This window comes from Strix aluco, chromosome Z (assembly GCF_031877795.1).
Source record: "Strix aluco isolate bStrAlu1 chromosome Z, bStrAlu1.hap1, whole genome shotgun sequence".
Lineage (NCBI taxonomy): Eukaryota > Metazoa > Chordata > Aves > Strigiformes > Strigidae > Strix > Strix aluco.
This window is the reverse complement of record NC_133971.1, coordinates 63,888,142-64,032,320: the sequence shown is the minus strand read 5'-3', so window position 1 is coordinate 64,032,320 and position 144,179 is coordinate 63,888,142. Positions and strand designations below refer to the sequence as shown.

The 144,179-nt window shown below is 41.8% G+C and overlaps 2 protein-coding genes and 1 long non-coding RNA gene across 7 annotated transcripts; all 3 read right to left on the bottom strand.

Annotated features, from left to right (window-relative positions):
• Positions 1–48,012: 48,012 nt before the first annotated feature.
• CTXN3 (cortexin 3) lies at positions 48,013–50,725 on the bottom strand. The gene is given in 2 exon segments (XM_074813110.1): positions 48,013–49,065; positions 50,625–50,725. A coding segment is annotated over 1 exon segment (282 nt). The 5' UTR covers positions 49,019–49,065; positions 50,625–50,725; the 3' UTR covers positions 48,013–48,736.
• A 1,633-nt stretch (positions 50,726–52,358) lies between these two features.
• Positions 52,359–72,417, bottom strand: LOC141918121 (uncharacterized). The gene is made up of 3 exons (XR_012621576.1): positions 72,309–72,417; positions 59,400–59,462; positions 52,359–56,572 (listed from the first exon to the last, which is right to left on the bottom strand). It is a non-coding gene; the product is annotated as an uncharacterized LOC141918121 (long non-coding RNA).
• Positions 72,418–86,987: 14,570 nt separating this feature from the next.
• On the bottom strand, positions 86,988–120,556 carry PRRC1 (proline rich coiled-coil 1). 5 transcript variants are annotated; one of them, XM_074812039.1, is made up of 11 exons: positions 117,661–119,856; positions 116,520–117,045; positions 112,489–112,605; positions 106,913–107,299; positions 105,494–105,651; positions 101,630–101,732; positions 97,303–97,356; positions 96,969–97,132; positions 95,478–95,581; positions 92,759–92,861; positions 86,988–88,342 (listed from the first exon to the last, which is right to left on the bottom strand). In XM_074812039.1, the coding sequence occupies exons 3-11, from the start codon at positions 112,583–112,585 to the stop codon at positions 88,133–88,135; spliced, it is 1,380 nt and encodes a 459-aa protein (XP_074668140.1). In that variant the 5' UTR covers positions 112,586–112,605; positions 116,520–117,045; positions 117,661–119,856; the 3' UTR covers positions 86,988–88,132. The 5 variants fall into 5 exon arrangements, with proteins under 5 accessions (XP_074668140.1, XP_074668139.1, XP_074668138.1 ...); XM_074812038.1 differs by lacking the exons at positions 116,520–117,045; positions 117,661–119,856 and adding an exon at positions 120,434–120,556; XM_074812037.1 differs by lacking the exons at positions 116,520–117,045; positions 117,661–119,856 and adding an exon at positions 120,233–120,361.
• Between the last annotated feature and the right edge of the window lie 23,623 nt (positions 120,557–144,179).

Sequence of the window (144,179 nt, the reverse complement as noted above, 5' to 3'; positions counted from 1 at the left end):
ACATCTTTCTTGACGATCTAGACGAGGGGATCGAGTGCACCCTCAGAAAGTTTGCAGACGACACCAAGCTGGGTGGGAGTGTTGATCTGCTCGAGGGTAGGGAGGCTCTGCAGAGAGATCTGGACAGGCTGGAGCGATGGGCCAAGGCCAACTGTATGAAGTTCAATAAGGCCAAATGCCGGGTGCTGCACTTCAGCCACAACAACCCCCAGCAGCGCTACAGGCTTGGGGAGGAGTGGCTGGAGAGCTGTCAGTCAGAGAGGGACCTGGGGGTGTTGATTGACAGCAGGCTGAACATGAGCCAGCAGTGTGCCCAGGTGGCCAAGAAGGCCAATGGCATCCTGGCCTGTATCAGAAATAACGTGGCCAGCAGGGACAGGGAAGTGATCTTACCCCTGTACTCGGCACTGGTGAGGCCGCACCTCGATTCCTGGGTTCAGTTTTGGGCCCCTCACTACAAAAAGGACATTGAATTACTCGAGCGTGTCCAGAGAAGGGCAACGGAGCTGGTGAAGGGTCTGGAGCACAGGTCGTACGAGGAGCGGCTGAGGGAACTGGGGTTGTTTCGTCTGGAGAAGAGGAGGCTGAGGGGAGACCTCATCGCCCTCTACAACTACCTGACAGGAGGTTGCAGAGAGCTGGGGATGAGTCTCTTTAACCAAGTACCAAGTGATAGGACAAGAGGGAATGGCCTCAAGTTGCGCCAGGGAAGGTTTAGACTAGATGTCAGGAAGTATTTCTTTACAGAACGGGTTATTAGGCAGTGGAATGGATTGCCCAGGGCAGTGGTGGAGTCCCCATCCCTGGAGGTGTTTAAGAGTAGGGTCGACATAGCGCTGAGAGATATGGTGTAGATGGGAACTGGCAGTGCTAGGTTAATGGTTGGACTAGGTGATCTTCAGGGTCCTTTCCAACCTGGTTGATTCTGTGATTCTGTGAACATTCTCAGACTTTACTTAATTTTTTAACATATGGATACCCTATAAAACTGCTACAAAAACCTCAAGATTTCTGAAGTCTAAGGCAGTCCTGTCATCTTGAACATCATTTTCAGGGCTGCAGGGTAAGAATGGTGCCTGAAGTCTGAAACAAATGGGAAGCCCTGGAGCAGAAACCTCTAGACTGATGGAAAGTCAGAAAAAATTGTTTGGCCTTTGGTTGAGAGAGAAAGTTATAACTAAAAGGATAAAGAAGAAAATGCAGATAATGTTTAATTTTAATTTTATTTTCTGTCACAATTGCAGCCTTTTGTTTAAAAAATCCATGGGGAATAACATGGAGAAGACTATATTGTTGAAATGGTGCATAAAGTTTTGAGTGAACTAAGTACTCTATCAGGGAGAATAACACTTAACTTCACTAGCAACCTTGGGATTCATTCTTTAAAACCAAAATCACAGAAGAAGAGAAGCAGCTGCCTGGGCTGGACACATGACAGCCCACAGCACTGGGTCAGATGTAGCTTGTTTGATGCTTTGCCATCCAGCAAGATAGATAATAGAGCCCTGGGATTTGATACCCACATTTTGTAACTGGAGCATTACCAAAACAGGAGGAGGGGAGCAGGCAGCTGTCCAAGTAGCTGCACCATCAAGAATTCAGGGGGTGGACTTCCTTTAGGAATGGCACGGTATCGCATATTTTTCTTTATTTTCTTTTATAAAGTTAGTATTGTAAAAGATTTGATTAATTATTTTTGAATGAAGGTTTGTAGTTGATTGACCACCAACACAGTCTTCCAATTTTGCAGAATTTTCAGAACAGGAGGTTCAGCTGCTGTTTATTAGAGACCCTTCATTGAAAATTGTCGTGCCCTGTGGAAAAAGTCCTCACTGAATGAGTAGACTAGTAGCAATCTAGTAGATCTAAGTTACCTGATTTCTTTGGCAATATAATATGAACTTGACATCAGATGTGGCTTTTGTTATTTTGATTACATGTAAGTAAGCAAAGCAAACCTTTCTAAATTGTTAAACTGTTGTAACATTTTCTGTCTTATATGCCAAGTGCTGCTATGTTCTGCGGCGCAGACAGAGCATGCATATTAGTTCAACAAGATGTTTATTGGAAATGTTAATCTTGTTTTCTAAACAGCAGCACATAAAGAAAATATCAGATTTGAGTAAGAATTGCTATGTCACATATGTATTTGCAATCACAGTCTTATAAGACCTGGCTTTTACTTACACAGTATTTACAAATATGCACAATGACTGTTAATCCACTGTTCAGAATACTAAATGCTAGGTAATTGTGCTGACAGCTTGTAAGAAAGCAGTGCTCTTGACCCCAATTACTACAATCTGATTAAGAAGCAAAGAAAATGAACTTCACTCACAGTCTAAAATCTGTAATCTCCTGTCAGTGTAAATTAACTGATGCCAGCAGTTCTGGCTAAGGGTGCTGTAAAGCATTCATGTCCAACACAGCAAATCTCTTCTCTGAAGTTAACATTAAAATTGTTGTCCTAACACTGGTTCAGTAGATCTGGATTTCTCATATCTTAATAACATACTGCTTTCAAAAGCAAGAGGATATCGAAACACTATATGACAAAAAGGTAAAAATAGCAAGGATATATAATAGACTCCTATTCCCTGTTTTTTAAAAGAGAACCTTGAAGGTAGGGTTCCTGAAAACTTATGCTAACCTAAAAGAGCTTAAGAGAAAATAAGTATATTCCTCTACTTCTCTTAGACAGTCTCACAGACAGTTATGCACTTGGGAGAATTCCAGCTTCCAGGAAAGCCAGGAGCTGCTCTTCTTCCATTGCCACTGGCGAGAATTGACACATCTAGCTTTAGCTGACTCCCCTCCACCTGCTAAATGCAAACAAGTTAGCACTACTAGCAAGGACTCACAGTGAAGAGAGAATCAATTTCCAAGCCAAGACCAATGTCAGACCATGGAAAGAAAGACTCACCTGGCCAAAAGCATATCTAAAGAACCCTAGCTACCAGTTTGCCAAATGCCAGTGTCTGAAGTTTCTTTCTTCAATGACACTAAAGATTTAGATATTGGGGCTTTTAAAACTTTAAAATGTCTCTTGTATATAAATACTATCTGTAAGATCACAGCTTTTTCCCAGAAGAAATTAAGATATCATACTCATAGAATACATTTCTGAAGGAATATTAAAAAAATGAAAGTTTTTTTGAATAGTTGCTGTATTAAATATTACAGAATGATCTTCTGGGAACACATGCAATCATTTTCTATTATTTGCTGTTTTATTAGTAACATTAATGTGTGAAAGTCGATTTTCTTAAATCTAGATAAACACAACGGTTATGCACAAAAAACCTCTCAATACTATGCAGTAGACATTTGAAATTGCTAGGGATAGTATCATAGAATGGTTGGAAAGGTTGGAAAGGTTTGGGTTGAAAAGGACCTTCAAAGATCATCTGTTCCAACCCCCCTGCCATGGGCAGGGACATTTTCACTAGATCAGGTTGCCTAAAACCCCATCCAACCTGATCTTGAACACTTCCAGGGAGGGGCATCTGCAACTTCTTGACAACTTGTTTCAGTGTCTCACCACCCTCATCATAAAAAATTTCTTCCTTATGTCCAATCTATATCTACCCTCTTTCAATTTAAAACCATTTCCCCTTGTCCTGTCACTACAGACCTTGGTAAAAGTCTCTCCATCTTTCTCATAAACCCTGTTTATATATTGAAAGGCTGCAATAAGGTCTCTCCAGAGTCTTCTCTTCTCCAGCCTGAACAACTGCAGTTCTCTCAGTCTTTCTTCATAGGAGAGGTGTTCCAGCCCTCAATATAATGATATCCATTAAGTTTTTTTTCTTTAAAATTAAGATAAATGGAAAGACTGATGTTTTCCCAGCTAAATTTGTGAGTTTATATGAATAAATTGCCTCAGTTTTTGAGGCATATATATTGATAAAATAAGAGAATAGACTTTTCAAAGTTTAAATTCATCAGCTAGCTAGAAATATGTCCACACTGACTCAGTTCAAAACATCCACATTGGATGGGGTGCATCAGTGCAAAACATCACATTGGAAATGTTCCCTAATAGACCTTACATCGCTAAAAGATTTCAAGACTTTCGGTGCTGTGCAGAGTGGCCAGCAGAAAGTTCATCACAGTGAAATAGCCTTTTTAGTCCTTTTAAGAGACCACTTATGCCAAAAGAGAGCCTCTCTGATTCTCTCTAGGGCAATCAGGCTAGACTTAGGTCGGTAGTATAGAACTCACAATTTAGTGACTGTGGTTCATACTGTTGTAACAAAGAATAAATTAAATGAAACATGGAGGCCTCCTGGATATACAAATCTGGAGCAAATTCACAGTCAGCAATGTTTTAATCTGTAGTGACAAAATAAGGCGTAGGCTGAAAGCCCCAGAAAATGGTACTGATCAATATGTTTGAAAGAGCTTAGAACAGACTAATCTTCATTAGCAGAAGATAAAACAGATCTTTCACTGACTATAGATCTATCAGCAGTGGGTTATTATTGAAAGAATTTGATTAAACTTTAAATCCATTCTTATTTAAGTTTTCCCAAGTTCTGCTTTGTGCAGTTTGTGTATCTTGACGATGTTTCATAGTACAGTTGGTGGAGCAGTCTGAAACACAGACAAGAAAAGGCAACCTGTGAACAACATTCTCTCTTATTTTGGATACTTGCCAAATAATGCTTAAGAACCATAATTTTATTTTAAATTTCTGCCTTGGAAAACTGTCTGCATTGAAAAAACCCTTGAAATAATAATGAGAAGAAATGCTGAGTACTAAAATTACAGAACATTTGGTGGCCTCAGGTAGAATCATTTGGAGAAAAGTATATCTCAGTATGAAGTCTAACATTTCTGTTTGGGCATGGGAAGAATCTGGTGAATAATAAGTTTTCATTTCATTATGTCAAGGCCACAGAGAAATGTTGTCATTGACCCTACACACTGGTAACTCTGCTGTCAAGATTTTGTCATCTGTCTCCCAATTTTGGTGCTGAAGAGGATCTTTTAAGGGGAAAACTCCACCAGACAATCAAATTGAAGTCCAAGAAATTAGTCCAGTTCAGTTCTGTACTTCTCTGCATATCTCTGCCTGAAGTACTGCAGTTTCTTTGTAAGGAAAATTTCAGATTTTCAGACTGGTCTTCAAAGCTCCTATGTCCAGTAGAAACAGGAATGTTACCAACATCAATAATTTCAGCAAAGGAGACAAGAAGATGGAATGCACTTTCACAGCAAAGAAGTTCTATTAGTCTGGGAATTAGCTGAGGTGGAAGAAATTTGGTTACCTTTGGAGGACACACACAGAAACTCCCATGTTTCAGTGAAGAAACCATGTGCAGAGTAGAATAAATTTAGCCTCTTTGCAGGATTATGGACAAAATCAAAGAATTCACAGGATTCAAATCGAATTGTTGGTTATAATATCATCCCAACTGTTGTCCTTCTATTCATATTTTACACAGAGCTGGGATAGTTAATTCTTCATGGAGAAAGATACTTCAATGTTATCAAAAGGCAAATATCCATTATCATATAAGCAAAAATTATGAAGACTAAGATTCCTCATGCTTGGTAGGACATGGTGAAGGAGAGGTGTATTAGATCAAATGAGCTAAAAAAAAAAAAAAAAAGGGACAAACATAATGTATGCATTTGTAAGACATATCTGGAAAAAACAATGACCTGGAAACAAAAGAAAAGAAAGATCTAGAAATGAACCAGAAATGAAGATCCAGGACTGTCTTGTCTGTGTTGGCAAAGAGGGCTTTTATTGGGAGCGAGAATCCTCATTTGAAGCAAAAAATTAGGGATCCTCAAATCTCCTCCATTAACCCCTGTAATTCCCTCAACAAATAAACTAGAAGTCTGTTGTATCATTCCTCATTATTATTCTTCTCTGGAGTTCTCTATTGTTGTTCCTGCCACGCTTTCCTTGTCATCCCTGTCCCCCTCCCCCGCCCCCCTCAAAAAAACCCCAAACTTGCACATAACTTCTATCTTGTGTACCATATTAAATATTATCAACAGTGCAGTTAGAGGATGTTTTGCCTGCTACAAGTCCTTAAACAGAAGAAAGCAAATTTGTTTGACAAATCCATGGTTTGGCTGGTAAAAATGTTAGCAGAATATGCTTAAAACTCTTGATGCTGATACTTTAAATTCTTAAAGCTGTTCAACTTAATATTACAAAGCGATTTAATAAAATAACAAGTGCTGTATAATATAAAGATGGAACATACCGCACTAATATAACTACACTGTTAATGAAGAACAATTCACTATTGACAGTGTTTCTGTTAGGATTTAGACATATTGGGACTGTTGCTAAATTTGTTACTAACAATAAAGCAGAGGTTTTGTTGATAAATCCTGTCCGTCAGACGACAGTTCTGCTCATACAGCCAAATAGAAAATGTCTATGTTTGGAAACAAGAAGCATGAACTGCTGTTATATCATGCAAAATTATATCCTCAGTAGAAGAACAGGAAAGAAGTGTGGTATAAAGACGCTTATCCTGGTAGTGTTTTCTTTTCAGACAGGTACACTGATAATAAGATATTCAGATAAAGATCTTTTCCTATCATACTAATTGTGTTCACACTAGGAACTTTATTTCTAGTGGCAATGGTATAGATTCATGGGACAAAAGGTCTGGCAGCCTGGGATAGGCAACATGGGCAAAAAGCATATAGATAAGGGACATTTTCAATCAACTTTGGGATATTTAGCTGACAATCACCCCAAAGCCAGTCTAATGAAGTGTCAGTTTGGGATACATATGGTTTACTAGTTTGTGAGCCCTGCCATGTGAACACAGCCGAACTACCTGCAGATCAACTTGGAACGTTAATGACTTTTAAGAAGCACCCAAGACAAGAAGTCTGGAAGATTTGGGAATCTGTCTTCTGTGCTCCCCACTGCTCTAGTTTACAAAAGTCTGATTAAACGTGACATAGTGAATGGCACTTGGATGGTTTCTGCAATTTTATTGCCTTTCATTTGAGCCAATGTGTCTCACCAGAACTAGAGTTCTGGTAATTGCATTAAAGCAACCAAGAAGGACTTGAAGAACTGAGCATGGGTGCTCTGTGTGTATCACATAGTATTCATAATATCCAGATATTTCTGCTCTTTAACGTTTCTACATCCCTAACTATCCTGGATAATGGAGAGATAACTATAGTCTCTTCATTGTATTTCTCTAGTCATCTATTTCCCAGTCATCAGGATCACAGACAAACTTATGCCCTTTATCTGCTTTCTCTCGCCTGGATTAGGAAAACTCAATTCCTTCAAAACTGTATATTCCAAATCTTGTCTGACACAATCATTCTAACTCCTCAATGTCAAGCTCTTTATACAATGTCTTAAGCCGGACATTCTACCTACCGAAGGCATTGCCAGGACGATGTGTTGTAACCCTTCATGTCTTCCATGTAGCAATACCATTAACACACGAGAAATGTCTTCTTTTTTTAACTAACACTTTACATCTTTACTCATATTTGTTTTGTAATCCACTACAGCCTACAGATTCTTCCCTACAGCACTCCTACATGGACAGTTATTCTTCATTTTGCAAAGGTGTTTCCTAATTACAATATTGTACGTTATGTATATGCAACCTATCTTTTATGAATTTCACCTACCTGATTTTGGAGCAATTTGTCATCAATCTCTGACTGACTCACATGGTTCTTGTGACTCTGCATAGCTTATTGTGGCTCACGGATCATTAATGCACTCCTCCATCATTACAGCAATTAGTAACAATGTGAGCAAGATCTGGAAAAGACCAGATTGTCTTTCAATTGACCAGACTGTCCCCAAATCTTCTATATACCCCCATAAACCTGAGATGTCCTCCAGTCCAACGGAAAATTATTTTAAAAATTTTAAGTGCTGTTTTACAATCAGGAATAATTCTGCCTTATTGTAATTTCATGAAGCTTTATTTCCTTACTTTGTATCAGGAAAACGTCACACAGAACTGTTAAAAGTCTTACTGAAATCAAGGCAGACTTTCTTCTAAGCTCTTTGGTAGATATGCTGCCTAAAAAAGCACTGGATATGATTTTTAAATTTGATACAAGTATTTTGACTGTCTTTTATGTCTTTATTATTCCCTAAATGCTTACAAACTGATTCATATCTTTCAAGTGTATTTCTGGATAACTAAGCTGATTGGCTTGTAATTCCCAAGATAAATCCTCTCTTCTTAAAAGAGAAGAGTACTGTTTGTCCCTCTTTGGTCCACTGGAATCTCTCTCTGCCTTTTCTGAGTTGTCTGTAATAGTCTGGAATGTCTCATCTAGTTCTTAAAATTTCCTGGCGTGTATTTTATGTAATCTTCTTCTTTCCCTTTTTTCTCATCTTTCCCATTTTTAATATATTTCCATTGAAAGTTATACAAATATCCAGCTTTTTTCTAATCTATATTTTAAAAGACACATCATAAATTTTTATGTTTTTATCAGATAAATTGTATTTAGACAAATATGAATGATATATTAGACTACATGTACTACTACATGTAATAATAGAATAGATACCTTATCATAAATATCATGGTATTGACAAGTGCTTAAAAGCAGAAATGTAAAAAAAAACCACTATAGATGGGCAGCAGCCAACTACTGTTCCACACCTAAATTGGCAGAACCTGTCCCCTTAGTTTCCCTTTTCTTTTCTAAAGGTCACTCAAATGCTCACAGCCAGCCAGAATCAGGACACAGAAATATTTCTGACATATTTATCCCTGCTGCTGTCTTTCCCAGTCATGTCATTCTTCCATCCCTCTCGTATAACCAAAATGCAGGCAGCTGGTAACACAATCAGCACACAGAAATGCATGAGGAACCTGGTCCAGAGGACCATGTGACAAGGATATATTTTGACATGTGTTTATGAATGCCTGCATTTTGGTCTAGCAATGGGTGCAAGGACCTAAGTTTTGGAGCAGATCCACCTCTTTCAAGTATCTTATTAAAAAGTATCCAAAGCAGGATGAAAACTAAAATTTTAATCTTTGTTCAGCTGATGGAATTACAAGTATCTTCTTCATTAAATCCCTTTTTCCTCTGCTACTATTCTTAAACAGTTAAGAGTTTGGCTGGAACTAAAATGTCAAGTCATTAGTTTCTGAGAAAATGTTCCTGGCAAACTGAACTCTAAATGAACAGCTAATGAAATTTGAGATAATGAAGGTTTATACTTACTTATTATTCCACTTACACATTTTTTCCATATTTGCATGTCAGTTATATATGACATTCTTTACAGAATCCGATCGGTTGAAAGTTAACCTTGCTTCATAGAAACAAGTGACTCAGTGTAACTCTTAGAAATCATATAATAGGATTATTTTTTGGTAAGTAGTATGAACCATGAAGGAGGAGTTTTGACCTGATCTGGAAGTGCTGGAAGAATATATTAAGTAGATTTCAAACTTCATCTGTAGTACGTACTCGTGTCAAGAGCAAAGATCCACAACTGATGGATATTCCTTTAAAATTGAAATCATCCATTCCTTCTGCATATACCAACAGTGACAACAAAAGAAATATCTTTCAAACATCTACAATCTGTCTGCACACCCCTGTATACAGAGCATATAATATAGCATGTGAATGTCAGTGATTTTGTGATGGACTCATTTCATGCATTTGCCTTGTTTGGCACTCTAATACTGTAATCCCACCAGCTCAATTCACTAAAATTTAAACTGAGCAAGTGTCTAGGTACAGGCTGCTGTGTGACAGGTCTACACAAGAAATGGCATTACTTTACTACCACCTAGAACAAAAGGAGGATGCACCCACCCTGACTCTGTAGCCTCGAGGCTCTGCCGTCACGTGATGTACTTGAGCATGATGGAACAGTAATATAGTTCTGAAAACTCACATGTTCTAAGCAGTGAGCATTTATTTAACACACTACCTGGCATAATACCAAGCACAAAACTAGCCATTTACAGCATCCATCACACTATGTCTGCAATAGTGAGTGTCTGAGTATTTTTGTCAGAGAATTTAGAAGAACCACAAAAAATTTTTCATTCTCCAGTAGTATATAAAAAAAGTCAGTATTCAGACTGAATGACAAAGAGAATTAATTTATAACAGGCCTGATCCAAAGCCAATATATTTCATGAAATGCTTCATCTACCTTCCACAGGCTTTGAATGAAGTCTGCTAGTCCACTAGACAAAAGAAGTTTGTTTGCTCTGATGCTTTCTTGTAGTTAGCATCTGTATCTAGGGTGGGCTTTTCCAGTGGTGTTATAATCCCTTTTTAAGATGGAAACTCAATTATTTTACTTAGATTTCCTAGATTTAGCTAGATTTCCATTGTATTCACTGTATTACTCTAGACTTCAGTTTCTAAAACCCACTAGAATTTAGCATTGTTGCCTGAAATAATATAGTTAAGGGCACTTTTATAATTAGTTATAGCAAAGTTTCATAATTACTTAAGTTCATAATTAGAAAAGATCAGACCTCTTCTAATATCTTATTTTTATGGGGAAAAGAGTATTTCATTTATTCATTGTATCATTGTATCACTTTAGTATCATTTACAGAAGCAGTGTTTATATTATATTGACATACCCAGAGTTCCACTATAAAAGCCTAACTTGCAGTGTTAAAATTTGTTGACTTTTTCATTTTGTATGGTAGATTGTGCTGCCTTTGAACTTCATAACTATAAAAATGTTCCTCAGGTAACTGAATAGTGTGGAAAAAAGGATATCCAACATAAACTTTTCATTTTAATCTCAAGATTTCAAAGCAACAGTGGATAAGCAGGTAGTTTTCAGGGAATGATATACAAGAGAAAGAAGAATAATAGAAGGAAAAAATGGGGAAGAAGATCACAGAAATTGAAACTTATAATCAGATATTGTAATTTTTTTTTTCCACTTTTCCCCCCCTCTTTTCTAACGAGAGACACTTGACCTGAAAGAAAGCTCAGCCTTCTTTAATCCTGAAAACTGATTGGGGCTTATATCTTCAGGTGTCCAGAAAAGTAGGGCAATGAACTAGCAATCTCTCATATTTTTGTTCCCACTTTTAAACAAGTAGCTCTGCCCTCAAAAAGGATTTAAATTTCTTTCCGTTCTTTTTCATGTATGTTCATTTTCACCCACCTTCAAACAGCCACTATGAACTTCATAAATAGAGCACTCACTGTATATGCACTAACCTCCGAACTTTCTGAGGCATTTCTTTGAATATTGGATTTCTCCAGGAGTTTAATTTTCTACATTTTCTTGAATTTCAGGCTTCAAAGTAAACTTTATTGTCCGAATTGCAAGCTGTGTTGTAATGAAAAGGAGTGAAAAGACCTTGAAGAGGAATTTAAAATTCAACAGATAAAATAAATTCCAGAAAAGCTATACATTTTTTTGTTGTTGTTGAAAGAAGTCTTCTCTTGTTCAGGGTTACACATATGATGCTGATGCCATGGAGTGAACGGTGAGATGTGCCACATATTCTCTAACATCTAGATAAAACCACATGCTACTTTACTGGTGTGCTACGTTCCATTTTAAGTAGGGAATAAGAATCAGAGATACTTTGCCCTTAATAAAGACATTTACTGTCTTTGTAGTCTGTCAAATCATTACTGTACTCTGAGCAGATATTTCCTCCGCTAAGTAATATGCAATAGAGCAAAACTATGGAAAATGCAGTGATGACTGTTATTAAATGCAATCATCACTTCACCTTTAGAAGACCACACAAGTGAACCACACAAGAAAACTGGGAGAGTCAGGAAGTGTGGGAGAAAGACCCTGAAAGCCATTCTGAAATATTATGCCACAGCTAGTTACTAGAATCTCTACTAGTAAAACAAAAACACCCCTTGAAAATCAGCCACTTCACAGACAATGAAAAACAATCAAAATTTCTAGACCAACCCAGTACTGGGTTATGTAAGGCACATATAGCAGGCATGCTGGGCCTGACACTTGACTGCATTTGGTGTTTAAATGCAGAAGACAAAGAGATGTCTTGATGAAAGTCAAGGTATTTTATACTCCCACATTTCTTTCCTCTCTCCATAAGGAGCAAATTTCACACAAGGAGCTCCAACCACTGAGCAGCTGTTTTTTGACACTATGTGAAAAAGAACATAGGGGTTATAATGAGTAGAAACAGGAAAATTCTGGTCTTCAAAACACACGGATTCTATACATAGCAAACAGCAAAATAGAAGTTCTTCCACTGATCTAAAAGGTACTCTATACACCAAGAGCTGATTAAAGCAGGACATAACACTGTAAGGAAAATTATAGATAAGAATTTTAGCTGTGTCAATCAGTTCTGTTCTCTGGGAGTCAGCAGAGCTATGTTAGCTCTACTGCAGCAAGGGACGAGCTCTAAAACTTTAGTAGTATATTAAAAGCTAGATTTCCCATAACCTCCAGTGGTCTAGTTGTCAGAAAGCTGTCCAATTTGACTTTTTCCCATGAGAACAATTAATTTGTGCAGATTGTTTACAAGGCAAGACATTACTTTATTTCAGACAGAAACATGGAGGATGTGAGCAATGACTATCCTCAGAAGAGAGTGTTCACTTTCAAATTGTGAGAAAGCAGAGAAGACATGCCAGAAGGTGGTTCTTAAATAAGTTACAGGCTGTGAAGTGTGAAGTAAGACAAGTGACTTTTCAGAAGTCTCAAATGTCATATACTGAACATATGTCCTGTTATTTTTGTCTCATTCACACTAACTACTGTAGCATGATCACTGGCCTTGACTTATCCGTGTTGGAGAAGGGCAGACTGACTGTTAAGGACAAAAATGTTATGCCAGTATTACATGGTTTTAAGTGGGGGGATTTGCCTTTAGAAGTTGAATACCAATTCCATTGCTCATCTTAGAGAATAGAGCATGAAGCCTAAAAATGCAGTAAATCTCAGTTTATCCATCCCATGAGTTCCCTTTGTTTAAAGAGAAGTCGGTTCAATATGTTAGGCAAATTAAATATATTTGAATACATTTTTGGCCAACGTACACCCAATTTATACTACCAAAATTTACTCATACTGTTCCCTGAAATTTTAATTACTTTATAAAATTCCAAATATTACTAGTGCCAATGTACCAACAATTATAAATTTGATTTAGTATATGAGCTTCCAGCATAAAATTTAAGACTACTCTTTATACTTCGCTGCAATAGCCAATTGACTATTCAAGAGGAAATTCCAGGTTAGGTCCTTTTGAAATTTATGAAAACATTTCGCCTTTATGTAATATACACTTTCAAATGCTGAAGCAATCCTACTGGTCTCTGTTCAGCCCTTAAAAAATCAATTGCCAGTGCAGCAGATTAGGATGAATCTTTCCACAGCACAACTCCACCACTTCTGCAAGTTTCTTGTCCAATAATATCAAGCTGACTCAATTTAGATTGAATGAGAGGTATAGCCACTTATTGTCATTATGTGATAAGCAGCATTCGCAGTCCAAACAGAGTCTCAAGCAAAATTTTTTCCATTGTTCAGTAGCCCGATCTCTCCAGGTATCTAGGGTACTATTTCCCAATTAAAAGTTATTAGAAAGGTCATATGCCAAATTAAAAAGTGGTGAGTGATAGCACACTAAGGTGATATTTCATATTCAAGTGCATGAGCTAAACTTGTCTTGCCTATGCATAAAGCAGTAACCAGTGAGAAAGGATTCAGTCAAATAAATACTCAGATCTAAAATTTCAGGCTCACATAAAGACTTAAGGTATCCTAAATGAATCAAAGGGTCAGAGAGCATAGGGGCCTCTACAATTTGTCTTCATGGCCTAATTATCCTGCAGAGTACAGCTGTTCAGCGTTCAATGAATCAGAAAAGCAGAAGCTTTGAGAGAGGCCATGCATTTGAAAAGTTATTTCAGAATTATTCACAAGATTTTTCCACCTTTAGGTTTAGAGGTCTTCCCTAGATATTTTTTACTGCTCTAGTGGCCTAGTGGGGAAGAATATCCTGAAACTTGTAAGGATTTTCCTCTGTTCATGGACTGTGGGAAGATCTGAAGACAATAGAATGGCACTGGCATGAGTGTATGAAATATTGTTTCCCATGGTCTTCTGGGTGTACAAGGACCATGCGGCTTTAGCAGAATACCCTGTAAGCATACACATTAGTGCATCACATGAATGCTTGTCAGCAGTTTATTGTTTCAGCAGCAATTTGCATGTTTTAACTTGCTTCTTCTTTCAAGCACAAATCTTATCAATCTATAATCTAATCATTACATAAATACTGGTTGTGTTAATTTATTCTATCCTTATGGAGCACTCTCTGACTGAGAATTTTTAAAGACTCTAATCTTACAAAAACTTTGCTGCAAATTGCCTGTGGCTTACTTAAGCTGTTTCGGGGTTTTTTTTTGGTTTGGTGGCAGAAAATTAAATGCAGAATCAGTTCAGAGGGGAACAAAACCACCACACCCCTCACAGAAATTCAGCAGGGTCCTAGGATGGTGCTCTTTGGTTTTGTTTTTGTTTGTGTTATTTTAGTAATGACTCTACAATTGCTAATTTAAAGAAGACATTGACAAATTTGTTGAACAATTCTTAATCCTAGGACTATTCAGAATTTTTCCTCTGATATATACCCTCTTCTACTTATTTCCCCCAACAGAATTACTGGAAGAGTGATGTTTTCTCTGGAAAAACAGCTTTGCTGATTTTTTCTTATGCTCCAATAGGAAAGCCTAAACATGTTTTGTTTCAGATTTTCTTAAAATAAGAAATGAAAAATAAAATAAAAATATTTCTCTATTAACCATGAATCGGCACAATGTATATTTGAACTGCTTTAGAGCATCGTGTTATTTTCCTCTAAGACCTGGCTGAGTAACACACCAAAGTTTGAGCAACTGTAAATTGATCATTTAAGTTTTGAGTTATTTGCATCTTAATACGCAGATTGAATTCACCCGAATTTGAACTGAAAAACTAAAAATTTCAATAATAGAATCACAGGGAAAAATAGGGACTTGAGAGGCTTTTTACTTTATCCCTGCCCCAAAGCAAGATTACACCTAAACTATTCTTAACTTGTATATAAATTGAAATGGAAATTTTTGCTGAGGGCATACTTTTTACAAAGTACTTTTCAAGTTATCAGACTTCTCTGAGCTTTCTGTATTAAGTCCTTAGCAGTTTAGGACTACTTCTCGTGCTGGTCTGAATCAAGAGAACCTGTGAGGACACAGGGATTTGCTTGTTTGCAAGCCATTGCTTAAAATTATAATCCCCATCAAAGTGATGCTAAAGGGATACAAGCATTATCTCAGGTAGACTTCAAGTTATTAATCCATTTGCTTTATAAATGGAGTATCTACAAAAGTTCAAATGAAATAATATTTTCAGAAAAATGACAGACAATAGAAAACAAAGCAGAAGTTAAATGCATCCAAGTAAAAACCTAAGTAATCCCTTAATCCTCAAACTGTCTTCTGCTGTAACCAAAATGTCTTTAACACTCATCTAAATGTAAATTCCCAGTGTTGGGTTCATATCTTACAGTCTGCAGGAAAACACCAGATCAGATTTAGCAACAATTTTCTCTTTCAAAAACAGGTTAGCAGTGAGGTCTTGGCAAGACTTTGCAGACATTTAATTCCTTTACCCAGGGGGTGTAAATGTTTTTACCTCTCAGAAGCATACATCATATATTATGGAAAATCTTCTGTACAGGAAGAGGTACTAGGAAAACTACTTGAAGGTTACTGCAGCTACTGCAAAAGACTGCTAGAAACTAGAAGGTATGTCGCATGTGAAGGGCTTTCTTTTACCTAAGTATCACTCCACACAGAATCATAGAATCACAGAATCATCTAGGTTGGAAAAGACCTTGAAGATCATCCAGTCCAACCACTAACCTAATACTGACAGTTTCCAACCACAGCATATCCCTCAGCGCTATGTCGACCCGACTCTTAAACACCTCCAGGGATGGGGACTCCACCACTGCCCTGGGCAGCCCATTCCAACGCCCAACAATCCGTTCTGTAAAGAAATGCTTCCTAATATCCAGTCCAAACCTTCCCTGGCACATCTTGAGGCCATTCCCTCTTGTCCTATCGCTTGTTCCTTGGTTCAAAAGACTCATCCCCAGCTCTCTGCGACCTCCTGTCAGGTAGTTGTAGAGGGCGATGAGGTCTCCCCTCAGCCTCCTCTTCTCCACACTAAACAACCCCAGTTCCCTCAGCCGCTCCTCGTACGACCTGTGCTCCAGACCCTTCACCAGCTTCGTTCCCCTTCTCTGGACTCACTCGAGTAATTCAATGTCCTTTTTGTAGTGAGGGGCCCAAAACTGAACACAGGAATCGAGGTGCGGCCTCACCAGTGCCAAGTACAGGGGTAAGATCACTTCCCTGTCCCTGCTGGCCATGCTATTTCTGATACAAGCCAGGATGCCATTGGCCTTCTTGGCCACCTGGGCACACTGCTGGCTCATGTTCAGCTGGCTGTCAATCAACACCCCCAGGTCCCTCTCTGACTGGCAGCTCTCCAGCCACTCCTCCCCAAGCCTGTAGCGCTGCTGGGGGTTGTTGTGGCTGAAGTGCAGCACCCGGCATTTGGCCTTATTGAGACTCCTCCAGTTGGCCTGAGCCCATCGCTCCAGCCTGTCCAGGTCTCTCTGCAGAGCCTCCCTACCCTCGAGCAGATCAACACTCCCACCCAACTTGGTGCCATCTGCAAACTTACTGAGGGTGCACTCGATCCCCTCGTCTAGATTGTCAAGAAAGATGTTAAACAGGAGTGGCCCCAAAACCGAGCCCTGGGGGACACCACTTGTGACCGGCCGCCAACTGGATTTAACTCCATACACCACAACTCTTTGGGCCCGGCCATCCAGACAGTTTTTTACCCAGCAAAGCGTGTGCCCATCCAAGCCACAAGCATCCAGTTTCACCAGGAGAATGCTGTGGGAAACGGTGCCAAAGGCCTTACTGAAGTCAAGGTAGACAACATCCACAGCCTTTCCCTCATCCAATAAGCAGGTCACCCTGTTGTAGAAGGAGATCAGGTTTGTCAAGCAGGACCTGCCTTTCATAAACCCATGTTGACTGGGCCTGATCCCCTGGTTGTCCCGCATGTGTTGTGTGATGGTACTCTGGATGAGCTGCTCCATCAGCTTCCTGGGCACCGAAGTCAAGCTGACAGGCCTGTAATTTCCCGGATCATCCTTCCAACCCTTCTTATAGATGGGCGTCACATTGGCCAATTTCCAATCTGCCGGGACCTCCCCAGTCAGCCAGGACTGCTGGTAAATGATGGAAAGTGGCTTGGCGAGCACCCCAGCCAGCTCCTTCAGCACCCTCGGGTGTATCCCCTCTGGTCCCATAGACTTGTGTATGTCTATGTGATGCAGTAGGTCACTGACTATCTCCTCCTGGATTGCAGGGGTGTCGTTCTCCCAGTCTCTGTCCTCTGGCTGAGGAGGCTGGATTCCCTCAGTACAACTAGTCTTGTTATTAAAGACTGAGGCAAAGAAGGCATTAAGCACCTCAGCCTTTTCCTCATCACTTGTTACCATGTTTCCTCCTGTGTCTAGCAGGGGATGGAGGCTCTCCCTGGTCTTTCTTTTGCTGCTCACATACTTATAGAAACATGTCTTGTTGTCCTTGATTGCTGAAGCCAGATTAATTTCCAGCTGGGCTTTAGACCTCCTGATTTCTGCCCTGCATAGCCTCACAGCCTCTTTGTAATCACTGTGAGTGGCTAGTCCCTTCTTCCAAAGGCTGTAAACTCTCCTTTTCTCCCTGAGTTGCAGCCAAAGCTCCCTGTTTAGCCAGGGTGGTCTTCTCTGTTGCCAGCTTCTCTTACAGCACCTGGGGACAGCCTGCTCCTGAGACATTAAGACTTCCATCTTAAAGAGTGCCCAGCCTTCCTGGACCACAGAGAGGTGGCTGGACAGCAGCAGGACTCTATTTGCTTGTAAATAGAAAGGTCTATTTAGAGTCATAACATATATCTCATTTTGTTTCCTCAGAGAGACTTGGCAGATGTTGTAGTAGCCTATGCAGTGAAAATAATTCTTCTCCCTTAGAACAGTCCTCAGGTTAAAGAGGTGAGATTTTACATACTGAATATAATGTATTAAAAAGTTGCAAGAATAAACAAAGATGTACTTACCTGAATTCTACTTAAAATAAATCTGGGACTGAACTACAGAACCTTAGGGAATCTTGGTCTGCAGCTTAGACCAAGTTTAAAGAAAATCACCTAGTACTTTCCCTTAAATCTAGATATCTATAAAGTCTACCATTCAAAGCTCCAAAAGAACCAGTCTCCAAACCTGGAACTAGGTTTTCCAAAAATTTACTCTTCTGTTTAGGCTCTGGGATAAGTGACAAGATTTTTCAAGAGAGACGTATCTGGCATTTGGTCACTACATTAGGTTGTATAAGGAAACTGGATCATCCCTGGACTTTAGGAAGCTTTCTGGAAGTTCCAGGCAAAGATTTTAATTGCAATAAATAATTAAACCATACTGGGGGAAGGGTTGCTTGGGAGCAGGGGAGGTTTTGTCTTTGTAGCTGCCAATGACAGCACAGCACTAAGTGTGCTATTTAGCTGCCAGAGCAAGTGGAAGGGACATGGGATGATGATTGGTCATTATTCTTTCCACCTCCAGGCATCCCCTGAAATTCCTATTTAACTGACCTGGCATGCCACAGTTAGGGTGAAAATATGCTTTTACAGGCTGTAAATAAACACAGAAATAGAGAAATACAGAGTTCCTTTTGTCAGCAACCGAATCACAAATAAACAATAGCCTCTTTGAAATTTGGCTAACGCCTGAAGAGAAAAGGAGGAATGCAAGACAAAAAAAATCCACCCACAGTCTCAACAGATAATTAAAATCATACTTGTTTACCATTCCAAATTGGTTAACCTTTTTGTGTTGCTTACCCCTACAGACTCCTGCATATTCTATTGTAAAAACTGCTCATTATACAGCTGACATCTTAATTTAGATGGACTTGGTTCTACTTCCTTCAAAATCAATACAAAATTTCCATTGCATTTAGTGAGGGCAGGATTTACCCCTAAATCTGAGCTACATTTTTTTAAAATGTAATTTATATGTATGAAAAAATATAGTTATGCACAAACACATAGCCACATTCCACTGGTTTTCTTCCAGTCCAAATACATTTAAAAACTGTTCCTTAATCTAATACTACAGAAAGGCGGGTATATATTGCATTTGGTGGTGCCAAGTGTAAACAAGACTGAGAAGTCTGAAAAAATATTTAATTTTTCAGAAGAAATTAAAATACATAAAGACATTCTAAACTCCCTCACCATGTTTTTTCTCCTTTCTGAAGGAGAAACAAGTTCTGAGGAAGAACAAGTTCATACTAACTGCAATTAAATCTTAAAGATACTAAGAATTTACCTTTTCAAATATGCTTCTAAACAAGATATGCTGTGTAATTACTATGTGATTAATTTATAACTGCTTCCAAAAACAAAAAAAGGAACTTCTGTTGAATGTCAATTCTGGGAGTATTAGTAAAAAAAAAAAAAAAAAAAAAAAATCATAGAATTAAAATTGTGTATGAAAGGGATACATCCCCATTTTCCACAAAACCTGTAATATAAATGAAGATTCTTGATCAAAAAGTTATTTTCCTAGTGAGTTACCTTGATTTTACCCTCATATAAGCAGCTTGACAAAATGGTAAAAATAAAATTACTTCATCTATCAAACAAAGGATCAGGATCCCATTATACCTCTGCTTCTGCTGACCGAAATTTCAGGGACTTACACACTGGAATCCATTTATACAAGTATAAACCTGAAAGCAGCATCTGTTGGGTGGTAAATGATGCTCTGAAAAATGGCTCATTTCTTATCTACAAGGGCAGAGCCTTCCACATGCACAAGAAAGGCAAGACAAGTTTGACAGGTGGATCTAACTGGAGTGTTATAAAATAACTGAACTGAAAGAAGGATAAGATAATAGCACACTCCAAAATTAGCCAGAATGACTGAAAAAATCTGAAGAAGCATTTAATGAAGTCACAGTTGCCTGATACTACACCTGTGAGCACAGAACTGCTGGCAAACAGCTAAAAATATTCTTACATTTTCTGCTTGAAATTAACATCTACCTGTAGTTATAAGGAACACATGATTCGCAATGATCCAGGTGGGATTGGTAGGTGAGTTGTTGATACTGAGAGATAGCACCTTAGAACACCCATAAAATACCAACATTAAAAAAAAAAAAAAAAAGGTTTTCTGTAACACTCACAGCAAAATAAAAAAGAAGTTGAAATGATTAATCCAGAAAAGCTGCATTTTCTCTTTTCATTTGTTGCCTTAATATACTTTTCTGTATCATTTGCAATGAATATTTTTACTTCTATTTCTATATTCTACTATCATTATGAAAGTAATTTCTTTTGCTAGTTGGAATCCATTTACCAAATCCATGAATTGGAATCTTCTCATAGAAACTGTTTTAATGAGCACCTTTTTTTGTCTTCTGTAAAAGAAGAGTAAGAGATAAGACAAATGTAATTTCAGTTTTGAAGAGATAATTATAAAGAGTATTTTACTTTCTTCATATACATTTTAATAATAAATCTTTTATGTCCCAGAATATTATAGTTATAGTCACAGAAACCTTTCCCCAGTGAAGTAAATGAGAAATATTATACCATGTTTGAGGGTTCTGGATAAGGCCTTCAGTTAGCTGAACAACCTCATCCTGTCTCTAGGAAAACAAGATATTTCATCAAATGAGATCAATGGTCTTTTGCTGCAAACTGCAAGCCAAACAATTCATTGAAAATATCTATTTTTATTAGAATGATATTTTAGAATATGTGAAACATCTGGGTTCTTTGAAAAATTATTTTGTTAGTGTTCACATCCTCACAGCATGTCAATTCCCGGTGGAATTAAAGCTCACCAACTGTTTAACAGAAACTGATTTTATACACAACATATTATGTACACATTACAGGTGTCTAAAACAATCCTTTCTCTCTCAGGTCTTCTGTAACAAGAAGCCAAACGGATGCCCTTTTATATCATAACCATATTTTCCCTATCTGACATTATGGACAGTGGCATATTACATGCACAATGCCTTGTTAGAGTGCCACACTAGGAGAAACATGCTCCAAATGACAGGAGGTGATGCATCATGGCTTCACTCTTTAACCATTTTATAATCACCTCCTCTTAGCTCTCTGCCCTGTGCTTTGCTTTTGGTGTCTGTGCTGTTGGTGTTACAGTGACCTTGCAGCTACAGCCTGTCCCAACAGGAACTGCAGCTCCCGTGGACTGTCACATGCAGCTAGAACCAGACATGTCTAGTTAACAAGCCATTTTTGCTTTCAATGTCATTGCTATTTTAAAGTCTTTTGGTAGTTTCTTATCTCCTAACAGCCACCTAAGGAGAGCCAGCAACTGTTATGTGGCCAAAGCAGGGCTCGGGCTCTTAACAATCAAACATTTAGCAAGAAAACTGTCTTCCACTGCTCTGGTAGCCTCAATACTTCCTACAGAAAAAAAATGTTATTTCCATGTCTACTGTTCATTTTCTTAATCAAAGTGGCTCTTGAAGGTGAACAGTCCATTTCATTTCTCTCAGGATAGTGTGGTTTTAACACTCATTGCAAATTGTCCACAATGGATGATAAGATTATGATTTTAAAAGAAGCATACTAATACTAGGCAATTTGCATGAATCTTTGCCCCATGAGTCTGGGCAGAAACTACCTCCCATCTGTTCACAAGCAGGAAGGAATCAGTTCATGTTATGGCTTTCAACCTAGCAGATGTCTCAGTTCCTTTCCATCCCTCATGCACTGGAAAGGACAAGATAACTGTAGCTAGGCCATTTGATAAGGTATTTTTATTCTAGCTGGATAATAAAAAAACAACTTTAGTTCTGTGTGGTGGAACTCAATCAGAAAGATGAGCAGAAACAACTATGCATTACAAGAGGCATAATACCTCTGTGGAGCAAGCCCTGCAGAAAAGGATTAGGAGAAAAGGGATAATGAGTCAGAAATATAGCTCCAAACAGGCACCCCAAAAATCAGGCAGATTTCAATTGCCAAATTGACTCCAAGACATGATTTATTTAAGAATTAACCCATGGAAAAAGCACAGTAGGAGTGATTGTTTCCCCACAGAAGATACTGAGGTAACATAAATTTTCATGAAGGAAAATATTTCTTTAGAAATGTTTTGAGCTTTCATAACAATGAAAAGAACTGTCATGACTCAACCCACACTCACTCATAGATGGCAAAGCTGGTGAAGACATTCAGCTTCAGTATTATATTTTTTTGCTTTCGGGGACAGCATACTTGGCATCAAATATTTAATGAGTACAGCCTCATTTTGGCTGATCAGACCCATGCGTCTCCATCTGATTCAATCACAGTCTGCAGTGTATGAATTCTCAAAGTATCTTAGAATGAGAAAGCAATGTATCTGTTTCCAAACAGAAAATATTTCATTATAAGCCTGATGTATCTCCTCCTTCAAACTAATAATGTAGATATATGTTAATTTTGTATAGCATTGGGGTGTATTTTTGTATATTTTGTGCTTTGAAAACCTTTTCTTAACATTCATAAGTATCTCAAAACTGTGTTTTCTGAAGACATTTTTTTAAATTGTCTAAACAGTCTAAGAAAACTGCAGTCCAAATTCTTACCTATCCTTTAGGTTGAAATTATAAAGAATCTACCCTAAGAAAAGAAAAATTTTTAGTTGTTTTTGAGGAAAAAACATATTACTGATTACCATAGCAGCTTTAGAAAAAAGGTAAACTGCTAGGGCAAAGCAGTTCTGCTGAGCTCGCTGCCATGCCTATGTTAAATGTGACACAAGTAACTGGTAAAAGGCGTAAGTTAACAATATGTTAGTAAAGTGTTGCAATGGAGGACCAGGGCACAGTTTCACTGTTTGCTGTAAGTGACTGGAGATTCATAGCCCACTTTCAACAAAACAATGACTATACGGAAACCAAATTTGGAAAGGAATGTGTTTCTGTACAATTAGATTTGATCACAAACTGTAAATTCAAAGCTTGCATTTGTAAAGACATATAGGTATCTATCATACTGGATCTGTTTGGTTTAAAATTCTACGTATGGTATCACAATATTCCAAATTCCCAGAAAATTGAACTGATTTCCACATTTCATAAGTCATAGGTAAAAGTAGTTTATTGAAAAAACAAGTAAGATTTCACACCCTAGAGAAGTGCTGAGTACCTAACATTTTGAAATTTATTATACTTTGTAGAAACCTCAGATTTCAAAATAAATATTCTGTGGTGGATCAACACCGACATTGCCAACAAACAAAGGTGAATTGTGAGATAATAAACTACCCTCCCACACTTTCATATTTTCTGTCAAGAATCTGAAGTGACAGCATGTTAAAAGACTATGCAACAAAGCCCTTTTTGACATTCAATAAACAGACTGACAGTTTCATAGCTTTGAAGTTAAATGATGTTTAGCAGTAAGAGTGCCTAGACCCTCTGTTTTCTAAAGGGAGGGGAGGGTTGTGAATCCAGTAACATGGATTCAAAATCCACAGAGAGTAAATGTGGATTCATTCATTCATCATGAATTCCGTAACATCACTCAAATCAGTCAGATAAGTCAAAACCAGTCTCTAATCTTTTTGATGTTCAACAAGACGTTACTATAAACTTAGTTGTCCTGCTTGCAACAGAGGACTTTAGCATGTCCTCATGCTCTGCTGAAGTGATGCAGTAACATATCAAAATCGTGTTAGAGACCATCAAGTCATAGCTTTTCTACTTCAGACTGCAGGCTCAGGTTCCCCTCAGAATGTTTCTCATGTCTACTTATAGCACCTGAGCACCACTGAACATCTTTTGAAAGAAATAAAGAACCTCAAACAGACTGCAAACGCTCAACAATATTCTTTCTTCCCACTGAATATAGTGATGAAATCTCCCATCAATGCAACATAGTAGAATACAGTTCTTGTGGCTTCTTTGGTGAGATTAGTCCTTTTTTCACAGCACACCAGCAGCTACAGATGTCAGAGCTTTCAATATTCATTATGCCTGCTTTCCTTTGGCACCTTTTAAGCTGTGCAATGTTGTTCCAAGCTTGTCTGTGGGTTTTGACCACAATGGTGTGTGTTTACTGTCATATCAAATGGTCTTTAGATATAGTATAGCTTTACTTCCACAATATGGGAGGGAAGTGGAATTTTGCTGTAAGAATGTCCTCTTACAACATTTTAGTGGTCTGCCACTCAGCTGATTACCATGCTGGCTATGTGTGCTCCAAAATAGGTACCAAATGCCTAAAGCAACTTCCACTATTCACAGTCCTTTTATCAATCTCCATTAACAAAATATTATCTGAACAGCACATTGATATGACCTTTCACTTATCAGGGAGATGGAATGAAAGTCACCTGACAACAACAACTAATAATGATAGCAGCTCTGACACAAGGTGGTTATCTGTGATATGTTGGCACCATCTGTGGGTCACACAAGACAAGTAGGTAAACTCTAAGTCCAACATTGTAACTATAAATGGCATTTGGAGCCTGGAAACATCATTCAAGCTTTTTTAGCATCTCTGAAGTCTCCATAAACCCTATTATATTACAGTTTATAGACACATTTGTTTCAAACATTGCACTGTTTAATCACTAGTGTAAATGCTGCTACAAATGTACAGCAATACTGTAAGATCTGAATTATTTTGCTTGCTCTGACTAAGTACAGAATATTTCACAGACAGCTGAGGATGAAAACTTTCAGATTCTGCTTACATGCTTAAGTTACACTCTACAACATAAGTCAAGATACATGCAAAATTTATCTTAACAAGCCAAATCTAAAATGATACAGGAAAATCCAAAAAGCATTTGAAGAGTGTAAATATGGCAGAAGTAAGTAAATCATCTCATGATCTTCTCTGGAGTCTGTACTTTTAAGTATTCCAAAAGCAGAAAAAGAAGTCAAAAGGATTGGGACCCAATGCTAGTGGAGGGCATCATGAGTAACAGTCTGTCCAGTTCCTCTAGGAGGAGGTGACACCCTGAGGGGTAAGCACAGTTGACCTGCCAGTGAATCTATTCTGAACCTCTGCAGTTTAAGACCAGAATATTAAAGAATTCATTATGTCTCAGACTCTTCTATCTCAAGAAAGATAGGTGTACTCATTGAATTTTTGTCTATCAACATGTGTTGCTCAGAGCTGTAAACCCTTAAGATTTTTCTGATAAAGGAATTAAATTTCTCTAATTAATTAATCCATCTATTGACTTGCTCTTAGTTTGCACTGTTAGAGATGAGATAAGGATCAGACTGAAGAACTTTCTAACTCATTTTTGTTGCTACTTATGATAATAGCAAAGTGAAACTGAGTGCCCAAATCTGCTTTCAAAGGAAGCAAAGCAATTAGTTGCTATAGCACCAGATTGGAAATTTCTCCTTGGCACATGTTCTGAAATAGTTAGATTTCCATTATGAGCACTGGTAACAAGAGTCATCATGGACTAATTGTGGATTAGTTGTGAGCTACTGTCTCTTTTTTCCTCAGAGAGGAAAAGCTCTAGGAAATAGTCTAGGATTTCAATAGTGCTGCTAATCACAAGTCCCTAGCCTATCTATAAACATAGTACAATATGATGCTGTAGTCAGTCATGTGTCCAGCTGGAATTCTGATCTTCATCAGCTTTATTGTTTAAGTATCAATGGGATATGTAAAAATCTTTGTTGAAGCCACAACATGTAAACTCAAAAGCGTGATCACACTAATTCAGTGAGGCATGAACTCTGAGCCAGAGTACGTTGGGAGTTCTGCAGATTTCTCTCTTTTGCAGGAGAACCAGAACTGCATAGTCCTTCAAATGTGCCAACCATAGGACCTTTCCAAGTCCTTATGTCAGCTATAAATAACTGAAAAAGGAGAGGGAGGGGGAAGAAACTCAGTTTGAGTTCTTTCTGGCAATCAGAATGCAAACAGAACCTCAATATACTCCTAAGTAGAGGAAGGTCTTAGAAACTGTTGAACTCTACCCACAACATCTGTAAGGCTGACCCAAAGCCTCGATTTTCTTGCTTCTCTTCCCCTATAATTCAGAGGGAGAGTGCTCTTTTTTCCAAAGAACCTAGAAAAGAAAGGACAGTTGCTAGCATTTCTGTCATGAGTGGAACTCACTATTTTCTAAGATACACCTTCCCAGCACTGTTGCCTATATTCTCACTGAGGAATCTGGAGGCTCCAACTGAAAATGTATGGGCTGTAGTTCATAATTTACTGAGATCAGTTAGGCCAAAAGTGACTCCAAACTCAGGTTCAAAATTCTCTTAGCAGCCAACAGCCAACTTTGAGCTAAAACCTGTAAAGCCATCTGTAGCTTTGCTGTTACACACAGAAGACTGGCTTCAATAGATGTGTCTTTCAGACAGCAGAACTAAATGGGCCTTGCTTTCCTCTCCTTTTCACTTGCACCACAATTCCAACTCATAGCTCTTCTATTGTCCATTAGCATTTTCTGTTTCTTTTTTCTCCACCCAGTTCCCTTCCACAGGTGCAAAAGGCAGTAAGTGAGTGTTAATCTACATGATCTACATCTGTGTCTGATCTACATGCCTGTGATTAGTCTTCTTGTCTTGCTGGTTGGCCACATAGAAAAGAACTCAAGTCAATGTGATGTTAAATAGGATACCTCAGTTAGGTCCTTCTCTCTCTTCTACCTTCTGTTTCTGTGGAAACTTATGTGCAAGATTGGTGTTCCATTTTTAATTTCACTGAAAATTTAAAACTGGTTTTAAAAATCAAGAGAGACAGATAACATAATCGCAGAAGCTTAGTTTCTTAGCCCAGGTTTCTACAATAGTCAGATGTGTTCCACCAAAACTTAACCACTCTCCAAATGGCAAGGAGTAAGTCTGGTTGTGAAACATTGATTAAGCAATGCATTAGCTCAACAGACAACCTTTTTTTCTGTGTCTCTGTCTAAAGAGACATTTCTGGTGAGTGTGTGTGCTGGCATGGTATTTTTCCATGTCTTCATAGCAAATTCTAAGAATACAACATTGTCTTGTTTCCCACCCTTTCCCCACCCCTTTTTGCTTGGCTTTTCAGAGGTTTTGTTTGCATTTTAAGGAATTAATGTTTCATTGACTTATACATTGTTAAAATCTATTATATTGTTCTCCCTAGTTAACAGTTTCTCCCTCCAGCTCTCAGTCAATCAGACAGAAGTTCATTTTTAAAGCAGAGGTTTATATAACAGAAGATGCATGAAACCTGGGTATTTTATATCATTTATCTGAACAGTTAGTGTCTGGATCAGCAATTCCTTCAGTCAGGTTGGATTCCTGATCTGCCTAAAATACAGGGATCCCAAAGTTCCTCACATGCAGGCTTCTCTTTACTGCAGTGGAAACAAATCTACCATCTTAGCTGAAAAGGATTAGCATTTTTATCCAGATTATAGGTAAAGAAGTACAGCTGTTTAATTGCCTGCTTTGATAGCTGATTTTCCTAAATTACTAGAAAGAAACCATAGCAATAAAATTACTGAAGTCTAGTGGTACAAAAGAAGAAACTTGTTATTTTACTTACCAAGGACAAAAGCAACACTTATCTCCTTCCCCTTTTTCTAACTGTGTCATCGTGTTACACATTTTCCAAAATCAGCCTTTCAATAGCAAAACCACAACCACTTACAGCAACAAAACTGGGACTGATCCTGCAACAGCAAGTTCACAATTCTTTGCAATGGACAGGCATTTATCATATGCTTTCACAGCATTCATATTAGTGTCTTTTCAACCTTATAAAACAATTTTGGCAGAGTAATTTTACCAGTGGGTGAAATTTTACTTATGGACAAAGTTCAAGTTAAAGGCACCAAGTGACTGATATCAGGTACGTAGATTTAGTACAGCAGTCTTCATTGCTGAATAACACTACTATAACTATTGTTCAGATACAGCTCTAGAGATTCACTGCTCTTCCATTTCACTAACAAGCATATTTACAAAAACTATAAACACACCTTTGCAAAGCACCAACATATTATAGACCTACAGATGGGCAGTCAGTGAACCACCCTCCATAACAGTTAAAAAAATCACCTAACAATTTTGCTAATTGCAATAGGTGAAGATCCCAGGAGGAATAGTTTTACAGTCAAGCATGGCTGCTTTTAGAAAGTAAAAAAATTGAAGGCTTAGAAAATTATATGTCCTGTTAAACTAGCTCATATATACAGAAACCCTCTAATTTAAAATTGGCACTTACTGTTTGGAACAGAGCAGGGATTTAAAAGTGTTTGTCTGTTCATACCCCACCCTTGGAAATAATTATTCAAACTCTCTAGAAAAGCATCCTAATGTGATTTATGATCAGTTCCTTACTGATAAGGTGCTTTGGCTCTTTGTTTTAGTTTTGTGCTTTGAAATAGAGGAAGGTCAATAGTTACTTAACACACATATAGCCTCACTTACATACACCAGTTTTGTCCATCTATATGGCAAAATAAGTAAACTAGGAACTCTAAGATGGAGAGTTAACCATAGTAAGATTGAAACAATTTTGTTTGTAGACAGCTGTACTGCTTTCAAGCTGGGAAAAAAAAATCTATTATTAAGCATGTGCATTTACATATGTGCCAAGAATTCTGCTTGTTCTTGATGGCTGTGGACAGAAGGGTCATTTTCCCCTTCAGCTTTACCTGTTTAAGATTCACTTAACTTGAACTGCAGGCAAAGGATGGTCTTGTAAGTTTTATGTAGAGATTTGATGATAGAACTTATACCCAGCAAAAAGGCCCATATATAGCATATTCCTTTGACATGCAGAATTCATCAAATAGAAAGTTCACTTCTAAAAATGGTTAGACAACTGCTACTAATGGTCTATTAAATAAAATTAAGTATGTGGAGGGAAAGATACATTTTGTATAGAAGTACTATTTGTGCTCATTTTCCCTATTGTAGCTTCTGCCATCTGTATCAATATTCTTTTCGTAAAGCTCTCTTTAGGTGTCTTTCAACACTGTCCAGTAGAACATGTATGTGATATCCCTATTTTATTTTTTTTAACATCCTTGTGGAAAAAAAATATACCCTGTTAAATTCTTTCTCCTCCAATTCTCAATCTGAGGAAGATAGAAAAAGGAAGGATTGTTTATGTAGATAAAGACTCAGTGTTAAAAGAGTAGAAAACTTCCACAAATGTTATAAACACAAAGAGGAAGTCTTACAGTAATTATAATAAAAGATAAAAGGCAGCTGAAGAAAGTTGTCTGAAGATGAGCTACAAGGCAGTGCTTGAATGGAAGGAGTCAGAATAGAGAAGCTATTTAAAGAGAAGAATAAAATGAGAGAAGTTGTAATACACTGGCTAAGAGAAATATTCTACATTTAAACTGGAGCAGAGAAGAGTGTTGAACAAGATCAAGTAAAAAGCCTCAGCAGACACTTCTGAGAAAAAACTCATAGTGAAAGCATCATAAATGATCTATAACACAATTACTTGTTAGTAAGCATGGCCAGAATAGCCTTGTGCTGAAAAAAGCTTGAAAGCTGCAAGCCAAGAGAAAGGAAAAATGTTAATTAAAACCAATTTTTAAAAGCTAGATATCTCGTCACTTATGAAGAAAATTATGAAAATAAGCAAAAATTGAGACTGCAGACAGGTGAAAGAAGAAAATAACATGGGGTATTACCTATGCACATCACATTTCTACCTCTAAAACAACTGGGATTTGCATTTCTCTCTACTTTAAGGATAATTTTCACTGAATAATCTGGTTAGCAAATGTTCACAACTCAATGGGGTGTCAGCCACTCTTTTCCCCTACATAAGTTCTTTCCTGTGAGATTTATTACTCTGCCCGCTGTGTCATACTTATGTGCTCCAACAAAGATCTCTTTAAATCATCACCTACAGAAACTGTCTAGCTTTTTGGTAATTTGAGACCAGCTATTGCGAAAAACGGAGCATCCTTGTATAATGGAGAATACTCCTCACATAGAGGAAACAAGGATTCATTGCAGACAAGGCATAAGAACAATAGACTCACTGTTGAAGAAAGGCATAAATAATTGAGAAGTCTGCAAAAGGACTAAGTTTTCAGAGAAACTGGCTTTTGGCCACTTGTAAATTAAGTGTGAAGCACACAAAAGTAGGAGGAAAATAAACCTGAAATGATTAGGCAAAGGAACAGCCAAATACTAGTCCCAGTCAAGCAGTCAGCATATCAGCCCTAGCTGTAGGCAGAGCACAGCAGACATTTTGTATGAGTTTGTAACAGCAGGCTACAGTCTTGTTTGGCTGCATGACCTCATTGTGTGTGTGTATATATAGATATATTCATGTAAAAACACATACACACACATACATACACATGCATGTGCACACAGGTGTATACATAAAATCAGGCACAGTCCAACATCTGTACATAAGTATAGGACACTCTTTGTGGTCTCCAGCTAGGTGAACCCTAAAATGTTCTACCTAGAGGAACATATCCCACAGCATCTCCACATTCAGTTTGGTATGTACCTTCATGCATTCAATGTTCATTGTTCCTTAACCTCATGCAAACCCTGCCATACCTCAAGGTCCTACAGCCTTTTTCTTCCAACAGCTGCACCTTGACCAGTCTCTAACACAAGACACCATTTGCCGGGACTTGCATCACCCTTAAGCTGCAGCAAATTTGGGACTGTCATTTCTCTGAAAGAGGTATGGAGTCTATACCTCTTTTCCTGATGTTATGAAAAAACAAAAAAATTCAAACAAGTTCAGACCAGTTCTGCATTTCTCAGGGAGATTCCCCCTTACAATCAGTAAGTATCCTAAAATAAGTTTTTTCTCATCAGCTGCCTACTTTGAGTGGGCAATCCCATGTCCATAAGCACTTTTCTTTTCCCTTGTTATGCCTCCCCACGTGGCAGGGAGGAGGAAGGGAAAAAAAATTAATGGAGTGGTTAGTGCCATCTCTGGGGTGACATATCTATCCTGGCTGTGGGCCACTCAACCTGATAGAGTAAGACATTCAACCTGCTTTATCAATGCAAACCCATGGGGCAGAGACCTCACAGGCTCCTGGAGGACTCGCGGATCCTGACAACTGACCTGTACCACAAACAGGAGTCTTTCTCACTCCATGTAGTTACAGTCCACCATCTGCCTTGTTGCAATGCTCACAACCCTGAACAGATATACAGAAAAGTACTTGAAGAGGCTATTTTTAAACATGACAGTAGCTCAGAACACCAGAGATTTCAGTTTATATTCAGATATCAGCCCATGCCACCTGTTCTTCCCTCTGCCCTACCGGGGCTAAAGCTGCTCTGCTAAGAATCAGGAACATCTGCAGTCACCTCAGCCAAAAAACAACAAGGTTGTGAGTCAGAGACTTTAGTCAGCCAGCACCTCTTTGCTGCAGTGGAGGTGAGCCCCATTATTCTCATTCCCTCTAGTTTACACAGCACCTTCTTACTCCCTTTTCTCAGGTTTCGTTACAAACCCTCACCATTGCATATCAGCACTCGGAGCCTACTAGGGAACCCTTCTCAAGGTCAACCAGTCAGCTGTTCCCTCACATCCACACATCTCTTTCCCCCCCCTCCTTTCAGTTGACATAACAGTGTATCTTACCCCAAAGCATGAGCATGTCATTTAACACTTTTCTGACTAGCTGCTGCCAAGATGTGCTATTTCAGGTGGAAGGTTAACCAGGGATGAAAATGCCGCTACTGATGTGATAGTAAAATTCTTGGGTATCATTTATGGAGAACTCCAAGTCGGACCTTTTCCTTAAGACAAGCCTTTAATAATAAAGAGATCTTTTATTAAACTGCTTAACAGATATCAGAATACAAACACTCCTGTGCATATCCCCCCATCACATTCTTAACCATCACCTACTACAAGGATGTGCCAGAAGGTGCTACCATAGAGGCAACATTCACAACACTCATTTTAGATAACTTTATATGGTTTGAGAAACACCTAGCAGCTTGATTTGCATTTTAAAAGTCAGTATACAGTTTAAAGAGTGCTTGGTTTGCTTAAACTTTTGTGTTACAAAAAATCAGCAAACAACAGCTCCTCCTCTGAAAGGATATATTCAAAGAAATAGGAAGCAATCTTTGTTCTTTCTAAAATGGCCAGTTTTACATAAAACAGTACATGATCTCTGTTGCTTTAGCACCATGCAGTTTTTGGCAAACAAATCATAAATAGCCGGTATCACTACAGATGCTGAGCTTCTATTTTACAAGAGAGAGTGGAGCTGAAAATGGTGGTCAGGCACTGACAGACCTCTATTAATGAAAAGTAAATGGTTTGCAATGATGGAGGTCATGTGATGGAGGTCACATGAGATCATGTGACCACATGTGGTTACTTTGTGTTCAGGTATACTTTCCTTTACTCCACTTTCTCTCTTTTTTGTGTGTGTGCATGTCAGGTTTTGTCCTGTTGCATGCTTCTGTAAGTATGTATAAAATTGACTGTTTCCCTTTTCTTTCAGTCTGGCTGCATTTCCCTGTCTTTCTGTTGTATTTTTTCTGACCCTAATAACCTGGTGGTTTTGGATTCTGTCTATCACTTTTCAAGACATTGTAGTCATTACTTGTTAGAGACAGCCCACTCACCCTGATGAAATGTTAAAGATTAAAAGAAAAGGAGCATTTCATAGGACTTGAGAGGAGATAATAGGCTCAAAGATAGTAGAGCCTTGCAAAGAAGAAGGTAAAAGAACAGATGGAAACTTGAATTGAGGAACAAGGAAACCTCCCTTGGTCATGTGCTTAGAGATACCATAAAGACTGCACAAGTTGTGTCCTTTAGATGAATTTAGCTCACTATCATGTGAAAACCACACCTCTTGATGAGAAAAAGCCCTCTACTCAGATAAGACCCCCATCCCTTGAGACTGCTCAAGATAATAAAAAGACACTGTAACTTTAAATAGAGACAAGGTATGTTGCTAACTAATGAGGAACAAAGTGATAAGAAACTAACCAATGGTCATTAACATTAAATGTGTATTCATGTAGTTTGAAGTCTATAAATATGTCACTTGTCTGTGAGTGGTGTCCTAGCCTTGTGGAATTACCACCTAGCAACCATCTCTGTGCTGATATGTAAATGTCTAATTTTTTTTTTTGTGTGTGTTTAATTCATCATTAGTGACTTGCGGAAAACAGACTCTACAACTCAAAGAGAGTTACAAAGCAGGTATGTTTACTCCAGCACTGGCGTGCAAGAGGATTTTTCCACAAAGCTTGCACACCCACGGCACGTTTTACCAAAAACTTATAGAGTGTGGATATACATATTCATTGGATTGCATAACACAAACATACATATGCATGAGTAAGGCTGGGTTAGTTCAAAAGGCTGGTGTCAGCAGTTTATGTTATCCTTGCGCCTGCGCATTGCCTCCTGGTGGTCGTCTTCGGGGGTCTTTGGGAGGAAGGCTCGTAGTCTTCTTCACCTTGTACTTTTCCTTGGAGCATTCACAGATTCTCTTGGCCAATTTCTTGAATAACAAGAGTGTTTTCAGCCGGTTTACTCATTCTATCTTATCTAAGAGAACCAATGGAACTTCTACCATCCGTATATGGCTATCTTTACTCATTACCAAGACCCAACTACTTAGAGCACATCTGTTTCCCAAGGACAAAAACATGATATTTTGCTGAACACTGCAGTTCTTGGTAGATTTTCACAGTAAACTGCTTTGTTTTGATGAACACAGTAGTCCTTGGTAAAATTCCACAGAACAGTTTGGGCAAGCAGGATTCTTAGCAATATTCAAAAATACTATAAGTAATACTATAAGTTGCTATAAGTAAGTAAATAAGTTGCTAAGCAGTTTGCTATAAGTAAATAAGTCTCAAAACAAGTAATCATTTCTCTGTATCACTGCAACCTTTAACTGAATGATAAATTGAGCCAATTGTAGTGTTTTTATTGAAATCACTGTACTGCTGAACGTAACCATTTGGGTTTGAATATGGAATCTTCTGCTCAGGAAAGATTGAACTTTAGTTAGTCTCATAAATGTCAATGACTGGCAAAGAAATTTTGCTTAAAAGAGAGCATTAAATGTCTCATACTTACAGTTCAGATGTACCATCACCAGTTTTACATTTTGTAAGGAGTGGCTGAAAAACAAGATGCGATGAGAAATCTCCCAATAATAGCACATGTGCAATGCATCCATCCTGGACAACATACCCACCTGTGGCAACACAGATGCCTGCTGCCTTATCCCTTAGGCCAAGGTTCCCCTTCAAGGATTTTGTCTTATCTTATCCTCAATTAAGCTTAAAAAGCCCAGAATGAGCTCAGGTTACGGGAAGTGAATGTTCAGAGAAATTGCTAAAATAAATGCAGAGAAGCTATTTTCTGTGGCAGAGTGCTGTGCTTTCTTCAGAGGTCATCAGCAGGAGCTACTTGCCTGCTCTGTCCTCCTGGCTGCTCTCTCTCTCCTGTCATTTGAATAATTCTATCCTGTTCCTGAAGGTCTTTCCTCCCACTCTTCAGGCCATGTTTTCAGGCTTGTCCTTTTGCTAGCATTGGGCACACTGAGGAGTACTAGTCTAACAGCAACTGTGAGCCTCCTGGGCCTGATCCAGGCTTGACATGTTTGATTCACCTCTTCACTGTGGCATTTCCTTGGCATGGGAGGATTAAGTGGGTGTACAGGCTCTAGCTACTTTCCTCATAGCCTCAAGAGGAAGGTGTGTGTCTGGCAGTGAGGAACAGCTGACTCAGTATTGCGTGCGCTGTTCCAGCTACTTCTGACAGACAGAATTGTTCCCTGGGGCTATGGAGAGCTGTAGAGAAACTGAGGCAGTCTAGCTGCACTTCTGTGCACCAAAGGAGACACCAGTTGGTCCCACTATTAGAAAGATGCAGGGAAAGTCTTAAATCACTGATATTTTCCATCTCAGGTCCAGTCCAAAGTGTGGCAAACACAAAACAGAGGGCTAGGAGAGTGCTTAACCAGGTACTGTTGCAGAAAAGCAAACTGATTCTAGCACAGGTCCAATTATATGTCTTAAAATATTTCTAGTTCCAAAGGATAGAGTTGCTAAAAAAGCTCATACTTGCGGACTTTATTGCATATTTAGCAAGAACAGGGAAGCAGCTCTCAAAGAAAGAAGAAAGGGAGTCAGTTGTGAAATAACAGGGTCATGAAACAGCCTTGACATTTACACCAAGTGAGGTGAGCAGCTCTTCAGAAGTCAACGGGGAGATCTCAGAGTATACTTGCAGCTTCCTCACATTTGTTATGAATGTGTCGTTAGTTTTTCAAAGTCTGTCTCAATCCCAAATGTAGTCCTACAATCAGAAGAATTTGTAAACATCACCTGATTTTGAAATCCAGTACTGTGCAGATTGAAAGTTAGGCAACTTACCAGTTTTATAGGCTTGTGCTTATATTTTCCAGTTCTTGCATAATATTCTAAAGATAGATGTTAATTACACAGAAAACCACTGTCTTTGTCCATTTCATTTTCAATTTTACATTACCTAATTATAATGGGTATATCTAGCACACCCAAGTATCCATGTTGCAGAGTGAAACATTATCATTATAATGTGGAGGGGAAACACATAATAATTGACAACATCATGTGAAGTAGTTAAGTGGATCAGATACACTGGAGCTTTGTTATCTTTACATCTTGTTTTCCAAGTGATCTCCAATGTCAAAAGATCTGTATTATCTGTAACTTTTTAAAAGTAAGAAAAAGCAAATTACTGAGTATACAGAATAACTCAAAGTAGCTGCCTGAAAACTGTTAATAATGGGGTTAGCAAAAGTTTAATACTCACAGGAAAATTATAGTAAGGACTTTAAGGACTGCAGTATGTCTGCAAATTACTTGTAATACTCAAATTTAATAATATTTTTAGTGGGGGAAAAAGCACTTCAGTAACCATGATTTTACTTTTGGTTTTAAGACCTCAGACACAGAAATCTGATCAATGTTCATACAAGTACTCACAAAATATGGTGGATATTCCCTTGCTTATAGTCTGCAGGTACCTACCTTTGGAATATTATTAAAGGTTATTGATACAGTGTGAAAAAAGGTCCTTTTTTTCTATCACCTATCTAGGCACCCTTCTCTCCCAAATTGCCTTTGACCAATTTAGCTTTAGTTTTATGACAAGTCTTCTATAAAGTCTTCTACAAACTGTAGCGGCAAATAAACCAAACTAATGCAGTGCCTGCTTTATGGCAAATGAGTAGAGTTTCTCCTGCTGTCAGGTAAGTCCATCAGCACAAACCCCAGGGCTAGCTGAATACCATCCTTCACATTCAAACTGTGACTAGCACACCTGAGCCACCTGAATTGGCTCATTATGGCTTATACTATAGAATACTTTTGATCTGCCCCATACACTTTCCAGACAGAATTATTACAGTAGAAATTGTTTAGCTTGAAATTAATTGTATACTGCACTTCAGCACAGCTAACCAGATACGATAAACAAGGGTGTTATTTCAGAATAGTGTTAAGAAAAACAAGCTCTACACTGAACTGAATTGCTCATGGTATGTTAGATAAGAACAGGAGCAATATCCACAAATGATGAGCCTTTTTCTGCATGATTTTTACTGGCAAACTGAAAAAATATGAATAGCTTGAAATGGATTCCACTGAATGTGGAATAATCCTATTAAATTAAAATAAAATAGAAATAGCTGATTTTTAAAATTATACTTTATCTTCAGATTCTGTCAAACTTAGCATTGCAATGAAGCATCAAGGCAGCTCTATGTTCCTGCGGTCTTAGGTCAGCTGAGAGCAAAATGGTTCACTTTTTCCAAGTTAGAGTATTGCATCCAACGTTTATAAGTCTCTGTGATCTGTCATATTGTACTGTTCCCTGCCCCTTCACACTTCTGTAATGTCCATTGTGTGTAGGGCATGAGTCAGTATTTGTCTCTTTCTCGCTCATACATGCACATATCAAAAGACGTTTTCACTTGTATCCTAGAATACTTTTCTTCCAGATTCATGATGCTTCTAGTATGTTCTGCTTTAAGTTGGCAGTTTGTGCTACGTTGATATCACACTCTGGCAGATCCATGTGCAAGTTCATTTACCTGCTCTACTTATATAGAGCTGGTAAAAACAAGCAATCAAATAATTGATTCTTTACAGTTATCAAGGTGCAAAAGAGATTGTTTGATCTGGTATTGAAAGTTGAAGAAAGGATTTTATCTTAACAGTAATGCTTAACTGTTTCCAATTTATACAAAACCTTAGTTTTAATTATCAAGTTCTGAACTGTTGTTGTAGGCCAGAAGTTTATACTGCCCTCAATTCTATTGTCAGGCACAGAAGAATATTTGTGGAGTCCAATTTTGTTTTATTCTACACAATTCAAAGGAGCAGATGTGTAAGCAAACAGAACAGTATCAGTGCTCCCACCTCTACAGTAACCCTGACAGAAAACACACTGACAGCCCTACCATGAAAAAGCTCTTCAACAATATAAACATTTTGTCACTACAAAGAGCAACCCTTGACCACAGGCAATCCTATGTGAAAGAAACATGGTAATCTCTCAGACTCCCTCTTAGTCTTTGTACATTACATGACCTTTCAGGTCTGTAGTCCCCAGTATATCCAGATCTGCTCTTGAATCTACAGCAAGCAGAGGACAGCTGGCAGAAGATGTGTTTTGTTTGCTAACTATCTTGTGGTAAGTCCCTTATGTGCTCCCACCTCCACACATGCTTTCCTGGATGGGAGTTCAACCTCTAAAAATATAATTTATATTCAGTGCAATACAGCCTGAAGCTGAGGACACTCAGCCTTAGCCACACAGAAATGATGTTATGGGAACTTTCTTTACCCATAGTATAACCTGTCAGTGAAAATCAGAGGTAATCCTGGAATAAACAAAGTCAAAATACAGATCTTACACACTTGTCTTGATTTTGGAACTTGAAATCAATAAAAGTTGCCCAGTGGTCTAGATCAATAATAGCAACTAACAAAATAAACTTAATAAAATTACATCAGCAGTCCACAGCTCATGAGCAGACCACCCGCTCTTAGCAGCGTCTGTTTCACAGTGGTTTTGCTTGGTTATTGTTCTTCCTGTGTCATGATTTTTCAGAGATTAAATTTTCTTTTCAACAGAGGGCTTTCAGATTTCAAAATTCCTTTCCCAAAGGAATAATGGATTTTCACAAATAAAGAGGAAGAAGGTGAGTTCTAACTGAGACATCTCCCATGAACACTATGCTCGAATTCAGGAAGGATTGTGAATTATGCACCTCTTTCTCTTCCCCTCCTATTCCAAATTTTTGAAATAAATAGCAGAAAATTACAGCTTTTCAATAAAATATTTATGTATCTTCTTGTTTTCTCTGAAAAAAAAAAATGAATACTGGAGATCTGTAGATCAAAAAAGATTAATTCTTTAAAACTGAGGTATGTAGACCTAGACTCACTTAGCACAGATCTTTCTAGCAAATCTGATATTCACACTATAGATGGTAGCTGTAGTTCTTTGTATACAACAGAAATGCACTTTCCCTGGGTGCATATAATCTAAACAGTATAAGCAGAGTGGAAGTGCTGAAAGCTCAAATCCTGTATGTAGAAAAATAAAACCAGAAAATGTGTCCAAACAAACTCTAGTATATCCAGCATTTGAAATATGTGTTTGACATGGTGGGGAAAACAGCTTTATGATTACTTCTAGGTGGATTTGCATTTCAGCAGCAATAATGATTTGTCATTAATCCTTGCTCTCAAAATCTAGCTTCTGAAATGTAAAGGTACGTAGGCAACACTCATAAAACCATTACATGGAAGGCTCTCCTATTCTACTGTGGAAAAGGTCAGTTCTGCCATCAGTTGCTACAAAATCACTCGGCATTTGATAGCTTTAGTGTTGTTTATGACAAAATGGTCTAAGCAAGTTAGGAAGACCATAGAAAGAGGTAATGAGCTATACTAAAGTAATATGGTTAGGTACTCGAGTTATTTGAAAAGATTTACCAAATAGCTTTATGAAGAGGAAGTAAACTGCAGACCAGTCCTCCCTTTTCCAGCTACCAATGGTAAGACAAGTACTATCCTTGCATGCTCAAGTGGCCATTGAAATTGATTACAGAAAAGATTTTTTTCTGTTGTTGTTGTATTTCTTTCTGGGTTTTTTGAATGGGTAAGGGCTGCAATGAAGCTTTGAAAGGGGCTATAAATAAAAAGGAAATAGATTTATTTTCCTGTTGTCATTACTGAATCATCAGATAAGTCCTGCTGTACTTCTCCACAAAGAGAGAATGAGGAAAATTAGATTACCTACAATTTTCTCTCTGGATTTTTAATTTGCAAATTTAGATGAAAATTTAAACAAAAAATGCGCCTACTATTTCATTTTGCCTGTGTGAAACACCCCCCCCCCCCAAAAATAACTTCCATGACATCACACTTCAGGCAGTTGAGCTTCCAGTGTAATACCTATATTGCAAAAGAATGCACTTGGCATTACTGAACAGTGTTGCAGTGAAGAAAACAAGCCAGCAGTGTGCCCTTGCAGTGAAAGCAGTCAACTAAATTTGGCTGTATTAGCAAGGATGCAGCCAGCTGGTCCAGGGCACTGATATTTCTTTATTCTGCACTAGGGACACCACATCTGGTGAACTGTGTCCAGTTTGGGGCTCCCTGGGCATGGCTATAGTGGAGCAAGTCCAGCAGACTCCAAGCTAATCAGAGGGCTTGATGCATGAGGAGAGGCTGAAGGAGCAGAGTTTGTTCAGCTTGGACAAGGGAAAGCTCAAGTGAGACCTTACTTCTGCCTACAGCTAACCCCACTGGAGGGTGCAGAGAAGACAATGGTGCACAATGGAAGGAAAAGAGGTGATGTGTACAAGTTTCAGCATGGGAAATTCCAACAGGTTTTTTTTTTTAACCTGTGGACAATCAAATACTTGAGCAGGTTGCCCAGAGAGGCTGTGGGATCTCCATCTTTGGAGATACTCAAAACCCAGTTGGACACATCCCTGAGCAACCTGATCTAACCAGAACTCCCCTTGTCCTTTTTAGCCATTGTGATTCTGTGTCTCTGTGTGTTTATCAACAGCTTCTGCTAATGCTGCTACTAATGGGCATATAAAAAAAAAAAAATCCTTTCCTCGTCTCTGGTGTTCATGCATCCTTTGTATGTTAGCATAACTCCATACTTCTCAGACACTGTTTTTGTTCTATAAAGATAATGAATGGGTCTTTTCCAGGGTTTGATTTTGGATTTTACATCATGACAGCCATCCAAATATACAACTATCATGGAGAGGAGGCACAGGGATTTGTTACTCTGAGACTTACATTGGCTATGGCGAGTGCTACAGTCCAGAGGGTTGGGGATGCTTGTGAGGTTTATTCCATTTAATTGTAAATTCTGTATTTTGGTTATCAGTATCAAGTGTAAACAAAGAACTTAGCAAGCTCTACTGAACCTATCCAGGATCTGTTCAGTGATGAGCCAAAACATGTTTTTCATTGCTGTGGCTGGGCTACTAGAAATATTTGAACTTGTTACTCCAAAGTTTAGCTATGTTTCCCTACACATACCGCAAGCACAGCAGACATACTATATACATCTATGTAATGCAGATACAAGCTCCACACTGAAGGGTAGAGGAGTGATTTCAAGTAGACATACTGAGATAACAACTATTGTGCTTGTTTACATTAGGATTTTATGCTGTTCACTATCTTAGTAAAATATGCTCTACACATTATGTCATAGCAATGACTGCTTCAGGTAATACTGTCATGTTTAGTTGTACATGATTAACCATGTCTTTCTTTAGCTAAAGGCATTGGATTCTTTTTTGCATTTATACAATCAGAAAATTTGAGTCTTTTGATAAATATGAGTCTGAACAGATCAAGAAGTATTTCAAAGCATGTAAGCTGATTTCAGCCCACTGAAGTCAAGGGAATACTTACATAGCCAAGATGATAATTTTTTTAAAATGTACTAACTGGCAGTTGTGAATAATTATTTTCTAAACACATTGAAGACTTCCTAGTCTTGATATACCATACTATATGGTATTTCTACATTATCTATTTGTTTTAGGCAAGAACTTTCTCCATCTATATCTTAATCTCCAGGATATATTTAGCAAATCGTGATTTTGTTTATTATTTCTGGGTTTGCTGCTGTGTGACCAGCAACACATGGACCAACAAGCACTTACTATCAATCAAATTCCACAAAACTATACAATGTAGTCACCTCAAACCTTTAATTTTAATTATTGTATACACAAGCATTCCCCTACTTTAGTAACACCCATTTTCCATATGAGCTAGAGAGAAGCTCCAGAAGAGTTGAAAACATTGCAACATGTGGTAACTTTACAGTGTGTTACAGTAAATGTTAGTGAGATATGTAAGGCCAACATATTACAGTACTTCAGGGGAAGAAGCTGCATTTTTCTACACAACCCAGTCAGGTTGTCTCCTGAAGTTAACAATAATTAATGAAAGTGATTGGTCCATGTTTACGCTAAGAGCTACAATGACTAAAAATTAATACTCTTGACCAGGTACTCATGAGCTAGGTCATGGTGATATGGCAGACTGAGATAAAAATTACAATTCTTCAACTGTTTTAAAGCTCTGATTGATTGCTGCAATTCTTTCATTGTATATTTTGTTACCTTAGCCACTGCAGCATGTCTTCTTGCTTGATTACACCTGGAAATGACCCTTTCTGAGAGAAGTAAAGCTTAGGCAACAAGCAGACAGAGGCATCTGAGCTTGGAATCCAAAACAGAAGGAAGAACTACCAGAAAAAAAAAAACAAAACAACAACTAAGGCAGTAAAATCTGAAATGACAAGGTAGGAAGAAAAAAAAGTTATCTTATGCCAATCATTTTTAAGAAAGAAAAGCAGCAATGTGTAATGCAGTCTCCTGGCACCAAGAAATCCCAATAGTAAACAGAGGACATATCTCCTTTTATACCACTGGCAGTAATGTTTTATGGCCACTCTGGTTATCAAACTCTTTGCATTCTGCTGTTCGCCATAAAAGACAAAATACAGAAATTATCAGCAACATTTTTTTTTAACAGCTGGTTAAACTTTACACAAGTTTATTACAATATCTATACAAGATATATATTTTGTATCTATCCAAATTGATTAGAAGACACTAGTAAAAACATTCCAATAATCTCAAATAAAGATTCTATAGGAAACAGGACAATTTTCAAGTCTCTGCCAAAAACTGTCAACATGTAAACAAATAAAAAAGCAAAACAATCAAAAAACCCCCATCTCAATCAGTTGTAAAGCCTAACCAAAATTAGAGTGATAGAACAGAAATGGTGTTATCAATGGTAAATTTAATGCCTGCTTTATGATACTGGGCCCTTAATTAGCACTCAAACACCATGAATAAAGAGATGTTCTGTCACATCAGAAAGCCTGTGAAAGCATGTTGTCACCATAGTAATATTATAGCATTTATAGGAACTGTTAAAGCTTAACAACCAATGATGTTGCTCTTAAAAACAAGTTGATTAAAAAATTGACTGCATATTTATTAAACATCAGTGCAGCACTACCAATTCTTTGATACAGCTGTATGTGTTTAGAAATGTGGAGCCCAACACTTAGTTACAGTAAATCTAAAGTAATGCAGCTGAAGTCAATTACATCAAGCCAAAGTCATGGGAATCAGCTCTTAAGAATACGACCCTCCAACTACAAATCCTTCATAAATACACTTCTTTTTCTTTTGCAGGGATACTGTGGCTAATGTCACAAGATTGAACACCTTTAGGTGTGTTCTGATTTATGCTGGAATCTGAAGTGATCACCAGCTTCAACCACAGAATTACAAAGATGAGGGGCTGCATTATGTGTGAGTCTTCCTCCTGTCTCAGATTGGAGGTTATTAAACATACTTTAAGATGCAATACCTAGATGTTCTGACTCCAGCCTTTGTCATTTTTTCCTTATATGGAACAGACAGTCAAAAATCTAGGTTTTTTCAGCTTGGCTTCATTGTGTGTAAAGCAGTTGTCTGCTTAGATGTAATTCTCAGTATTGTTTTTCTGTATTCAAACCTCTAATATCAATTCTAAGAGGCAAGTTAAGATTTTAAACCAATGCAGACAGAAGTAGAGAATCTTACTGAAAATCAAATCCAAAAGATGGAAGTACAGTCTAGTATAGGCACTGGTTGAGTCAGAGGGACAGCAGCACTGCACCAGATCCCCCAGTTCCCTTGGAGATCTTGCACTAGTCTAAATAACAGGATGGATGCAGCTGCTGCACAACTGGTTCTCTCACAGTAAAAAGCAGAGCTCATACAAAGCAAAAGGAAGCATGATAGGACTTACGATGGTTTATAGTTGTGTCAGAAATGAAGGATGCATTTTCTACTACCCTGTTGACTAGTGCATGGTGACTTCTACATGAGACAGAAGCTTACACTTCACAGATTCTGCCTTAGCACTGATAAATCTTCATCTCTGTGTTGAAAAAGACCTTTCACTCCTTGCTGCTCCTTTTAGACCATGAAGATAACAATGGAGATATCTAAGGGCATGGTGGGGATTGATTAGTTAATGTGCCAAGAGGGAAAAAAGAAAAACTTCTATAGTGTTAGCTGCTTTTACAGTGACCCTGACAAAAGAACAGGAGGGATGGCAGCCTCACATACCAATGCTGCAGAAATTACACCAAATCTGTGTATTAAAAAAAGTCCAAAACTTTGCTGCAGAACTCCAGAAGCACTGAAAACAGGATGTGAAATGTGGGAAAACGATAGCTTTATTTTAATGCAAACTACATTAGTATGAAAAGACACTTGCCATGTTTTACAGACTAAGCATATTCCAATAAACCAGGGTGAAAAACAATAAGATTTTGTGTTGGAGAAAATTCAGGTCATGGCCACAGACCCAGTCATGCTGTAGATCAAAGGTGTGCTGGGTTTGTGTGTGTGGCAGGGGTTTTTGGTAGCAGGAGAGGGGGCTACAGCCGTGGCCCCCTGTAAGAAACTTCTCAAAGATCGCCCAGCTCCAAGTCAGACTTGCCTCTGGCCAAGGCCAAGCCAATTAGTGATGGTGACCATGCCTCTGAGATAATGTATTTAAGAAGGGAAACCTGAGAGGAAGAGTTGGAGTTGTGAGGAGGAGTTGCAAGGAGGACACCTATGCAAACACCGAGGTCAGTGAAAGAAAGAAGGAGGAGTGGGGGAGCTGCGCTGGAGCAGAGACTCCCCTGCAGCCCATGGTGAGGCAGGCTGCACCCCTTCCACCCATGGAGGTCACCGGTGGAGCAGATGCCCACCTGCAGCCCATGGAGGACCCCATGCCAGAGCAGGTGAGCCTGAAGGAGGCTGGGACTCTGTGGGAAGAAGCCCCTGCTGTTGTAGTTTGGCACTGGGAGGACTGCAGCACACAGGGGTGACCCATGCCAGAGCAGCTCAGGTAGGGCTGCAGCCCATGGGAAGGACTCATGTCAGAGAAAGTTCATGGAAGACCGCCTCCCATGAGAGGGACCCCATGCTAGAGCAGGGGAAGAATGTGAGGAGTCCTCCCCCTGATGAGGAAGGAGTGGTGGGATTGAACATAATGCCATCACCTGCCTCCTGTGCCACTGACGGGGAGAAGGTAGCGAAATCAGGAGCAAAGCTGAGTCGGGGACGAAGGGAGGGGTTGGGGTGAAGGTGTTTTTAAGATATGGTAATGCTTCTCACTGTCCTATCCTGTCTATTAAGTGTTGTTGTTAGTGTATGAATTAAATTGATGGGTTTTTTCTTCCTTAACGAGCTGTTGTTTGCCCCTGACTGTAATGGGAAATTCATCACTCCCTATCCTTCTTAATTTCCTGAGCCTTTTTTCTTTATTTTCTCCTTCCCATTCCTGAGGGGGGAAGAGGTGAGTGAATAGCTGCATGGTGCTCAGTTTCTTTCTGAGCTCAAACCACAACAAAAGGTTTTCAGCTTCTTGCCTGCAGTTCTTGGGAGTCTGTGGGCTGCTTCTCAGTGGTCATTGACATGGACAAATTTGTTGATCTTTGTACCAAACTGAGTATAAATTCCTACCAAATAGTCTACAGATCAGAACAGAGGTTGCAACTCCTAAGCAAGACATCTTGAAAGCGTCCCATTAGACCATATCTCATATGTGTATCTCTAGTATCTTTGTGTAGAGCTCCAAACCTGCAAAATCCCTATGTACCAATCCCATTAGGCTCACAGGGCCACGTAGCCACACATTGGGTACCTCCAGGCCTTCTTCTGGAGGCACGCATGGTAAAAGCTAACTAAGCAATGCTCTGCAGACTGCTTTCTCAAAATGAAGTATTACGAATTTGCTCAGACTAGATAGCAGGCAGAACAAAAAGTAAAAATATGACAAGTTTGTATTCATATTTCTTCTTGTTTACACAAAATTCTCTTCTTGGAAACTTTAAAGTCCATTCAATTCTATAAACCCCATCTCCGGTGAGGGAGAATCTTCCCCTGCTGCCAGTTGCATCAGTTGGTTGACAGGTTCCTTTTTTCTCCCGGTTAGCACAGCTATACTGCTGGATCCCAGCTTCACCTACCTTTGAAAGAGCTCAGATCCTGCTAGTTGCATGACAATGGCAGACACATTTCACTGCAGGTCCAACACACATGTACATACTCAGAGGGAACCCCTACATGGCTCTTGCAGAGTACACAGAGCTGTGGATTTCTGTGTCATTATCATTCCTGACCCCTGAGCTACTTTAAAGGTAGTTCATGTCTGCACAAGTTGCACCCAAACCTCTGACTGCATTCAAGAAGCAGCATCAGGGCTGTTCTCACACACATGCACCCCAGACATTGCTGAGAACAGACTCCTGTCTCAGCTCCATACTGCTAGACCAGCACTTTCATTTAAGGGTCATGATTGAAATATAAAAGTCTTGAAATCCTCATTGGAGAAAACCAGCTTTACTCCCTGGTTTCTACCAATAAAGAGTTTTATCTTGGTCCTTATTTGGCTTTATCTCACCCCTTTGACTTAAGTCAAGTAGCCCTTTGACTTAAACTTCTTGTAGTCAGATTGAACAAACTAACATAAATGTGGTATTTATTAAAAAGTTACCCATATTTCTTGTTTCTCCACAGTATGTAAAGTATATTTGCTTAAATTATATCAAGAAATACCAGAGTGATACAGAGCTACAGAACTGCCTGAGCACAGCTGCATTAGCACACAGATCCTCCCTTTCCAGTCTCATTAATATTTCAGGTCATACCACAGTGAATACATATTCTTGTGAGGCATAGTGTTGTGTCAGAGGCTACTTTGTGGACTGAAATAGTACTCTTCCTATTCAAAGTCTGATCTGGTTTCTCCCGGCAAAGGAAAAGTGAGCTATCATGAAACTGAATTGCCAGCCTGCCTTCAGAAAACTTCTGTTAGACTTTGAGAGAGCGAAGCAAGAATTTGTTGCCACAGTGGGGAAACCAGTGTGAATTTCCTATCTTTGCTATAGTCAATTTAGGAATATCCACAGATAGGCTGACTTAAAGCAACTGCCCAGCAGTATTAAATTCCTCTTAATAGACTGACTTATCCCAGTGGTTTACAAAAATATCTCCTTGGAATGCTTCCAAACATACCAGAGATGCTGGCTGGCTCAGCCTCCAAAATAGTCCTCAGTTAGCAACTTCCAAACTCCACACAAGAATCAAATTGCCTCACTTGAACACAGTCCCTTGACCAGAGTCATCACCTCCCTCTTTAGATACAATTATGAGAAAAAGTCTTCTTCTGTTAAAAGAAAATAAAATGTATAGAGTCTTCAAAGAAACAGACCCTGACACAGGAGAGAAATCCCAGGCCACAGGGAGAAATGTTGTTACTGCTGCTTCATAAATATCGACAACACGTTGTTTTTAGGCAGCACTGGTGCAACAACAGGAATGTTTTGTGTATGCCACACTGTTGTTGCATTTGGGAAATGATCTGAAAGTCTGAGTCTGCTTTGATCTAGGTTCCCTGGCACTGACATATGGGTAGCTAAAGCCAGTACCTCATGGCTTCTGGAGAACATAGCTGTGTTTCTGTCCTCTTCTGCCCACTCCATCTTGAAGGTTACCACCCTTGCAACAAGCTGTGCTTGTATTTCAGCATTGACGGATCATGGCCCAGCTTCTTCCTGTGAACTCATCAGGGAGTTGCATTTGGCACTCTGTGACAGCCAGCGTGCAGAGACACCTCTCCTTCCACTGTCTCTGCTACAAATAGCTGCAACCTTTAACTGATGGACAGGACAAGCAGCAAAGGGAAATAAACAGCTCTAAGTGCCACGGCTAGTCAGAGCCTCAGCTCAGATGAGTCAGCATGGCCCCTGCTGTACCAGCTATGGGGCTGGCTTTGTTTCTCCATTTACAGGCTGCAAACCAAAGCACAAAGGAAAACTTCCCAACTGCTTGTCATTATTATAGTACAAGTAAAATAGCTAAATGTAAAGCTTTGTCTGAAAATAGCCAACAAGTGCCTTCCCCTCCCCACTCCACTAAATATTTAAGAAGCCCAGCAGCACTAGGACCTTTTTCAAGACTTTTCTGTGTTTAGGACCGTGGCCTTTTCCCTCCTGTCAGTATGTCAAATGTTGTTACCACTATAGTATTTCAGTGTTGCTAAACAATGCTTGCAAACATCCACTTAGACTTTAAGTAGTTCTACTAAATTTTATGCAATCTTTTAAGTCTTTCTTTCCCTGATCAATCCTGCAGATGATAGATTTTTGTTTACGCTAACTTCTAGGAATAGATTTTCATTGTATAAATACATTCAAAGACATTTATAGGCAAAGAGGGTGGTGATTATTTATTGATTCTTAGCACTAATGTTTCAGTCATCCAATTGGGAAACAAAAACAGTGCAGTGTGACCTACACACCAAATAAACAGACTGAGTGAATGCTGGAAATGCCGAGTTTGAAATACATGCAAGACTGAAATTTGTTTGCATAAGTTGTTGTAAGACCAGTGCAGAAACCTACCTTAATAGAAATCAGTTTGGGCACAAAAACACAAAGATAGGCCAAAATCGTTACATACCTTATTCAGAAAAAGATTGCAGTCAGTGATTTGTTAGTGGTAAGTAGCTTAATCATTGCTTAATGCTAAGAAAGAGCATTTTATTGAATATCTGGGAAAATATGGAGGAATTTTTTTCTCCTGAAGTTTTCTAGCTCTTTCAATCTTATCTTACAGTATGGGAAGATTCCTCACTTGTCTTCAGAGCATGGGAGATACAGTAAGAAGAGTCTTGTGGAGCTTGAAAAGCTAATTTACTACATACAGATCATAAAAACACATTCTTACCTCATTTGTAAGACAAGAGAAGACATGCTCTAGTGTCTCACAGCTGGCTATAAGAGACAACATACACTACATATTGTTCCAATGCGTTTGGAAGAAAATTTCTGCTAATACAACCTTTATCTTTTTCCCAACAAGGAGATTCATTAAGCTATGATCAAAAGTTTAACTTGCTTTGGTATTTAATTAAAATCAGATTCATTGTGTGCATATTTGTATGTTGCAATTCCTACAATATTTGACAAAATGTAAACCACAAACAAAGTTAAGAGACATTCCAGGATTTTTCTTTATCAGAGTGCTAAATAACCCTCCATAATTCTCAGTCTCTAAGCAAGAGCATAGTAAAACTGGCCTTTCTTCAGTCCATCAGCCCCGGTTGAGGCTGGCATACTCTGGTAGGGGTCGAGAAGAATTCAGAAGCAGTGAACAATGAGGATAACCAGGAAAATAAATAATAAAATCACAAAGGCAAATGTTTTTTGTTCTATGGTCATGATGGGATTTGGTGTCATGTTCCCAGATGGCACCAAAGTGGCAGTGAATATCTCTCCATCCATCATACAGGGAAGGTGAAACAAGTAATCCCACAGCTGCCTTCCTTTCAACATCAGTATGCTGAGGTCAGAACAGAAGCCATTTAGATGCACTTTGCTATCTGTAGGGTAAGGGGGAAGCAATGTTAACTGTGAGTAGGTCTTTGGTTTGTTTATTTCAATGCAACTTTCTCCTAATGCAGAAAAAATGAGATGGAAAAGAACTTGACAGCAGGTCTGCTTGTCCCTGCATCATATATAAGAGACCTTTTAGAAGTCCTGTACTGTTTTGTGGCAGTGCAGAATCCAGCCACTGATATTAAATATCATTACACCCTAAACTGGCAGTAATTTCTCCCTACCTACTACATCATTGGGACTGGAGCAGAACATTTGTTTCCTGCAAGGGGAAAAATGAGGGGTTTAATCACACTGCTCCAGTGGGTAGCCCACAGAAATGGTAAATTGCATGCCTTGTTGCAGGACAGATGAGCTGCAGTTGATGCTACTCTAAGTTAGCGGAGAGGGGTTTGAAAACCAAATGTAGTTACGGTTTTATACATCAAAAATGTTTTGAGGTGGGATGGACCACTATCCACTGCAGGCCAATAAAATGCATGTGTCCCCATGATGGAAGGCAGAAACCATTCAGTGCCTGTAACACTGCATGAAGAAAAGGCATAAATAATTTGCATTTGAATGAAAGAAGATTTAGGAAAGCAGCCTGAAGTAAGTCAAGTGGTAATTTAGCTCAAGGTCAAATGTTTCCTATTCTTACTTAAAATCAGAATCAGGTTTACAAACACAGTCAGCAAGAAAATGTTTTTTATGTCACCAGCTCTGCCACATCAAGAGCATCACCAGGATTTAGGACTGAACTTGGCTGTTTCTAGACAGCAGAGCATATGCTGTGCTACCGCCTGCCTGGCACATCTGCTCCCTTGACTGTCTGTCTGGGTGTCTGCCTGCTATTACTTCCTCCTCACCTGCACACAGGACTTTACTTCCAGCAAGAGGGAAGCATTGCTGGATGCCACAGTTTAGGCCTAGTCATCTGCACCTCTGAAATTACCTGTAAAGTGTCCTCAGGAAAAGAGATTTTATGCTATAGATTATATGCAGTAAAATACTAAGACTACATTGCGAAGCTGAATGGAATGTATTTCTGAGCCTTCGGCTTCCAGACAGCCTTCTGTGTGTGCTCATTACACTGAATAATTGCAAGCTTTGGGGGGCAGGCAATTTGTCTCCAGAAAAAGGCACAATACCTGGCATCCTTTGACCTCTTTATACCACTTCTTTTGCAAGCTAAAACTTAAATGAGATCATTAACCATTTTCTTTGTGACAAAATGCTGTTTAACTATCCCCACTTATACAAGCACATGGGTACTTGAAAGGAGAAGTTAATTAGATAAAGATATTAATTGGATGTATCTATACGCATAAGTCATTAGGCTTGGAAGCACCTTGGCACGGCAATGTGAGCTTCCACACTCCTGGCCTCTGGTCATTCACCTGGAGCAACTGGTGTAAGGGAGTTATAAGCCCCACATCTTCCTCCCTGCCCATCACTTCCTGTTGTGTCAGCAGAGCTCTACTGTCATTGGGCACCACAGACTCTTTTCAACTGGAAACATTCCCTATCTAGGAGACTCTACAGAGCGTACGTGGCAACATACCTTAAGCTGTATTTTCTAGCATGAGAACCTCTACACTCCTCGCAAAAGTTCCGCCAGTGTGCTTGAACTCCATCCCACCTTGGTGGTACTGATCAAAGCCTGACAGGGAGGACAGGAGCCTGGAAGAGGGTGCTGAGGAGCTGCAATGAGAGGCATTCCCCATGGCATGAGAGAGATTTCTGCTCAATGATCCACCTCTAATGCAGATCCCAAGAGGCAAGAGATGAAAGCATGAGTGTGGTGCACACTATTGGTATCCCCATTTCAGCACAAAGGTATCTATGCAGCAAAAAGAAATAAAACATACATATCATAACAAGGGAAGTGGTAGAAACCAGATAATAGTAATAATAACAACACAACCTGAATGTGATCCTTTTCAGCTTGTTCCAATCACTAAATGTTAAGCCAGGTTATAGCATGGGTGGAAAATCTTCAAGGTTGTTTAAAAGTTTGTTGATGTAACCAAGATTCCTCTAGGTGCAGAAATGCTTCTTTTTTTTTCCCCTCACATCTCAGATTAAATCATAACTGACAGAACAAACAGATTATCCTTCACTTAAATGACTAGCCCTGATTTTTTTTTTTTTTTTTTTAATGTAGAAGTGCCCACTTCTATTACTTTCTGTAATGGGTTCTTTGCACATGTGTCTAATCCTTTAATAAGTACACAGTTGCACATCACTCTATCCATATCAGGATATGGATATGTCAGTGTGCACACATCCATTAGGTCATTCAATTATAGCTCTCCCTGAGGTGCTTACAGTCTAAGATACTACATTTTTAAAGAAATAAAGAAACAGAGTAAAACTTGCATATCGTTAGTGGCATTGAATGGACAGGTTAGTCCTTGGCACATCCTAAGCCTTAATAGTCTTCATATAGTTTCAGGTGCCCACCCACAAACCAGTAGCTGAACTATGAGCATAGGGCCTGGTCAAATGTCACCAAAAGATAATTTTTCTGGTCAAGCCCCTAAGATTTTTGAAGTTAAAATGTCATTGGATTAATTAGTTGATAGAGCTATCTACACATTTGTATGAAAGATACAAATTCTCAGGACTCTGATGAGTTAAACTTGTTCAAAGCACCTTTGATTGGTCTTTCTGTGCTTTCAGCATTTCATTTGCTTCAAAGTTCACTTTAACTGAAAACTGCTGTATGTTAAAATGATTTCCTTAGGGATAACAGTTTAAAGCTTCTTACTTTGAGAACAATAGGGCTAACGGAAAGAATGGCTTTAAGATCTGCACCTCTAGGAACAACATATTTACAATTACATTTGGCTTTGTTCCATTGTTTAAACTGCCCCCCCTTTATTACCATGTAAACATAAATTGCATTGTGTATCAACACCCATACATTTATGTTCTTACTGTGAAAGACTTGTCTGTTGGTGAGTAGTTGCAGCCAAACAGACTGTAGGAAATTGCAACTCAGTTTGCTGAGTAGAATCTTACTTATACCCATTTTGCCAATTTCTGTATCCTACCTGTTCATAAACTTGCATATCATTCCATCCATGTAGCTGCAATATGGCACAAATCCTCTGAGATACAGAAGCTCTGGAGCTGACCTTTCAGTGGCCATAAATTGTTCCAATACAGTCGGAGGTACACACAGATTAGCACTGGCTGGCCCTTCATCTTTCAAAATGGTGAGGAATGGGTAGCTCAAGAAACTATTGAAGACATCCAGACTGAACTGTGACATACATAATCTATGTGTGCATGCATTTAAAGCAAATATTTTAATTAAGAACATTAACAATGAAACACCATAGAGTGGCAACATCTGTTTATTGCTATTTTTTGACAGATCATTTACTGAACAATGTTCCATGTAAATCACATAAACCAAATAGAAAACAGGCAAGTTCAAAGGAGGAATATGACCAGCAGAAAACCATTTGAGTCACAGGGGCTTGCAGCCTTGCTAACTAGACACAAGGCCAAATTTCCTGCTACTGCAGCTAGCTGTACAGTTCTGCTGACTTAATTACTATCTTGCCCACTTACACTTTTGGCTCTGTAAAATTTGATTGATAAAAATTGCAGTTAAGCAATAAACACATCAAGACATTAAGCATCAAGACATGTAAACACATTAAACAGGATATTTTCCTCTCTCTTTTAAGTCAACACTGGGGACTTTCTTTTGCCCTTCTTCTTCACTGAAAATTTACTGTAAATCTGTAAGGTCCTGTGACTTCACTGGGTGCTTCACAACTTATACCTGATATGCAGGTATGCTATATTAGTGGAGCAATGGGTTTTCCATTATGAAATATCTCATGGAATGTAACAAGCACACAGCTGTGCCAAGACCATGTGCATGATTTTCCTATACCACCCATACTAGTTTCACTGATGACTCACTTCCTTAGCTACAAAAACACATGGCAAGTTTCTTCATGCTCAAACATCTGTACACAAACTATTTCAGCAAAGATATTCCCATGCACTCACAGCTCAGTTGCTGTGATTGATTGACATTTTAAACCTATCTTAAATAAACAAAACTTGATTACAAAAAGTACCAGGCTAACAAAAACACATGCCCTTCTCTTGTACCCAAATGTGTCTTATGTTCCTTCATACTGTATCCTGTACTGTTGTTTGCTGCATAGTCTAAATGGATATATTAACAATGCCCTTTTCACCTGTACTTCATCTTTCCTTCTCACAAATTTGATATCAAGTTGACATTGCCTTTCCCCTGCAGGCACATAGCCTTATCATCTCTCAACGGCTTTTATGGACAGATCTTTGTGTGCAAAAAGAGCCCCTTGGTGCACCATGCAGCTGTTGACATTGTGAAAGCAAGTTGATGGGGTTAATTTTAGCAATAAAACAATGCTAGAAAGGGATCTGTTCTTTCTTCTGTAGACCCTCTCCAATACCATGCACCTCACTTTTACTTAATGCACTGTGGAATGTTTAAAATGCAAGCTCACTCTTAATGTGTTAATGTGCACACAATATTTTTAATTCCTCTATATAAACTGTGTGAGAATGATTTATACACAAAAAAGGTCAAAGTTATTCTAAAAGCTTGAATTACTCACTGCTTTTGCTAAAGTAATTGCTAGCTTTATGAGATAGTACTTGGGAAGATCTAAAGGTACGGATCTGTGAAACATCAATATATTTACACCATCCAGGAATCTGTGCAATGGTTTGAAACATGCACCAAACAGACCATTTGCCTTTCGCTATGTACACTCTTCTTTTAAAAAGAGGGTGTACAGATACACAGGCATCAGTATTGCAATACATGGCTAATATCCTTATAGACTGGATCCTACATCCATCAGCAAGTTGAAGATTTATTGTCTTAACAGTCATAAATCCTTACCAAAAAATATTTGCAGCTCAAAATTACAATAAATGGATTTTAAACTACCATTTCTGGCATCAGTAAAAGTTGAACTGTAATATACTTCCCAGAAAGTAAACAGGGAATACACAACAATATAATCAGTATACATTAATTTAATTATTGCTACTTTTAAGTCTAATGTCAGACATAACAGACAATACTAGCCAGGTATATGCAATATAAATGTCATAACTTTATTAAATAAATGAAGAAAATTAGACAATTAATTTCTGCAAAATAAATACCTTCATCTAGTCAGTAGGGGAGTTGACCCATTTCCCACTGCAGCACTTACAGGTAGTTACAAGTATCTTTAGTTTCCTTTCTTCTGCACCCTTCTTGTATCAGTGACTGCCAAGGAATCCGTGAATACCCAAGTTCAAAAGCTACCTTTTGAAGGCTTAGAATTTTACACAAAAAGCCCCCACAAAATCAATGAGAATTGTACTTGTATGCTAGAAGTAATTACCTGACAATACTTTATTTTAAAGTAAGGCTATAATTTCAGTTCTGCCTTAGCAACTCTTCAAAGGATTCTGCTAGGCTGAGCACAGCAGTCACCTGTCTGAAACCATCTTCAGCAGAACATTAACATTAGAAAGTTGTAACAAAAAAACCCAATCATAAAAACCCACAGGGTATTCCCACACCTCTGCAAAATCAGACCCATAATCTGTTAGTGCTTCTCTTTTCTTTATTGATTGTTGTCAGTAATCTATCTTTTTAACACCAATTAACACTTCTTTTATCAGTCAATCTGAATATTGATTACAATTTATCCTCAGACAAACACCTTAATCCCTTACACTTCTTAAAATTTAGTGGATTATATGAACGCCAGTCGTGTACTTTAGAAGATAAACTGACCTTGCAGGGGGAGAGAATATAGTCAATAACACCTACTGCTTAACTTCTGAATTTATATCTAGGGATTTTTGCCCTGGAAGTTGTACTTGTTTCCACAAGTACAACAAAACTGCCTTTGATATTTTATTTTGATGGAAAATATCTAACTAAAGTGAGAAAGTTCCTGTTTTCCTTTGCCATGAGAAAAAAGAAGTCAGTTTTAGAATATCATTCAGATAGGCTGATTAAAAAAATGTAAGCTTTTTTTTTTTTTTTCTGAGAGTTTCTACTTAAAAGCAAAGAGATACACACACACATGCACACAGATCCCAAACCATTTTACTGTGACAGAATGTCATTTGTTTTGATCTCTTACAGGGAGCTTCAGCCTTTAGATATCCCATATTTTCATAGACCAGAAAAAGAATATGGGATATTATTCCCCTCTCATATTTCCTTCAGGCTTCTGGTATGGACAATAGATTTGAAGCTCACAAGAACTATATTACTTTTTCTCCCCCTTGAGAATTTTCCCATGGAAGCATCCTTTACTTTAAAACATTGACCCTGCCAACTGCATTGTGGTTGGCAGGGTCAATGTTGTGGAGCATGAGACCAAGGTTTTGTGCATGTAATAGGAAAAAATATGCTTGCAGACATGATGCAAAGCTGCTGGCCAGATTACCACAATGCAGAGATGGTAATTTTGTGGACAGCCATGCAGACAACCAGACACATCCATGCACCCTGGGTGTGCTCTGTCTTAAAGCCATTCAGTCTGGCTTTCCAAGCTTTATACAACTAAAAACAAAGAAGAAAGCACCTGCTCTTGCCATCACATAAAAACTTTCATGAAGGGCTCCCTCAGCACCTTGCCCTTTGCAGGGTAAGCAGGTAAGAAGGGCTATCCAGAGACCTAGGCTTACCACACACAAATGTTCCATGCGAGTGTGACTATCTCAATTGCCAGCATGTTACTTTGCAGAGTAGTTACAGAAGTATACAGCTCACTATAAACCATGAGGCAGTCTGCCATACAAATGCGTTATGCTCACATCGGGGTATACTTCTGTCTCTTCAGGAAAACATTTCAGGAAGGATTGTTCCATGCCTTGTTCTCCTCGTCACACATGGGCATAGGTCAGTCTGACACTGTTCTGCACCCTCTGAATCCCTCAGGATCTGTTCCTCTTGACGAGCTTCAAAAATGATGTCCTAGGGCTCCTTCCTACACTTCCCTTAGCACAATCAGCATCTCATTCTGTGACTTTAATGAGCTAACTTCTAATTTTCCTTTGGGGGATTTTCCACTTTCTGAACCTGAACTCTGCACAGCTAGGTTTGATCCACTCCATTGCTATAGCAAGCAATTTCTGGAAGGATAATTGTCAAGGTTTAGTAACCCCTCCTTGTCTGGAAGATTCATGACAAGACTTGACAAAAGAGGCTGGATTACATTCCCAGAACATTTCTATCATAGGGATTTTGTAACATTACAGAAGCTTTATATTTTGCATTTAAGTATTGTCAAATCACACAGTCTTGCAGACTCAGTAGCACATTACCGCAGCACCATTGCTCTGTGATCCAGCAAGCTGCTGTGCCTTCTGGGGTGCACCTTTTTGTCATGAAGAAACTCTTCATCACATACTTCCCTTTAAACAATTCTCATTGTGATACAAGTTGTCATCCACTCAGCTCCAAGAAACTGAGCAAGCCTGCAAGAAAAGAAGGAATGATTCATTTATTACAGGAAGACAGATCATAAGAGTGTGAATCTATAATCCAGCAATGAAGTAGAGGTTTGCTCCTATCACTGTGTATGCATTTTATATTAATTAGCCATTGGATTGAAAAAGGAAAAAAAAAAAACAACAAAACAAACAAAACAGAAATAATCCTGGGAGCCATCTGGTTAACATATAAGAGATGGACACTGCTGCGACACTGTGTAGGTTGGACCCCAGAGAAGGTGTATGCAGTGCTTTTGCTAGGATCTGCTCCCAGTAAGGTTAAAGCAGGTGCCAGGAATTAAGTGGAAAATCCCAGGAGTGTCTCTGACCTAGACGGTCAGTCAGCAAGGGAAAACAGGACAACAGCCTAATGAGTTCAAGTAGTTATTAGCCAGGGAGTGTTTTGGATCTCGGTTTCAGAGTTAGGTTCCTACAGTCCCCTTAATGGTGCTTTATGCAGCTAATTTTTTTGCTTGTGACTTTCAGGTTTAACAGATGCTATAGGGTCAGCTCTTGTAGGGCTTGCAATGAATGCATCCAACCCCAGAGACTGCAGACTCCTAGATTCTTATTTGATTTGAAAACAGTATGCTTCACATATGTCTTTGAATGAAATGAATGTAAAATTCTGAAATAAATATCAGAAATATATCGGTATTTCTGGTAATTTCCTACAGTGCTAGTAATGGGATGAATCTGCATCTCCAGCAATTTAATAGGAAAGTTCCTTTAGTGCTCTTCAAAGAAAGTTTTTAATCAGCTAATATCATTAAAATATTTTCCAGAGCCTTGACTTGCTTTGCTATAAAGTTGTGTTTTACTCTGAAAAACTTTTTGAAAAAGGAAGCTTTAAGATAATTACATTTAATGTTTAGATGGGCTTCAGTTCCAAAATCTAAACCCATTTCAAAAAGTGTAAATAAAGGCAGCCTTTCAGTAAACAAACAAATTCTGATTAAAAGCCATAAATGCAATCCTGAGACATTCACTGCACCTTAAGACCCTCCTGCCAACTTTTTAGTGTGCTTCTATTTTTGTCTGCTCACAGATCTGTTACTTACTTTTGGAAGGTGGAGGTGAGAGCCCTGAAGTGCTGCTTCCCACCCACTGTACAAGCAGTGGCATGCCACATAAACAGTAGCTGACGTCCCATTTGCAGGTCCTCTGCCACTACATCTACAGGGGGAAAGGACTGTGCAAACTTTCCTTTTCCTGCAGAGGTTTCTCTCCCAGATGTTTTTACTGAGCTTCCTTAACACTCATAGTCAATGCCAAGACCTGTCTTTCTGTGTTAGGCTGGTAGAGATAAAGCAAGGGAGAAAGATTTCGGCTGATTCAGCAGCATTTGCAGCACAGCACAGCCTTCCTCTTCTCTCCTGGGAAAGCAGGGTAGGCCAGGTGTGCTTGGCCCATGGGTCACCAGTTGCTTAACACACTGAATCTTTTCTTCCCTTGTGGATGGCTTCAGTTGCCGCTAACATCTGGAGGCATCCCTCCCTGTGACGTGCATTTGGCTGGAAGCACAAGCCAATTCTGGCAGGTGCTGTGAACTGCAGGCATAGAGTCAGATCAGGAATCCCTCGGAGAATATGGAGGCTCCCATCCCTGCTCTCCCCTCCAGGCCCTGCACTGGCACCTCCTCACCTCCACCACAAGACATTTTGCAGAATAAACCCAATTGCTATATTCATGCCCCATCTGAGTCAACTGAGTCTTTTCAGGGCAACTCCACTGCATTTCTTGTTTTGTGCATGCATGGGGAAGTTTTCTTTGGCAGGCTTGTAAAGGTGCATGAATATCCTCCTTAATGTACATCATTCAAAATAACAATGTAGTTTAGACATTTTCTGAGGGTAGTAGGCAAAAAATGTGACTCCTAACTTATTATTAGTAAAACTATCTGGAGCACACGTGGCTTCCCTATGGTAACCTCAGAAGAAAACTTTGACATAGCATGACCTGTTCCCTGCCTTGTCTATTTAGCACACTTCTAGACTGGAATTTCATTTCTGTGATCCACATATTAGCCAGCATTTTCCACGGCAATTGATTGAGCTCTCCCATATATGTTCAGTTTGGCACATTAAAACTGTTTTTGTGGGACCAAGTAAAACTGAAAACAATAAAAACCTGGAGCATTTCTAAAGTGTGCCTCAGCCTGGACAGCAAGTATCTACCATTGCCAGGGCAAAGCAGGAAGGATAAAATGTTGCAGAGGGTAAAATATTCAGATATCTGAAGGAAAAGTCATATTATAACTGAGATTTACTTTGGAGACTGTGTAGCTTCCCTGCTCTCCTGTCCTAACATAAGTGGTTATCTCACATTTCCATCAACTGCTGTAATCTTTAGCACCAACTGGTGCACAAACCAGAGAGCCTGCAATCCCATCTTGGCCAGAGAAAGCCATGAGAAATTTTATTTTGCATTCAGTGTAACTATCATCTGATAGTCAATGTTGACATATGTTTATATGATCCTAATCTACAGAGACTTCTAAAATCTGTCTAAGAACAAGGTGAAAATAACAAATGTTGGGGCAGGGAGGGCTGTTGTATCTGGAGAAGGGAGGGGAAAAAGGGAACAAGAATAAGTTGTGGGCTCACAGCACCTTCTCTGGAGGTATCAAAAGCGTCAGTATGATATAGATAGCTTTAAATCAAGCTCTCACATTCCTATTTGTGTGTTTTACATTTATGCAGCTGGTCCCATTTCAGACTCCTCCTAAGCATCTCCATTATGGCTTTGCCACAACAGCTGACAAACGCCGTCCTGGTTCAAACTACTTGGAAGTGCAAATTGAGTCACTTACCTCTGACTGACATTGAAGGCAGGCAGGAATGGGGATCAGCCACCACAGAGTGCAGTGTAATACCTGTAAAGTGCCATATGCTGTCATCTTAAACCAGAGGTGGCATTCAATGCACAAACTCATTGTCCCCTAGTACCTCAGAAGCTGTGTTTGCAAATTATATCACACTAATATTGATTTATTTTTCCTTCATTTGTATTCTTTAGTGTGCATTGTAGCAATACCAAAAAAGCAAAATCCTTAACATCATTTACGTAAGTCATCATAAGAGCCAAGATTTCAAAGTTAATTTACTTTCTTTGCATTTTTCTCTACTTCCCAATTTTGTCTTAATGCAGCCTAGATGTGATACCTAACATAACATGACAACACTGCTGCTGCAAAAACATAAAGCTTTGTAAAAATTTCTGTTTCTCTTCTTATAGCTGATTTATGCAGGCAGCTGTGTAAAACTCAAATGGTGTCTGCATATAAGAATGTACTAGGTGTCTTGTGACTGGCAGCTCCAGAAAAATACTGATTTAAACTTATACCTTGTATGGACACAGCATCATAAAAGTGTACAGAGTTCTATCTTTAATCCATAGGTTTACTAGTGATTAAACAGCAATGTACAATTTTACTACTATAATGCTGAAGATTAAGAGATTGAATTAGGATGCCTTCCAAAAGACGTCACTGTATTGTATAGAATTGTGATTTGGTGTAATGCAGTTCAGTAATGTCAGTCAAGGTACACTTTATGCCTAAGTCTCATTAAAAAAAAAAAAACAAAACCAAGAGTAATATCACTGAACGGATTTTATTGTTTAAGAAATTATAAACATAACATTCCTATTCCCACATTTAGCTAGCTTGCCTTAAAAGTCATCTCAAAATAACATAAAAAACTTTGGAATAATGAGTATGAATAGATGTGTGAGAGCTTAACGAGCAGGATGCTGGCTTTTTCACTGTTTGATTTTGTCCTGATTTTCAATAATTTTGCAGAACTGACAGTTACTGCTGAGAAGTGAGACAAGATTGTCTCAGCAGAGAGGTTGAATATACCAGCAATATAACTGCTGATCTTTAGAGCAATTTGGGATGATGAGTATGTTTTTCCCTTTCAAGAATCCTGCTTCCTTTACAAAAGCTGCCCCTTTTCACAGTGATGTCATCCTTTTAGAGTGTGTCATGAAAGGAAGAGTTAGATCCCTTAAATAAACCCATACAGTTAAAATTTCTATACAATGTGCTACAGATTTCCAGCCAAGGAAGCTGGTAACGCCCAAGTGATTCTTATCCCCTGTTTTGGTTAAATTAGGGCCTTAAAGGAATGAAAGTCATCTTGCTGGCTAACTCAGAAATGCCAAAGGTGACAGTGTTTTTCAGTAAAAAACACAGAAGTTCCATAATGAATGTTTTACACACCCAGCAGTATAACAGGTCACACTGACACAGCCAAAATGGGACTTTTATCCCCACAGCTAAAAGCTGTCATTGATCTAGAATTATACACAAATGCTATGTATTTGCATCAGAAAACAACAATATAATATTAGGAAATTTAAGTAAATGTTCATAAAAGCAGTTATTTAATGTAAGAGAATACTACTTTCACAAAGGCTGCAAACTGCATTTCAAATGTGAACATAATGGTTTCAGGCAACAAAAGACGAGTTATGCAATTGTCTTTTTCAAACAGCATCGTAACTAGCATATCATAATGTTACCTCTCACTGTGCTGTCTTGTGGAATTTATAATTCTTCAAAAATAAAATTAGTCTCCTTAATTAAAGCTAAAAGTATGTGAGCCCACATAAAGAGACACATAGACAGTCAATACAGCTATTTAACACTGCAGTTAATTTACATTCAAGATATGTTCACATTTTTCATGACTGGGGAAACTGATTTAATTCTATTTTAAAAGGTGGTAACAAATGTAATGGGCTTCCTTTGAAAGGCCCTTAACACATTAATTAAAATTAATCTGAAGGATTCTGCATGCTCTTGAACTGTGGTAAGGGAAAAATATGTCAGGTCCTCAAATGTACATTGAAAAAGATATTTCAAAAGCATGAAAGCTTCCCTATGTACTACTACATTTTTTTCATGCCAACAAATTTGTCATTTACTAATAGAAATACACCTAAAAATGTATAACCTTTAACTTGAATCATATTATAACTGCTAATATATCAATAAACCCGACCTACATTCCTATTTTGAAAAGCAGTTGGATATAGCCTTCACTTTGTTTAGGCTGATATTTCAAAAATCAGTGATGAACTCAGATGACACTATTTTTTCAGCCTTTTTCCTTTGTTTTGAAGGAGTAATGAAAAATTACCAAAATCACAAACAGAATCTAAGTTACTGTAGACTGCTTTTGGACAGGCAGCAGCGAAAGAAGGAGGCTCCTTTCCACTTCCTCCTATAATCTCGTCCAGGTTGCCCATATCACTTGGTACTTTCTTTCCACCAAAGCCACCAGGCACAAGAAACTGATGATCTCCTGGGAATATCTGTAGCCAGCTGTTTATCTCCCTACTTCTTGCTTCCAGACAGACTTTTCACACTGCAGCAAAGTCAGTGTGTTAGCTACTGCCAAAAAAGGGGCAAACTTGTTCCCACCCCACCTTTAAGCCCCGAAGGTTGCCACCACTTCGTTTGCATCAGACACAGCTGTTGTTCAACTACAGCATATATCAGGTATGGAAAATCCACCCGGGGAATAAAAAATGAAACAAAACAAAAAAAGTTCTCATCAGATCATTTAGCATCCCAAGAAAGATGGGTACAGAGGGGAGAGCCTGAAGACAGAGGAGCAGGACTGACTTTTTCAGCAGCAGCTTATTATTAGATTAGCGTAGTCAGATCTTGAAACTGCATCCTAAGCCTTCCTGCAAAGCTGTGGAGAAAAATGACTATGCAGTCACCTCTCCTTAGAGATGGATGAAGAAAGACATTAAAACAGATAGGAGGATCCATGGGTATGCCACAGCTGTGGTTACCTTGAGGAGCAGATATGCAGTAGGACTGTAATAGATCAAGGGAGCTGGTTACAGATGGACCAGGGTGATTTCAGCAGTTCACAGTTAGGCTGCATGCAGGGAGCAAGGTGAAAAGCAGCTGTAGGAGGAGATAGGGAGAAGCAGTAGGAAAGAAGGCCGAAGAGGGAGATTTGAAAGATGGCTGATTGCAAAACCATGGTTTCAGTTAAGTGCACATGAGAGCAAGAGAAGAGTCTAATGACTTAAAGGAAGGGACAGCAGTCTTCTGTCTATCAAAATACTGGGGAAGAGGCCACAAGAAAATGCCAGCTAACAGGTTGTATGCATACATGCAAACACAAATATATATTAAAGTATTCCAGATGTAATCATGCCATTAACATTTCTGATAAAGGAGCAGAATTATTATGGCAAACTGCAAGACTCCCAGCCTTCCATACCCACTCTTCTCTGCAGTATTTGTATAAGACCTTTCAGCACCAGCAGTCACATAGCCAACTGTGAAGTGCCCTAGTCCTGGTGGAGCTGTCTGTAGATCTGCTACCATGCAGGAGAATAAGAAGATGGAAGCTCACCTTTTCCTAGAGGTCTCATTTTTCTTATATTCTCACTGGAAGGTCACAAGTACAAAACTGAGGGGAAAACTCCAGTGCCAGTTTTGAGAGGCAGCTTCTCTATCACACATTTGCAGAGTGCAAAGTGGGATTGTGGTGCTTTTAAATTTAATATGATATGATAAATCTAAAGCCCCAGAGGGTTACTTTATCCATTTAAACAGAAAATAAAATTAATATCCAAAGGTCTTCCTCATGTTCTCTATCCTTAAATCACTTTCACAAGAAATGGAAAACAGTTCATCTTGAAATAAGAAATAATTTTTTTGTAGTGAGAACAATCAATCACTGGAACAACCTCCCCAGGGACATGGTGGTGTTCTCATCACTGGAGGTTTTCAAGATGCAAATGGACAGGGTGCTGGATAATCTCGTCAATTCTCCCTTTCCCACAAAAGGTTGGACCAGATGAGCCTTCCAGGTCCCCTCCAATCTGGGCTATTCTGTAATTCTATGATTCATCTGATACATCTGATATGTCAAAGATTAAAAACAAAGGAAAAAAAGAGAGGGACAACAAGCCTGTTCTGGGAAATTTCACTACACATCATAAAGCTGCAAAAATGTCCACAATATTTTTAAAAACTTTTCAATACTCTTAAATTGTTCTGATTAAATTCAACCACTGTATGATAGAGTATTTTGACCAACATCTTGACCTTTAAAAGGCATATAGCCTCGTAAAAGGCGGACTGCAATCTCACTAAAGACAGGCACAGGAAAGGTACTGGTGCAAATTCTAACTGCAGCTTGCAGCAATGAACACTGAAAATGCTACCAAAAGAGTGTTCCATTGCCTTCATGCGCATAGCCTTCATAAGCACAAGCATTTATCAATAAAGCTTTCTGATGACATTAGACCTTTGTAGCCCTTAAGGCTTTCCAGATGATAAAACCACATTTAACATGAATTGTATTTAAAACTAAGATATAAAATAGTATCAAAATGATTGTGAAGCTTATGAGCTGGCTTAACGGAGCTGGAGACTGCAAGCTTCTGTCTCTCGGGCTCTGCAACGGTATGACAGTATTCCTCTCATGCTGCCTATCAAGGTAACTTTGCTCTGGTTTGGTGGGACATCCAATGGGGATGAAAAAAGTTAACATTGATTCATTAACTCTAATTTACTCCTTTGTTGCCAGCAAACAGCAAGACAAAATGAGATATTGTGCAAAATCCTCATGTGACTTCAAACAGAGACCTCTGTTTTTTATTTAAAACAAAATGTTCATTGGGCTGCATAGCTAATAGCATGAAACTCTCAGAAGCCAATATTGCTGTTAATGTTAGTCAGCCAGTTTATTTGGATAATTTAGTCTTTTTTCTACTAACAAATTATTTTAAACACTTCTTTTTGAAGGAGTGAGCAAGAACAAGTCATAACTTAGCTGTGCCTGGTCACATATCATAGCTTCTTCTCCTAGACTCAAAGCACATCAAGAGGCAGTGCTTCTCCCCTCCTCTGAGCAGTCTACATGTTCTGCAATCATCCCTCCAAGGGTTTTGCAACTACTCATTCAAAACAACAAACCTATTAATCTTGCTTTCCATTTTCTCCCTATGCCCAGTCATTCTGAAAATCTGCAAGCATAGACCTTCCTGTCTCACCCTGCTATCCCATGTCTCCTGCCATCTCGGAAGTCTGAAGCTGTCATCCTCTGCAGGATTCTACCACTCACAATTGCATCTACTTCTAGTCAACAGAGACACCTTAGCATCCTCTTAATCTATACCTCTAGCAGAGAATCTGTGCAAAATAGCTGCACTTGAGTAATATTCTTCAAGTTACCCTAGTTAAATAGAGAGCAGCCATCCTGTAAAGCAATCAATCCACCATTTGCTCATCAGTGCTGCACTCACATCTGTGAGGCAATGAGGGGACCTTCACAGCAGCACTGCAGTTCACTTGCAGTGGTACCTGAGCTTTCTCAGGGAGCTAGTACAGCTACTGCACTGGTTGCACTTCACCTGAACTAAGATTTTGTGCTTTTTAGCAAGGCAGTGCCCTTACACCATGAAATACAACCTTGATTTGCCACGACTGCAATAACTGTAGATATTACAAACAGCTGCAAAACCATCTATCTCTTGTTTATCCTGCCATTTTGCTTGTCTAAATGTCTTTCATTTCAGTGAATTCTAACTGCTCACATAAATATTTTCTCTTTGCCTTAAATTTAATATCTTTATGTTTCACCCAATTCTTTATCACAATTGAGAGGGCATATTATTACATTCTCTTTGATTGTTTTTCAGTTCCAGTTCAGAAAAACCTGCTGTGCAGGTTTCTTGGTAGACTCAAACTATTTCATTTTTCTGCACATGATCTTAGCAAAATGTTACAGAGAGAAAGTCTCCTCAGGAAAAAGCAAAGGAGACTTTATTTTGACAAATATTTATAATGAGAAACTCCAAAACTGTGTAAAAAAATAAATCAAATGTCTCTGAATTTACTTTTATTTCAGGAGAATTTGGTTTCCTGCAGATAATTTTGATCCTGTAGAAACTGCATTTTCCAGTGAAATGCATTTCTCTGAAAATTCTCAAAAAAGCTTTCACATTTTTTTCACTAAAAATACCAAAATGATGTCTTCTTTAAAACATAAAAATGGGGATGAAAATCTCATTGTCCCATTCACAGCCTATTCCTGTAATTACAAACAAACCTTGAAACTGATGTCTTTTCAGTCCCATTATTTGAATCCAACATGAGATTTTCCTAAGGCAAAACCAATTACACCAGAATTATTCTGGCAGATGTTAAACATTCAACAAAGAATGCTTCTTCTCATCCTTCTTCATTTTGTGAGCCATTTGTGTGCATTTGGATCCTGCTTGCCTGCCAATTTCTGCATTTTGATGGCTAGAATCTTCATTTTTCTATAAGTGGAAGCTGAATTTCTCACATGGTCACATTGTCAGTAGGAACTGGGCTTAAGTAAAACATCAAATAGCCATAATTAAATTGCTGGAGTTGGCAGCACTGTCTCAGCAGGAAAGCAAGTGAGGTTTTGAGTAGCTGAAGGCTCTCAAGTGGTGTTCTGACTCACACAAAGGGAAACCACACGACCTTATTTTGGGAGTGTCTCTTTGCACCTTAATCTAATAAGGCAGTCCTGGGGCTCAGTTGGTTTTCAGAAGAGCAGTATCATAAATCACTGTCATTGCTGTCCTTATCCACCAAGAAACACAGACACTGTATTCTGAAACTGTCTCACAGCGCTTCTTCAGGTATAAGTTTAGAAGTGCTTTGAACTCCACATTAGAAGTCCTTTGTAGAACACATGCAAGCTTCACACAAATGTTTAAACAAGACCTGTGTACTACTTACAATGAATCACTGAATCTGTGACTGTCTTTAAGGTGCAGTTGTAATGCTCTGATGAAAAAGGCTATTTTTTTTTTCTGCTAAGATATCCATTGGACATCTCTGGATAGGTTATCTGTTTTCCCAGTGTCCTTATGACTAAAAGTAACAACATAAAAGAAAATAACTTTTGAACTCATTCAGTATGATTTTGAAAATGTACTTCCAGAAGCATACTTTCTTTAAAGAAAATGACAGTTGCTTGGGAGTTAGGGACAAAATAAAACAGTAAGGACTGCTAAGGCAGCACAAGACAAAGAGGTTAACTGGATGCAGAGTCTGCAGGATGTATGTCAACCTTAAGTAAGTACCTGATAAAATTGCTTCTCCACACAAGCAGATTGAAACTCATAGGCTCAAGTGTGACCACAAATATAGTGTGACCACAAATGTAATTGAAGACAATACTAAACTAGATATGGGCTTGAAGATGTGATGGAGAAAATGGTGAAACTTAACTACACAGGCATCCTCTCATCTGCAGGCAACTGCTGATTCAGTACACATCAATAAACAGAGACTATCTTTCAAGAGAAAACTGATCACAAAGTCAAAGTGAAATAAAAGAACAAGCAAAGCAGGGAAACAGGTTTGCTGCTTCCCTAAGAAGGGAGCAGCAACTGACAGAAAACTATGTATCAAAAGAAAAAAGAAAGGAAGCAAAACTTGACAAAACATATTAGGGCTCAAGAAAAGAGGAAATGGGCAGGCAAAGGCTCAAGAGAGACTGCAACACAGAATGGCCTTCTGACAAATGACTTCGTTAAGGCTCCTGTGCTAGTGAAGAATGTGTTAAGTGTGTGTTGTGGACGGGACAAAGAAGAGAAGATTCAGGTTATCTCCAAGAGAAATCATTCTCTCCTTGGGGGAAAACAACAAAACTAGGATAACAGAACAAAAGTCAATAGGTTGCTCTATGTTTGGATCCTTGAGAGATGCTTTGTGGCAAGCTTTATCTTCTCAATGGATGAACTCTACCTGAGACCTTAAGTCACTTAAACTAAGCTGTTAGATCTAGAAGAACTAACAAACAATCTAAAGTTATTTCCTGTTTTCAGCTTGTGCCCTTACCAAAGGCAAGTATAAACACAATGGCCTTTTGCTGGCGTAATGTTTGATGAAGAATAAAACTGGATATTAGCCCTATAACTGAGCATGCAAGTCCTTAGCATGTCTTCTCCAGTCTGTATATGAGAGATAGTAAGGACACAAAAATCTGGAATACACTTATAAAATAAAACTAACAGGAGAGGCAGATCACGAAGATATTTGTGAAGAGAGAACAAGATGCCATGGAAGAAGTGAGAAAACTTGAGGACACAAGTAACTGAAAAGGGATTCAATTTTAGAATAGAGACCTCTGTTACGCACACAGGGACAAATAAAAAAAATTCTGTTTTAAGATGAGAATTGACTACCAAGTGAAAGGAAAGACTTGGAAGTATGTATCTGATCACAGGATGAGTACACGTACTCCAGATAATGACTTAGAGCACTTAACAAAATGTTAAACAAGCAACCAGAAAATGCTGTGCAATAAGTCTTGTCAGTTGCTACACTGTTTTTTCATTATTTGCTACTTCCTCAGAAAGCCCGTGTAGCTCTGGAAGAACACATGGTTATAATTTAATATAGAAATGTAAGCAGAACTTTAGCATTAGGAGAGAGCCATCCTCTCTAGTTCCCAAAGTCTATCCTAGGTGCCTCTGATTAATAAATTAATTAGTCTGATTTATCCAGTTTTACGTATAAAATTGGTTGAAACTCAGGTTGTTGTAATCTTAATATGTTAAAAGTAAGCTAACATAAAATTTAAGATGAGATGCAGTTTAGAGCATTCTAATTTTATACTCATTATTGTAATCAATAAATGAAAGATCAAAAATTCTGCAATGTGAAAAAGCTATAGATATTTTGGGGTTGCATATTGGTTCCTTTTCGTTTAAAATTCTGTTAACACTATTTCATCTTCATATTTCCTTATTTCAAAGTATTGGAATACTACTATTCCCTTATTTAGTGTTTCTTACTTCTATGAAGCCATGACACTCAATTTCTAATGAAAAACTGTGAAGAAATATCCAAAAGGGAGTAGGATGACTTATTTGTAAAATTGTTTCTGGTCTGAAACTGTGCATGACAGGGCATATACAGGTTTGTTAATATAGATACTTAACCAGCAGTAGAGTGAATCACTTAACTCATGGCACAAAATTCTGTCAGAATAGAAAATCTATAGCAAAATTCATCAGTCTTCATGTATTTTGCTTACTTTGATTTTGGAAGACTGCTGTGACTCCCTGTGGAGAATTGTAGACTTTTTGGTTTTCATGCCTATTCAAGACATAAAATTTTGATACTTGAAAAAATGCACTGGGGTAGGATGTGACTCCCATCCTCCCTGCAGTTCCCCTCCTTTGCATGCCACCAAGGACACATGAATGGATTTTTTTAAAAAAAGCTGCAATTTGTATGTAATTAAATTGTGTGTGTTGGGCTTGGGTACCTGGAGAGATCTATTCTGAGATCCATTCTCAAGTGTATGATCACTGGCATTTTTCCCCAAAAGGATGGTGTGTTAGGAATGGGGTTTCCTCACAAGCACTCAGATCAGGTAGCCTCTCAGCATTTGTCTGGAATGGACAAGAGCTGCGTGTTTCCTTGCAGGCTGTGCTTAGATCCAGGTGTTTCCTCTTGTTCAATGACTGTATTATGACTGTTTGTTAACCATAACTTTCATTTCCATGGCAGTGACAGGATGGGAGTAAACGCCACAGATAGCGTCTGAAATGCTCATTTTTGTGTTGTTTCCCAAGAGTCCCGGTCCACACTGAAGGAAGTGGAAGTTTTGTATCAAAGTGTACATTCCTGAGCAGGAATAGGCATGGTGTTAGTAGGAACAGAAAAAACCCCAACATTTACTGTTTGATTAACAGAGAAATAATTAGCCTAGGTTAATGAAAGTCAAGTGAAATGAATAGGCTATCTGTAAGCTAAATGCGTACTATCTATCTAAATGTCTTTGCAAACAGCCACAACCTAAATAGACTTGTCTTTTCCCCTATTGCTTCAAAATACTGAAATCTGATGTATTCTTTTCCATCTAGTTCAAAATCTAAGAAAATAAAGTCTCTGTTGTATAAGAGAGAAGGGGTTTGCAGATTTTTGCATATTATTTGACTTACAGGAGAAGCTTCCAACATAGTGAGGCTGACATTGTCATAGCAGTTTGGAGTCAGAGTCAGAAAAGAGAGAAGCGATACTGATAAATACAGCTAGTGGAAGTAATGGGCATGAATTTTATCTGCTACAGCCTCTGTTTGAGACCTTCCAGTACATAAGCACTATTTCTATTATTTTCTACAGAAGCCTGAAGCAATGGGCTAAATACTCAGCTGTAGATTCGTTATGCTTCCCTGATTTTATATGCATTTAAACTAAGGATCTATGAGATGGTACTTTGGAGTGGGTTAAATCTGAAATACAGAGAACTATTAAAACCAGCTTGTTTTAATTAATTTCTTTAATCTAAAAATACCTGTCTATCACTGTTGATCCAGTGTGTTTTGATTTCTTTGGAACCACATGCTAAAAAATCCCCCCCGAAATAAAATAAATCCAAGAAGAAAAAAAGAAGCAAAAACATTTCTGAGGCCTTGAAAAGGGTTGAACATTTTAATTAATGAAACACCTACAGAAAAAGATTCCCTCATGGAAGGAAGGATAAGAGATTGGGACATGTCCTGCAGATGGGAAGTTGTATCATCTTGGGGGAACGATGTTTTTGATTTTTTAATGAGAGTTTTCTGGTTTGTTTAGCTATAAAGCAAAACTGACTAAAAAGCCAATTTTACTTATAAGACCTCCGTGGCTGGATTAAAATTATCTGCCCAAATACTTTCAGTATTTTCATGTCTCTTTTGACGACAACATACTGAGTATTTCCAAACAGATTAAGAGAAACATTCAATAGGACTTTACTACATTCTCCTCAAACTGCAAGAGTACTTTTGTAAGTAGTCAACCCTGGTTCCAAGCTACAGGAGAGGGCACATATACCACAGTTATCTTCAAGGTGTTATTTCAGGGGCAACACTTCCAGTGGGAGACAATTTTTGAAATCTTAGGCAGAAGTTACTGCACAGCTAACATTAAAAGAAGCTAAATGTATTTATTCATTAGCATTACTGATCTCTTTGGTTTAATGACTGACCAGGAGATCTCAGATTTTTAAAGCATGGTTAGCATTTATTTGTCACATGGCAAACAGCTTATCTCCCTACTGCTGGTTAATGAAAGTAATTTATTTCTCTCAGGGCTAGACCCTGCAGTCACCTGACATCCAGTGCCCTCATGTGGAGACATGAACTGTAACTGTCTGAATGCTGACAGCATTGAGGAGTGCTTGCCCAAAGGCCCAGTGCTTTGGTTCTGTAGACACACAGATCCTTAGGAAGGATATTTGTGTATGACAGATCTCCCACATGTATCTTTATCACTAGCCAAAAGCTAGGGACAAAGTAGTACATTCACTTAAAAACTTGTATTTGCAATAATGAAACAAACTTTGAAAAAAAATAAAAAAGTTCACATTAGTAAGATGTTTGGCAATTAAGATTTTCCTTGGCTATTAAGATCATCCTTAATACTAGAGATCTGTTCAGCTAGCATCTTTCCCCAGGTTAAACTACAACAACTGTTTCATAAGCAAAGATAGAGCCTCTTTTTGGTCTAATTGTCTAAAATGGTGTGAAAGCATCATCCTCTGGAGTTTACTGGGTACTATGCTTTTCAGTGGCTTTCCTCAAGGACAAAGCTACAGATTCTTTCCTCAAGAAGAAGAAAAAAATCGGTTTTATCTTTCATTCATGTATAAATATACACACATATATACATATACACACATACATAAACACACACACACACAAAATGTTTAACCTTGAGACAGAATTTGTGGCAGATGCTGGTCTTCTTGTGATCACCAGCCATTCCAACTTTCCTGAGCTAGGATTTCAGCCTGTGTGGGTTCCAAAGTGAATGGTGGCCTAAAGACACATCCACATGAAGAAGCAGAAATGAAAGAGTAAAAGAGTTTGTGCACACTTCCAAATTGTGAGAAGTTGTAAGTTTTGAATGGTCAGGGGAAGGGCTAGAAAATACAGGTGACAGTTGAGTGTTCTATTAGCAAATGTCAGATACTGCTACGGACTGACTCTTTTTGGCCCATGCGTTTCCTGGCAGATAACACACATATTTGGCTTTTGCATAGAGTGTCTTCTAGGGAGGTCAAAATGACCTTCAAACAAGCAAGATACCAGTATTTCTTTAAAGCAGATCCATGATGGGTTTTCTTGTCAGAACACGTTACTGAGAACAGCAACAGCACATAACTCTATTCAAGCCGATAGCCTGCCTCATTACTATGGCTCAAACATTCAATTTGAGGATATAAACCAAAGAAAATGAGTGGTTACATTTCATCAAGTGTCAAATGTCCAGAAAGTAACCGTAATTTGCCACATGACTTTGGCAAGAGTTCTTTTAATTAACTGGAGAATGAATTATGGCCAAGTTTATATGTTGGGAAAAATGAAATCTGAAATACCTGCTGCAATGCTTTCTGCTCCTCTGAACACATACAGCCACTATGCAGAACATGCACCAAAACAAGCAGAAAAGCAGTAATTCTACATTTATCTTACTCTCTCTCTCCTCAGATATGAAAGCACTAACTATTTCTCATGTCAGAAGTAATCATGTAAACAGGTTATCATCCCATTTAGCAGCACCTTATTCAAACCAGCATGACACTTTGAGGACTAGTCTTTCTTGCTGTGCCAAAACACAGTTAGTATGTCTGAGCTAGTCTGGTTTAACAGAAGAAAAGCACGGCAAAGCCAGCTGTCCTTCCTACCTGCAGAAACTTACCTTCTCTTGTAGCCCAAGGTGCCATGAAACGTTGTGTCTTATAGTTTAAAACTCTGCATGCAGTACAATCCCTTCTACTCAGCTCTTATAGTCTAGGAGGAAAAAAAAGGCAAAGCATTCAGATGAGAAGGTTGATTTGCCCTGCTTATACATACATAGTTTTATATACTATAAACATCTAAAAAATAATAATTATTATGCATATACATGATCATATATGTATGTATGTGTATGTATATGATCAAAGTAATAGAAACAGCCAGACTACTTGATGAGAATACAATTTCTGCTGTGTTTTGCCCAAGCTTGTATACATTGGGCAACTACAATATCTTCATTTGGTGGGCCAGTTTAAATCAGGCTCGTAACTACCAGGTACCCAGGGTTGCGTCAGTGATGAATAGATTAGGAGGATTCTTTGTTAAAGAATCACAGTAAACTGGTCTTTAGGCAACATTTATGTCAGTAAATAATTAGAATCGAGGAAGCGGCTCAAGCACCGCCCTGCCGTGTGTTTAACCCTTAGCACACTCATAGGCATCACTGGCTTATGCCATAGTGTGCTCTGCATCATGACGCCTGGCACAGTTTAAGTCTAGCATGAGGGCCAAAACAAAGAGGTGTTTTGGATGTGACCACTCTGTGGCTGGCAAAGGCCTTGAAATGTTATTTTAGGGCTGAGCTTGACAAATGAACAGACTTGTGCAGCATGACCATGGAGGAAGGGATGTACAGCTGCAATGCCACCCTCAGGCTATATGGTCCTATGTTCCAACAGAACAATGGCAGTGTTCATCACACCAGCTTCCCAGACAGGGATCCCTGACTAGTTCTCCTGCTGTCTGTCCTTCTCCCCCTGCCTCCCCCTTTCCAACAGCTATTCTGTGGGTTTGAGTCTGCACATGCAAAGGGGAGGTGGTGTTACCAAACTTCAGTGAGATTAGGCAATACACACTTTTCCTCTGCTTCACCTAGTGTCAGCCTAGTGTCACATCCCACTCAGACGAGGGAGACAAGTGACTCAGATTCGCAAATCCCCAACGGAGCAGACAACAAGTCTCAAAGTCCAAACATTTATTAACTACCCACAATGTACTAATTGAACACATGATAATTGGCTAAGTATAGAGCAAGTTGTGGCAAGCAATACAATATGCCTTGCATTTCTTAATGGGAAAGGGAAAAGAGGGAGATAGAGGGAATGGGGAAATACAGATCACCATCTGCGTTTCCGTGTTGATCCTGTCAGCGAGGGTTCCAGAAGGCATCTGTCTTTTTCACTTGCATCCGTCTTCTTTGCTTCACTGTACTCTCCAGGCCCCCCCCTTTCTTTCCCCCGCCTTGATTTATACACACTTTCGTTGGGTCCATCCCCTAGGTCGACACACATACCTACATATTCCATGTATGGGGAGGGGTAAGGTGTGTCATGGGATGATGTAATTAGCATGATCATGTTAGCCTTCATTAGCATATTGAGGGGTGTTAACTTTAATATGCATTTTGTGGATAATGAAGCAAAGGTCATTCACCGGACAAATGGCCCTTGAAGTTTTGGTCAGGTGCACCAGAGCAGAGCCGTCCTGTCTCCACAGGGCTCCCTCTTCCAGCTGCATCTTGTGTTATTTGGGCAGCCTTACCAGCTTCAACCTCCACACTATCCACCCTGTGACTCAGTTTTTTCTTGCGAGTGTTTAAGGCTTTCCTTCGATCAGCCTCAACTTTTGCTTTCTCAGGCTGTTTTTCTTAGGCCTGGTTTCTCATCTCTCACACCTAGACTACCCCTGACCTGATTTCTTACATCCAAAGTCACTTGACCCTTTTTCATGCCCTCCCTCAGCTCTTCCACATTTCTTTCTTCCACCACAAAGCCTCTTGTCAAGTTACCAAACTCAGACTGCTTACCTGTGCTTCTTACCAGCCCTTCATATATCCTAATTTTATTTTATACCATGCTTTACTTATTCTGATACTTGCTGAATGCATGCTGATACTTTTTCTTTTAGCAGTCCTATCCAATGGACATAGGTCCATAAACATTTATTTTAGTGATAGTTTACTAGGCCTGGACAATTTTTTTCTCTGCTTACTGAGCCAGTAACAGACACCACAAGACAAGTCTGTAATGATTGCAATTTAGGCCAGTTTAGGGAACTGGCACTGCTGAAAATTGAGATCTGGATTTGTTGTACAGCAGATGTGCTCAAAATATTCCCCTCCACAATAAAATGAGTAGAGCAGGATTGCCTCCTGGAGTTCATCCTCCAAAATCTCACTGAAAATAAGAAACATTTCTTTACCTGATCCTCTGGTAATAAGGCTGCTTTCCAGTCCACCACTGAATCTCCACCCACAGTGCAACGCTGCAGGAATCTGGGATCCAGGGGGAATCCGACACAACCTAGGATGCAGATTTTGGGGTGCCGATTTCTTCTTTTACTTAGTTGCTTTCTCACTATCTTGTCAGACAAGCAAGAAAAGGAATGAATGGAAAGCATCAGGCTATTTGGTACACAGCAGTAAAACTCAAGTATTTCAGGTGTGGGGAACTTGATAGTAGCAGGCAAAAGGGAGGACGCCAACATAAGGAGGACGCCAGGAGGCATTTGTTTTCAGAAGAAAGGAGAGAAATAAATGAGAGTACACCAGAGTATGTGGTCATGCAGATACAGATATTGCTCAGTAGAGTGTGGTAGAGTTGAAGAAAACAAATACCTATTAGTTTCTTAGTCACTCATGAATAACAACCAGAATATAGGCTGGATGAATATTTGATTTCTAGTTTTTAAGAAAATTATGGAGAAATACTTGAAAACCCATTTTCTTAGTCAACCTCTCTAGAGGGTCTTAGAGGATTTTGTCAGCAGATCTCTTGCAACATGCAAGACCACAACAACCATGCTGTCCCAGCTACACATCCTATTTCTGACACTGGTCAGCAGCAGACTCTTAACAAAATAACACAAGAACCACTCAGCACACAATGATGCTTCTTGTGCTAAAGCTTTCCATTTTCTAGCAGATGTAGATTAAAGATACAGTTGTATCTGCATCTTTATGATTAATGGCATTTCATACTTCTCCATTAGTCTCTGTTTGAACCCATTTATACTTTCGGATTTACCAGGATTTAGTTCACAAAAGAGTGCTTTGACTCTGCAGCTGATATGACCTGCAGTATGTATAGTTGTTAGTTCTGCTGGCGATCTAGTTGAGCTGTAACTCAACAACAAAACAAAACCACAATTTGACCCTTTCTTCCACCTCTATTTTTCAAGAATGATACAAGAATCATGCAAAAAACACCAAAAAATCAGTTTTTCTGCTTATATTTTTGATAATTGAAATAAAGAATATGGTGCAAAAACTATCTACAGATCTAAATGCATCAGCTCTGGAAATCCTCAGGTTTTATCTACTTGCTCACTTGGAAGGTTTGAAGCATGGGAGCCAAACACCAGCAGAAAATGCGTGAAAAAACTTTCCAAAAATGAGGTTTTGAAATCAAACATATCTTAGACTAGAGCATCACACTGTCTCTTGTGCATACTCTACTGTGGTGGTTACTGCATGAACACTGTCCTCCTCCATATGAAATCACCACTCAGCTGCATGTCCTGCTCTTACTCTTACCAACCAGTGCTGGTTCCTTGCTGTATATGAAGACCTCCTCAACTACATGAAAATAAAAATCACACAGAAACACAACATCAGGGCAACCTGAAGCAGTACGCCTCTATCTGTGACTGTCAGATCAGCCCTCCTCACTGATGTTAGATGCTGAAGGCAAAGGCAGAGGACCAAAAGAGCATGCAGCTTTGACAGAGGTGTCGAGTTGTTCTTCAAAGAGTAAGGGTAGAGTGAAACACTGTCAAAGGCTGGAGGAATCAAGAGGTCCCCAACAGCATCCAGGGAGAGGATGACAGGCCTACCACAGCAGTAGGACTTCCCTAAAATGGAAGAAAGCCAATGAAACTAGGCGAAGAGAATTAAAATTCATCATGCCTTACGTTATCTTCATTTTGAAGTTTTCATCAGCTGTGCTTGTGAAATAACACCAACATCCACACAAAAGCCGATGTAAAACCTTCTGCCCTTAGCTTTGGCTGGAGCAGAACACAGCAGATTTATGCAAGCATTCATGTTCAGCACACCAGGTACACATACAGCTGCACCAGCTGCGACCTCTGACACAGAGGTCTGGCACCTCTTGTGTTCTCCCTTGCTTTCTTGGCATTGGTATCCCTGGAGTGGATGATTACAGGACTGCTTTCAGACTAGCTCATCTCCCTTTTAGAGGAGTACACAGAAGAAATTACACAGTGAGGGATTACACATCCAAAATTTAAATGCTTTCAGCCCAGTATGTCGCATGTGCAACCCAAAAAATTCATATAGAAGTACAGCACTAAGGCTGTCATATGAATAGAGCTAAATGCATGTAAAGAAGGAATGAAGCAAACACAAGCATTTGCTCCATGGGAACTTGCCATCACCAAAACACTGGCATAGTCAGATTGAAAGGGGTTGCTGTTGCATATACAGTTCTCTAGCTTGCTCAGCAAACAGCCCCACATCCCATTAGAGAAATGTCAAACATTTGGATTCTTTCAATTATAACTTCTCATTAATATTACATCTTCATTGAGTAAAGTAAGAGATAAAGAAATAAAGTCTTTAATGTGTGAGGGTACTCAAACACAATGGGATGACTATAAATAAATACATGGACAGATACTGCTTCTTCTTGTTCTGATACTTTTGCAAGCAACACGCACTTGTATGTAGATACCTCGGTAGAGAGTACAAAACCTTATGGCATTTACGATTGCTTAGACAACTGGTATGTTTCCTGCCTCTGAGCTGTTTTCCTACAGTGCCTAATGCATTGAAGATGTGCAGAATTACATTCTTTACCGAGAAACGCTTCCCCCTCCCTATACAAACATATGTAAATAAAAAGATATACACTGAAACTATATTATTGTAACTGTTTTATTCATACCAGTCTACTAGGAATTTACTGGAATTTCCTCTATAAGTAGCGATTTTCTGAGTAGGTGCTTTGAATGGCTTCAAAAAATTCAGCAGAAATATGTCTGTCTTTTAAAAACTAAATTTAAAGGTAATTAGGCAACTTCACAGTTAGAAGGATGTTATATTGGCAGAGGCAGGATGTTCTGCTCAACTTCATCCTGAAAACATGTGTCAACACTGACTGGAGAGATCTGCTCTCACAAAAGTGTTCAGCTAGCACTAACTAGAAAGGTGGTTTTGATCACAGCCAATGAGTATCCAGATTAATTTCTGAAGCTGTAAAATACTGGGCAGCATATGAAGTCTCTTTCAGTTCCCAAAACTATGAGACATTTGCAAGCTTAGATTTCTGTGGGTTTCATTCCACTTTTTTATCTGTGGATTCAAACCCAGTTTGTTTTGGTTTCGCCTTAACTCAAAAGTCAAAACAAACTGCAAAGAAAACATTTTTTCCTATTCAATTAATTGTATGGGAGCAACGGTTTGGTATTATCCAGTTCTGCAGAACTCTGAAAAGTATCTTGTGACCTGCTGTCTTTAAATGAAACCAAATCAAAATCATGAAAACATGGGTCTACCTCATCAGTCTGCATGAACGGCTGTGTTTCCACTTATGTTAGTGAAACAACACTGATTTAAACTACCAAAGAATTGAGAGCTTGACTAAAACCAGTCTTGTTCCATTCAACAGAAATGTAGAGGTGGGCTTCCACATCACCAAAACAGAGAGCAAACAGGTAATATAAACAGGATGCAGTGAGAGATAACTAAGATTAGCAAAGCAAATTAAATAGATCATTCAAAAATGTTACAAAGGCCTTTTGCAGGCAAAATGACAAAACTTTCCCTCTCGTACTAGGAGAAACTTTACAACTAGAAATAGACCTAAGAAAATTTAGCACTGTTTTTGTTTCTTTTGTCTGAAACTGTGTGCATTCACACACATGACCTTATTCAAGTATTCTACGGACTTTGCTAGTACTGCTTCATGTGCATCAGATAACAGCTAGTCTTTATTCTGTTTTAGTGTACCAATCTAATCTGCAAAAGCATATGTTCAACCATTTCCCACTCAGTATCAGACAGCCCTCCGAGAACAAGTAAGAAAAGCAAAGTCGCTAATGCAGTGACTTTCAAAGTTATTTCGGACAGTTACAGAGGCAAGGGAAAATATGCCAACACATACCATCATCAAGAGTGGCTGGATTTTGCACCAGCTCCGACCCACACGTTTCCAACCCCCTTTACTTCACACTCTTAGTCCCCAAAATACAGATTCAACTCCTCAACCTTATAATTTTACTCTATACCATCTTAAATTAGGCTTATAACTCTCCCTCCCTCCTCAGCTTTGTGCTACATACTTCACCATCAGATAGGTCTTCCACAGCTTCCTACTGCAAAACTACTGTTCCCACCATGGATGGATTCCTATACAGCTAATCAGAACCAGAAACAAGCTCCAAAATGCACCTGAAGTCAGCCATGGCATCTGCAGGCAACAGCTTTTGTTTCTTGTTTGCACCTAAGAACCCAGAAAGCAAGAAGAAATTGGGAGCTCAGTCCCAAAGTTCAAAGTTACTCACTTAGTAATTTTGCTGTCACTGATGGTAAGAGAACCTGCCCTTACAGATTCATAGGATTTGCAGCACTTCAAAAAACCAAAACCAAACCACCTTATCCCCAGTGATAACTTTAATTTCTTAGTTTTATCAATTTAAGAAGAAATTTTTTATGTCCGGTATTACTAAGCTGCAATGTCCAAGAAAATAAGCTCTGCAGATTCAAAGGATTATATCTACATAGGACAGACAGAGCTTATAATGCTTACATTACAATACTTACAACCTTCTAAGTATTGGGATGTGCATTTTATAAATACTATGAGATCCACAGATGAAAAGAATCATGTAACAGTGCGATTATTGATTACGGTAGCTCCTAGTACATTAAAAACAAATATTCCCCTGTCCTTTCCTCTTCACTTTTGTTTTTAATAGATTTTGTCAAAAACCAAATTGCAGTATCTGCCTTGTACATGCATAATGATACTAATCCCATAGCAACATCTCAACTACACCATTGATTGCAGGATAACTGTTTGCCTGTCTGGGAAGACTTTCTAAACCTGTTGCTCTGCAAGATACTGTTTTCTACCTGTTGTTGGATGGCATAGCTATTTCAGAATCCCACTACTGGTCAAGATACTCTTCCTTACACAAAATACAACTTCCTGCACTTTTCCAAGAACTCATGGAACAATCACCACTTATTTTCAACAGTTGTTCCTGCAACTGTAAGAATTAGATCATGAAACTGATCCCTAAGTACTATGCATTCACGTGTGGTCTATTGTAAAAGCAAGCAGAACAGCTCTCTGTTTGATACTTGAGGAAAAAATAAATTAGGGTGCTTCTCACTGTGGTTAAATGCCATTCTTTTCACAGCCTGCCCCAGTTTGGTAACTGTAGTCAGTCAAGAGAGTTTAATTAAGCAGGTATCTCTTATCTACTAATTTTCTCACCAGAAAACATAATTTTAATCCATTTTTAGCATACAAAAGGGCAACAGCTATACTTTTTTTTGTTGCCAAGCTGAAAAGAAACATGTTTCCTCTAGTATCCTGTTAGATGAGAAAAGTGCTTTCTTCCATTAGGAGACCGTCCTATAAAATTGTCTCAACTGCACAAGATGTAAGGCATGAACCTACAGATACTCAAACTAAGCCTTTTCACATGAACACTTAAAACTCAGAGAATTCTTGATGGAATAGAAGAGAATTTGACACAGTGGGTCAATACATTGTTCACAACAAAGCTACTGCATAGTATTTTAAGTTTGATCTGTATCAAATACATGCTGTTTGCATTGATCTGACAAAAATAGACTAGAAGTGTGAAAGTATTGATGCATAATTTCCAGCACCAGATCTTAAAAAAAATTTAAAAATTCACATTCACTCTTGCCACAGTTTTACAAGAAGCATGTTTTTGTGATTAATACAAAAAAAACCCCAGACACAACACAGAATTCTATGTAATTTTGTATTAAAGAAAGTCAACATAACCTTGGAAAACCAACTCGTCTGCTCTCTCTTCCACTATACGTAGTCCACGGCTATAGTCACACACACTTGTAGAACGCAGATAGTTGATGTGGTGGTTTGACCTTGGCTAAATGCCAGGTACCCACCAAGTCGCTCTATCACTTCCCCCCCTTCCCCTTTTTTTCTCAACAGGACAAAGAGGGGAAAGAAAATAAGATAGGAAAGAAAAAATCAAACGTTGTGGGTAAAACAACAGCAGTTTTAATATAAGCAAAGCGAAGCAAAGGTCCGCACGTGGAAGCAAAAAAAAGAAACCAGATTTATTCTCTACTTCCCATGAACAGGCGATGTCGGGCCTTCTCAGGAAGCAGGGCTCCGATACATGTAGTGGTTGCCTCGGAGGACCAAGGGTGACCCCACCCCCTTCCTCCTTTCTCCCAGCTTTATACTGAGCAGACGTCATATGGTCTGGAATATCCCTTTGGTCAGTTCGGGTCAGCTGTCCTGGTGGTGTCCCCTCCCAAGATCTTGCCCACCCCGTCCCACTGGGGGGGGGGGGGGGGGAAATGTCAGAAAGAGCCTTGGTGCTGTGTAAGCACCACTCAGCAGTAGCCACAACACCAGTGTGCTATCAACACCCTGCCAGCTCCCAGCATAAAACACAGCAGCAGGAGGGCTGCTACAGGGGAAAACCAATTCTGGCTCAGCCAGACCCAGTACAGTTGAAAATCACTTTCTGAACACAAAATATTTTAAATTTGCCTGTAAAGTTTTTAAAGCTACATCTACTACTTTGATTCCAGTATATGAAAAATCACTGCATTAGCTCAGAAGCAGCAGTTGAGTGGTTTTGGATCTGTTATACCTCTGCAGCACTGTGTATTCACAATTTAATTGCCAGGTCATAGTCTGGCTGCTTTACAAAGTCAACTGGCTGGAATATCTAAAGCTTTGGCAGAATTCTGCACAATGACATGATAAATCCAACCAATTGGCATTTTTTCATCTTAAGAACTGTAGCTATATACACCATTACTTTTATGCTAATAATTTTTCCTGAATTGTGTAACTATGGACGGAACAGAGCCATAAAGTCAAAGTCAAATGGCTCTGAGATTCAGGATGTCAAAATGTGAGTTCTTGATAGATTACAGACAAGACTTAATTGTTGAAGTTTAAATTCACATCAGAAAATTAATCAAGTTTGAAGCTATTTTATTCTGGTTTTCAAGTCTGTTAACAATTTTTAATGGGATACAGGATGTCCTTACTTGCTACTCGTTCCAGTGACCGCTAACAGTAGGAAACAAAGAAAGGTGTTTTAAAAATTGGTTTGGTTAAAAATCATTAAATGTAATTGTAAACTAGACCCACAGAGTTCTCTCTTTCAGTGATACTGTTCAGTGATAAACTCTTACTTTCCATCTGCAAAGTTTACATCACATCATACTATTATGAAAAAAAAATGGCTGCTTTGACAAATATCCTTAAGAATTTTTACTAAAATTCTTTTTCACAGGTTTATACTTACAGAAGTTCTTCAAAAACCTCCCGCTTGAAAAAGACTCACTGAAAAACCTACCCTATGCTGCAAGCGTAAACATCAAAGGCAACCTGTAAACTTCATTAAACACAGACACCAAATGACAATTATGCTAAATGTCTCTACTGCAAGACTTGCAGGTATGTGTTGGTGCTCTTCTAAAGCTGGCTAAAATCAGCAGTAGCAGAGACAACCAAGTTAATCTATGCTCCCATCTGATTTCTCAACTACCCTCTACTATCTCCTGCATCCGGGGCATTCAATAAAAGACAATTAAGTTGCTGTACCTTCTCCTCCACTCCTCACTAGACATTCCTACTTCTCTGGTAATCTCCTGATAGTTTTCACATCCTTTCGTACTTCATTCTTTTCTTTATTGTCTTCTGTCATTGCTCACTATCTTGCCCAAATTGAGCAGGTGTCTAAAAAAGAAGGTTGGTATTGGAAGGCATTTCTAAAAACCTTTTGTTAACAGAGAACATTTTGGAAAGTATATGAGCAGTCAGAGGCTGTTTTTCTTCTGATTTTGGATCAAGATATTCTATCAAACTATATTTGCTGTTTCAGCAGGACCCACATGCCCCACACTTTCTTCACAGCTGTCTATGGCAAAACGTGAGAGGGGCAGCTGGCTGAAAGTTGGCAGATTAGTTTCAAGAATGTGTGGGGAATTTTACAACCAAGATTTTTCTAACAGAGCCATGCTGCTCTGAACGGTGCTGTGATGAAAAAACTGAGGCCAGGCCCAGAGCAGTAAGTTTTCAGCTCAGCCTAGCTGCAGTCAAAACAGAGAGTGAAAGCAGCCCCAAGTAACTTCATCTGATTATGAGTAGAGCTTATTCTGCTAGGAAATCTTCAGGGGCAGAAAATTCCACCAACAGGGCTATAACACCTTAAGCCACTACAGCTGCTTGTAAAGTCAATGTCTGACTAAGGCCACAGCACAAGAACTGGGATAACTATATACTTTCTAAGTCAAAAAGCTGTTCAGACTACTTACTGTGCAAATGAAGTCCAGAAAAAAAGTTTTGTCCAAGAAAAGCAGTTTTTGCACACTTAAATTTCCAGCCCTTCTCTAATGGTAACCCAGTCACATTCTCCTTCAAAATCCTCGTTTGTGACATCATGCCTAAAATTCATCTAAGAGGGCATGCCAGTGTATTTGTTATAGAAAGTACTTATACACATTAAGGAGTTGAAAAAAATAAGTCATTGTTATCTGCTCTAATTTCTGGCTGCTGCATCTTTAGTGAAATCAAATCAACTGCAACAGGACCGAACTTGTCCCTGGCATACATCTCATTTTAACCTTTGCTATTCTGTATTGTATATTCTTAGGGCAGGGCACCATAACAAGGTAGAGGTGGAAATGCAGCACACATAGCCACACTTTTGCTACCTGTACCTTGACACAACTAGCAAGTGTTTTGAAAAAGCAGTGCCAAGGGTATCAACCAGTCCAAAAGCATCCAGAGCTCAAATACATCCCTGTGTTTTTCCTTCTGTTATCTGCACTACCTAGAATAAAATTAGCACATGTAAGCTCATCTCTGCTGCCACCCATGTACACTTTGTTTCACAAGTACACCTGTAACTGGTAGGCATTTGTTCCTCTTTTTGAGGATGCTAGTACTATGGCAAGTATCTGGCTTCTTTTTGCAAAGCTTTCAGCTTGGAGCTCTGTTAGATAACTTTTAAGCAGGCTACAGGTACTTCCAAAAATATGGAGTATCCTTTTTTGTACAGAATGGATACTAACTATGGGACCAGAATATCGGGAAAAATAGATAAAACTAAGTCTAAATATTTCACTCTCTCCTAAACACCCATTTTTGAACCAGACAGGCAGGCAAACTGAGTGCTTGCATCAAGCCTCAGAGAATCTTCCTTTCTCTGGCCTTGCAGCTTTCCCATCACGTGGTTGGGTCCAATTTTCACAATTCATTCATTCTGCTCCTGGGAACATCCCAGCCCATTAAAGTTTTCAGCCTCATCATTGCATGGGAGTATTTGTGGGGATATTCCTTAGCCGAGCCATCCTTTTACATTTTCTGATTAGATTCTTTAAACATTATCCTCTTGTAAGGGGTTGCTTGTTGTGAAGTTGGACCAAATGGGTAGAGTACATTTATTTAAAAAAAAAAAATCAGAATTTCCTAAGCTCATTGATGATAAAAACTATCCAAAACTCCTAACACAAGTGGCCATGAGGAGTAAGTTGTCACAGAAAGTATATGTGACACAGAATGTCTTTTTAACAGGACATAGCAGGTTTTTTCCCCTTCAAGAAAACCAATTAGAATAAAAAAGCTGGAAAAATATCTTCAGTTTCCATCTGATCTACTAAAATCTCACTTGCAGAAACAAACAAAAATTCTGTAACTGACTCTTAGAGCTGATATCACATACACACAATAAAGGAATTTCAAAGGCTTCTACACTTGCCAGCAGGTGCTAGCTCTCATTTCTTTAAACTTCGTTAAGTCCTGAAACTATTTTTCAGCCTCCAATTATTCTTCCTATATATAAAATCCTTGTGCTGATTTTTCTGAAGACTGACCTATCTCCTATTAGCCTATACAGATCTTCTTAAATTCAAACTGAATGTATCACAGCTCTGCTAAATACTACTTTCAATAACAACTAAAATCCTGTCATTCTGCAATGCACAAGTGACTTTTCAAGAGTCACTACCTTAATGTGTACAAACAGTACATTTAAACACTTAGCATAAGAGGGGCTGCACAAAAGCAGCAAGTGTTGCTGCTTAGGGTACCAGGCAATAGCAGAGCTAATTAGCTATCTCCAACATTTTAAAGACTCTGCCTCAGTTTAAAGATCATGTAGATCTGCTTCATTTTAATGCAGACTGGAAGAATTTGGCTGCATCTATCTGAAACACTTTAAAAAATGGTAGTATAATGGACAAATATGTATTTTGGCAAGCACGCAGGCATGTAAAGGTTTTTAATCAGGCCATCTTTGTCAGAGTCATGAAACAGCAATCAGTGCTGAGAAGACTGGTGCAATCATCTGCCACATTCCAGCCCCAAGGAACTGAACTGACCACATGCTGGCAGTGAATTAAATCATAGTATCATTATAAAGATGTGCAGCAAAAACAATCAGTGCCACCAACACCACAGCAGAGCATGCAGTTATTACTACATTTTGGCTTATCTACAGATGCAGATCACCTCTCACAGCCTGGCCTTGTGTTCCCTGCTGATTACGGTGCTTTTACATTTGATTGCTGCGAGACAGGAGCTACAATAGAAGGGGGTCAGGCCAAATTATGTTCTTTTTACAATGTTATTTATCAACGTGTATTTCCTTGCTGAGGTAAGTACTTCCAAAACATCATGAAAGCACTGAACAAGCCCATGGTCTTGGAAAAATTGCTTTCAATACTGCTTGCTACAAAAGATACAGTAAACAAAGCAATTACAACAGCAATTCCAAATGCAGAAATAAATCGCAGCAACCAATGTAGCTGGTCTCCCTTTCTTCTGGATGTATCCCTCAGACCATTTTCAGCAATCCTTGATATCCTCCACCTTCAAATGTGGGAGCTTTCCTGATCTTTTGGTTATGACACTCTGAGCAAACTTACCCATTCACAACGCAGCAGAAGTGGCTTCTGCAGCTGTACCTACAGTGACGACTAGCAGTTGAGAACTGTCTTTACATGTTGAAATGTGCTTTGGTATCTGCTTTTCTAAGTTGATTTCAATATAAATTTAACACAGGATGTCAGTGTCCTACCTGTTGAGCTTCCTCTCCTATTATTACCCATAACGTGACCCAGCAGATCATAAAAAGCTGAATGTTATCTTAACTTGCTCCAGAATTCATTCATGTCAACTGCAACTCAGACTCTGAAAAGGGCCTTCACTCAGAGAGGAAGTAATTTCAAATTTTATTAGCTTTCCAGAGCATACTGCAGACATTTTTCCTTTCCTTGGCCTCTCAGGGAAGAAGTTCAGCTCCTGGCTTTTATAGAAGGATGTTATTTTTCATACATAAACAAGCAATGCCCTGTAAAGGGAGGGAACTAATAGAAAGTTACCAAGTTGAGCCACTTTAATTCTCGGGTGAGCAGTCAAAACTACATCAAAAGATCTTCATCAAGCCAAGATTTTGAACGGAGAAAGACCATTTCACTTGACCACACCATATCCCAGCACCCAGCCACAAGGAGAAAGTACACAGAGAGAAAAGCGGGCAGCCACTCTCATTTTAGCATAAAGAAAGCAAATTTTTACAGGAGAATAGAGACCTAAAAACTCTCTTAAGGCACGCCAGGGCAGTCGTAGAGTATGCCACACTGGCAGCCTCATAAGATAGTGCCAACATCACCACAATGAACCAAGTGCTGCAAAATGAGAAGCTGCCTTCTGCCTCCCCTCTTACCACCTCTGAAAAACAGAGAAGGCCAGGGCTAGGAAAGGGAGAAAGAAAATGTAAATTCTTCTTCAGTTTTAATTTTAACTCATGCCAGGGCACATAAACCTGCTGATGATTTCGTATCCTCTTCCTTTGCATCATGGAGGATGCTGTAAGCAGGGGATAAAAGGGCAGCATTCAACATATTATACAGTTCAAACCAAAATTACACTAAAAGCAAAGATGACTTAACAATGCCAAACTACTTAATGACAAACAGAAGTTCCTGTATCATCCTTCCAGTTTATGATACTAAGAAGTGGTCCCAACAAGTGACCTCAAGACTGCAAGAGTCAGGTTCTGTTTTGGTTTTCTTTCAGACAAGATACGTGTTTAAGTATGTGCCAAATCTGTAACTTGACTGTGCAAGCATAATTTCAATAAAGAGATGTTCATCAGCTATATTAAAAAATAAATCTTTAAAATACAAACATTTATTCATCTAGTTTACTGAATAAGCCAATTAAGGCAAAATATATTACTTGGAAATAGACAGGCTTTCACCGGGTTCAAACATGAGCTGGCTTAACAGTACATTGTATATAAAAATGTCCTTTGAAAGCATCTAAGAAAGGTAAAGGCAGAGCAATATAAGCTGAAAAACTGCTTAAGGCAAACAAAAAGTATTTGTTTATTCTTTGTTTCTTAAAAAAAGGAGTATTACCAAAATATTTTCTTCAGCATTACTTCCATATTTCTAAATACAGATTTAAGAATGCGTGAGCATGGATAGAGGGCATTTATACCCATGAAAAAAAATCAGATACCACTGAATATTTATATGAGAAACAGTGAGCTCATGACATCAAGAAGGCATTTAAGACTTAAAAATGTTTAGAAAACCCAGGATAGCAAAGCAAGTGATACACATCTCGCCATTTTCCACATCAAATTGCTGACAACCATACTTGATAGAAGAAATTACATAATTCCATACAAAATATAAAGTTTGGAAGCACTAGAGTAAATTATGTTGTTGAAACTGCCGAGATAATTTCATGCGTATGTGGTACCTGATCTAAAACCCAGTAAAGCAACTTGAAATTTGTCTAGTGTTTTAACTGGACATGAATTTCATTACTGTTACATGCAAAGAAAAAAGATGCAGCATGGAAAGTGAGATTTCAAAATTATTTAGCAACAACTTCAACTAATAGGGCATGGATTTGTGGTCTTCTTCAGCAGCTCACTGTTACGTGTTGTAAAAACTACTCAGCATCACTCCCGAGAACTTACATACAGACACCAAACCTATGAGGCATTAAGTACCACCTAAGCACAGGCCCCACGAAAACACCTAATACAGAAGGTAGTCTCTCTGGATTGAAATGCGTATGTAACATACATGTTATGCTGTAAACATGTTTATATTATTAATGTCATAGAAATAGCTAAACAATGAACCCCTTCTTTAAAAAAAGTATATTAACAAAAATATCTCAGCAAATGCCTAGTAAGGTGTCAAATAATAGCACATTCCACTTTGCAAACTGTAATGCTATTTTTCCCAGTTATAAATATGTTTGTTCTGATTTCCTGTTTTGTGACTCATACTGGAAATCATATAGTAGTTAAAAATTGTAATTGCTCATTTCCACCACTCGAATTTACCTTCACTTCTTAAAAGGTAAAATACAGTTTAGAGTTAGATTACAAATCTGTGTTGGATTCACCAGGAATTAGAGTATGTAGCTTTCACTTCAATTATAGAATCAAAACCAGCATTCCTTAGCGTCATGGATCAGCCTTCTTTCAAACGGTCCTGGGTGGTAGGTGTTGTTTGTACATTCCTGCTAGAGCCTTAGCTGCACTGTAGATCATCTGTCGACGGGACATGCCAGTGAATACCATGTGCCAATCAGTCCTGCTGACATTCAGTATACTCTTCTCAAGCACTTCGCCCACAGTCACCAACAGGCCTGACCATCTCAGATTGTAGTCCTGAGGAGTGAGACTCTTAGCCTGCGTAACATTTTGAGAAGTTTTTATTGAAATAATAATATATAACATAAAATATAATTTGAAATTAGTAGTTTTGCTTCTATCTTCACCATTACCAATTTCTGTAAGTAATCATTTTTATATCAATAGGACTACATGGCAAACTAAAGGGTATCACAATCAAAATTTCACACTGCCCCATAATTTGCCTAGCCAATACTTTTTGGATTTGTATGTATGATGGTCCAAATGACATCTGAACTGTATAAAACCAAAATACGATGCTTAAGAGAGTAAAGACATTCCGCCATTACCAGGAAGTTGTTTTCTCTTTTAAAGTAGCCAACAGATGGAATCAATAATGATACACATTTATACAATGACTCTTACCCTTCAAAGTTTTTAAAAACAGTTAAAATGTCCCTCTGAAGCAGGCAAGTAGCCAAATACAAGAAGAAAGTTGGGCCTGGCAGAAATGGAGGACTGAGATATTTGCATGAGATCAAAGAGGTTTTACATGCTGTAATTCCCTAAAGTTGGAAGCAGAAGGGAAACAGTGAGAAGTATCACCACGTTTATCTGGTTTGATGCTCATCAGAGGCAACCATGTCTGGTCACTGTGACATACAATGAAGGGTAGATGACTTTTAGCCTCAGTAAGACTGTTCTAAGTGTTACTCAGTTCTTAACAGCAAAGCACATTGGGCCCAATTCTTCATACAGATTTTATTTTGAGAAGTATGTTCTGAGTTAGTATGTTTCTAGTGCATGTACAGCAGATCAAAATTCATTAGTGTATTCCAGCCTTCCTAAAACTAATTTCTTGCAACAATAACAGCATATGTAAGTTTGTTAGAATATGCAGTCTGCTCCAATATCAAAGTAACTTGTTATTATCAAGAGGTATATAAAAGGCAGATTTCTTAAGCAAAGGAACAGGAAATTTTCCTTATTAGTCAGAACATATTGGCAGTAAGATGGCATCTAGCTGCAAGTAGGGACTATATCTGATTACGATACCTCCATTATGATCCACAATTGTACATAACTTCACAAATTAATTATTTGGTATTTTTACTGCTAAAAATCAGTAAACTTCAAAGAAAATTTAAAAAACCCAAATAACCTTGCAGTAGTTTCCCATCATGGTTTTCTGACTCGGCAAAAACCAAGATGACACCTGGTCTCTTAACAGAAAAAGGTTCTCAAAACAAGTCCTCAAATCCACCTTTTCCCCTCCTCAAATCAAGCAATATTTAAACTTACCAACAGCCTTGAGTCTCATCTTATGTGCTCAGAAAACTCTGTGCCATGGGTAAAGACATGTAACAAAAGACTATCCGTTCTATACAGACAATTTACCACTATTTCCATTACACCGAACAGTAAAACACATAGCTAGCAAGAATTTCGAGGAATATAATTGCTTTTAATGTTGCCTCTATTAAATCTTTTGTACTGTGGACAACAAATAACATTGCCTCTTCCACACATATCACTTCTCTGTTCTTAGTCTGAAAAACAACTATAAAAATGCTGGGTTTTTTTTTTCCTGTCATCATCTAGATTTTGATTAAAGATACTGGACTGGATTTACAAAAACACATGTTTCTTGCACACCCCTGAGAGAAACCCACTCTGATTCTAGAACAGACATAATGGGAACAAAGGTAACAACTGGTACATGCACACAATCAAGAGCCCAATGATTCACACCACACATTATGTGTAAGTTAACTGAAATATGTAATAGCAAGACTAGAAGAAAATTAACTCCGAAGGTATGAAAACAAAGCTATGTTTTGCTGTTGATGTACATACAAGAACAGTTTTCTTTAAACAGGAGGGTAGGACTCACTCTAATTCAAGTTTAAAGGCTTACAGTTCCACTGAATCTGTACTACACACCAAGTCATACACTAAAATGGTTGCATAAAAGTTAAAACAAGAACGTTTTCTGCTATTACAAGGTAAACACTACTTTTCAAAGTTACAAAGTATGTTTACCTAAGAGAAAAAAATACTCCAAGAGTTAAGATATTAACTAGTTTTTAAATGACAAAATAGAGAATATTCTGTGAAACAAAAATTAAAGGTAACTATTACGCTTTATATTTAAAAAAAAAATTAGTTCATATCAGTGCTCCATAAAGAATGTGACTATTTAAGTAGAAACTTCACATTGCTATGCCTATTTTCACAGCATCATAGAATGGTTTGGTTGGAAGGGACCTTTAAAAATCATCTAGTCAATGAAGCTGTATCTGCTTAATTAGTATTTTTTTTCTTGTAGCTTCACATTTTTCTCTACACTTTTTGAAAAGCATCCTAGAAAACTACAGAGACAGAGCAATATTCTTCTTTTGCCTCTCATCAGTTTTTCAAAGTTGTAAGAACTCTCAAAAATAACAACTAAACCAAATACCATGAATGTTCACGCTATTGGAATTAGTACTACCAAAAAAAAAAATTAAACAGCTGCTATTTGTTTTCTCAAAACAACCTCCTGAGGATCAAATCCCAAACAGTTTTGTTTTGACATTCTTCAAAGAATCATTTATTTAAAAAGAATTTTCAGACCAGAGTTAACTTATGGATGACACCTATCTGCTGTCAGGCGACATCCAGTGACCGGAGTTTGGAGTAATTCCCAGTGTGTGACCAAGGAAATGTAAATAATCTCATGAAAAACTTCTAATGGTGATATTTAAAACCTGCATAGTACTTATATTTGCTGATAATTAACAACATAAATACCAAGGCTTTACAAGGTTTATTAAAAATTGAGTGGTAAGATTTCAGTTTATAAAATTGTGCAAGCTACTTCACTGATTTGCTAACATGTACGTTTGTGCACACAGGCACTTCACTATTACAATTTTGTTAGCATTAGATGAAACTCCAATATGTATGTGAAGTAAGTTAAGGAAAGGACACCAAGTCTTTGGATGGGTAAGAGTGCTTACTGCACTTCCTTGGTGCATTTGCTTAGTGCATTACTTAAGCTGCAAAGACCTCCTTCCGCAGCTGAGGAAGAATGAGTATTCTTATTTTATCTATGTAAAGATTCTCAAGGGTTAATTTTAAGTCACTGAACGAGACTGATGACAATATTTCAATTACTAAAGTTTTATTTCCTTTTTGACGGAGTACTTGGCGGCCGGTCACGAGTGGTGTCCCCCAGGGCTCGGTTTTGGGGCCACTCCCAATCTTTATTGATGATCTAGATGAGGGGATCGAGTGCACCCTCAGTAAGTTTGCAGATGACACCAAGCTGGGTGGGAGTGTTGATCTGCTCGAGGGTAGGGAGGCTCTGCAGAGAGACCTGGACAGGCTGGAGCGATGGGCTCAGGCCAACTGGAGGAGTTTCAATAAGGCCAAATGCCGGGTGCTGCACTTGGGCCACAACAACCCCCAGCAGCGCTACAGGCTTGGGGAGGAGTGGCTGGAGAGCTGCCAGTCAGAGAGGGACCTGGGGGTGTTGATTGACAGCTGGCTGAATGTGAGCCAGCAGTGTGCCCAGGTGGCCAAGAAGGCCAATGGTATCCTGGCTTGTATCAAAAATAGCGTGGCCAACAGGGACAGGGAAGTGATCTTACCCCTGTGCTGGGCACTGGTGAGGCCGCACCTCGATTCCTGTGTTCAGTTTTGGGCCCCTCACTACAAAAAGGACATTGAATTACTCGAGTGTGTCCAAAGAAGGGAATGAAGCTGGTGAAGGGTCTGGAGCACAGGTCATACGAGGAGCGGCTGAGGGAACTGGGGTTGTTTAGTGTGGAGAAGAGGAGGCTGAGGGGAGACCTCATCGCCCTCTACAACTACCTGACAGGAGGTTGCAGAGAGCTGGGGATGAGTCTCTTTAACCAAGTAACAAGTGATAGGACAAGAGGAAATGGCCTCAAGTTGCACCAGGGCAGGTTTAGACTGGATATTATAGGAAGCATTTCTTTACAGAACGTTAAGCGTTGGAATGGGCTGCCCAGGGAGGTGGTGGAGTCCCCATCCCTGGAGGTGTTTAAGAGTTGGGTCGACGTAGCGCTGAGGGATCTGGTGTAGTTGCGAACTGTTAATGTTGGGTTGATGGTTGGACTGGATGATCTTCAAGGTCTTTTCCAACCTAGACAATTCTGTGATTCTGTGTGGTTAATTTTTTCTTGGAATATTTCTTCTTCATTAACAGAAAAGTAAAACTAGTGCTTTGAAGTGCCATGTATTGCAGAATGAGACTCTTGATCAAGAATCGCTTTGCCCCAAATGACTAAATATTTTTGGGTAATATGTAAACATGATTCAAAACCAGTTTTTATCCTCACTTCATAAATTAAAACACTCAAGTGGAGCAACTATCAGTAAGAACTGACATCATAAATGAAATTAAAACTTAACTCTTATGTTTCAAGTGTTAATCCAACACTGGTAAGAAAACTGAAAATTCACCTGCTGAACGTATTGCAAAGGCACTGGTGTTGCTTGGGTAAAAGCTTCCAGATGAATTCCGTGAATTGGATCCTCAATAATCAGACATCCAATGTCAAACCACCTGCAATGACAGGCAAGTTACTTTTCTTTTGAATACTGAGTATCACTCAATTGAAAAACAACATGTTAGCAGTTGAATTAGGACCATTTTATAAACTCTACTGCAAATGTAGTAATAATGTAGTAAGAAGTTTCATCAAAACATTCTAGTATTTTTCAAGTAAAATTTGCATATATCAAGTTTTATATATATATAAAATTATAGTGCATGTGTACACATGTAAAATACATAATATACATAACAAGATATAAAATACATGAAACTTACAGATCAAAGAAACAAAGAAAGCTGGTAGGGTGGACATGTGTGCAGATACGTTCTTTTGGCCATATTTATTATGCCACAGATTTAATTCAGTCTTTGAAAAAATGTTTCTCATTACGATAACCTTCCCTAACAATTAAAAAAAAATCATATAATTCATGTTCTATACGCAGAAGGTATTTTGGTATGTCTAATCCTATAACAACCTTTTAAATGATTTAATCAGAGAAAGACCTCTGCACCATTCAGAAAAGATGGTGCCTGCTGTAGCAAACACAGTAAAGGCTACTGAAGCAGTACCTGAAATGGTTCCCTATCTAGCTTGCAAAAACATTAAATCATTTCTCCCTATCAACAAACTAACAACACTGACATGATCCCACTAAAACCAAGGGGAATGCATCATCACTACCTCACTGTATTCAATTCCTGTAACAGTTTTATTGTTGAGTTGCCACAGGAGAAACATACTCCAGGGAAAGGACAAACACAAAATCAAGGCCAAGAATCATAAAAAATATAAAAAGGAACATTATTGTAGCTATTGTTTCATATATATTAATGTCTACATATAAACTGTATTTTATTCTTTAAGTGCAGGAAGTAAGGATGTTGTTAAAAAATGCAGGACTCCAATTTTAAGAAACAACTGGCTGGGCCACATAAGCTTCATGTTAAGAGTTTAGTGGAGCAAGACAGGAAGAAGTACTTCACTTGCATAATCTTCGTAGCAGGGAACAGAGCACTGGAATGCACTGTGATAGAGAACTACCTCACTTGCAGCTATGAAAGACTGTTGAGAAAGCTTCGTGGTTAAACATAACTTGCTCCCAATTAATAAATGAGTTAAAGGGTAAATTACATATAAAAGAGTTTGCAACCTTTTCTGCAAATAGTATTCAGGACATGCATTTGAAAGGGGAAGTAATGCCCTTCAGCTGTCTGATGGTCTCACAAGTTTAGCTGTGAGCAAGTTTTAGGTGCAGAGCTTCGTATTGGTGGGTGGTTACTTGGAAACTCCCCTCCTTCGGAACGTGTTCAAGTATGATAAACAATATTAGCAAAACACTAACTGCATCCCTCATATTAGAACTGTAACACCACAATGATCACTTCAGAGCAATAATTAATCAATTAATGGCACAATGACCTACCATTTCACTGCAGAAAAAAACAAGAGTCAAAAATAGTTCAAAGGCTTTTTGTAACACCATGCAAGGAAGCTTTCAGTGTTGCCTACTGAATAAAAATTAAAGCATGCATTAAGTTATTCTTTGTTTCTATTGTAACTAATATCGAAGATCAAGATGTTCTTGGGGCCTGTAATGTGAGCACAGAAGAGCTATCATTCCTTTCAATAACACTGCAGTCCTGGATGAGCTCTTTCATGTCGAGTACTTGAAGCAACATTTTCAGATTTAGGAATGACTAAATTCAAAGGACAAGAACACCAATTACTTTGAAACCAGAGATCTCATTGTCACTCATTGTCTACTCCTTTGTAGAAATATGATAAAACATCTAAATCAGACTAGATGGAAATAAATACTAAACAAAAATTGAAATACTTCCTAATTTTATTTACTTTAGTAAATTCATCATCTATCTTCCACTAAGGATACTAAATGTACCTTTAAAAATGGAGCAAGAGCACATATGTGTCAAAAAAATAAATCAAAGCCCATCACATGAACAAAAATGCAAATATTAGAAAAAAACTATTTAAGTTTGCATTAAGAAAAACATGACATTGTCCTTAATGTTTTGGAAATTAATCATAAGCTACCTCAAGAACTGTCTGTCAAAAAGCATGTTATAAAATCAAGTTGTAATGTATTTGAAAACACCATTGTTATGTCTGTTCAGTGCAAATTAAAAGTAGTAAGCACATTCTCGGTGAAAGGAAAATGGATTATATATTATCTGATAAAATTGTATTACTACAAATGCCAGAACATCACCCAATATATTTTCTGAACCAAATACAATTTCAGAGAAAGAGAAGACAGAGTGCACACACAAGAGTGAGCAAACCACTAGCCAAATTCCAACTTTTACAGCTCCTTAATTTTGTTCGTTCAGTATAATTTCATTGTGTTTTTATATGGTGAATTTTAAAAAGCCTGACAAGAATTTTCTATATTAAAAGTTGTAAGATGTCTGGGACAAAAAGCTGAACATCATCACCAAAATCAAGTCTGCCAAAGCAACACTGAAGACAGACTCTCTCCCTTCCTCTGCTTAGAGTTATATTGCCAACAAGTCTTTACAGGCCCCTTTGAGTCCACAAAGAATATTCCTTCCCCACCTCCCAGCCCAACCCCACCCCAGGAATATATTTAAAGTTCTCACTTGTCAGGAAGCAATTCCTCAATGAAGTTTTCTACTGATACAACAGGTTGTTTTTCATGTATTACTCCTGTCCGACGCAAGCTGTCTATCCTTTCTTGGGCTCCCTAAATGGTAACATAAGCTGTTAGACAACATTCTCTTTGAACCACAACATGGTACGATGCTTACAGATGAATACAAAAAGAACTCTAGAACATACTTTTCAAGTTAAACACAAAACATGAGAGATTTTGAAAAATTTTAATGTTAGAAAAACAAAAAACGAAACTCATGAAAAGTCATAATGGAATCCCAAACTGTAACAAAAACTATACTAAATATATAAAACTATAATAAATAAATAAAATAATGAATTAAGTATTTTTAGTTTGTTCTTTTTCTGTGAAAAAGAGGTAGATTAGCATGCAAAGAATTCCTAACCTGTAACTGTGCCAAGTTTCACTATTAATTAAAGTATCAGTCTATATTTGTTACTCACACTGAAATTTTGCAGCTTAAGATTTGTTGGGTATAGATCCTTTAAGAGCTTTAGACCACTTTGTAAGACCAAGCAAGAGAATCTCTTTGTTGTGGTACCTATCCAACTAAGATGTAGAAATAATTCACTCCAAACCTGTATCATTCTGAAGTTGTAATAGAAATACTACTACTACTACACTGCAGTAGCTAAACAGGTAAAGGAAGATATACATTATTCTCCTTTACCTCAATATAAAATTGTATCAGCTAATATACTGCTATGAGGATAGGCTTTACTCAGCTGTGAACACTGCCACAGCAGTTAGGAGAAAGTACTTCCTTTAAATGAGTAAATTTCTTAAATGTAAACAAATACAAATAAACGTAAACCAGAATACTAAAAAGTTGTTTTCAGGATTTTTATTTATTGGCCAAGGAGGTGGTTGCACCTAGAAACAACTCACAAATGCACATTTTCAAAATCTGGTGAAACAACCTTTGCTAATCCTTCCTCCAGGTCAACACAGCTGTTTGCAAGGCTGCACAGTGAATTCTTACTTTTTTTAAACATAACATAGGTCTGTTCAGGAAGATCCCTGAGAAGTGTTGATCAAACTATCTTTGATCTACAGAATCAGTGGGGAGACAACTCATTCTCAAAGAGTCTCTTTTAATTTCTAACATTCTCAATGTGGTGTGGTAGTAATATCTGAAGAAGAAATGCCTGGAATATTTCTAAACTACAGTAGTATCACAATGATGTGATGGCAATCAGTAACTGTATAAGAAAACTGACAAATATTCTTCATTTGCTGTGAATGTGTTTGCAAAAAAAACCAAAAACTATTTCAACAAGCAGCTTTAAACTGATCTAATGATCCAGATGGCAATTAAAGAAAAAAAAAAAAGGAACTGTTTATTTATCCCACAAATTGACCTTTCCTTCATGGAAAATCAGATTCTTTTGGGTGAATGATTCCACACACTCTCTTTGCATTGGAGATACTTTAGTATTGTTATGTATCAACTTACTTTTAAACCTGCAGCATAGCCCACTGGTTGGGGTGCGATGTTAGACTGTGCAGCCTCTCCAGTAACAACAGCCATTCCAAAGACTTCTTGAAAGGCATCTCGAATTGCTGCGACTTTTACCTCTTTATTAGAAGTAACCACTATGTCCAGTTCTCCCCCAGTTTCTGTAAAATACATAAATATATGTGCATGTATTTTTCCTTATTCCCATTATAAGCTAATGCAAATACACTCTACAGTATGCTTCAGTCGGTCTTCTCTTTCTTTCACTGTACAAAAGTTCTTTCATGAAGCAGAAGTAACTTAAGTTAGGAAGCAAAAGTTACATGAATACCTAAGTGATTCATGGATGAAAGACAGACAACAGGAACTGATGGTTGCTCAGCACCTGAAAAAAACCATACCAGTCATTTAAGATGACAAATCATGGATTCAGGAGAATAACTCAGACATCCATTTCTAAGGATGTTTTGGTGTTCTGGGAGGAAGTAAGGAATGTTGGTGTGACACACAAACTCTTCCCTATGAAAGGGACCAAGAACACAGATGCAGTTCATAAAATTCAGTGAACAGTTGTCAAATTACATAAGCTTTAAAAGAAGGGCTCACATTACTTTCTAGTTGTCCTTGGACTGTGAATTTCAGTGTCATTCTATTGCCTCTCTGCCTCCCTACAGCTTTATCCTGGTTTTAGATATTACATATCTATGGAACCAAAAAGCTGTAAGTATTTCTGAACGATTTCCACATGGTAGTATCTCCATAAAGAAGGATGAGTTTTCACTAAATGTTTTTAGAATAAAACAAAACAGTTCATGAATGAAATCTAGAACTACTACAAAAGATTGATGAGCTCAATTATATCCCACATCTGTCTATCACAGCTGGATCATTTTTATTGTCAATTTATGCAAAAACAACCAATAAAATTTGTTCCTGCTGTGGCAAGCTTTCTTAAGAACAGCTTAAACTTTTTTCAAGCATGGAATATGACATCAGAGAAAGCTGTTAAGTAAATTGCATCAGCAAGTGTAAAGGACAAATTAATGGACAACATGTCCACAAGCAGCCACTAGAAGTAATAGGTATGAACATGCCTCTTGTCATCCTTAGTCCAATGGCTGTGGATGATGGAGGAGTACAGGGAGAAAGGACTGCAGAAGTCACCAGATCTACTGACGTTTACCATACAGCATCTCCTGTTGCTTCTGCTGAAGACAGAATATTGAGCTAGATGAACCATTGAACTGGAGCATCTCTTCTATAAGGAAAGACTGACAGAGCTGGGAATGTTCAGCTTGGAGAAGGAAAGGTTCAGGGGGATCTTACTGATGTGTACAAATATCTGAAGGAGGCTGCAAAGAGAATGGAGTCAAGTTCTTTCCAGTGGTGCCCAGTGACAGGACCAGAGGCAGTGGGCACAAACTGAAACACAGGAGTTTCCATATAAACATCCGGAAAAACTTTTTTACTGTGAGGGTGACTAAGGACTGGCACAGGTTGCCCAGAGACGTGCTGAAGTGTCCATCCTTGGAAATATTCAAAAGCTGCCTTCATGCAGTCCTGGACAACTGGCCCTAGGTGGCCCTGATGAAGGAGGGCAGTTGGACAAGATGACCCCCAGACCTCCCCTCCAACCTACACCACTTTGTGATTCTGTAGTGCAGCAGGGCATTTCTTATGACAACATTAGCAAACTAGTGAAAAAAGAACCTTTTAACTTGTCATTTCCCAGGCCCACTGACTGTACAAAACCATGTTAAGCTACCTCTTAAAAGAAAAAAGAACAGAGCCCAGTGGTTTTGCTTCTAAACACTAACACTCCACCTAATTACATATGTTGACAAAGTCTTTTATTCTTGTGTAAGAAAAATTCCCCCACTGACAATGATAAGCCTGAAGCTTTAACTTTAAAGAAAAGAACAATTTATTCTTTGGCTGGTATTACTTATCAGACTTCAGTTACAGGAAACATCTTTTTATGAAGAACCATCAGAGATATGCCAGGACAATAGTAAAACATTCTATTTGATTTGGGGGCTATTTTTTAACTTTTCATTTATCAATTGCTTTACTGAATGGAATGGAGAGTACACATCACTGAACTTTGGGCAATTGTTTTAAACACTGGTTAACAACCAGACTAAAAAAAAATACTGTCTCTTTTTTCATTGATTCTTTCTTGATAGAAATCAAATTAACATAAGTAAACAAGTGCTTTGAATTGACCGCAGGCTTTTGCTGAAATTAGCCTTCTTTGAGTGCCCAGGGATAGAAAAACTGTTAAAGAGTTTTTAATACAACTACAAACTAACCCACAACGTACCTAGTAAATTACTGAATAGTAACTTAAGAATGGTAACATGTGTCCCATGTTTGTTTATTGCAACAGTAGAACACAAATTATGTTCTTTTGTGTTAAGGATCATCATGCATCAAAAGCGTATCTTTCTTTATCACAGATACTACAGAAGGAAACAAAGATATTACATGCATTAAAAGAAACAATTTGTGAGAAGATCTGTCACACATTATGGTAATATGAAAATAATAAAACCTAAAATATAAGAATTAGATATACCCTGGTAAATTCAGAGACAGAACTGTCACATAAGTTAAGCTCTGACTCTGGAACATGAAATTTCATTGTACCTTGTGTATTATGAACTCAAATGACAGGTCCACATAGAATTTAAGATTCCCTGTCATCTTTTGTTATAAAAGCATTGATGTTTATGCTTACAAGGTGGCCATTTCCTGTGTAGACAGAAAAAAATTTGTATTCCACGTGCTTGTCTCAGATGTTATCTTCACAATGTGTGAATGAAAACAGTTTAGTTCTTTTCAAGAAAGAGATTACAGAAATACTATTTGCTCACATGAAAAAAATAAATTCAACCACCTCATCCACAAACTTTGGTAGTCTCAGGCTTTGGCATGAGGAATCTGAAATCAGTTTGGAACTGCAGCAGTGGAGAGAGAGCAGAGTGAAGTGGGGCCACTTACTGTTGAGATCATGGCTTTCCTTGACCTCAGAAAACCTTTCTAGAAGGAAGTAAATATTAAGTTTACAAACCTCTGCTGTATTTCCACAATCTGCAACTACAAAAAACCTGCAATATACTAATGGCCAAGATGTTTACAGATGCTTTCCCCTTCCAACACTGCTTTAGAGAACTTTGAGATAACCACTGAATTTACTTACTCTAACTGAATCTTAGAAGCAAAGCACTTCATTAGAATTACTTCCTCCTCTAGGTAATGTTGCTCTGTCCAATGCATACTGTGTTAAACTACCCAAATTGTCATTGGGTACTGACAGACCCTGTTTTGAAAAGGGATGGTCACAACTGCAATAGAAACCTTAAATACAGTTTGCCAAATTGTGCATAATCAACATTTACTGTAGCTTTGCATTGCATTCCGCTGCTCCTCTCAAATTCTTTCTCATTGCTGGCTGGCGTTCTCACTGATTGTGTATCCCACTACCTTCTCACTAGTCAGCTGCTGGGGTATTTTCCCTTAAGGAAGACAATTAAATACTACTCAATTATTAGATCATCTTCCCCATTTATTCCACATATTGTCCACTGGATTAGTACAACAGTGCAGCAACGTGGTTAGCTGGATCACAGAATAGGTCCAGCTCAGAAAAACAAAATGCAAAAACATTTTAACAGTTTCTTCTCAGTCTTATCACCTACATAGAGACAAAAGGCAGTACTGGCACAACTAAGAAGGAGGACTGCTTACCAGACTGCTGGAAGGAAAATCAAAAAAACCCCAAAAAAAGTAACGACAAAAAAACCCAAACCCAAACCATCACCCTGGAAAAATTACGTCTTTTGCTTCCCCATTTTAATGAAGTAGAAATCTCAGGTCAGTTATATGTGACATGCAATGTACTATAGTCAAATAAAAAATGGTGAATACCACAATGCTCCTCCTTCCTATTAATTTTCAAGCTGTAATCGAAATGTTATGCTTTTCCTTCCAGGCTCAATGGTCAGCAATACTTCAGATTTCATTAGAGCATTTTAGAATTTTAACGTTCTTACTAACTGATTCAGGAACTGCTTCAGGTTTGCTGAACTTCCTAAAAATAGTATAAATACTATTAGGCTAGAAAAGTGGAACAGCTGAAAGAAGAAAGTCTCAAAAGCTATGTAAATACCTCTGTCCTATGCTTCTCTGAGTATGCCTACCTTTTGGCTTGTTTTAACTTCAATGAGGTAGCTTACACAGTATATTTAAGCATGGGACCCAACAGAACTGTATTTTAAACTCAACTCCATAAGGTTTAAATAGAGACTCAGTGGGAGAAAACAGTATGCAACTTAGGAATTACAGGCAAGGTCTCTTCCTTGTTTTTATTTCTTTATAACTTCCTCATCTTTTACAATCTGAATTAAAAGGTATTACTATGTCATTATCTGAACTATAGTGGAGTACAAAAGTCCAATAAACCTCAAGACACACATAAAAAGTCAGCCTCCAGTGTGAAAGTTTCACTGGACAATACACTTGAGAAATCAGTACAGTTCTGTGACTTTGAATTAACACACTACATATACAAACTTCAAGTGTAAAAGTAGTGTGCTATTATATCAACCTTTCTAATATTTACATGTATTACTTAATACTTTGTCACAAATACTTACTGATATATGGAACCATGCCAGGATCCAGCGTTGTGATCATAGTCTCCACTGAATGTTTGGTTTTATCAAGAACAGACTTCACCATGGGATTCTCAGCTACACCCTAAATTTTAAGCAAACAGATTTCTGTATTATCTTCTGTTTTTTTAAGAAACTCAAAATGTAACAGTTAAAAACCAACTAACCAAAAACCAAATATTAAGCTGCCTTGTGTTTTTCTTACCACATTTACATTTTGTAACACCTATTGTACGACACTTGTCAGCACAAATGCTTCAGGATATGACTATCAGTGCATTCAAATATCATCTTCACCATCCTCTTCTGCATTAATGCAGAAACAGCCCCATCGGTGATGGTGAGCGACACACTTGACCTGGTCGTATTCTGGGACTGGAAGCCTTGATCATTTCGCAAAGTTGTAGATTCCCAATGATAATTATAGGTATCATCAGTCTAGGCAGTTAAGATTTAGACTATGATAAATCAAGTGGAAGAGTCTCTTTTTTCTAACCTTCTTAAAAACAATAGAATCTGGTTTTGGATGGCCCATTACTAACAAATATTTCTAGAGCAATTGAGCTGAAAGTCCTCAATTTATAAATAGATTCTAAACATTGCTGGAAAAATGTTCTTCATTCTCCAGTCAAATCATAGGTGGAGCTGCTGACAGACCTAAAAGTTCACTAAATATAAACACAAACACTGTCCTGTGTCTGGCAAATAATCTTAATGAATGTCTGTATCTCATCAAAAGTTTATTTAAATTCAGATAAGATCACAGGGTAAAAGAAGAAAGGTATCAATGCTGAATCACTCAGAGATAAAGCAATGGAAACTATTTCACAGAAACATTTTATAAAATTTCTTTATTAAAAAGACTGCTTTCAGTCTAATATTAAAACTGCATATGCTTATATTTGTTTCACTAAACGACAAGCATTAAACAGGACAGCACTGTGCACATACATTTTTCCAGAAAGTGTTTGCTTAATACACCTACACAGTATTTCAGAGAACTGCAGAGTCAGAGTAGTTTTAATCATCTCAGAGTAACTTTTACTCAGCAAAGCTTCTTTCTCATCATAGAATGTTTTGGCTTGGATCGGATGTTAAAGATCCACAGGCAGGGATACCTTCCACTAGATCAGGTTGCTCAAAGGCCCATGCTTTCTATTTCTTTGTAGTAAGCTTAACAAAGAAAAAAAATCCCCACACTTCTACAACTACTGAGATATTTTGTAGCTACTAATAATGATTATCTTATACCATGCCTCACACTGAAACAGTTCACTACTGTGTTCAGGTACTTTTCTCACCACTGTGCAGAACACTAAGCCTGACTGCAGAATTTGGTAAAGAAAACAAAACAATTACTCACTCTAGTACAATTAAACTTTTCCAAGCCAGAGCCCACTGTAGCCACTTGTTTCTCATTAATATAACACAAGACTTTTCTGAATGGCAGCATTCACTGAGTAAACTACTCATGTACCCACAGGATGACATCAAGAACAGGGAAGTTTATATGCCTCCTTCAGCTCTCTCACAATTTGAAGCTCGTCTGCAGTTCTAATAAAAACCGAGTGAATGCTCTGAGATCCTCGGAAACATTTTAAGTAGGAATTTCCAGTTCTAGCATCTTTCTAGTAACACAAAGCCAAGCAATGCTTCTCCAATCAGCAGCCTGGCTGCCTAACTAACAGGAAGTGATTATACATCTCCTGCAGATAATCAGGTTCCTGAGCAGCAAGAAGTTGCTTTTTCTATCTATGGAAGATGCCTTTATGTTCATCAACCTAACACAAGCAGGGAGAAATAATCCACAGTTTTATACCAATGCAAAACATAAAGTTATCACAACACTGTGAACCATAATGCAGCTGTCTAAAATTTCTATGAAGTCAATTCTAAGTCAGCATAAATCCAAATAGCTCAAATGGAGAATCTTCCACATCGGCAGACACAAAGATTTTGAAAATTCAGGTCCTGGTTGTCTTCCTTGCTCAAACAGTCAAATATGCAAGCTAGCAGGTGCAACAAGAGCAATATTATCCAACTTTACCTCTGACAAATTATGTAGAAAACAGTCTTGGAACTGCTACAAGACTGTCCAGCCATCTTTGACAGATCAAAGGAACTGAGTGAGTCTCATTCAATTCTGGACCATTAATTTGTCAATTTTAGATTGTCACAGTCTTGAATATTATCTAGTTTGAAGGAAATCTGGAAGAAATGTGTATCATTTCTTAGGAACAGCAGAGGAAAATGGGTAGTTCAAATTATTTCAAGAACAGAAATAAAGATAACCACTGCAACTACTGTGTAAGCTCTTCAACTGGGAATCCAAGATGCACTTCTGTAATCATTACCAGCTAGTTTCCCAGATTCTCGCTGATCTTTAAAAAATACAGAGTTTGATGTGTGCTTACACACATCAGGAACTCGATGGCTTCAGTGGCTTCAGTATAATTAGTGATTCCTCATTTTTCCACCTAGGAAATTCTCAAAAAGAGGTCACTGACACAGAGAGCACATGGAACAGTTAATACTTCAACCAAAATCTAGATTTTATTATTGAAGTCAATGATACAGAGCTTCTCCATAAATAGAAACAGGACACGTTTTGGATCCCACTAGTATAAAGGCAACAGTAATGTGGATGAAATTGGTTTTACAACTACTTTGCAATTGCAAGCTCTGGTACTTTCAAAAGGACTACAGAGTCATGTTACACGAAAAAATGTTCTCTTCTGGAATATTACCATCTATTGCAAATATTAAGAGGAATATGATGACCAAGAGAAGAACATTATTATTTAAAGGAAGACAGAACATGTGTTTTTATGATCATGAGAAGACATCTCTCCTTGAAAATGGCAGCATGATAACTCTGCTCTCACAGTACCAATGGAGGATTAATCTTGCTCTTTAAGAGCATTCCTGGAGTAAGGGAGGGCTCAACACAACTTTTTCTCCCAGTTTTTCATGTTCAAAAGGGCTTGAAAGACCCTCCAAAACTCTGCAATCCCATTGGGACACCAATCTTTTTGATTCTTGCTTCATGATTAGTATGACACAGTACAGCAAAAGGTGTTGCCCTTGAAGATGGTTCAGCTTTCATACACTGTCCTTCGATCTTTTTGCCAAAATCCTCATGATGCTACTTATATGTAGCATTTGTCACAGCTCCAAAAAGTAAATGAAATTCTACTAGTAAATGAAATGCTTATTTTCTAATCATGCAGAGATGACACCACAAGGAGTATCTGTTCTGCACTGTATAGTCCATGCCTTCTAGCAGAATAGAAAAACCCTACAAAACATCTTAGACACATCTTAGGTAAACTGTTCTTTGGTGGAAGAAATATGTATTTGTCTCTCCTGGAAGATGCTTGTTATAGAATAGGCAGGACTTGCACCCCATCAAAACCAAAGACAGTTCATTAGGAAATGATAAAGAAACAGGATATGCAAAGAATTCTGGAGAGGTAAAAAAGACTATCTTTTTCTGTATTCAGTTGCTGTGAAGTAAAAATTAGCTTTCAGGTCTTAAAGAGGTTCTAAAGCTTCATTTGATTTAAAAAAATATGATAGAACCTGTTAGGTATGCCAGCCTTTGTCTCACAATCACTAAAATCAACCGAGAAAACCTGCATTTGTGTAGTCCTCCCTATTCTATACAGAGGAAGAACAAAAGCATAGTTTCAGCAAACACCATTAAAAACAGCCACTTTGCACATGAGGCTGGTGAAAAGACAGGATTTATAGGACTTATAGCAACATGCATTTAAAAGACAGGTCTTACTATAGTCAGTAAAAAATGGTAAATCCTCGTGAAGGGTTACAGACAAAACCCCATACCTTTATAAACCCCCACAGTCCTCCAGCAGGTGCTCCAGCTTGGGCAGTAGATACTCTGGGGTCTTCATTCTCCTCAGGAAAAGTAATTGCAGAACCAGTTCCAGGAGCCAAAGGTGATGAGAAAGTTGCTTGTTGAGTAATAGGATCTGCCAAAACACCTAGTAAGAGGGAAAAATAAAACACAAGTGTTCATTTATTTTACTGCCCTTACTTCATTACACTGTGGCAACATGCAATTGTTTAACAGGAAAATGAGCAGGAAGAACAGAAGAATACGAGGCTGATTCACTTTATTTCTTGAAGGTCCCAGAACAATTCTAATTGTTAAAGGTTAGCAGATATAACTACTGTAAATGAGTTCAACAATATCTGCTAATAGAACTGAAACTGCCTGCACATTATGTACAAAATTAAACAATGATTTTTTCTTAGCAGGTTATTTTAACAGTGGTGCTTTTTACTGTATTCAGATTTTCATAATAAGCCTTTGGTAGAGGAAAAAGAGGAATGGGTGTTGCTCTCTGAACAAAGAGATAGGAGTGTTCTCATACATAATAAGAGAGAGAAGTAGGAAATTTTCTAACTCTGAGTGCTAGAAATTAAGTAACAATAGAAAAAGGAGCAAACAAATGAATAACTTTACATATTTTAAAGGAAAACAAAAGAAACTCAAACACCAAAAAACTTTAAATTTGAGCCTTTGCCCCATTACTCAAGCCTATTTTAACAAATTTTCCCACACTAGCCTTAATCAAGAGTTATTTTTACTTCACACTGCAAAACTGATAGGTCTTTTTAGACATTTTCCTAATACAGACTACTTAAAAGAGATACCACCAATAACAGTAAAAGCCTGGCCCAACAGCAGCTGAAGAGCCAAGTTTCCATTCCACTAGCAGAAAATTACATCAGTTCAGCAAATGCTTGCATGGAAGGTATGTATTTTTAGCTCTCCTAATGCAATTTAGTGTCTGGAAACAAGAAAATAGAAGCTGGTGTCATGTGATGGACAGCTTGTTATAGACAGCTTTTCAGAACAAAAACCTGAAAATTAGGAGATTACAGCCTGAGGTATCCTATCATTCTGTGGAAACATAACAGCTGAAGTTGACTCTCTAATCTAAACAAAAGAGATGTGTGTGTATGTATGTTTAGCTGGGCTTTCCTGTGCAAGTTAACAAAAAATAAAGCTCTCAAACAAAGATTTTTCTGTGGGCCTGAATGCTAGCAGAACTCTACTAACAAGGACTCTCTGTCCTAGACTATGACTGTACTTTAAAGGCTACTCTCCCTTTTTCTCAGTGCAGCTACATTAATTAAGTGTACCCAGAATAATAAAGAAGCTGAACTTTCAGGACTCTAGACTAGAGTGGTAGAAAAAGCCACCCAGGAGATCCCTCATCCTGACTCACAAGTTACCTGTGACTGAAGGTGCAGAAAATGATGGCATCAGCGGGCTCTGTGGTGCTCGACCAGCATGACCTCTGGTAATGTCATAGGTTGAAGACATGGAAAATCCTGAAATGGGGGGACCAGTGGGAGGTGCAGGAACACCAGGGCCCGTAGTAGAGCTTAATGGAGAAGGTGTAGAGAACTGGGACATGGAGGTACCAAAAGCTGAAGGGGCAACAGGAGGTGGGGCAGTAATTAGAGGTGGTGCAACAGTAGAAACCATTGCAGAAGGCACAAGTGGCAGAGAAGCTGAAGTCATCATAGGAGGAGGAGGTGGAGACAGTCCAGCTGGCAAGGGTGGTGAGTATGTGGGAGAAGATGACATGCTTGGTGTAGCAAGGGGACTAGGCAAAGCTAGGAAAAAAGAGAAAAAAAGGAGGTTTAGAAATGCTGAGTCTTAATCTCAGATATATAATTGTTCAGATATTTTACAAGTAAGCTTTCACCTGTCTGCTTTTTTCCCTTCAAAGTGAATTTTACTTCTGCTTGAGTTTGCATACAACATCAATTGTGCTCAATTTTTGGTGACATTATATTGTAAGACACATCTCTTCCTTTTGCATTACTCTATTTGTGATAAGCTTAACAAGATGAGTCAACGTTTTAGCAGCTGAAGTCTACCTCAGAAATTTCCAACTAGTACTGTTCTTTCTGAGTGACTGCTTAATTAACAGGAATAATGATGATGCAGGAAGTGCCCATCTTTAAGAATAAAACATACACTCATAATATCTGCAAAGGTGGGAGTTACTTCAGAGGTATGGTTCTGTGAGACGCGCTGAGCACCAGGCAGCCCTCTCTTCTCTGGCACCCAGCATCCTAATCCCTGTTTCAGTCTGGCCCTCAACTGATCCTTGGTAAGCCAATTTTGCCCCCTAAACCAAGTTTAGCCAGAAAATTAAGTCAGAAACACAGAAAGTACCATTTCTTATAGTAGTAAGCTGTTGGATCAGCTCAAGCATCTCACTAGCCTCAGCCTAAACACCAATGACAGTCAAATGATATGCCAAGTTGCACTAATGCACTGGTCTTCAAACTTTATCACATACACACCTAACAGTAAAAAATTTTTGAGCACACAACCTCCCAACATATGTAAAATTATTTATAAATTATATACATGTACTACTGTACTAGTATATTATGTATATTATATAACGTACATAATAGAAATTTTAAAAGTATGAGACAAAGATTAATATAAAAACATTTAAATAATTTTTTATTAACACTACAAAAACTTTTATGGTCCCACTGACAATTGTTTTATTAATATAGTATTAATACAGTAATACAGTATGTTAATAATGGTTAACGTACTATATAATACATTTAGGAATAATTTTTTTAGTGTGAGCAGTGTGATTGAAAAAGCCTTATTATTTTTTAAATCTTGGTTTAACATCTCATGATACAGCAATATGAAGGTCTGGTTCTATATTCAGATTATTTCGATACTTGGCTTTAATAGCTTCATAGCTGAAAAAGATACCTTACAAAGATACATGGATCCGAATGCAAGAAGTGTATTGTTGGCTGTGCTTACTAAATCATGCTATTTGTCTCCCATTCCCGCCCACCAATTATGCAAAGGTTTTTCTTGAAATTCAGCTGGCAGATTTCCATCTTCCCTGATGTTAATCAATTGTTCTTGCAAACTAATCAGTGTTGCACTTTGGTATTTTTAACAAGTGGGTTCAAAATCTACTGAAACTTTTTGCTGGAAGATTTTTACAGAGGTCAGGAAATTGCAAGTTTATGTGTACAGATCTGACAGTTTTTATATGTGATACTCGCCTTGTTTTTGGCAACAGGATAGCATAACAATGGAAACATTTCCAAATATCAATTTTCAAAATGCTCTCTCAAAAGCATGACTTTCTTACAAAAAGTAGTTACTGTATCCCTCCTTGTTAAAACACCACCTTTACCTTGAAGGGTATAAATTATGAGTGCATATTTTTTAAAAAAATATCTACTAGGTAGCACACTGACAGCCAGTTGTCATCACAGAAAATATCACAGAATCTGGGAGACCTGTCTTTTTGTAGAATAAAAATGTTCATGTCACATTTAAGTTCAACAACACTTTTAAACACCTTGCCACATGACAACCAGCAAACCTCTGTGCAATACAGAAAAATTTCATGGTCACTCCCTATCTCACTACAAAACATTGTTAAAAAATGTACTATTTAAAGACCATTTTTATAAAATTAACCACATTGGTGACATCTTGTAGCACTTTGTGCACTTCTGGCTTGTTTCTCTGCTGCAATAGCTCGGCTATGAATAAGGCAGTGAATAAATTTCATGTGTGGTGCTATCTCTGTAACCTTACTCTGGAATCCATTCTTATCCTAGTCAAGGCAACTGCTCCATCAGTGGATACACTCACATAGTTGTAATAAAAACATTGCTTTTAATAAAGAAGTCATTTACTGTTGAGGGTGTATCTTCTCCAGCACACCCCTACTTTAGCATTTGACAACAAAGTGCTACAGGATGTCATCATGTGTTTGCCTGCCAGCCTAGTTTAAACCATGACAGTCCTTTTTGGGACCTAATGTAGGGCAGGAGGAATGCAAGATAAGACAGTAATTGGGAGAGGTAATGGGCAAAACACAGACTGAACCCTGTTAGTGGAATAATGATGGGAATTGTAGGTGGTGTAATTGTGGTGGAGGGAAGAGGGGTGGATTGCAGTTGTGTATAACCAGTCTCAATCTGAAGGTCATGAGTTCATTCCTCACATGGGGCAACATGTACTTCCATTTGATATTGTGATAATGTTATTTTTATTTTTGTGTGGGGAAGCATTTTGTTGATGTGAGTGAAGTCTGTGAATATTCTGTGATGAATGAGGATTTGAATAATTCTTAAATATGTGATTCATAGAGGTGAGGGGTGGAATGTGTTGGATTTTTGTGTGTGGCGGGGGGTGGGGGGGTGTGTTTGGTAGCAGGGGAGGGGGCTACAGAGGTGGCTCATGAGAAGCTCCCACTGGCTTCAAGTCAGACCTGCCTCTGGCCAAGGCTGAGCCAACTGGCGATGGTGGCCGCACCTCTGTGATAACGTATTTAAGAAAGGGGAACATGGGAGGAGGAGTGGGAGTTGGGAAGGAGGCACCTACTCGAACACCAAGGTCAGTGGAAGAAAGGAGGAAGAGGCAGTGAGGTGTGCTGGGGCAGAGACTCCCCTGCAGCCCGTGGTGAGAGGGCAGGCTGTCCCCCTGTCACCCATGGAAGTCACCAGTGGAGCAGATGCCCACCTGCAGCCCATGGAGAACCCCATGCAAAAGCAGCTGGGTACACCCAAAGGAGGCCGGGACTCTGAGGGAAGCCCACACTGGAACAATTCATCACTGCAAGGATTGGAACACACAGGAGGGACCCATGACAGAGCAGTTCAGGAAAAGCTGCAGCCTGTGGGAAGGATGCACATCTGAGAAAGTTCATGGAGGACTACCTCCTGTGAGAGAGATCCCACGCTGGAGCAGGGGAAGAGTGTGAGGAGTCCTCCCCCTGAAGAGGAAGGAGCAGCAGAGACAATGGGTGAGGAACCGACTGCAGATCCCATCCCCTGCCCCCTGCGCCACTGGCGGGGAGGAGGGAGAGAATTCAGGAGCAAAGCTAAGCCTGGGAAGAAGGGAGCTGGCGGGGGGGAGGTGTTTTTAAGATGTGGTTATACTTCTCACTGTCCTACTCTGTTTGATTGTTAAATTAAGTGGTGGTTGAGGTGTTTTAAATTAATTGATGTTCTTTTTCTTCCCCTAATTAGTCTGTCTTTTGCCTGTGACCATAATGGGCAAGTCATCCTCCCTGTCCCCTCCACTTCATCTCCATTCCTGAGCCTTTTTTTTTTTTTTAATCTTCTCCTCCCCACCCCTGAGAGGTAAGGAGTGAGGGAGCAGCTGTGTGGTGCTCAGTTGCCCTCTGGGCTCACACCACAACAGTATTTTATTACTGAAACAGAATTTAGCAAAAAAATATAAGCAGAGACATTTTAGGAACATCTGTACTTTCAGGCAACTGTACAGGAAACCTCCCATGCTGTTTCTTCTAATACTTGTTTCTTCAAATCTTCAGCAATGTCTTCTACATGTCTTCCAACAGTATTTGCTGACGAATGCATTTTACTTTCCCACCATATTGTTTTCCATGTATTATTTCAAACATTTTTACCGTGTCAGGAAGAACGAGTGTTTCCTCAATATACACAGCTTTTTGTCTTCACTATTAGGTAAGAAATCTCCAAAGAGGCTTCTAAAGATTTATCATTAAGGTTACTGGAATTTTTTAAGTACTGGATTGAGTACTGTATGACTTGAAACATTACCAAAAAAATTGTAGAGGTTTGTTTTCATGTCCTGCTTAGTTTTAGGTGTCTTGCTAATCACAGTAACTTCATACTATCCTTAGCTAATGTCTCAAGGCACAACATACACTTAGGGTGAGGTTCATCAACAATGGCAGATGTAAATTTATATTTCAAATAGTCCTCTTGAAAATTCTGTATTTTTTTTGGCCAACTTTGTCAGATCTGATTAGATTGGCAGCCATATTATGAGTTAAAAACAATGGCAAAGAGCTTGTTTGAGGAGTCAGAGAAGTGTCAGCTCTTCCATTTTCTTGTTATTTGCTTATGGTTGCATTATTAGCAGTATTTTCAATCTGTGGTCTCTTTGCAGGAATCTTTCTTAAGTCACTTGTCCATTTTGTGATAGTATAGTTAAAACTACACAACAATCCATAAATCCACTTAAGCAGGCACACAAACTGCAAGGTGTCGCAATATGATGAAAGTGAGCAAATGAGTGAGGGTGCCACTATCAACCCCTTTGCTTCATGGAACACCCACTCTTCTCTCAGGACATGTGAATGTCCGAAGTATGGACCAACTGAGTGAGGACATCAATGTCAAGCAGTAAATTAAATATTAGTAAACCTTAATTTCTTTTTTTTTAGATAAAAATAAATATTAATAGTTCTAATATTTTCTTCCTGCATCCCAATGGATTGCCTTGCACACCCCCTGGGGTAAAGGCACCCCACTTTGGAGTTCACTGCACTAGTGTGACAATATAACAATACCAGATGTGTCAGAAAATTAAATATTTGGTATTCAGAACATGGTGTTCAGATGAAAAATCTGATAAAGTGTTTTGATTACCATCCACAACATTAAAAACTAAGTGATAACCCAGGTTTACCATTATCCTCTACAAGACTGTACTTCTATGTTGGTCATCTAACTGTGCACTGTAGTGGGAGGTATTATTTCCCTGACCCCACATCCTTAAAAAACACAAATGCATCCACATGACTTCATTAAAAAGTTCCAAAATAAAAAATGTTTAAAATATTTGGTGTGGAAGATGCATGTCAGATAAGACGCAGACTTCCATGATTAAGAAACAATTTAAATTCTTCCAATTCGTCTGGAGAAGAGCACTGTAATTACACTGATTGCAACATTTTTGGATGAACTGCTGTACTTCAAAAGACATGAATAAACATTACCAAGTTGCTAAGTTTCTGTACCTAATGAGACAGGTGTAGCAGCGGCAGCAGCAGCCCCTGCTGTGCTTGGTGAGGGTGTGCCAGGTGGAGTTGTCTCTATTCCACTCTCCTCCATCATTTTCCTTCAGCTACGAAAAGCTGTGAGGTAAAAAAAAAAAAAGCATATCTTGAGAAACAAGGGAAAAGCTTTTAAACTAGAATGCAAAGGCCACCACACAGGGATTTACATTCATGAACAGAGCAGGTAATTCAAATGCCAACTCTAGAAAAAAAAAAAATTGACTGATCTCAAGTACATAATTATCCAGTATGTCTCATGTATGTCTCCTGTATCTTCCCTTTATTTTCAGCTCTGTCATAATACCTCAAACTCCAAGCCTCTTTCTAAAAACCTTACTGTGCATGACCAGTTACTGCTTCGAATATATACTCATGCTACTTAGATGAGTAATAACAGAAAAGTAACTACAGATCGCAAAACCCACATCCCATTGCAAGAAAAACTTAACTACGGGGTAGTATGTTGCTGCATTACTGAGCTGTAGTAAATCACATAAGGACCTGTTATTTTCAGCACTGACACCTGACAGGATGCAAAACGCAGCAAGAAGCCAGAGAGGGCCGAAGCCTTCCAGCAGCAAAGAACCACCGCTACCCAAGAAGTTGCAGCGCCCTCAGGCTCAGCAGAGGCTCCTCAGCATCACACCCGAGTGCAAGCACCTTGCTGAACACCATGAACCATGGGACACATGGCACCAGCCCAGGAGTCCTGAGTCTGTGACGAAAACTCTAACCTTGCCCACCTTAAAGCAGAAGCATTGTGGGGTCAGCTAAATAAACCTCCAGAAAAGGCAAATGAAACCAACTGAAATTCACTTCCAACTTGAATAAAATTACACCATAATTAATTTACACTGAAGAAGTTTTCTAGTACAGACAATTACAGAATCACAGAATCGTCTAGGTTGGAAAAGACCTTGAAGATCATCCAGTCCAACCATCAACCCAACACTGACAGTTCCCAACTACACCAGATCCCTCAGCGCTACGTCGACCCGACTCTTAAACACCTCCAGGGATGGGGACTCCACCACCTCCCTGGGCAGCCCATTCCAACGCCCAACAACCCGTTCTGTAAAGAAATGCTTCCTAATATCTAGTCTAAACCTTCCCTGGCGCAACTTGAGGCCATTTCCTCTTGTCCTATCGCTTGTTACTTGGTTAAAGAGACTCATCCCCAGCTCTCTGCAACCTCCTGTCAGGTAGTTGTAGAGGGCGATGAGGTCTCCCCTCAGCCTCCTCTTCTCCACACTAAACAACCCCAGTTCCCTCAGCCGCTCCTCGTATGACCTGTGCTCCAGACCCTTCACCAGCTTCGTTGCCCTTCTCTGGACACGCTCGAGTCATTCAATGTCCTTTTTGTAGTGAGGGGCCCAAAACTGAACACAGGAATCGAGATGCGGCCTCACCAGTGCCGAGTACAGGGGTAAGATCACTTCCCTGTCCCTGCTGGCCACGCTATTTTTGATGCAAGCCAGGATAGCATTGGCCTTCTTGGCCACCTGGGCACACTGCTGGCTCATGTTCAGCCGGCTGTCAATCAACACCCCTAGGTCCCTCTCTGACTGGCAGCTCTCCAGCCACTCTTCCCCAAGCCTGTAGCGCTGCTGGGGGTTGTTGTGGCCCAAGTGCAGCACCCAGCATTCGGCCTTATTGAAACTCCTCCAGTTGGCCTGAGCCCATCGCTCCAGCCTGTCCAGGTCTCTCTGCAGAGCCTCCCTACCCTCAAGCAGATCAACACTCCCACCCAGCTTGGTGTCATCTGCAAACTTACTAAGGGTGCACTCGATCCCCTCGTCTAGATCATCAATAAAGATGTTAAACAGGAGTGGCCCCAAAACCGAGCCCTGGGGGACACCACTCGTGACCGGCCGCCAACTGGATTTAACTCCGTTCACCACAACTCTTTGGGCCCGGCCATCCAGACAGTTTTTCACCCAGCAAAGCATGTGCCCATCCAAGCCATGAGCAGCCAGTTTTTACAGGAGAATGCTGTGGGAAATGGTGTCAAAGGCCTTACTTAAGCCAAGGTAGACAACATCCACAGCCTTTCCCTCATCCAATAAGTGGGTCGCCCTGTCGTAGAAGGAGATCAGGTTTGTCAAGCAGGACCTGCCTTTCATAAACCCATGCTGACTGGGCCTGATCATCTGGTTGTCCCGCATGTGTTGTGTGATGGTACTCAGGATGAGCTGCTCCATCAGCTTCCCGGGCACCGAAGTCAAGCTGACAGGCCTGTAATTTCCCGGATCATCCTTCCGACCCTTCTTATAGACGGGCGTCACACTGGCCAATTTCCAATCTGTCGGGACCTCCCCGGTCAGCCAGGACTGCTGCTAAATTACTGTAAAATCCAAATACTATAATGCTCTGGTGACACTATCAGAAGTGACAGTAATCAAAAACTTTGGCTTTTATTTTGAAGGCCAGATTATGTTAGAAGTATCTTTTAACATCTTTGAGTAAACCTTTAAAATATACTACCTCTAGAAAAGTAAAGCTATATGCTTATTTAGAAATCTTAAATTAATGTAAAAGGGTTTAGGAGAAGAAAAGGAGAGGGGAAAAAATTAAAACTTTCATAAACACCTAGAGATTTTTGTTCTTCAGAGCAGAGGCAGCTAACAAAAAACCCCTGCTTCCTCCCAAGTGTGGTAAAACAGACAGCAATGATTTGTACCACTCTCTGAGGTAACAATTCATAAGGAAATTTTAATAAAATAAAAATCCTGTATAAAGTAATTAGATGTATGAAAAATAGACAGACTCAAATACTTTCACCATATCCATTACATAAGCAGCTACTGAGAACTGCCAGCTTATTCCCTTCAACAATTTACAGAGGAAAAGGCTTAGATAATATGTTGAGTAAAAATAACCATGTATAAACAAAAAGAAGTCCATCTACAAAAGAGGGGTATTCCCCTCTCTAAAAAAAAAAAAAAACAACAAACCAACCCTCATTGCCTCACTGTCATTTTAAATGCATATACAACTCTTAGATTTAATATGGAGGAAAAATTACTGTTATTACCAAATTGAAAAGTCCAGGAAGTAGGATGTCAATATTAGTCTTGACAAGCTTACGAAGAGTCTCAAAAACAAATGAAAGCATTATAATCACATAGGAGAAACTGTAGTCCCTCTGACAAATCAGTATACTTTGCATAGTGATTTGGGATTAAACGGTTTAGTCCAGCCTCAGAAAGCAAGTAGACATGGTTTATGTGCAGCACTCTTCATGAAAACTCTTATGACAGAGGGATTTTAGGTTCCCCATACCTCTTCAACTAATTTAAAAGCTTCTCTTCAGATGGGAAGAAAGGGTCAGTAATTGCCTGGTGGGGAACAGACTGTCCTTGCACCTCATCATGCCTTCGAATGGAACTGCACAGTCTTCTGTTAAACTTCACTAAGTGGAAGAATCTACAATAAGATTTTGTCTTTTAATCAAGCTACAGGAATTTACATTGCTCCTCACAGAAGTATTTCTAAAGTTGTTCTTCTTCCAATTATACAGTGCAAAGCAGGAAAGAATTTTCCATTGTGCAACTAAAGTAATCACTGGCCAAAACCTCCTAGAAACATTTTATCAAGGCTCTTTTAATCTGCTGCTCAGTTTCACCTAATGCCATGATTAAAAACTGGTGAGAGGTACTTCCTACTTAAAATAAATACTGCGGCCATGCAGAATTACTGAAAAAGTTCCACAGAGCAGATTTTGAAAAACTCCATACAAAGCTTTTTTCAAAGCTTCACAGAGCTATTAAAGCTGGGAGCTGGGGTGAAGGGAACAAACAACCCTCCCAAAAGTAACTTGACATGTGGAAAGCTAGGAATTAGTGTAGAAATGTAACTAACACTATAGTTTCTTTCTCAACTTTAAAATGAGAAGGGGAAAGGGGGTGGGAAAGGGGGGTGGGGAAAAGTACAATAGGTGTAAAAATGATCCTACAGGATATATGGTTTAACACTTGAATATAAATGCCTACCTGAAACCAGTTATATGAGAGAAGTAGGGAAGCACTGGGGTGGAAGAACACAGCGGGGAAAAACCCAAGCAATCCAGTCTTTATCAGTGCTCAGTCCTCAACAAAGTTTCCAATGTGGATTTCCAACTTCCCTTATGGGATTTGCAGGGAAAAAGTTCTCCAGTAAGATCAGCCTACAAATTGTTAATGACTGGTGGGTGTGGAACTGATCTTTCTTTTCAGTGATATTAAAAAAATAAAACCAGCAATATTAGTAAGTCTTCATAGTCCAATCCACAAACACATAATTTGCAGCAAGCAGCACCTCAAAAATTCAGCCTAACTTAAGTGACTTTTGTGCCTCCTTGCTAACTAGAATATTTTGTATTATGAAATTTAAGGATAAAGGAGCAGGCAAATGGAAGCAAGTGCAACTACGTGAAAATAACAGCAGTACTGCCACCTAGTGATTTGTGAACATAAATCGATTTCACATATTTGATAATCTTGCCCCATGTATTAGAAGAAAATCTTGGCTTATGCTTGTCTGAAAATAAAAAAGAAGGGATATGGAAAACAGAATTACAGGAAAACACAGAAAAAACACATTCCCAATGATCAGTCATTGTTAAAATAACCCCTTTAAGAAGTAGAACCATGAAATGTGTTAAGACTTCCATCAATTATTTGATTAAAAAAAAAACCTTATTAGTACTAATGAAGTCACTATAAGAATTATGTTAAACCTCCCACATTACACAACAAATATACAGTATACCCACAAGTTCTATGCCTAGTTGACTGGTAACTATATTTTACTGATTTTCACCAGCTGAATCTCATCTATTAACCTAAAGCCAAATCTCAGCCATTAGCCTCATTCACAAATGCAAGGCCTGTTTATTATACTGAAGGGAAAACCACACTAACATTCTGACTGAAAATTTTAACAGGGCTTGTGTCAAAAGCAGGAGCGAAACAATTTGATTTGGAGACTAAAAGGCTGAACTGGCAAATTATTCCTCTTTTGACTTAAATTTAATAGGAAATAATTACATTTGCACTAATATTTTGCAATAATCTTAACAACAACACCATATTTCAAAAGCATTCCTCGGGTAATTACTCTAAAATATAGAAATTCAGTTAGCAATAAGATTACCTACAAATGGAGATTAACAAATTTCACATGGATAAAGACACATTATCTAGAAACCAGTCATACTTCAGAGGTTATGAGGCCATATTTTCAGTCATCCTTAATTAACCCCTTCTTGTATTTCAGTAGACGTTCCTGGTAACAAAAAAAAACCACCAAAAAAAACCACCTCGAAAAAACATAGTATACTTAAGAACCCTAAGAGGCAAAACTATACTCTAAACAGAGCCTAAAATGAAACAAAACCACAGCTGGAATACTAAATTCAAACACTATTGAACTTCTCATCTTTAATCATAATAGGCATAACTATTTTAACACACACTGTTAATGGCTAAGCACAAGCTGACAACTGTCCAGAATAAGGAGCAGTCGTTTATTTATTTATTTGAACAAATCAATTGTTTGGAGCCCTTCCCAGTGTAACAACCTCTTCAAATAAAACGTTACACCCTAGTTTGCATGAACTGATAAGTCAGATTCACAGATACATGCTTCTATTCAACAGGAGAGAGTCAAAGGGAAAAAAAGCCCAAGAATTCATAAAGATGCAAACAAGAGAGATTAAAACCAGAATGACCAAGACAAAAGCAAGAAATAAAATTACAAAAAAAACCACCTTCAGCTATTAAAGACTGAGGCTGACATCAATCAAAAAGACAACATTGTAAAAAATGAAAACAAAACCAGAGTTGAACTGTCAGTATATTAAAGTTTCATCTGAAAAAGCCCTCACATCGGTTTATTCCATTTTAGAAAGGGAGAGCACGAAGTCAGGGACAACACTTCCTTCCAAGTCTGGTCTGATAAATGCAGGCAGGTCCCCGAGGACATGAAAAGTCTCACAGAATGCAAAGGGCAGGCATAGGGGGATCATCAGTTAATCACCTGGTGTTAAGTGACTTGTTCTAAGGTCTAAAGTCTTAAAGAGAGGTAATGAGGAAAGAGAAAAAAAAAAAAAAGAGAACGGAACTCTCCTATGCCTGTTTTATATTCATAGAATAAATAATGTTAATCACAACACCTGCATCACTTTTTCACCTTTTTTTTAAGGAAAAAAGTATTCTTCAGACCTAACACTGTACCAAGCTAGCTCGAAACACCAGGTATGCCAGAAGGGGTTGGCCTTGTCTTGAGACTGGTGCAGAAAGGGTCATCTTAGCCCATAGATACCATAAATATAGGAAGTTTCACTCTTCTAAAAACTTCCTAATCTCTCAGAATTATTTTGTTCCCCCATTCTTAGTGCCATTGCCAACCTTTGGGATTTGTTCCAGACCACAGGTATCCCTACTATCAAATATTTATTTTTAAATATCACAAAGCTTACGTAGCTCCACAGACCACTTAGTTCCAGATCACTGATGACCACAGTTAGAAAACTACTGATCTAATACACAATGTTACATGACTACATAAAACCATCAAAGAAACAGCTGAACAAAACCACACGCATTCTACCAATTTGCACCAATAGCTGTATCACATTTGACACAACAGCTCTCAGAGGCTTTCCCCAAAAGAAGCTTTTTTCATGTGACAATAAAAATAAATCAATCATATAAATAGCAAATCACTTCAGCAATGCCTCCAGAGACATTATAATAACTAGTAAGCCTCCCGAAGCATCACTTCTATCAGATACTAACAGATCCTCGAGGGTGAGGATTTCCACTGCCAATCATGCTAATTCAAGCTGAAACCACACAGGTTTACCAGGACCAGCATTTCCATCCCTAGCTGCAAGGCCCAAGGCTCTCTACACGGTGCCTGGAAGAAGCTCAGTCACTCGGAGGGTGACTCACAAGAGCAGAACAATATAAGTGACGTAGCAAGTAGGTACAAGGACCAGCCACCTGGAAAGTCTAAGGAGTGCTGGTCCATTCGTGTGCTTGCACTGCCGAGGCAGCAAGGACGACCCTGATCTGCACTTGTAGCCCACCGACTCTCACTGTTACAAAAAAGCCCCAGAGCATGTTACTGTCAGCAGGGAGGACATGAGCCGCTGCTGCCCTTTAGAAGGACAAAATAGTTCAGAAAAAGAGGAATAAGCCAGAATGCCCATAGCAGGGTCAGCAAAGCAGCTGCTCCCCAGGACTGAGCCCAGTGAGGGGCCGACCCCGTGCAGCCCCAGGCGTGCCGTCCAGGGGGCAGGTCTCGGGACGGCTCCCGGAGCTCGGCCCGGGGACCCTACAGGCGCAAACACCCGCGGTCGGGCCGGCAGCCGCCCCGCAGGGTCCCGGCGATGATGGACCGCCAGAGCGGGGCGGCCCAGGCCGGTAGGCCAGGCCGAGCGGCGCGGATCCCGCCGACAGCCGCCGCCCCCAGCCGGCAAACACTTCAGCGGCACCCCCGCCCTACCTGCCAGAGCACCCCCCGCCCCACGCCTCCGGACCTGCCCCAGCCACTTCGGGCACCCAGCGGCGGCATCCGACACCCGGGAGCGCCGGGAGGCCACCACGGCGGGACGCCGCCGCCGCCCGGCCTAGCCCAGCCCTCCAGCTACTCCCTCCCCGCCGCCGGGGACTACGGGTGCCAACGCGTCCCCTCTGCCCGCCACGGCACGCGGCCTCACCGAACCCAAGCGCCAGAGACCGCTGCCCCCCGCGCCGCGACCCGGCTGGCCACGCGCGCCTGGCGGGAAAGCCGCGCGCGGAGCCTCGGCGGCGATGAGCGGAGGCACCGGACCGGCGCCGCCGCCGACTACAGCTCCCAGCAGCCCTGGCGGCGCCGCGCCCGCGCTCCGCGCTGCCACGTCGGCCGCCGCGCTGCCTACCGACGGAGCGTGCCCCCTGCCCCTTCCGCCGCGCACCGGGCGCCGCCGAGTCCCGGGCGGCGCGTCCTTCTGCCGCGGGCCGGGGGGGCAGCTCCTCGCCCGGCGTGGCCCTCGGCGGCTCGCTCCCTGCCTCCAAAATGGCGGCAGCGGGGAGCAGGACGCCTCTTTTGCCACGTTCACGGGCGGCCGCGGGAGGGGCCGCGGGGCGGGCCAACGGACTCTGCCTGGTGGGGGGGGTGGGGGGGGCCGGCCGGGCGGCTCGCCAGCCAGCCCGCCAGCCAGCCCGCCAGCCAGCCAGCCATTTTTGCGCGTTGTCTCGCGCTCATTGTAGAAATCACCGAGTGCATGAATATCAGCAGTATTTAATAAATACTGTATTTAAAATGCAGCATAACTGTTAAAAGCTTCATTGTCCATTTCACTCTTGAAAAAAGAGAGAGGAGAGGAGGGGAGAGGAGGGGAGGGGAGGGGAGGGGAGGGGAGAGGAGAGGAGAGGAGAGGAGAGGAGAGGAGAGGAGAGGAGAGGAGAGGAGAGGAGAGGAGAGGAGAGGAGAGGAGAGGAGAGGAGAGGAGAGGAGAGGAGAGGAGAGGAGAGGAGAGGAGAGGAGAGGGAATAAGAATAGTTCATCATCATCAATTATCAGCCCAGTGTCTTCCTCCTCTCGGTATTGACGAACTTGAAAAGCCCTTTCTTGTTGGCTGACACAACACCGGGCAGTTTCAACTCTCGCTGGGCTTTGGCCTTTTGTGCCATGGGGACCTGCGTCTTCCTGTGGGGCCCGGCAGCAGCTCTTGTGCCGAACCCCGCAGCCGCCTTCTGGCCCTCCCCTCATCTTGCATGGCTGGCTTGGCTGCAGAAGGGGTCACAGAGCTGTGTGTGAGAGGAGGGCAAAGGGCCTTGGGGAGCAGGGGGAATATGCGCTGCCATTTCTGCCGGGTTCACTCGCAGCAGAGAGGAGCTGTGCTGGGGGAAGTCCTGCAGAGAGCGTGCAGTGGGGATGGGTGGTGGGGGTGATGGTGAGGGCTCTGATGGGAACTGATGGTGCCCATCTGCTGAAGAGGGGTCCTTCCCAAGCGGAGGAGGAGAAATGCTAGTGCCAAGGTTGGATCTGGAAGAGCAGGAAGAAAGCCTGTGCTCGAGGGCAGCAACATCTCTGTCCTTCTCAGCTCATATCCACTTGAGTGAGGGGAAAGAGGGTCCAGCAAGACCAGACAGTGCGACTCAGTGGCACTCAATCAGTGCAGAGACCTTTCAGGTCCATAGGGCCAGGCACCGTGGCACCTTGCTGAAGGGAAGGGGGCCCTGCAAGAGCAGGGGGCAAAGACCCACAGTGCTGTGCTCTGGGGAGAGGTGCACTCATAGAGAGCCACACAGGTCCATCCCCATGATAGTCAAAACAGGGCAACGAGACTGTGCAAGACCACAGGGAGAAGCCCCATGGTGCTCTGCTAAGGACAACAATAGGAAACAGTGGGCAGAGCCCCAGGAGAAGGGGGAGAAAGCAGCACGGGTGGGGATAGCAATGCCACCTGCGCTGTTAGTAACACAGACTTTTTCTGAAGTTTTCAGGACTTTATTTTCTTTTACTGCCTGATAATTAGACTTACAGGGCCGGAAGCCCTTGAGGGCCAGCGCATGCCCCAGCTGCTGGCCCAGCCCTGGTTTTGGCAGCACCTGGGGCATTCCTCTAGTGCTGGCAGTGGTGTGGTCTCTTCTTGGCTGGAGAAGACGCCTTGGGGGTGCCAGCCTTCCTCTTTGGGGGTTGCCGTGGTCCCTCAGGGGAGCGATTCCTGCCCTGGCTGGAAGTAGACGGACGTGCCATGGCCTCCTCGGGCTCCTCCTGGAGCTCTTCTTGTTCTTCGGGGATAGGAACAGGGGCAGAGGGAGGGCTGCCGGGACCCCCCCAGAGTGCAGCTGCTGAGGTGCTGGGGAGGTCTGTGCTGGTTCCTTCAGGGCTGCCAGAGGGGGCTGGGCCAGGTGCGGGAGACCCTTCTCGGGAGTCAGCGGGGCCGGGAGCAGCCACAGGGCTGCCCTCCCACCCCCCGGCAGCGTGGCCGTCCTCCAGGCCCAGCAGATGGCGGGCGTCCCCGCTGCACCATTGCACGGCGACACCAGTAAGCTGGTGCACAAATGTCACCGCATGGTTTTGGAGGGAGGCCCCCAGCAGCTGGACCAGTAGGTCTTCATCCAGCCCAGCTAGGGCCAGGAGGGCCACAACGAGGTCCTCCACTATGTCTGCCAGTGAACGCTGGTTCCCAAAAATCAGTCCCAGTTCCTGATGCACCCAGGGCAGAAGAGACTGGAGGAGAGCTGGGTGGTCCCGGAAAAGGGATGCCAGGTGCTGGGCTGCACACTGCCCAGAGGAGCCCTGGGCACCATCCCCACAGGTGGCTGTTCTGTTGGTGCAGGGCTGCGGGCAGCTGGATGGCCAGGAGCTCCTACTGCCTGGCGGCTGACGACTGATGGTGCTGCAGGGGGTGTGATCACATGCTCCTCAAAGTCGTCGTCCGCCCACACCGAGTGCAAGACCGAGATGATCCTCCTCTTGCGGAGGGGGCACTCAGGCTTCGTCTCAACCCACTGCAGGATGCAGTTGTAACAGAACTGGTGGAGACATGGCATCCCGTAGCTGGCCTCCTCCCAGCTGTCCAGGCAGATGGGACAGCGGCTGTCCAGCTCCGTGGCCACACTCTTCATGTGCTGCGGTGGGCTGGGGGGAGCTGGGGATGTTGAGTTGCTCCCTCCCACCGGTGCTGCAGTGGTTGGTGTCACACTAGAAAATGAAGAGAGGCCACAGTCAGTGGCTGGTCCAGGGAGGTATGGAAGAAATGCCTAGGTCCCTCAAAAGGACATCCTCTCAGGCCCCCAGGGTGAGGTGTTGCTGCCCAGCTCACCTCTGCTCCTGCGAGCATGACTCTGGGTGCCCCAGCAGGGCTGGGGAAAATCCTTCATCGGCTCTGGGGTCGGGCATGGAAAGCTGCAGTGAATTCCCCAAGCACGACACCAGCACCAAAGGCCTTGCTCCACCATCCATCATCCTCCTTCGGGACTGTCAGCGCAGATGCCACCAGGCATTGATACACCCGTAGAACCGGACACAGCCCTTACGCAGGCAGCCCCCGCCCCGGGCCGCCCGGCCACGCGTCCTGCCCGCGTCCACCCTCTGCTGGGGACTGGGCTCCGCTGGGATGCTCCTGCCCGGAGCTGCCACGATGGTGTTGCCCAGGTTCATGGGGACTGCTACTGGCGTGTTCAGAATCATTGGCTCCTTGTCCCCATCGTCAGACTTGGTGTCCATGCGCAGCACCGGCAGCTCCACTCCATTGGCCTTGAGCCACATGCTGGTCAACAGCTTCCACCGGCGGGTGTTGGGACTGTCGGGGACCAGCTGCACATCCCTGGGCGTCTCTGCCTTGTGCCCCTCATCCCCAAGGACCTGCTCCAGTGGGGGGTCCTGGCCCAGGGCTGGTTCCAGGTTCTCCACCCCCTGACCATCCTTGTGGGACTGGGCGGGTCCCGAGTGCTTTTGCGCTGCCAGCTCCTCCATGGCACTGGGGCAGGGCTCTGGGAAGGAGCAGAGGGTGTCCACCGGACTGGAGCTGCTCGTTGAGGGGGAGCTCGGGGATGACGTCTGGGGTAGCGGGCACAGATGCTCTGTGCTTGGTGCCTTCGTACTGGCACTGCAAAAGAGAGGGAAGTGAACCTGCTGCACCCCGGCCCCTCCGGTGGGACAGGCAGGGCTGCCCGGCGTGGGCAGGGCACGGGCTGAGCGTCTGGGGCAGGATCTGGGGTTCTCCCCCAGTACTCACCATGTCTCTAGGCTCAGTTCCCTCTTCTCCGGCTTGGCGGCTCTCACCGTCCTCCCTCGTTTTGCCTTCTGCCTCAAGCTCTGCAAGACCACAAGAGCTGGGTGAGACGGTAGCAGCTCCCAGGCCCACACCACCCCACCCCCACAGCCCCCCCACACCACCCCACCCCACACCACACCACCCCCACAGCCCCCCACCCCATGCCATCCCACCCCCTGTCGCAGCGCGGTACAGCTGTCACCTACCCGAACGAATATTCCGGTCACCTGTTTCCAGAGAACCTACTGCCTATGTCAGTACGTTGTTTGGGGGAGAGTCCCTGAGGATCTTCCACAGGTTTCTGCTCTGCCCTCCCCGGGATGGACCCGTCGCAGCTGCAAAAATGATGTCTTGGGGCACAATCCTGTCCGAGGCCCCTCACAGCAATGAGCACCGACTGCCGGCAGCCATCAGCGAGCAGGCATCAGCTCCCCCCTTTTCTTGAGACTTTGGACTCATAAATCCAAGCTCCCAATACTCAAAACCCAAACCTTCTTTTCAGGCAGAAAAAGAGCCGCCATCGCTGTGGCAGAAGAGTCAGAAGTCCCCCAGCCAGAGCTGATCGGGCCGTTCCTTGAGCCAGTGTTAATCAGTAAATGGCAAGTATGGAAGCACAGAGTGCGGCAGGTGCACCCGCCCAATGAAAATCGTGCTTCTTGGCTGCTGAAGTGGAGCAGCTCCTGATTGCCTGTGCTCTCGGGGCTTCCCGGCAGTTGGGGCCTTCAGCCAATGGGAGCCGCTATGGAGTGCAAATCAGATTGGGCCTGGGTGTCAACGGAGTCCCCTGGGGCAGCCATTTTGAGCTCCTCCCCTCAGGCAGCCATTTTGAGCTTGTCCGCTAGAGCAGCTCGCTGCAGTCGAGGACTCTCCCCTGGGGTCAGGAGAAAGGAAACTCCTCCAGGTGATTTGGGTGGGGACGCTGCCCTGAGCAGGTCCTCAAGGTTGAGAGCCCTCACTTGTTGGGTGATGTGGTGGTTTAGCCCCTGCCAGGGTCTGAGTCCACGCGGCCGCTGCCCCTCCCCCACAAAGGGAGTAAAATGCAAAGGCCCAAGACTGAAATAAGGAAAGGTTTAATACAACAGTGCAATAGCAACACAACAAACAACAACAATAACAATAACAGTAATAGTGATAGCAATGAACAGAGCAAAATAGCTACCAAATACAGCAGTGAGAAGCACGATGTACAAAACCACGAGTGCACCGCGCTCCCACGCCAGGAAAATGTGACCTGCCAGAATGTGACTTCCGCATGGTATCTGAATAACCCTGCTAGAGCTCCCCCCCCACTGCTGGGGAAACTTAACATTATCCTGGTTAAACCAGGACATAATCCACCCCTTTATTCTATACCATGTGCATCACATCCAGCTGCCACTTAGCAATTAGCATTGACAAAGAAAAATTAACAAAAGCACAGTATAATTCATGGTGTGTTTTCACCCACAATCAAGTCCCCTTGTGGCACGCATCGGACCTCTCCATCCTTCTGCATCACCCACCAGGTGCACCCAGGTCCTTGAGCAAAAACAATCCCGTGGATGGGTTTGCCTTTGCCTGGCGCAGGACTAACCCAGACCATTTTTCCCAGCAGGTCCCTCATGCGCACCACAGGGACTCTATCCCCGTCCACAACACGTGGAAGTTTTGACTGAGCCGTGCCAGCTTGATTGGCAGATCCTCTTGTGTTCACTAACCAAGTGGCCTTTGTCAGATGTGTGTTCCAGTGTTTGAAGGTTCCACCCCCCATTGCTCTCAATGTAGTTTTTAACAGTCCATTGTAGCGCTCGATCTTCCCGGAGGCTGGTGCGTGGTAGGGGATGTGGTAGACCCACTCGATGCTGTGTTCTTCTGCCCAGGCATCTATGAGGTTATTTCGGAAGTGAGTCCCGTTGTCCGACTCAATCCTCTCTGGGGTGCCGTGTTGCCACAGGGCTCGCTCTTCAAGGCCCAGGATGGTATTTCGGGTGGTGGCGTGGGACACTGGATAAGTTTCGAGCCACCCAGTGGTTGCTTCCACCATTGTGAGCACGTGGCGCTTGCCTCGGCGGGTCTGTGGCAGTGTGATGTAGTCGATCTGCCAGGCCTCTCTGTATTTGTATTTCATCCATCGATCTTCATTCCGCTGGGGCTTCACCCATTTGGCTTGTTTGATTGCAGCACACATCTCGCATCTGTGGATGATCTCTGCGATGGTGTCAATAGTGAGGTCCACCCCTCGATCTCGAGCCCACCTGTATGTTGCATCTCTGCCTTGGTGGCCCGAGGTCTTATGGGCCCACCAGGCTATGAACAGTTCACCTTTACGCTGCCAGTCCAAGTCCACCTGAGCCACCTTAGCAGCCTGGTCCACCTGCTGGTTGTGTTGATATTCATCAGTGGCCCGACTCTCGGGTATATGGGCGTCCACACGGCGCACCTTCACAACGAGGTTCTCCACCCAGGCTGCAATATCCTGCCATACTTCAGCGGCCCAGACGGGTCTGCCCTTGCGTTGCCAGTTGTTCTGTTTCCATTGCTGCAACCACATCCACAGGGCACTTGCCACCACCCACGAGTCAGTGTAGATATACAGCCTCAGCCACTTTTCTCGCTCAGCAATCTCCAAAGCCAATTGGATGGCTTTCACCTCTGCGAACTGGCTTGATTCACCTTGTCCCTCAACAGCTTCAGTGGTTTCTCGTGTGGGATGCCACACTGCAGCCTTCCATCGTCGATGTTTTCCCACAATGTGACAAGACCCATCAGTGAATGGGGCATATTGTTTTTCTTCCTCTGGCAGCTCGTTATATGGTGGGGCCTCCTCAGCACGTTTCACCTCTTGTTCTGGTGACATCCCAGCATCTTTGCTCTCTGGTCAGTTTATGATCATTTCCACTAATCCTGGGGGGTCGCGGTTCCCTATTCGAGCCCATTGTGTTATCAACGCAACCCATTTACTCCATGTGGCATCTGTTGCATGATGTGTGGAGGGAGCCTTTCCTTTGAACATCCATCCCAGCACCGGCAGTCGAGGTGCCAGGAGGAGCTGTGTCTCAGTGCCGACCACTTCTGAGGCAGCTCGAATTCCTTCATACGCTGCCAGTATCTCCTTCTCAGTCAGTGTATAGTTAGCTTCAGAGCCTTTGTATCCCCAGCTCCAAAAGCCTAGAGGTCGGCCTCGGGATTCCCCAGGTGCTCTCTGCCAAAGGCTCCAGGAAGGGCCATTCTCCCCAGCTGCAGTGTACAGCACGTTCTTAATCTCCTGCCCTGTCCGGACTGGCCCGAGAGCCACTGCCAGGGTAATCTCCTGCTTAATTTGTTCAAAGGCTTGTTGTTGCTCTGGGCCCCATTTAAAATCGTTCTTCTTGCGGGTTACGTGGTAGAGAGGGCTCACAATCAGGCTGTAGTTTGGGATGTGCATCCTCCAGAACCCCACAGCGCCCAGGAAAGACTGAGTCTCTTTTTTGGTGGTTGGTGGGGCCATGGCTGTTATCTTGTTTATCACCTCCATTGGGATGTGGCGACGCCCATCTTGCCATTTTATTCCTAGGAACTGAATCTCCCTTCCAGGCCCCTTAACTTTCTGTTGCTTGATGGCAAAACCAGCCTTCAGAAGGATTTCAATTACCTTCTTTCCTTTCTCAAAGACTTCCTCAGCTGTGTCCCCCCATACAATGATATCATCAATGAACTGCAGGTGTTCTGGAGCCCCACCTTTCTCCAGTGCAGTATGGACCAGTCTATGGCAAATGGTGGAGCTGTGTTTCCACCCCTGGGGCAATTGATTCCAGGTGTACTGGATGCCCTCCAAGTGAACGCAAACTGTGGCCTGCACTCTGGTGCTATTGGAATGGAGAAAAATGCGTTAGCGATGTCAATCGTGGCGTACCACTTGGCTGCCTTCGACTCCAGCTCATACTGGAGCTCTAGCATGTCCAGCACTGCAGCACTCATCGCTGGCGTAACTTCATTCAGGCCACGGTAGGCCACGGTCAGTCTCCATTCGCCATTAGGTTTTCTCACTGGCCATATAGGGCTGTTGAAAGGTGAGTGAGTCTTGCTGATCACCTTCTGGCTTTCTAGTCGACGGATCAGCTGATGGATGGGGACCAGGGAATCTCGGTTAGTATGGTACTGTCACCGGTGCACCGTCTTGGTGGCAATTGGCACTCGCTGCTCTTCAACCTTAAGTGACCCCACCACCGAGGGGTCCTCTGAGAGGCCGGGTAAGGTGGACAATTGCTCAGCCTCCTCCAGGGCAGCTATACCAAAGGCCCACCGGTACCCTTTTGGGTCTTTAAAGTACCCTCTCCTGAGGTAGTCTATACCTAGGATGCACGGGGCATCTGGGCCAGTCACAATGGGGTGCTTATGCCAGTCCTTCCCAGTTAAGCTTACTTCAGCTTCTAATAGGGTCAGCTGTTGGGATCCCCCCGTCACTCCGGAGATGCAGATAGGTTCAACCCCACTGTGGCTTGATGGCATCAGGGTGCACTGTGTGCCAGTGTCTACCAAGGCCTTATATTCTTGTGGGTCTGATGTGCCAGGCCATCGGATCCACACCTTCCAGTAAATCCGATTATCCCTTTCCTCCACCTGGCTGGAGGCAGGGCCCCTCTAATCCTGCTCGCCATCACTCACTTGATCTAAGAGTGACTCCTGCAAGAATGACTTGCTGGTCCCCTCAAGAGGGTCAAGCGTACTGTTGGCCATTCTATTCTGTCTGGGGGATTTCTGACTAGACACTGGAGCTGCATCTCTCTTGGAAGACTCCCCTTTCATGGTGGTCTTCCCTTTCAGCTGCTGTACTCGTGCAGCTAGGGTGGAAGTGGGCTGTCCATGCCACCTTCTCATGTTTTCCCCATTGTCGCGGAGGAAGAACCACAGGGTGCCCCGTGGTGTGTACCTTCTACTGCCCTTCTCTTGGGTGGGGAAGCGCCTGCTTCTAATAGCTGAGACATCGGCCCGTGCAGGTGGAACATAGGACATGTCCTGTTCCACTTTCTGGAGCCTCTGAGACAGTTCCTCTACAGCTGAAACCAAAGCATGTTGGGAGGAAGGGAGACTTCCCTCATATTACCGGAGCTGCATAGTCACTTCATCCACTGTCTGAGTCTGGGTGTCTCGCCACCAGGATGCTGCTGCTAATGCTTTGGAATGTCCCTCTGGTCCACTTTGCAGGAACTTCTGCCACATGAGCTGTGTACAAGGAACCTGATCTGGATCCATTGGTGACTGCTCATCATTCAGATCACCATAGATCACATTAAACACAGCCAATTCCCTGAGGTTTCGAATGCCTTTCTCCATGTCGGTCCACTTGCCTAACCGACATAGAACATCATCCTTGTAGGGGTACCTCTCCCTCACAGCGAGCAGGAGTTGCCTCCAAAGGCTGAGGGTTTGAGCCTGTTTCCCTATTGCCTTGTCAATACCAGCCTGCTTGGCTAAAGGTCCCAGCTGCTTGGCCTCTCTCCCCTCCACTTCCAAACCAGCAGCTCCACTATCCCAGCACCGGAGCAGCCAGGTGCAAATTTGCTCGCCTGCAATGCGGCTGAAATCCTTCCACATATCTCGCAACTCACTGAGGGATAGAGATCGGATGGTTACCTCCGGCTCTTCCTCCTGCTCTCGTGATGGGCCTGGTTCATCATCACCCTGTGCACTGCGAGGGGATTTTTTGGTATATTTGGTTTTCCATATCGGGGCGACTGATATTGGTACTGCTTGTCCCTCCGGCTCAGCTGCTGTGCTGGTGGAGGCAACCGGTACTAATGCTGCCTGTCCCTCTGGCCCAGCTGCTGTACCAGCAGGTTCACTTTCAGACCCTGCAGCTCTTTCTCCCCCTTGAGGGCAGTGACCAGTGTTAAGGGCGATGCAGTAAGCATGGGCAAGCCCCCAGCACATCGCAAGGATTTGTGTCTCCCGGGGTTTGTCAGATTGGCAGCACACCTTTTCCAAACACTCCACCAGTTTATCAGGACTCTGCACTTGTTCGGCAGTGAGATCCCAAAGCATTGGGGGTGACCACTGACTCAGGCACTTGCCCATCTTTTCCCACACACCTTGCCATTTATAATTACCTGCCCCCGGGGCAGGTTTCTGGGTGGTGCTATTGTTGGAGAAGTACCGCATGGCCCAAAACAAGATCAGGCAGACATTCAGAAAGCACAGAGCTGCAAGCACAGTGGCCTGGGTGCTCCAGGGATAGGTGAAACTCTCAAAAACCGAGAGAATCTCTTCCCCTGGCTCACCCGTAGAGGGGGTGAGACCCCAAACAAAAGCCCAGACAGCAAACAGGTACCGGTTCACCCCCACAAGCAGCGAAACAAGCCCATTATAAGCAGACAGTAACCAGTAGAGCAGAACAAGACCCTTGATACATTTTCCACCGAGAACAAACAACAGCACTAGGAGCATAGAGTGGACATGAGGAATAATCCAGCCCCACCACGCAGGCAAATTGCCCAGCATTGCAAATGTTTCTTATCAAACAGTACAAGTAAAACCAGAAAAAGTTACACTTAACAGATTGCTCTAACACACTTCTCCTTTTGTCCTTATTTCAGTCTTCTCCAGCCCCACGTTGGGCGCCAAAGTTGTAATGGTTTAGTCCCTGCCGGGGTCTGAGACCACGCGGGCAATACCCCTCCCCCACAAAGGGAGTGAAATGCAAAGGCCCAAGACTGAAATAAGGAAAGGTTTAATACAACAGTGCAATAGCAACACAACAAACAACAACAATAACAGTAATAGTGATAGCAATGAACAGAGCAAAATAGCTACCAAATACAGCAGTTTGAAGCACGATGTACAAAACCACGAGTGCACCGCGCTCCCACTCCAGGAAAATGTGACCTGCCAGGATGTGATGTCCACATGGTATCTGAATAACCCGGCTAGAGCTCCCCCCCGCACTGCTGGGGAAACTTAACCCTATCCTGGTTAAACCAGGACAGTGAGTGATAGAGCGTTTTGGGTTCACAGAAATCACAGAATCATCTAGGTTGGAAAAGACCTTGAAGACCACCTAGTCCAACCATCAACCTAACATTGACAGCTGAGATGGGTGGCCACTGGTGCTGTGTAGGCCTCTTTGGTCTGGTTACAGATCCGCCTGTAAGAAATTCTCAACTGAGACACTCTTTTATCTGTTAGTGCAATTACCAGCCTCAGCAGTCCTCAGCTTGAGTTCTAGGGGGTTTTATTCCTAATATTCAGCCTCCTTCCTCAGCAAAAGTAAGTCATTATCTGTTCTTTTAGGATAATGTAAAGCAAGTATAGCAGAGCTAACATCTTGTAGGTGTCCCAATATTTGGCCTTCGTTGTTTATCACAGTCCCTAGATGATAAGAACTTTCTTCTTCAGGTCGTAAATAGACTTTTGCTTCTTAGTTCACTTTTATGCAATTCACAAGTGTAGGTGGTGTGGTTTTTTTCTTGCCTAATAGGTTATATTTATTTTATTCACAATCACACAATGAACCATCCACGTTTCCACCATAGAGCATCCACCATCCACAATCCACCATCAACCATCCCACAGTCCTAAATCCACCATCCGCATTCCACATTCAACCATCCCACATTCCACCATCCAACATCCCACCATACACCATCCCACAATGCATCATCCAACAACCATCGTCCACCTTCCCACAATCCACCATCCACCATTCCAGAATCCACCATCCACCGTCCTCCTTCCAAGCATCCACCATTCCCCATCCACCCTCCACCATCCCAATATCCACTATCCACCATCCACCTTCCCACCGTTCACCATCCACCATCCAACCATCCTACAATCCAGCCTCCACCATCCACCATCTTTTTCCCAACTGTCCACCATCCAACTTCCACAGTCCACCATCCTGCAGTCATCCATTCACCATCCACCATCCACCATGCCACAATCCTCAATCCACCATCCACCATCCACCATCCCACAATGCACCCTCCGCCATCCACCATCTTTATTCCAACCATTCACCATCAACCTTCCCACAGTACACCATCCGTTTTCCCACCATCCACCATCCACCTTCCCACCATCCACCATGACCCATCCACCACCCATCAGTCCACAGTCTAACAGGCCCACCTGTGACTGCTGGTGGCCAGAATGTGACTCCAGGGCCGTGGAGTGGAGCTGCCGTGGGTGCACCTGGACACGGGCAAGGCTGCAGATGGGGACGATGCCAGAAGAATGTGACACTGGACAGGAGCAGCCCCACTGAAAGGGAAAGGGCTCAGAAAGATGAATTTCTGACACTTACTAAGATTAAACTGTGGTGCGATGCATGGAAGCTTTGCTTGTGCTTTGCTTCATTTATTTCTGAAGGACTCCTGAGCCTCAACTGTTTCCTGAGGTCCCTTTGTCTGTTTAGGTCCGATTGAAATGCTCGTCAGGCTCCCGACGGAAATCACTGGGAGCAGACTCAAGTAGGCACTTGGGCGACTCCTAGAATGGAAGAACTGAGATAAGGGGGAGCTCGAAGAAAGAGACACAGAGACCCTATTGTAGGGAGGATGATTCTCCTGATTTAGGAAGGAGGCACCTGGACTTTACTTCACAGCGCACACCCTGGAAAGAGGGTCAGCTAGCGACCACCGTGAAGAAGACTGCTTACTTCTTCCCTCGATGAGCAAAGACCCTCACCCTATTTTCACTACACATGCTGGGACTGTGTAAATGAATTCTGGGAACTCCTTATCATAAGACACCCCTTTCCAGGAAATCTAATGAACAGCTATGATCTGTGTGTCTGTAAACCGATGTCCCTTACTAATTCTGGGGAGCCTGTATGGTGGAGAATCCCCAGGGCGACCCCAGCACTGCTAATAAATAATACCTGCTTGACAGTGAAAAACTTTACTGTTGAGTGAATTTCTTTGTTTCAGGTGAAAAGAGTGACCTGACCTGTCCAATCACCCTGTTCCCGCAGTTGGTGCCCCGCAGCCCCCGGGCTCTGGAGGGCACTGTCAGGAGGCAGGAGGCCAGGTGCAGGCAGGCACAGTCCCTGCCTGCTCTGGCAGGAGCAGCTCTGGGCCAAGCAAATGTCCCCGTCGTGGTGGTCACGGACGCGGGGCCAGACAGAGGGGACAAAGCCTGGGGGAGCTCAGAGCCAGGACCTGGGGGAGTCCTAGCAGAGAAGGGGGGGTTCAGCAAGGGACTCAAAGGGACGGGGGAGAAGGCGCATCAAGGGCTGTGTGGAAGAACCACGGCACCCCGATGGAGAAAAGATGATTTTTTTTTTATTATTTTTCAGGTGGGTTCACCCCAGGGAACTTCACAGCCCTACTCACAGCCCTACATCCCCCAACTGCTGTCCCCGGGGTGCCTGTTGGAAGCAGCATCGGTGGTGCCTTGGGGGCTTGCAGAAGTGCCTGCAGCGGGTCTGTCAGCGCTGATGCCACCAGGCATTGATACGCCCGTAGAACCGGACACAGCCCTTACGCAGGCAGCCCCCGCCCCGGGCCGCCCGGCCACGCGTCCTGCCCGCGTCCACCCTCTGCTGGGGACTGGGCTCCGCTGGGATGCTCCTGCCCGGAGCTGCCACGATGGTGCTGCCCAGGTTCATGGGGACTGCTACTGGCGTGTTCAGAATCATTGGCTCCTTGTCCCCATCGTCAGACTTGGTGTCCATGCGCAGCACCGGCAGCTCCACTCCATTGGCCTTGAGCCACATGCTGGTCAACAGCTTCCACCGGCGGGTGTTGGGACTGTCGGGGACCAGCTGCACATCCCTGGGCGTCTCTGCCTTGTGCCCCTCATCCCCAGGGACCTGCTCCAGTGGGGGGTCCTGGCCCAGGGCTGGTTCCAGGTTCTCCACCCCCTGATCATCTTTGTGGGACTGGGCGGATCCCGAGTGCTCCTCCATGGCACTGGGGCAGGGCTGCACATCCCTGGGTGTCTCTGCCTTGTGCCCCTCATCCCCAGGGACCTGCTCCAGTGGGGGGTCCTGGCCCAGGGCTGGTTCCAGGTTCTCCACCCCTGATCATCTTTGTGGGACTGGGCGGATCCCGAGTGCTCCTCCATGGCACTGGGGCAGGGCTGCACATCCCTGGGTGTCTCTGCCTTGTGCCCCTCATCCCCAGGGACCTGCTCCAGTGGGGGGTCCTGGCCCAGGGCTGGTGCCACGTTCTCTACCCCCTGATCATCCTTGTGGGACTGGGCGGATCCCGAGGGCTCCTCCATGGCACTGGGGCAGGGCTGCACATCCCTGGGTGTCTCTGCCTTGTGCCCCTCATCCCCAGGGACCTGCTCCAGTGGGGGGTCCTGGCCCAGGGCTGGTGCCACGTTCTCTACCCCCTGATCATCCTTGTGGGACTGGGCGGATCCCGAGTGCTCCTCCACGGCACTGGGGCAGGGCTGCACATCCCTGGGTGTCTCTGCCTTGTGCCCCTCATCCCCAGGGACCTGCTCCAGTGGGGGGTCCTGGCCCAGGGCGGGTTCCAGGTTCTCCACCCCCTGATCATCCTTGTGGGACTGGGTGGGTCCCGAGTGCTTTTGCGCTGCCAGCTCCTCCATGGCACTGGGGCAGGGCTCTGGGAAGGAGCAGAGGGTGTCCACCGGACTGGAGCTGCTCGTTGAGGGGGAGCTCGGGGATGACGTCTGGGGTAGCGGGCACAGATGCTCCGTGCTTGGTGCCTTCGTACTGGCACTGCAAAAGAGAGGGAAGTGAACCTGCTGCACCCTGGCCCCTCCGGTGGGACAGGCAGGGCTGCCCGGCGTGGGCAGGGCACGGGCTGAGCGTCTGGGGCAGGATCTGGGGTTCTCCCCCAGCACTCACCATGTCTCTAGGCTCAGTTCCCTCTTCTCCGGCTTGGCGGCTCTCACCGTCCTCCCTCGTTTTGCCTTCTGCCTCAAGCTCTGCAAGACCACAAGAGCTGGGTGAGATGGTAGCAGCTCCCAGGCCCACACCACGCCCACAGCCCCCCACCCCATGCCATCCAACCCCCTGGCGCAGCGCGGTGCAGCCGTCACCTACCGAGAGCCACTGGGCCATCAACACAGCACAGAACAGGAAGGGTGGCAGGATGAGCATCAATAGTGGGAACACATGCTCCGAGGTTAAGCTGTCGCCACACGCCATGGCTGCTGGCCCAGCCTAGTGTGGCTGCGTATGCGGCTGTGGTCTTTTATTATGGGGTAGGCAGGCAGAGCCCCCTTTGTGACCTCACAGGGTGGGCGCAGCCCCCTTTGTGACCTCACAGGGTGGGAAGAGGCCCCTTTGTGACCTCACAGGGTGGCTGGAGCCCCCTTTGTGACACCCGGCAGCCATCCCTGCCATGCCCTTCCCCCTGCAAGGGGCTCAGGAGGGCCTGGGGTGTCCCCCTGGAAATCAGGGACCCCTGTGTCAGCACGGCGCGGCACGACACGCTTGGAGGCTCAGAGCCAAACCACTCGGGTCCACGGGGCCATCGTAGTTGAGACACCCCGTAGCTGACTCCAGGCCCCGGCAGGTTGGGACGTGGCGCTTTCTGCCTGCGTGTAATGCCCAAGATCCACGTAGGAACCTTCACGGGACCATGTTTGTGTCCCATCCCAATGGTGGGGGTAGGAAGTAGCGGTGCGTTTCCCGCCGATCCCTCTGTGCTTCCATACTTGCCATTTACTGATTAACACTGGCTCAAGGAACGGCCGGATCAGCTCTGGCTGGGGGACCTCTGACTCTTCTGCCACAGCGACGGCGGCTCTTTTTCTGCCTGAAAAGAAGGTTTGGGTTTTGAGTATTGGGAGCTTGGATTTGTGAGTCCAAAGTCTCAAGAAAAGGGGGGAGCTGATGCCTGCTCGCTGATGGCTGCCGGCAGTCGGTGCTCATTGCTGTGAGGGGCCTCGGACAGGATTGTGCCCCAAGACATCATTTTTGCAGCTGCGACGGGTCCATCCCGGGGAGGGCAGAGCAGACACCTGTGGAAGCCCCTCAGGGACTCTCCCCCAAACAACGTACTGACATAGGCAGTAGGTTCTCTGGAAATAGGTGTGTACTTCTCGGAAATGACAGGAATATTCGTTCAGGTAGGTGACGGCTGCACCGCGCTGCGCCAGGGGGTGGGATGGCATGGGGTGGGGGGCTGTGGGGGTGGTGTGGTGTGGTGTGGTGTGGGGGGCTGTGGTGTGGGCCCAGGAGCTGCTCCCGTCTCACCCAGCTCTTGTGGTCCTGCAGAGGAAGAGGCAGGAGGTAAAAAAATGGAGGATAGTGAAAGCTGAGCTGGAGAAGATGAGCAGTGAGCGGCCCTGGCACCAAGCAGCCTGCAAATGGCATGGCATGGCACCGTGTGGCACGGCCTTTCAGGCCTTTTCAGGCAGAAAAAGAGCCGCCGTCGCTGTGGCAGAAGAGTCAGAGGTCCCCCAGCCAGAGCTGATCGGGCCGTTCCTTGAGCCAGTGTTAATCAGTAAATGGCAAGTATGGAAGCACAGAGTGCGGCAGGTGCACCCGCCCAATGAAAATCGTGCTTCTTGGCTGCTGAAGTGGAGCAGCTCCTGATTGCCTGTGCTCTCGGGGCTTCCCGGCAGTTGGGGCCTTCAGCCAATGGGAGCCGCTATGGAGTGCAAATCAGATTGGGCCTGGGTGTCAACGGAGTCCCCTGGGGCAGCCATTTTGAGCTCCTCCCCTCAGGCAGCCATTTTGAGCTCGTCCCCTGGAGCAGCTCGCTGCGGTCAAGGACTCTCCCCTGGGGTCAGGAGAAAGGAAACTCCTCCAGGTGATTTGGGTGGGGACGCTGCCCTGAGCAGGTCCTCAAGGTTGAGAGCCCTCACTTGTTGGGTGAGTGATAGAGCGTTTTGGGTTCACAGAAATCACAGAATCACAGAATCATCTAGGTTGGAAAAGACCTTGAAGACCACCTAGTCCAACCATCAACCTAACATTGACAGCTGAGATGGGTGGCCACTGGTGCTGTGTAGGCCTCTTTGGTCTGGTTACAGATCCGCCTGTAAGAAATTCTCAACTGAGACACTCTTTTATCTGTTAGTGCAATTACCAGCCTCAGCAGTCCTCAGCTTGAGTTCTAGGGGGTTTTATTCCTAATATTCAGCCTCCTTCCTCAGCAAAAGTAAGTCATTATCTGTTCTTTTAGGATAATGTAAAGCAAGTATAGCAGAGCTAACATCTTGTAGGTGTCCCAATATTTGGCCTTCGTTGTTTATCACAGTCCCTAGATGATAAGAACTTTCTTCTTCAGGTCGTAAATAGACTTTTGCTTCTTAGTTCACTTTTATGCAATTCACAAGTGTAGGTGTTGTGGTTTTTTTCTTGCCTAATAGGTTATATTTATTTTATTCACAATCACACAATGAACCATCCACCTTTCCACCATAGAGCATCCACCATCCACAATCCACCATCAACCATCCCACAGTCCTAAATCCACCATCCGCATTCCACGTTCAACCATCCCACATTCCACCATCCAACATCCCACCATACACCATCCCACAATGCATCATCCAACAACCATCGTCCACCTTCCCACAATCCACCATCCACCATTCCAGAATCCACCATCCACCGTCCTCCTCCCAAGCATCCACCATTCCCCATCCACCCTCCACCATCCCAATATCCACTATCCACCATCCACCTTCCCACCGTTCACCATCCACCATCCAACCATCCCACAATCCAGCCTCCACCATCCACCATCTTTTTCCCAACTGTCCACCATCCACCTTCCACAGTCCACCATCCCGCAGTCATCCATTCACCATCCACCATGCCACAATCCTCAATCCACCATCCACCATCCCACAATGCACCCTCCGCCATCCACCATCTTTATTCCAACCATTCACCATCAACCTTCCCACAGTACACCATCCGTTTTCCCACCATCCACCATCCACCTTCCCACCATCCACCATGACCCATCCACCACCCATCAGTCCACAGTCTAACAGGCCCACCTGTGACTGCTGGTGGCCAGAATGTGACTCCAGGGCCGTGGAGTGGAGCTGCCGTGGGTGCACCTGGACACGGGCAAGGCTGCAGATGGGGACGATGCCAGAAGAATGTGACACTGGACAGGAGCAGCCCCACTGAAAGGGAAAGGGCTCAGAAAGATGAATTTCTGACACTTACTAAGATTAAACTGTGGTGCGATGCATGGAAGCTTTGCTTGTGCTTTGCTTCATTTATTTCTGAAGGACTCCTGAGCCTCAACTGTTTCCTGAGGTCCCTTTGTCTGTTTAGGTCCGATTGAAATGCTCGTCAGGCTCCCGACGGAAATCACTGGGAGCAGACTCAAGTAGGCACTTGGGCGACTCCTAGAATGGAAGAACTGAGATAAGGGGGAGCTCGAAGAAAGAGACACAGAGACCCTATTGTAGGGAGGATGATTCTCCTGATTTAGGAAGGAGGCACCTGGACTTTACTTCACAGCGCACACCCTGGAAAGAGGGTCAGCTAGCGACCACCGTGAAGAAGACTGCTTACTTCTTCCCTCGATGAGCAAAGACCCTCACCCTATTTTCACTACACATGCTGGGACTGTGTAAATGAATTCTGGGAACTCCTTATCATAAGACACCCCTTTCCAGGAAATCTAATGAACAGCTATGATCTGTGTGTCTGTAAACCGATGTCCCTTACTAATTCTGGGGAGCCCGTATGGTGGAGAATCCCCAGGGCGACCCCAGCACTGCTAATAAATAATACCTGCTTGACAGTGAAAAACTTTACTGTTGAGTGAATTTCTTTGTTTCAGGTGAAAAGAGTGACCTGACCTGTCCAATCACCCTGTTCCCGCAGTTGGTGCCCCGCAGCCCCCGGGCTCTGGAGGGCACTGTCAGGAGGCAGGAGGCCAGGTGCAGGCAGGCACAGTCCCTGCCTGCTCTGGCAGGAGCAGCTCTGGGCCAAGCAAATGTCCCCGTCGTGGTGGTCACGGACGCGGGGCCAGACAGAGGGGACAAAGCCTGGGGGAGCTCAGAGCCAGGACCTGGGGGAGTCCTAGCAGAGAAGGGGGGGTTCAGCAAGGGACTCAAAGGGACGGGGGAGAAGGCGCATCAAGGGCTGTGTGGAAGAACCACGGCACCCCGATGGAGAAAAGATGATTTTTTTTTTATTATTTTTCAGGTGGGTTCACCCCAGGGAACTTCACAGCCCTACTCACAGCCCTACATCCCCCAACTGCTGTCCCCGGGGTGCCTGTTGGAAGCAGCATCGGTGGTGCCTTGGGGGCTTGCAGAAGTGCCTGCAGCGGGTCTGTCAGCGCTGATGCCACCAGGCATTGATACGCCCGTAGAACCGGACACAGCCCTTACGCAGGCAGCCCCCGCCCCGGGCCGCCCGGCCACGCGTCCTGCCCGCGTCCACCCTCTGCTGGGGACTGGGCTCCGCTGGGATGCTCCTGCCCGGAGCTGCCACGATGGTGCTGCCCAGGTTCATGGGGACTGCTACTGGCGTGTTCAGAATCATTGGCTCCTTGTCCCCATCGTCAGACTTGGTGTCCATGCGCAGCACCGGCAGCTCCACTCCATTGGCCTTGAGCCACATGCTGGTCAACAGCTTCCACCGGCGGGTGTTGGGACTGTCGGGGACCAGCTGCACATCCCTGGGCGTCTCTGCCTTGTGCCCCTCATCCCCAGGGACCTGCTCCAGTGGGGGGTCCTGGCCCAGGGCTGGTTCCAGGTTCTCCACCCCCTGATCATCTTTGTGGGACTGGGCGGATCCCGAGTGCTCCTCCATGGCACTGGGGCAGGGCTGCACATCCCTGGGTGTCTCTGCCTTGTGCCCCTCATCCCCAGGGACCTGCTCCAGTGGGGGGTCCTGGCCCAGGGCTGGTTCCAGGTTCTCCACCCCCTGATCATCTTTGTGGGACTGGGCGGATCCCGAGTGCTCCTCCATGGCACTGGGGCAGGGCTGCACATCCCTGGGTGTCTCTGCCTTGTGCCCCTCATCCCCAGGGACCTGCTCCAGTGGGGGGTCCTGGCCCAGGGCTGGTGCCACGTTCTCTACCCCCTGATCATCCTTGTGGGACTGGGCGGATCCCGAGGGCTCCTCCATGGCACTGGGGCAGGGCTGCACATCCCTGGGTGTCTCTGCCTTGTGCCCCTCATCCCCAGGGACCTGCTCCAGTGGGGGGTCCTGGCCCAGGGCTGGTGCCACGTTCTCTACCCCCTGATCATCCTTGTGGGACTGGGCGGATCCCGAGTGCTCCTCCACGGCACTGGGGCAGGGCTGCACATCCCTGGGTGCCTCTGCCTTGTGCCCCTCATCCCCAGGGACCTGCTCCAGTGGGGGGTCCTGGCCCAGGGCGGGTTCCAGGTTCTCCACCCCCTGATCATCCTTGTGGGACTGGGTGGGTCCCGAGTGCTTTTGCGCTGCCAGCTCCTCCATGGCACTGGGGCAGGGCTCTGGGAAGGAGCAGAGGGTGTCCACCGGACTGGAGCTGCTCGTTGAGGGGGAGCTCGGGGATGACGTCTGGGGTAGCGGGCACAGATGCTCCGTGCTTGGTGCCTTCGTACTGGCACTGCAAAAGAGAGGGAAGTGAACCTGCTGCACCCTGGCCCCTCCGGTGGGACAGGCAGGGCTGCGCGGCGTGGGCAGGGCACGGGCTGAGCGTCTGGGGCAGGATCTGGGGTTCTCCCCCAGTACTCACCATGTCTCTAGGCTCAGTTCCCTCTTCTCCGGCTTGGCGGCTCTCACCGTCCTCCCTCGTTTTGCCTTCTGCCTCAAGCTCTGCAAGACCACAAGAGCTGGGTGAGATGGTAGCAGCTCCCAGGCCCACACCACGCCCACAGCCCCCCACCCCATGCCATCCAACCCCCTGGCGCAGCGCGGTGCAGCCGTCACCTACCGAGAGCCACTGGGCCATCAACACAGCACAGAACAGGAAGGGTGGCAGGATGAGCATCAATAGTGGGAACACATGCTCCGAGGTTAAGCTGTCGCCACACGCCATGGCTGCTGGCCCAGCCTAGTGTGGCTGCGTATGCGGCTGTGGTCTTTTATTATGGGGTAGGCAGGCAGAGCCCCCTTTGTGACCTCACAGGGTGGGCGCAGCCCCCTTTGTGACCTCACAGGGTGGGCGCAGCCCCCTTTGTGACCTCACAGGGTGGCTGGAGCCCCCTTTGTGACACCCGGCAGCCATCCCTGCCATGCCCTTCCCCCTGCAAGGGGCTCAGGAGGGCCTGGGGTGTCCCCCTGGAAATCAGGGACCCCTGTGTCAGCACGGCGCGGCACGACACGCTTGGAGGCTCAGAGCCAAACCACTCGGGTCCACGGGGCCATCGTAGTTGAGACACCCCGTAGCTGACTCCAGGCCCCGGCAGGTTGGGACGTGGCGCTTTCTGCCTGCGTGTAACGCCCGAGATCCACGTAGGAACCTTCACGGGACCATGTTTGTGTCCCATCCCAATGGTGGGGGTAGGAAGTAGCGGTGCGTTTCCCGCCGATCCCTCTGTGCTTCCATACTTGCCATTTACTGATTAACACTGGCTCAAGGAACGGCCGGATCAGCTCTGGCTGGGGGACCTCTGACTCTTCTGCCACAGCGACGGCGGCTCTTTTTCTGCCTGAAAAGAAGGTTTGGGTTTTGAGTATTGGGAGCTTGGATTTGTGAGTCCAAAGTCTCAAGAAAAGGGGGGAGCTGATGCCTGCTCGCTGATGGCTGCCGGCAGTCGGTGCTCATTGCTGTGAGGGGCCTCGGACAGGATTGTGCCCCAAGACATCATTTTTGCAGCTGCGACGGGTCCATCCCGGGGAGGGCAGAGCAGACACCTGTGGAAGCCCCTCAGGGACTCTCCCCCAAACAACGTACTGACATAGGCAGTAGGTTCTCTGGAAATAGGTGTGTACTTCTCGGAAATGACAGGAATATTCGTTCAGGTAGGTGACGGCTGCACCGCGCTGCGCCAGGGGGTGGGATGGCATGGGGTGGGGGGCTGTGGGGGTGGTGTGGTGTGGTGTGGTGTGGGGGGCTGTGGTGTGGGCCCAGGAGCTGCTCCCGTCTCACCCAGCTCTTGTGGTCCTGCAGAGGAAGAGGCAGGAGGTAAAAAAATGGAGGATAGTGAAAGCTGAGCTGGAGAAGATGAGCAGTGAGCGGCCCTGGCACCAAGCAGCCTGCAAATGGCATGGCATGGCACCGTGTGGCACGGCCTTTCAGGCCTTTTCAGGCAGAAAAAGAGCCGCCGTCGCTGTGGCAGAAGAGTCAGAGGTCCCCCAGCCAGAGCTGATCGGGCCGTTCCTTGAGCCAGTGTTAATCAGTAAATGGCAAGTATGGAAGCACAGAGTGCGGCAGGTGCACCCGCCCAATGAAAATCGTGCTTCTTGGCTGCTGAAGTGGAGCAGCTCCTGATTGCCTGTGCTCTCGGGGCTTCCCGGCAGTTGGGGCCTTCAGCCAATGGGAGCCGCTATGGAGTGCAAATCAGATTGGGCCTGGGTGTCAACGGAGTCCCCTGGGGCAGCCATTTTGAGCTCCTCCCCTCAGGCAGCCATTTTGAGCTCGTCCCCTGGAGCAGCTCGCTGCGGTCAAGGACTCTCCCCTGGGGTCAGGAGAAAGGAAACTCCTCCAGGTGATTTGGGTGGGGACGCTGCCCTGAGCAGGTCCTCAAGGTTGAGAGCCCTCACTTGTTGGGTGAGTGATAGAGCGTTTTGGGTTCACAGAAATCACAGAATCACAGAATCATCTAGGTTGGAAAAGACCTTGAAGACCACCTAGTCCAACCATCAACCTAACATTGACAGCTGAGATGGGTGGCCACTGGTGCTGTGTAGGCCTCTTTGGTCTGGTTACAGATCCGCCTGTAAGAAATTCTCAACTGAGACACTCTTTTATCTGTTAGTGCAATTACCAGCCTCAGCAGTCCTCAGCTTGAGTTCTAGGGGGTTTTATTCCTAATATTCAGCCTCCTTCCTCAGCAAAAGTAAGTCATTATCTGTTCTTTTAGGATAATGTAAAGCAAGTATAGCAGAGCTAACATCTTGTAGGTGTCCCAATATTTGGCCTTCGTTGTTTATCACAGTCCCTAGATGATAAGAACTTTCTTCTTCAGGTCGTAAATAGACTTTTGCTTCTTAGTTCACTTTTATGCAATTCACAAGTGTAGGTGTTGTGGTTTTTTTCTTGCCTAATAGGTTATATTTATTTTATTCACAATCACACAATGAACCATCCACCTTTCCACCATAGAGCATCCACCATCCACAATCCACCATCAACCATCCCACAGTCCTAAATCCACCATCCGCATTCCACGTTCAACCATCCCACATTCCACCATCCAACATCCCACCATACACCATCCCACAATGCATCATCCAACAACCATCGTCCACCTTCCCACAATCCACCATCCACCATTCCAGAATCCACCATCCACCGTCCTCCTTCCAAGCATCCACCATTCCCCATCCACCCTCCACCATCCCAATATCCACTATCCACCATCCACCTTCCCACCGTTCACCATCCACCATCCAACCATCCCACAATCCAGCCTCCACCATCCACCATCTTTTTCCCAACTGTCCACCATCCACCTTCCACAGTCCACCATCCCGCAGTCATCCATTCACCATCCACCATGCCACAATCCACCATCCACCATCCACCATCCCACAATGCACCCTCCGCCATCCACCATCTTTATTCCAACCATTCACCATCAACCTTCCCACAGTACACCATCCGTTTTCCCACCATCCACCATCCACCTTCCCACCATCCACCATGACCCATCCACCACCCATCAGTCCACAGTCTAACAGGCCCACCTGTGACTGCTGGTGGCCAGAATGTGACTCCAGGGCCGTGGAGTGGAGCTGCCGTGGGTGCACCTGGACACGGGCAAGGCTGCAGATGGGGACGATGCCAGAAGAATGTGACACTGGACAGGAGCAGCCCCACTGAAAGGGAAAGGCCTCAGAAAGATGAATTTCTGACACTTACTAAGATTAAACTGTGGTGCG

Excerpts from the sequence above, each read along its gene's own strand:
- PRRC1 (XM_074812038.1), bottom strand. The coding sequence starts at position 112,585 with ATGATGGAGGAGAGTGGAATAGAGACAACTCCACCTGGCACACCCTCA. Across the intron at positions 105,652-106,912 it reads TTCTGCACCTTCAGTCACAG|GTGTTTTGGCAGATCCTATT; the intron begins GTAACTTGTGAG and ends CCCTCTTACTAG. Across the intron at positions 92,862-95,477 it reads GAGGAATTGCTTCCTGACAA|GTGGTTTGACATTGGATGTC; the intron begins GTGAGAACTTTA and ends CTGTCATTGCAG.